Genomic DNA, 105,426 nt, shown 5'->3' with positions numbered 1-105,426 from the left:
CATAAAAGCTGAATTGATTTTTAGTGATCAGGCCTATGGATCCTTCCAAAGACGTGAAGATAGCTTTGCATAAGATCAGTTACTAGGCCCCCATCAACCTTTGATTACAATACTAGTTTTGTCCATCAACATTTGATGGCATCATTGCTCTGGGCCTTGTCCCAGATTTTTGAAGACTAAAGACATCACTTGTGGATTTATGAGGTTGTCACCCTTTGCCTCTTACAACTCTAAGCGCTGTGAACCTTGCCAATCTTAGTGGATGCTCAATTGACCAAGTGACACCATCGACACCATCAATGGTGTCAACACTGTGGATTCTGTCAGCTGCAGTTCATATAAGCGCTGTGGGTCTTGTTGACCTTTAATGCCCTCACCATCAATTTCTGATGGTATCAACACTGTGGACTTTGCTGACATCAACACTGACGTGTCAGTGGTAGATGTCATTATTGGAGAAAGATGTTTGTTATTGTACTGGTTGTGATAAAATACTGCAGGGTATTACATGGACTGATAAAGTCAGTTACAGTACATAGGTCCTGTATGGTGATGGGCAAAATCAGTCATGTTGATGTTGGAAGAGACCATGTCAACATTTCATGATAGTACTGCCAATCTTGATAACTAAGAATGCTATCAAGATTCCTGTGCCTGTGACATCTTGATGATTTCAGCACAATGGATTCAGCCAATAGCTACAGATTTCAAAGTAGCCAGACTTGGCAACGGTGTTGACTTTTGATGATTTCATCACTGTACACCTCACTCCTTATTGTTGACATTGCTGACTGTTTCTCAGCTCATCCACTTTGCATGAAGCCATTTCCATGAGGCTTCATCTTTTGGGGCTGGTTAACAACTGGGATCTGGTTGTTGGAGGCAACCTGCCCTTAGTGGTGTACAGATGAAGGTTATTACGATCTTCTGATGATCTGACCATCACTTTGCTCATACAGTGGTAAAGTGAATAGATGAGACCCCCTTCCACCTCTTTCTCTTTCTTTCAGATATGCTGCAAGAAGGGAATGGTGGCGATCTTATCCTGTTGCCTCCAGTAACAAGTCTGGTCAGTGCTAAAGGTGGAGGAACTGGGGTATTATATAATACACAGCCCTTTGCCACTCTCATTCTATCCTTGTGTTATAACGTGTCCATAACTGATGATAAAGATGTAGGGCACAATCAAGTCCACCCATTCTGCTGTACATATCTTATTATATATTGCTTGCATTCCATCGATTTTTCTAGTGCTTTTTATTTACCTTCCCATTACAGGGGATATCCATCAATATTGAATTTGTGAGTGCGTTTTTTAAAAAAAAACTCTGATATTTCAAATGCAATCATTACAAATAAACTTCATCCTAACCCTATCTGCTTTCTCTCCAACTGTGCATCCTCTGTGATGCTCAGGATGCTTTAAAAAAATCCTTTCCACATTACATTTTCTGAATGGTCTGCTCTTTTTCTAAGCAAACAAAGACGTAAAAAGTATGGCAAACATCCAGTGGGTCACGGTATTTCTTTAAAAGTAAAAACGTGGAAGATAAAAATGATTTTAAAAAAATAAAATCCCTCCCCCAACCTTAAATTAGCCCTTTGGAATATATATATATATATATATTATTTTGTGGATAACTTTGATAAAAGAATGCTTGCTTGGTTGAAATTTTGCTTTCAGCCACTACTACTTTCATTAGTTTAAACATTCATATTCAGGCTTTTCTTAAACAGATCTTGGGCAGACATTGAGATCTGACTTATAAATAATAGTTGAATTATCGTTGTACTTCTCATATGTATTTCTAATGCAGGAGAATGATACACAAGGATTTGAAGGTTGATTACTGTCCAGTGTTGGGAATTACTCTTTGCCATATTGAAAATACGGGCTACTTCAGATGTAACACTGAACCAAATTTCAACAATATGAGCTTACGTGGCTCTATAATTATCAACCTCTTTTCGGTCCCATTCATTCCCTTCAGGACAGCTGGTATAATAATCCCAGATTTGTTTGCTTCTGTTAACCACTGTTTGTCATATTTTCAAAGCAGACTGACAAACTGTGGTCCCTATTGAGTTCATTGCAAACAACCCAACTTCAGATCGTATTTTCACTCACTAGAGTTTAATGCTTAGGTGGCATACTAAATTCAGGCTTAATTGTTAACTATGATAGTGGCATAGATCACACCTAAATCAAGATTAGCCAAATTAGATGATTATGTACAAAGCAGAGAAAGTAAGTCATTTGCTTTGCCAAAGGAAAAAAAAGATAGAAAGAATGGAACAGACGAGGGAACATTAGTTGTCTTTTCCTTATGCTACATGCTACATGTTGGTGTAATGTTATGGTGTATGCAACCATCATTTAAATCTTCTCATTTCCCCACTTTTGTGAAAGGAATGAGTGTGCAGTACAAACATGGCTTCTTTAAAATCTTTGAAAATATTTTTAAGTGTATAAGTCTGGTATAAGGGAGAATGATTTTTTGATGTAATTTCCTCCCCCCTCCCAAACCATTATAGCTAGTCCTTGACTTACAACTATTAGTTTAGTGACCTTTTTGAAATGACAATGGCACTGAAAAAAATGACTTATGACCAGTTTTCACACGTCTGACCTTTTCAGCATCCCCACGGTCATGTGACCAATGGTCATGGGGCACTTGGCAACTGGCTTGTATTTACAACTGCTGCACTATCCCAGGATCATGCGATCACAATTTGTAATCTCCCCAACAGGCTTCCGACAAGCAAAGTCAATGGGGGAAGCCAGATTTCCTTAACAACCTCATGATTCATTTAAAATGATTCGCTCAACAACTATGACAAAAATGGAGCAAAACTCACTTAACAACTGCCTTGCTTAGCAACTGAAATTTTGGACTCGGTTGAGGTCGTAAGTCAAGGACTGCCTGTATTTTTCTTAGTCTTGATTAAGACTGCAAAACCAAGAGGGGGAGAGGAAACCAACTTTGATATATTGAATGTATATTTACTCATGTACTCTCCTAAACCATTGACGTTGTAGTTTTGGTGGAAAAACAATTTTGCTGAAAAAACCCCTGTCCGAAATTAATAAGTCCAAAACCTTGTCAGGATTTGAAGCAAAGGCTATCCAGAAGGCCTAGAAAACGTCGTTATTTCATTGTCCATTCATTTCTTAAATGTAAATTGATTCTGTTTGTCTTCTTCCAAGGCTTTATTTTTATCACTTTATGATCTGCACTAACATGTCTTCAATTTCTGATAATATTTTAATGCTGTCTCTTGTAACTTGTAAGAGGTTAGGGAACCATGTCTGTTTTGGAATAATCTACATTGGTGATCCCTATTTTTCCACCCATCACCTCCTTCCCTGAAGGATTTTGTACATACAGCAGGATCAGCCTATAATATGGGGTGCTTTAATTTACCTTCCTCAGAGGAACCAGATTATGAGCTTGCTATCGTCTAAAGCAGACGTGGGGAACGATGGCTGTTTCATGACTTGTGGACTTCAACTCTCAGAATTCCTGGCCCAGGAATTCTGGGAGTTGAAATCCACAAGTCATAAAAGGGCCACCGTTCCCCACCTCTGGTCTAAAGCCATCTAGGCTCATTCCTGCCTCATTCGTTCCTTCCCCATCCTGCGTTCCTCCTTTCCTCTTCCCAAACTCAAATCAAGGGCTAATGACCTCCATTTTCACCCCTTCCTTTTGGGGAGTGCTGGCGGGTTATTACATTTTCCATTTCTGTACTTCTTAATGCAAAACCTTTAGGGAGCAATAGAGGACCTAATTTGCTAAAAGAAATAGAGAAGTTTTCAAACTTGACTTTGGGGACTCCAGAATAATGCTTTAGAATTAGACAGATATGCAGAATTCCTTTCATCCTTGGGCCAATGACTTTGCAATATTAAGAGTGGAGCAGAATTAAAACAATCTTAAGTATTTAGCAAAGTGCTACGTTATCATTGGCCAAGGTTCTTCTTTACTCAGGAAAGTTTGAGACTGGAGAGATACTCATTAACATCAATTAAAACTTCCTTGTTTAACTTCAGTCTGTTTGATTGCTTCCTGATAAATGCTGTGAAGGGATCAGGAATGAATAGTCCATTAATTTCCTCTTAAATAGCTTATCTTAATAAGCTCATTACTATTTCCTTTCTGTAATTGTCCAGTGCGTGTTTGAAGGGACAAAAATGCCTTTAATTATGATTCCCTGTCATCATTTTTTTATTGAACTGCCCATTTCTTTCTTTAAAGAAAAACACAGCCAGATAATGAGAGGAAACTAGTATTTAAAACCTCACATAAATGTCTGATGAATCCTAGTTTCAAAACCATTGACTCAGCTATCCAGATCTGTCTCCATTCTTGTTTAAATCTGATAATCTATCATGTAAACTGAACTGGTGTGGTTGTCATTTGATGTGTCAGAAACCCATCCCTCTGGAATGATTCATGGGTTAGCATGTTGTGAACGCAGCTTAAACTGCTGTTTAGGATGAAGCTTGGATCTGCCAAAATAAAATAAAAAATAATTAAAATGTTAAATTAGGATTAGAGTGGATGTCCAGTCAGTCACTAAGTAAACTTGAGCTAGTCAATGTTGCTTAGCTTAACCTACCTCTTTAGTTTTTGTGAAATTAAAATGAAGATGAGGAAAGATTATTCAAGCTTCCTTGGTTTGGGATAGTTTAATTTGGGCAGGGGCTGAAAGTTGTGATTTGTGTCTTAGTGAACAAGTATAAGTCCACCCAGACTTGGTTTATCATTCATTGCAATCTGGTAGTCTCAGACCTTCTCCTGCTTGAAAGCAACCCTGATTTTTGATTGACACAAAGAAATACTTCTGCTTTATTTTCAGAAAAATGCATATTTGCATTGTGATCTCTTGCCCTTGTTTTTATGTTGTAGACTGATCTCTGCCACTCTACCACCTCCTCAGAATATGGAATGCATGCCTAGGATAGTGTGAGATAAATGAAGGACATGGGACACTTTTTGTCTGTGATGGGTTGTTGTATGGAAATGTTCAGTATTTACTGAAGAGGACTCCAAAAAGGATTTGAAGCTCTCTGATCTTACAAGTCCAAGAATATTGCTGGCTCAGTCACAGTCTAACTGAAGCTGTACCATAATTCTTTTCTAGAACAGCTATAGAACAGAAATATTTTAGTAGCCCTTTCTTGCATTGATGGAAACTAAAATAACCCCATCTCCTGGCTTCTTTCTCTTCTCCTACACAGCTTCAGACACCTTGATACTGTTCTCAGTGTGTTGGGTAGATAAAAAGGAACATTATCTTCAGCTTAGCTTCAGGATGAGACAGAGCACTAGAAATTAGCATGATAAAATTTTCATGAAGAATGGCTTTAGTAGTGAGGTGTCAATCAATGATATCTGGAGAGTTTAAACCATGGAAATTCCCTTTTGCCTGTGGATAAGAGCAGGAGAGAACATTAGACAGTTTTAATTTAAGAAGCCATAATAAGAATAAGATAACAACTTGAAATGAACATATGTATAAGTGAATTGGATTTCAGCATCCCAAAAGTTCTTAAATCAAACTTTTTTCCCAGTGCTTTGTTTCCACAGTTTACAAAAAATGTCTTTCTAAATTTTTCATGCATCACTAAAGCATTTGAATGACTGGTTCAAATCATATTTTAATGGCGGCTTTCTGATACTCCCCAAGGTGCTTTTTGAAAAGGCAACTGGACTTTGTTTTCCCTTGAAGACATTTCACTTTTCATTCAAAAAGCTTTTTTCATTTCTGAAGTAGCTTCTTGGATGAGGACAACCATGAACTGGATTACTGAGAATTTCCATTGACACTCCTTTCTGATAGCATCTCTATTTAAATCCACCCTCTGAATTCTACAGTAGCTCTCTTTGGATACCAATATTCTGTTAAGAGGCCCTTTGCAGAATTGCACTTCCTAAAAAATAACATGGAAGAGACAAATAAGGCGAGGGGGGAGAGTGAAATCTTGTGAGAAAAAATGTGGGATTTAGTTAGAATATGTCTGTTGGATAGAAGATATCAGGAAAAAAATGAATATGTGAAGGATATTGACTGGTTTTGTTATGGGAATGTTTGGGGGGAATTTCTTTTTTCTCTTTAAGGAACATGTGAGGGAAATTTGTAAAAGAAGACATGTTATATTTTCTGTTATTGAGAAGAAACAAATGACTAAATATTATTTCTTTTCATGTTGGTTTTATGAAGCAAGGATTGTTTTGTCCCCCTTGTCTCTCACTCCTTCCATGACTTCTAGTATTATTTCATGATTTTGGGTGAAAGTCAAAAACATTCTAAAGAACACCCACTGTAGTTGGGATTACACACTGAGAAATCTGTTATCCTTTTGAGACTGCTCCATTAAAGGCATTTTTTTCCTTCAGAGTCCCCCTTACATTTCTTTTAAAGCTGAATTACTGAATTGGTTCCTCTTTTTGCAAATGGGTTGGAAATTTTATATTTGTTAATTTTTGCTTCTATATACCAAGAATTTTGATCCTCCTTCTAGAAATGAGTCCCTTGTTATAAAATTGGGATGGCATTTTAATTTCATCCTTCTGCAGATGGGTATTTCCTCCCACTAAAATGGATTTGGGCAACTGAGAATCAGTCTGGGGTAGTAGCTAAGATGCTGGGATGCAAACTAGGAGGCAGTGAGTTCTAGTCCTCTTTTAGGTAGAAAGGTTTGCTGGATGACTTGGTCTTTCTCAGCCTACCTCACCTCATAAAGTTCTGATTTTAGAGAATACAGAGATGTAAGCATTAGATATATATGCCTTACTTTGAGTTCAGCAAAGAATAAAGGCAGGATAAAAATAAACTTTTTTGAAAGTTACGTACAATGGATAAACAGCTCCTCCTGGGTGGCTTTTCTTCTCTTTGGCTTGGGATCAAACTACATTCTTCCAACGATTTCCAGAGGCAGTTTGAGGAAAGTAAAAAAAATCCCAAAATGTTGGCATGCATATTCATCAATAGCTGTCATTTTGATCACATTTATTATTTTTATTAGCCTTGGGATCTTTTATAGATGGAAAAGAAGAACCGTGTAACATATATGCATTGAGCAGCACCTGACAATCCACTTGGGCATCATTTAACAAAGGACTAAAATTAGCCATATACATGATCATACCAGTAAAGCAGATAGAAGCTCAGATGAAGTGTAGACATAACCATATACAGTAGTTGACTGGGAGGTGTTGGTGAATCCAGTAAGCTTGTGATTCCATATATTGATGTCACTATTTTTTAGCACTCTCTTCAACACCCAAATTCTAAAATCAGAAATGGGGTTATTTATTCCCCACTTTACCTTCTGTTGTGTTTCTAATAATACTGCAGAGGTTATCTTACAGAAGATAAATAGTGATTGTAGAGAAATGAGCTCACAATGACTTTTTACAACAACAATAAAAAGGCATTGTCGCAGATCTATTGACTCCAAAACCTTTGGCAGATGAGAAGAACACTTCTAGATGGATCATTCCTAGTGCTACTAGGCAAAAAGTGTTAGGCAGTTCTTCCATCTACTACTACTATTAGATGAAGGAGGGTGTGAGCTGGTGTGTGTATGCATAAGTGTATATGCATAAAGAAGATTGGAAGAAGCAGTGGGAAAAGATGGGGAAATGTTTCTATAAATAGAGCAGAGCAAAATGCATGTTCAAAGCCTAGAAGTATCTCATTCCTGCAAAGCTATTAAGCATGAATATATAACATTAGAACAGGAAATATCTTCAGAACAATATGGTGTCTTAAAGGCTAGCTGGTTGGCTAGGAGGCTGCCCATGTGCTTAGAGCAGATATTCTTCAATCTGTTTTTACAATATTTATTTCAAGTTCTTAACATTTGACTATTTCCCTTTGTATTTTCTGTTTTGGCTAATTATGTATTTTCCTGAATATCTCCTTCTCCCTTCCTATGAACAACTTTATTTTGCAGCATTTTCACTGGAAAATATTTTTCAGTGATACTGTATCCGTTAGGCACCATCCTGCTTGCTCCCAGAGAAGCTTTGGTTGACAACCGCCGCTACCTGTGGGGACAGAAACAAAATGATGTGCGATCCAGCCTCCTTCTGTCAAATGTTTCATGAGTTTTTCTTCAGATTTTAAAAGGAAAATATCCCCAAAACACTAAAATCCCAACCTTCTTTGGCTAATTTCCACTGAAAATAGACTGTTGGCTTAAGACAGCTGCTTACTTCTTTTCTTCCTGCCATTGGTTCAGGGATGCATTAAAAAAATCCAGATGGTGACCTCAGCCATGTCACTGAAGCCCCATCCATGGTACATCTATCACAGTATATATAAAAACAGGGAAAAGTTTTGATCACGGCATTTTGATCTTGTTTGTTTCTTCTGATGGACATCCCTGCATTGGTTTATTCAAAAGGCCCCTGGTTGCTTTCTTCTCCATTCTGGGGGGAAAAAAGAGTTTCCTTAACTGGAATGTAATGAAGCATCTATAGAAAGACAGTTTGGGAAAAGAAAAACAAGGAGGACAACATGATTGCTTAGATTCCTATCTGGCTGAGATCTAGCCATCTCCCTATACTATCCCCAGCTGAAAATGTGTGGCACACAACATTCCGGGCCATGATTTATAGTACAATTCTATACACATTGTACGCAGAAATAATTCTCACAAGGTTTGGTGAGGCTTACACTTGGAGCTGTGCAAATAGAAATCCACAACCGTAATTGGAGAATACTCAATGCTTTTAAAAACAAATCTATATGTACATGAATACAAACATTGAATGGAATCAGATTTTGGAGTTGCAAGCTATACTCATTAATATCTGGGCTTGTTTTCCCCAGTGGCCCAAAAGTTGATGTTGTTTAAGGACTAGATCCATTTGTTATCAAGTTCCTCTTGAATTGGTGTGATTTTGTTTTCAATAAACTAATGTTTCCAGCTACTACTTGTGTTTTTTTTCCTCCCCCTTGGGTTGGTCAACACTACTAAAATTCATGTCTTCTTCGATTAGTAATTAAAGATTACTTAGACAATGGATTGCTATTCATAATCCTCAGCTTGTCTTGCATTAAGAACTGTATTTCTATATTGCTGTAACCCACACTGAGTTTTGTTACAAAGGAGAGATTTTTGAAACAGCATTAAAAATTAGGAAATTGATGATCAAAACATTCATATATGTTTAAGAGTGATTCTGTGTGTGTATCTTTGTTTTTAGACCTAAAGCATAGTCTTGATAATGAAAAAGAGTAGCTGATAATTTGCTTTATACATAGGCCATGTATAGATGCATGGTAATGGAATCATGGATTGATATGCATTATCATTTATAGGCAACTGGGTAATTTTATATCTTAATGACCTTGTGTTACAGAGGAACCTTTGAGATTATTGTATATTTTCATTAGGAATAAGAACTATTTTTTTCCTGAAAAGCATAAATAGTTTCAATAATAATAATAAGTAGATAAGTACAGGTCTTTGACTTACAGTCATTCATTTAGCAAACAATATAACAATGAAGTTACAATGGCATTAAAAAAATACTTACAATTAAGTTGCCTTCTGGGGAAAAAAAACATCTTTAGGACTACTAGTCCCAAAGTACCACTGGAAGTCTCTAAGCCCAATAAATTCCAAGCAACCCACCTCCTTCTCTTGCAGTGGATCTTGCAAAATTTCACAAGTGTAGCAAATCCAATCAAGTTATCCTCGTTCATCAAAAGGCTACTTGTTCACCTAATTGGCTCGGATTGCTCCCATTACTCAGCTGTGCTTACCGTGTTTCAGTGAGAAAACAGTTTCCCGTCATAACAAGTGTAACTTGAGGCTGTCAATAAAACTATCGATTAGTTTTTAAATAAACTGGTTGGCACATCCCCATAATCTTTGTATCAGTGCCCGAGAATACAAAACTGTTACAACCCTGGTACAAATGCCTTCAATGGAAGTAGAGGGAGGAGATGCAGGATCGAGCCACATCACCCCCAGTTTAAAGCAGCCCCTTCCACACCCAGAATGGATAGAACGGACAGCTATCAACTAGTCCTTGCACTTATGACCATCACAGCATCCCCACAGTCACATGATCAATATTTGGGCATTTAGCAACTAGCATGCATTTACAATACTTGCAGTATCCTAAGGTTATGGGATCACCATTTGTGATTTTCCCATCTGGCTTCTGACAGACAATGGGATTAACAACTACATGATTTATTTAACAACTGCAGTGATTCAATTAACAAGCATGGCAAAAAAGGTTGTAAAATTAAACATGACACATTTAACAGCCACCTTTAGCAATGGAAATTCTGGTCCCAATTGTGGATGTAAGTCGAGGACTACCTGAAGACTTATCAGTAGGCAAACAGAATGATAAATACAAGTATCTCTTTAAATATCCCAGAATTCTTCTCCAAGATCATGTGGTTAGCCCACAGACCATCTGCAAATTATACAGATCAGTTTTTGAAAGTTCTTCCAACTGACAAAGCAATTTCCCAAGACCTTTCTAGAAACAATTCAGCTTCATCAGGGACCTGAGAAGGCTTTCTTAACTATTCCAGCATCCTGTGGAAATCCAGAATGAGAGACAAAATTACCCAGGCAGTTATCTCTCTACATGTAACTTCTTCATCTTCTGGTACTACACAGCTTACACTGGGCACTAAAATTAAATGTTTTGCAGAACTTGGCATTGGCAATTGGTAAAAACGTGATTCCCTAATCTTCTTGCAATGTTACTCCACGTCTTCCTAATTTATGAGGTAAATACTTCAGAGTTCAGATTATAACAGTTATGTTTCTTCCTGATAGAGACTTTAAAATTCACAAGACAGCCAAAATTGAAAATCGACAATTTTTTTATCCACCTCTCGGCTTCCATTAACCTCAAAAGTGTTGGATGTCTGCCAGTTACAGAATTTTCTAACTACATCACATATTGTAATGTAAAAATTTAGGCATAAAAAATGAAAATATCGATGCTGCATTTAGGCTGTATTTATTGGCACAGGTTCAAAGAAGATGGGTAAAGGTTTAGCTCTTTTTCATAAAGGTACTCCATGTTAATAGATATTGACAACCATATAATACACAAGGTAATCTTAGGTGATAGGGCACATTTTTCCCTCTACACCAGTCATCCTTTAAAGGAAAAAGAAAGTCACAGATGATAAAATAGCCCTCATCAAATAATGTCTATTCAACTCAGCCAAATGACCGGACCTTTATGAAATATTCATATTTTAGAGATGATCTCTTTTTTAATTCATATAGGGCAGGTTCTACTAATACCCATCTCCATTTCTCATTAACATGCATGATTATCTCTCCGAGCCAGCAATTTGCATCCATCATCTTATTAATTTTCTTCAGCAGTTTGGCTCAGTTGGGGTTGCACTTGAGATTCCCCTCCTCCCTGCCACCCTCTTCTTTAATTCATTAATATTCAAGCTTGCTTTTAGCAAGCTGTCAAATGTAAAACCCTAGGGGTCTGATTAAGTCCCTCGGGATTTCTTGAGCAGCCTCTGGCACCTTCTGATATTCCATCTGATGCAGTCATTTACAGAATCAAAAGCTGAGCAAAGGAATGGTTGGCAGAGAAAGACTGATGCTCTGGGCACCAACATCTGATCCTTCAATTGTGCTTAATGACTATTAAGTAGAACCTGCATATTGGGCAGAAAAACCTGCTGAAGACACCAGCCATGACTGAGCCTGTACCTATAACTGAGAACTTAATTTCTGTTCGGTTTTCCCGCACCCATCTCTCTCACTGTTTCCAACTGTGCACCAGAACGGTTCTCTGCACATTTGTAGCCCACACATTTGACAACACCCAGGTAAGTACCAAGGTTTTTCCAGGTGTAGGTAGTCCAGATTGATCTACCCCTCTCACTAACAACCTCTAGAGATGATCGATTTGTCAGAGAGAGAAACTGCCGAAAGAGAATTGGAAGGAGAAATGGTCCTGCATTAAGATTGAATTCCATTTTTAAAAAAATCCCTCCTTTGTAAGCATACAGTGATAATAATGGCTAAGTTGACAGACTGCAGCTAGTAAGTATATTTGTGACTAGGCACAATTGCTCCAATTAGCACTTTTGTAGGACAAACCAGCAATAATGAGTGGGAAGAATAGCCAAACTTTCCATTTCCCATAATGCCCAAGAAATGATAAACTAGTAGCATTGCGGAAAAATACCGTATTTTTGGGAGTGTAAGATGCACTGGAGTATAGGACGCACCAAGATTTTGAAGAGGTAATTTGTTTAAAAAAAGGTTTTTGCACTCTGCAGACCTCCCAAACCCTCTGCACGTGAAAAACGGGGCATGCAGAGAGTTTGAGAGGCCTGCAAAGTGCTCCTCGGGGCAGTGGGGGGCGGGGGAAATGATCAAAAAATGGCCCGTTTCTTTGTGAAAATGGGCCTGTTTTTTTGCCAAAAAATGGCAAGCATAGCCTTTAGGAGGCTTGTAGAGAGCTCCTGGGGGGGGGGGCAAAATGGCCCTTTTTCGCTTGTCTTTGCCCACCCCAGTCCCCAGGAGCACTTTGCAGGCCTCCTAAAGGCTATGCACGTACATTTTTGTGAAGGGGGAGGCGTTTCGGGAGGCCAAAGATGCTGTTTTCAGTGTATAAGAAACACCAAGATTTTCACCCTCTTGGGGGGGGGGGGGGAAAGGTGCACCATATTCTGAAAAATATGGTAGAAAGGTAAACTACATTTAGTCCTTGAGCTACGACCCATTTGAACCAAAAATGTATATTGCTAAGTGAGACAATTAAGTAACTTCTGTCCCATTGTACAACCTTTCTTGCCACAGTTGGTAAGTGAATCATTACAGTTGTTAAGTTAGTAACATGGTTGTTAAGTGAATCTGGTTTACCCATTGATTTGCTTGTCAGAAGGTTGCAAAGGTGATAGCATAATCCCGGAACATTATAATCCTCAAAAACATGAGTCAAGCATCTGAACTATGATCACATGACCATGGGAATGCTAGAGCAGTCCTGTGGGAAATAGTCATGTCACTTTTTTCAATGCAGTTGTAATTTCAAATGGTCACTAAATGTAAGTCAGGACTACCTGTATTCAGTTCTCTCTCTCCTTTTCTCTAAATTTGGGTAAGATAGAAGAGTAACTAAGTGAGTGGCCAACCATGATAATAGCTTGGTTGACCTATTTATGGCAAAGGTATCATTAGTAGATGACCAGTAGATGGTTTAAACTATTTCTAATGGTATTGCTTTACTCTTAAGATACTACACTTCAAACCTGGGAGTGTTTCTGAATTCATCTGTGACAACAGAGGAACAGTTAGCTTTCGTACTCACTATCTTTGACTGGTGCCCAGCTGTGGCTCTATTTGGAGAGCCTTGCAAATATTACTGTGGTGTGCTAAATGTGGCCCTGCTCTTGAAGCCAGTACACAAATTTTAACAACTTTTGCTGTGGTAAGAGTACTTAGAATTCATTTCCTGTTTATTTTCAGGGCCAGTCCAATAAGTTAACTTAGGAAATACTTCATGGCTTGGGACCATAGTATCTGCAGAAATATTTCTTCTCATAAACCTAAGATCATCTTTGAAAAAGATGCAATGATTAACAATACAGGTAGCCCTTGATTTACAGAAGTTCATTTAGTGACCATTCAAAGTTACAACAGCACTGAAAAGAGTGACTTATGAACAGTTTTCAAACTTATGACTGTTGCAGCATGGCAACTGTCTTGCCATGCTTGGCAACTGTCTGATATTTATGACGGTTACAGTGTCCCGAGGTCATGCAATCACCTTTTGTGACCTTCTGGCAAGCAAAGTCAATGGGGGAGCCAGATTCCTTTAGCAACCATGTCACTAGCTTAAATGTGGTGATCCATTTAACAACTGTGGTAAAAACAAAGGTCATAAAATTCAGCAAAATTCACTTAACTATCGGTATTTTGCTTAGCAACTAAAAGTTTGTGCTCAGTTGTGGTTATAAGTTGAGGATAACCTGTATAGTGCTAGACAATGGGCCTATCAGGGCAACATGCTACTGAAAAGGAGATGAAAGCCTCTTGGCCTACTAATGATGTTTACGACATGACTGGATGACATGATTTTGGGAAATCTAGTTGCTGTCTTGCCATACAGGTAGTCCTTGCTTAACAACCCTAAACAACCCAACTGTATTGCTAAGTGAAGAGGTAGCTAAGTGGAAAATCATGAGACTGTAACTGTGTTTTTCCATCTGGAAAGAAACATCATTACAGGTTATCCGTGACTTACAACAACAATTCACTACCACTAAGTGAAGCAGTCGTTGTGAAGCATCACATGACCATGCAGAAGTTTACAAATAGTTGTTAAGTGAATCATGTGACTGTTAAATGAATCTGGCTTCTCCCATTGACTTTTCTTGTTAGAAGCCAGCTGGGAAGATCACATCTGACAATCACATGACCCTAGAATGCTGCAATTGTTGTAAATACAAACTGGTTGCCAAGCAACCAAATTGCAATCATATGACTGAGGACAATTTGCAATGGTTTCAAGTGTGAGAACACAGATAACATTTACATGCTGTGTTATTGTGGAGAGGGACAGAGCCCAGCCCATCTGCTGGTTTGTTGGCTGCTACCAGAAGCATGTACCAATAATGACATATTTTTGGCCAACGACAAGAAGGTGGTTTCATTCTGGCAATTTAAAGTTTGATCTAGACATGGCAGAAAAAGAAGTGGGAGAACCGATTATAAGTCGCATGTTTAGTGCATCACAACTTTTAACACAACTGCGAACACAAAAGCAATCGTGGTAAATCAAGGACTACCTGTAGTCAGTTTCAAACTTTCACTTTTGTTTGTCTCCTAACCATTCACACCCTTTGCAATTCTTGAAAGCCTGGTTACTGTCTTATTCACATCAAAAGCAATGCAATCATTCTGGCAGCCTGGAACTGGGAGCTGCAGGCACCCTATGCAAACATTACAGTCGGGTGGGTTCCTGCCAGTTCTAACCTCTTCTATAGAAGAGGTTCTACAAATCTACAGTGCCGTTTAGAACCGGTTCCAGTTCCCTCCCCCTGCCCGTCCACACATCATCAAGATGAAGAACGAGAGGAGGAATTCTGGGAGTTGAAGTCCACAAGTCTTAAAGCTGTCGAGTTTGACCATCCCTGGGGTTTTTTTCTAAAGGGTTAGGGGTGCAAGGGTCTTGTAACTTGACGACTTTAAGACTTGCGTGCTTCGGACTTACGACCAGCATTTGTTTACATGCGGATGTATTTTCTATTGGTTACCGTGTGCCTGCCAGCCGGCGGGAGAACAGATGCTAGCTGATTGGATGCCCATCTGACAGCTACTGGATAAATAGCTGCCAGACGGGGTACTGAGATAATCTATTGTATGTTATCGTTGAGTTGCTTAGTTAATAAACAGTCAATTGTTCAGCCATCACGTCGTCTTATTTGACTCCGGTTCAAGATTTACCACTGGCGACGAGGGTGGGATCTCGCTATTAACAGCTCCACCATAGTATAGAGACTGCGATGGCTGTGATTAACCATTTCGATGGGTGCTGCCCTGAGAGGGAATCGTGAGACACGTTCCTCAAATGGTTCCAATGCTATTTACAAGCTAATGACTACACAAGCCTTCCTGCTGACAGGAAAAGGGGTGTCTTCCTCAGTTCGTGTGGAAGAGAAATGTTTGCAATGGCTCGTGCGCTGGCAGCCCCGATTCCTGTCCATGATATTGAATGGGACGTCCTATTGGCCAAGCTTAAGGGCCATTACGCCCCTGCATCATCCCGTTTTCCAGTAGAGTAGAGGGAGGGGTCACGCGAGGGTTTAACACAGCCTGATTGGTCCATTAGACTGAGAGAAAACTTCTTAACCTTCAGCTTCTCCTGTTGGTTCCCAGTTTCCTCTCAGTTTGGTCCAAAGCACTGTGCTTGGTTCCTAGTGAGACTATCTATCCTTTCAAACAATCTATGGAAAAATAATAATTTGATCAATTGGAAATTCTAAAAAGCTAAATTTGAGGCTGCGCCCAGCAGGACAGCCTGTTACTGTCCTCAGCAGGCAGGGGGAGCCCCGTGGGGCAGTTTTTTTTTCCTCCCTGTCTGCGGGCCGGACGCTCCGGACTGATTCCCGGGCTTTGGGCGTGCCGGGCGATCCCGCAGTGACAGGAGCCTCCCTCAGCTGCCCGCAACGAGAACGAAGATCGGCTGGAAAAGACCATTGCCAGGGCTGAGAAGAAGGCCCAGTCATCTAGGCCCAGATCCAGATCTCCCCTGGGGGTGGTTTCTTGCCCTTCCTCCTCGCTTCACAGGGGGTTTAGCCCTTCCTCCCCTTCAGTTTCCCCATCCAGGTCTGACCGGAGTGGGAGGCAAGGGGGATCACCTTCCACCCCTAATTCCCCTGAAGCAGGGGAGACAGAGATGGCAGACCCATTGGAAGGCCCTTCCGACAATTTTCACCGTGCCAGGGGGTCTGGAAAGGGTTTGGCCCCTCAGGGCCATGATCCAGGAATCTGGAACACCTCCCTGAAAGCCTAAAATGTTTAATCTCAGCAGCCATCTCCCGGGGCATTGCCCAAAGGGACAGGATTCCTCAGCATAGCAGGGCCCAACCTTGTAGTAGGTCTCGATCCAGGGCTTCTTCCCCTTCATTGATTAGCGAAGTCTCCTCAAGGGGGGAGGAGAACCGCAATGACATGGGGTTTTCAGAAGATGAGGAGGCAGCCCCAGACTCCCCCCCCCTCTTCCAATTTATTCCTTCCAGCCATGTTCAAGCCCTTACTCCGTAAGGCCAGAAAGACCACAAAGATTGGGACAGGGGATCCCACAGTTCCCCCCCCCCAGAGATCCTGACATGGCCATGTTCTCCAACATGGCCACCAATAAGGAGGAAATCCCAGCCCCTCCTCTATTTATGGAAGTGGTAACCAATCAATGGGCTCGGCCCTCAAATTTCTCTTCTCCCGGCAGCAACGATCGTCGCGCCTACAATTTGGAGAAGTCCTTTGTTCCAGCCCTCCAGCTTCCCATTATTGATACCCCGATAGCAGCCTTGGTCTCCTCTTCCCCAGTGGTCTCCGGGGACGCGGCAGACAAAATGAAGCCGGAGGACAAGAGGGCGGAACTGACACTGCGGAAGAATTTCAACGCTTCTGCATGGGTGGTAAGAGCAGCAGCCGCAGCTTCGTATTTTAACCAAACCATGGTGATGTGGCTCCGCCAGCTCCAAGATCGAATTCCGATCCAGGACGACCATCTCCACCAGGACATCACTAAGATTATGGCCGCCTGCCAGTACTCCGCTGACGCGACTCTGGAGGCTGTGAGGTTTGCTTCCAGTGCCTTGGCCACATCTGTCACTTCTCGTCGCCTCCTATGGCTTCAAAACTGGCAGATGGACAATAAGGCGAAGTGGAACCTGGCAGCGGCCCCATTTGCGGGTCCTAATCTGTTTGGGGCGGCCCTGGACCCCATACTGGTGGAAAATAAAGACAAAAAGAAAGTGATGCCTTCCACCTCCAAAAAGAACGAGTCCCGTAACCACCCGTATCGCAGGCCCTCCTTTAGGGCCCCTGACCGGGACCAAGAACAGCGTTTCCAGTCCTACAGACAGGACAGGCAATTCCATCAGCCCGCCTACCAGGACCGTTCCCGTTACCAACCACAATCCAAACGGCCCTTCCGCAGAGGGAAGTGACTCAAACCCGAGTCTCCCATTGGCGTCCGCCTAGCCTTGTATGCGGACCAGTGGGACAAAGTCACCACAGACGCCTGGGTCAGGGCCATAGTCCGGTACGGGCTGAGGTTGGAATTTCTCTCCAAACCCCCGAGGTTCTTCAAACTCTTCCCACCCCCCTCCAGGAATCTGGAACGCCGTCGTCTCATGGCCTCGCCGTGTCTCATCTTCTAGAAATTCGGGCGGTGGAGGTCGTTCCGGCTCCAGAATGGAGGGGGCTTCTATTGGAGGGCAATTCTGGATCTCAAACGCCTGAACCGCTACCTGGTATACAGGCGGTTCAAAATGTCATCCCTAAGGTCAATGTTGCAGGGCATCAGACAGGGGGATTATATGGCCTCGGTAGATCTGATGGAGGCCTACCTCCACATCCCCATCCTTCGGGCTCACCGACACTACCTCCGGTTTTCCCACGAAGGAAAACATTACCAATATCGAGCCCTTCCCTTCGGACTGGCCTCAGCACCCCGCACATTTACCAAAGTCTTGGCGGCACTGGCGGCTCACCTGCGCACTGTACCGGTGAGGCTCCAGTGCTATCTGGATGACGTCTTAGTTCAGGCAGAGTCCCTTCCCAGGGTGAGATCAGATCTGCGCCTGACCATCCGCTGGCTCCAGACCTTGGGATTCTCTGTAAACTTCCCCAAAAGCCACCCGTCCCCATCCAGGCAGATCCTCCACCTAGGGACAGTTATAAATTCAGTGATAGGGAAAGTGCAGCTGTCCCCAGATCGCCTGTCCAGTCTGCACCATATAGTCACCTCGGTCAGAAAAAGGTCAGTTTCCATCCTGACCTTGTCCCAACTATTAGGGAAGATGGTGTCCTGTATAGGGATAGTTCCCTGGGCCCGCCTACACTGTGCCCCCTTCAATGGGCTCTGATCCCCGCACAGAGGAAGAAGATGAGCAACTCCCTACAGCCAATCCGACTCCCGGCGGACATGAACTCGTCACTTCAGTGGTGGCTGTCCCCAGCCCTGCAGCAAGGGGGGTCATTTTGGGAGCCAGAAAGAGTGGCCATGACGACAGATGCAAGCCTCTTTGGCTGGGGGGCCATAATGGGCACCAACATGGCCCAAGGACGCTGGACTGCCTCAGATCTCAGCCACAACATAAACTGGCTGGAACTGAAGGCTGCGAGACTGGCCCTCAGGGGCGTCATGTCCTCCTGCTCACGGACAACGTGGCTACGAAAGCGCACGTGAATCGACAAGGGGGGACCCACTCCCGCGCCCTCTGGCGGGAGGCACAGACTCTAAGCTTGTGGGCGGAGAGACACTTGGCCTCAATAGTGGCGGAACATATCTCGGGGGTGTCCAATCACCAGGCAGACTGGCTGAGTCGGGCGACTCTAGACAATGGCGAGTGGCAGCTGACGCCAGAACTTTTTCAGAAGATTTGTTGGAGATTCGGCACGCCCCTGGTGGACTTGTTTGCCAGTCCCAACAATACCCAGCTGCCGAGGTTCTTTTCCTGGTTCCAGACTCCCACAGCGGAGGGCACGGATGCCCTCAGGAGCCGATGGCCTCCAGGCCTTCTTTACGCCTTTCCCCCCCCTTCCCCTCATCCCTGGGACCATCAGGAAGGTAGTGGCAGAGAGGGCTCTTGTCATCATGATAGCTCCATACTGGCCCCGGAGACCGTGGTTTGCGGACCTGGTCCAACTGTCGGTGGCCGACCCTTGGAGAATACCTCAGGGAGAGATCGCCTTACACCAGGGGGTCCTGAACCATCCGGAGCTGCAATGGCTCCATCTAACCGCCTGGTTCTTGAGCGGCGCGTACTGAGAGGAAAAAGCTCTCCTCAGGAGTCATAGCGACCATCAAGGCGTCCAGGCGGCCATCTACCACCAGGATCTACAACTCCACCTGGGCGGTGTTTGCCAAATGGTGCGTTCTCCTTGGTCTCAATCCATCTAGAGCAGTGTTTCTCAAAGTGGTCCGTACCGCCCCCTTGGGGGGCGTTAAAGAAGTGCAAGGGGGCGGTAGGAAGTTCCGCCTTACATGGGGGCGTTGAACGTACAGAAGGGGGCATTGAACAAATTCTATTTATTACTTGTTCTGCCGGACTCACACAGCAGTCATTGCGCGCGGCACGTGGGCAAACCTGCAACACCGATCGTTGCTGTTGGAAACATGGCTTTCATACGAGCGAATGTGCACTTCCTTAGTTAGTCTTGGGTCTAACATTGCGTCCCCAGTAGCGCAAGGAATAGAAAATTCAATAAAATCCCATAGAATGCTGATCAAATTTCTATGATATCCTATTCAAATTTCTATGGCTGTGCTACTGGGGGTCTAGTGTTTGCCACGCGCAGTGTGAGTCAGCCTCCTTTCACTGCGCCAGGAATGGAGGCTTCCCCAGTAGCACAAGGAATAGAAATTTCAATAGAATCTCATAGAAAGGTGATCAAATTTCTACGGTATTCTATTTAAATTTCTATGGCTGTGCTGTTGGGGTTGCTGGGTCTTCTTCCTTAGAGTTTAGGCGTCCTTGGCACATCTGACGAGCGAAAATGCCAGTTTCAGATACGTCCTTCCCTTCTGTCTGAACAGCCAATCACGTTACAGATCGTCATTTGTGTGTCAGACGTCGGAGATGCCCAGTAATTACTACCATAGAGTTATGAATAGAATTTCATCAAATTTCTGTGGTATTCTATTGATATTTCTATGAATATTTTTTTACTGGGATTTTTCAGAAATTTGAGTCATATACCCGGTGGAAAAAAGTCATAGAGTTATGAATAGATTTCCATAGAAATATTGTAAAATTCTATTGATAACTCTATGGCTTTTTCCACCGGGATGATGATGTTGTTAATCGACGGATTTTCAAATTAATTGTACTATCAGCCATCCTAAGATAAGGTGAGTGTTTGACCACCTCTATGGTCGTTCTAACCGTTAGAACTATTGTTATTGATATAGAATTTAAATAAATATTTCGTATAAGTCGATGTACAAGATTACAACATCCGTGCTTCAATATCTTGTTATAAATTAATAGAGTTCAGTCATAAAGCTGGCCTATTGTTTCTGGGGCTCGTAACATAAAAGCTAAGCTGCTTGCAAACTAGGATATAGCAAGCACTTGCAAACATTCCTGTAACATAAAACGTCTTTTCTTGCAACTGCTTGCATAGCCACACGCAAACGTAAAAAATGCAACCACTTGCTTTTGGCAATGTAACATAAACCTCCAATCCGCTTGCAAAGCCGTTCGCAAATTTGCATGCAGCTGGAGGCGCTTGCAAAGTCACCTTTCTATGATTCATCGATGAGAATGAAGAAAAAGCCATAGAGTTATCAATGGAATTTCCTAATACTTCTATGACATCATGTTCATAGATCTACCGGTGAAAAATTTATTTACATGTAATACATTTTGCAATTTAATACATTTTGTATATTATACAATTAAATAATCTTTAGGGGGTGGTGGCAAATCAAATTGTGTCTTAAGGGGGCGATGGTTAAAAAAAGTTTGAGAAACACTGATCTAGAGCCACGGTGCCGGATGTATTGGAGTTCCTGCAGAAGGGGTTGGAGGACGGTTTGTCCCACAATACCCTTCGGCGCCAGGTGGCAGCTTTGGCCACAATACTGGGAGGGGAGGGTTCCTATACGCTCTTTTGCTCCCCTCTGGTAAAGCGCTTCCTAAAAGGGGCGGCTAATATCGCACCACCTCCAGTACATAGGTTCCTGACCTGGGATCTCACCCTAGTCCTTAAGGCCCTAACGGGCTCCCCCTTCGAACCCCTTAGAACGGTTCATATGCGCCTTCTCACTCTTAAAGTGACGTTTCTAGTGGCCATCACGATGGCCAGGTGCATCTCGGAATTGGGGGCGCTCTCTTCCCGGGACGACCTCTGTCTTTTCCATCAGGACAGGGTGGTCCTTCGCCTCGATCCTTCATTTATCCCAAAGGTAAACACACCCTTCCATAGGGCCCAAGAGATAGTCCTGCTGAATTTTTGCCCAAATCCATCACGTGAGAAGGAACGCTTGTGGCATAGGTTGGACGTCCGTCGCGCCATCCGTATTTACCTGAGGTGGACAGAGAGTATCCGTAAGACTGAGGCACTCTTTGTCTCCTTCCAACCGGGATCTCTTGGGTCTAAGACAGTGGTAGTCAACCTGGTCCCTACCCCCCCACTAGTGGGCGTTCCAGCTTTCATGGTGGGTGGTAGGGGTTTGCTGTAACTCTGCTTTATAAATTTTATAAAGTAAAGTTACTTCCCTACTTTATAAATCACCATTACTGTGGAACTGGTGGGCAGTTAGAAAAGTTTACTACTAACAGAGATACAAAAGTGGGTGGTAGGTATAAAAAGGTTGACTACCCCTGGTCTAAGGTGTCCTCTTCCACTATTGGTAGGTGGATTAAACAGGCCATAGTCAAGGCCTCCGGTCAGATTCCCCCTTCGGGTATAACAGCTCACTCTACCTGTAGTGCTGCTACTACTGCGGCTTGGGCTACCAGAGCTCCCTTTGAGGATATCTGTCGGGCGGCCACCTGGGCCTCCTCGACCCCTTTCATTCGCCATTTCCGGCTGGATGTGTACGCCTCGGCTGAGGCGTCCTTCGGTCGGAGGGTCCTGCAGAGGGTGGCAACCGATCCTCCCCCTGGACCCCAGTCTACCCTTCCTGGGACTTAGCGTGGGTATGTCCCTCGCATGACCCCTCCCACTACTTTACTGGAAAAAGAACGTTGGTCTTACCTGAACGTTTCTTTTAAGGAGAGTAGAGGGAGGGGTCACGATTCCGCCCTAGTTATTTAGACAGGGTCTGGGGGGGAGGACCGGGTGGCCCTGGGGTACTTGCCCTTGTTTTCTTTTATGACTTACAGATGCAGACTTCGACATCAAGGAAACTGGGAACCAACAGGACAAGCTGAAGGTTAAGAAGTTTTCTCTCAGTCTAATGGACCAATCAGGCTGTGTTAAACCCTCCCGTGACCCCTCCCTCTACTCTCCTTAAAAGAAATGTTCAGGTAAGACCAACGTTCTTTTTGCTCGCCAGTATGAACATCATCAATGCATTCAGCGAGAAAACGAGTCAATTAACCAATACGTCGCCTCTTTGAGGGCATCGGCTATACATTGCGAGTTTGCGGATCTGGATGACGCATTATTAGAACAATTGATTTGTGGTGTGCGTGACAAGTGACTCCAGCACAGACTTTTATCCAGATCCAAACTCATGCTTAAAATTGCTGTGGATGAAGCCCGCGCTGCGGAGATGGCAGACCGGTCCACCTTAGTTATTCAAAAATATCAACTGAATGATGCCATGACCCCAAAACTTTCCTCAGTCCACCAACAATATGAAGGGGAAACCCTAGAACCTGAGGAAGACGAAGAGGTTAGCCATCTCAGGAATTTACAAAGGGAAATTCCCCAAAGACTTTGTGGAAAGTTTGCCTAACATGCAGTGGAAATCATTTAAGGTCCACTTGCAAATTCAAAACTGCTGTGTGCCGGCACTGCAGAAAGAATGGGCATTTAGCAAATGTGTGCCGGGCTCTGCTGCCCGCTAACCAGCCCGAGGAAGACAGATTCAACAACCGCCGCCCTCTCCAGCCCTGAAAAGAACTACAAGCCTCGTAACAAGTGTTTTTCCATGAGCGACCAAGACAGCAAAATCCAGGAATGGGCTGTCAGCTCCACATCTGTCAAGCAGCCAGGCGAGAAAAAAGCAGCCTCACCTCGATGGGACCATAGAGGGTCGACCCTGCAAAATGGAACTAGACACAGGCTCTGCCAAGTCGATTATTTCCTGGGCCACCCTTCAAAAGCTGATTCCGTCCATCACCAGAAGCCAGCTATCTGCCTGCCGCTGCTGCCTTAAAGACTATCAGGGAAATGTCATTCCGGTTTTGGGGGGTGGTCATTTTAATGTGCAGTTTGGCCAGTTCCAGGGTCAACTTCCTCTGATAGTTGTTGTTAAACCACTAGCTTCACTCTTGGGGCTGGATTGGTTTAAGGCATTGGGGTTATCCATCTCAGGGATCAATTCTGTTAGCCCGGATAATGAGTTCTTAGCTCTCACCCAGGAGTTCTCTAATGTTTTCAAGAATTCACTAGGTAAATACAAGGGGAACCCAATATCTCTCAATATTGACCCACAAATAGCACCAATCTGGCTAAAGGTTGGCTTTTAGGGAGAAGGTAGATGCTGAGTTAGGTAAGTTAGTGGCCCAGGAGATTTTAGAGCCCGTGGACCATGCCCCATGGGAAACACCTATTGTAGTTCCGATCAAATCTGATGGCTCCATCAGGATCTGCGGGGATTATAAATCGACTTTGAACAAAGTCTTGCAAGCCCACCCTTACCCAGTACCAGTGGTGCAACATATCTTGCATTCATTGGGACAGGAAAGGTGTTTGCTAAGCTTGACCTTACCAGCAGTTGCCAGTAGACGAAGCCACTGCGGCTGCACAAACCATAGTAACCCACCGCGGCGCGTTTAAATGCCGCCGACTCCAATTTGGAGTCAGCGTGGCTCCAGGGCTCTTCCAAAGCCTCATGGAGCAGTTGCTCTATGGGCTTCCTGGCATAGTCCCATATTTTGACGACGTCCTGATCGCTGCTGGCAGCGCATCAGGACTAGTCAAAATCCTGTGCCAGGTGTTCTTGTGGTTCCAGGAGGCTGGCCTCAAACCTAAGCCAACAAAGTGTAAATTGGGAGTTCCAGCAGTGGAATTCCTTGGGTACTTAATCAACGGTCAGGGTATTCACCCCACACCATCAAAGGTTGAGGCCATAACGGCCGCCCCCGTTCCGACCAGTAAGGCAGAGCTAGAGGCCTTTTTAGGATTACTTAACTTTTATTCTGTATTTCTTCCGCATAAGGAGTCGGTGGTGGAGCCGCTCCACTGGTTATTGGACAACTCCACCCCATGGGTCTGGACAAGCCGTGAAGCAAATCCTTTCGTGGCTGTAAAAAGGTTCCTCATATCCTCTGCTGTACTGGTACATTTCAGCGATAGGCTTCCTCTAGTCCTGACATGCGATGCTTCTCCTTTTGGAGTGGGCGCTGTGTTAAGTCATGCCTATCCAAATGGGTTAGAGGCCCCTATCGCTTACTACTCTTGCACTTTATCGAAGGCTGAACATAAGTACAGCCAAATCAATAAAGAGGCTTTGGCAGCCGTTGCAGGAGTAAAAAAAAAATCACCATTACCTTTATGGCTGTTCATTCCAGTTAGTGATTGATCACAAGCCTTTGCTAGGTATACTGGCTGGTGATCGGCCTACGCCACAAATTCTGTCATCGTTGGCTGTCGCGGTGGGCAGAATTTTTGGTGGCGTATTCTTATACCTTGGTGCACCGCCAGGGTAAGGAAATGGGGCATGCAGATGCCCTGAGCCATTGCCCATTACCTACACTTGTGGCTGACCCAGCTCCCTCATCACAGGTCCTCCTTGTGGATGACCTGGAATTGCCCCTGTCCGCAGTGGATATTGCCCAGTGCTCAAAGATGGATAGGGTCCTTCTCTGAGTACTGGACTGGGTTCGCCAGGGATGGTCACCTGGAAACATAGTCCCTGAATTTCTTCCATTCTACCGGTGGCGCCTGGAGCTGTCCGAATTGCAAGGCTGTCTATTGTGGGGCGCCAGGGTCATGGTTCCCTTGGACCTCTGACATCAGATCCTCATCCGTCTCCATGAGGGCCATCCAGGCATAGTGCAGATGAAGTCATTAGGCCGCAGCTATGTCTGGTGGCCCAACATGGATGGTGATATCAAGGACTGGGTTCAGCGTTGCCATCGTTGTCAACAGCTGCCAGCTGCTCCGGTACAGGAGTGGGAATCTCCCCAGGCCCCGTGGTCCCAAATCCATGTTGTTTTCGCGGGACCCTTTTTAGCACAAACCTTATTAGTAGTAGTGGATGCGCTATCTAAATGGGTCAAATTGTTCCCCGTGCACTCCACCACTTCCAAAGCCACTATCCGGGTACTTACTGGGTGTTCACAACCCATGGCTTGCCAGACACATTAGTGTCCAACAATGGTCCACAATTTGTTTCCTCCTCGTTTCAAACTTATCTTGCCACTCTGGGTATCCGGCATGTTATGGTGACTCCATACCACCCTGCAGGGAACAGGCTGGCTGAAAGGGCTGTCCAATCCGCTAAAGATGCATTAAGCTGGTTGACCCAGCGCAGCTGGGCAACTAAGATTGCCACCTACCTGCTCGCTCAACATACGACCCCATGCCAGGTCACGGGTAAAAGCCCCACTGAAATATTAATGGGACGGCGGTTTTGGACCACTCTGGACTGCCTTCACACTTCCTATGCTATTAACTGACCTCTTAATGAACCTAACTCGCCTAGGAGTTTTTCTGTGGGGGAAGGAGTGTACGCACAAAATTTCATGGGGGACCCTAAATGGCTACTGGGGTGGGTGACCCATGTAACCAGGCCCTGTTCCTACAGGGTTCAGCTCGTGGATGGACGGTTGTGGCGGCGACATGTGAATCACCTGTGCCACCGGGTTTCTGAGGAGCTACAGAGTTTTCCGGCAATTCCTACCATTCCTGATCTACCAGACGCCGTCTGCCAGCAAGACACCCCACCACCTGTATAGCCGGGTACTGTGCCACCCGATGCAATCTTGATGGATGACTTACATGGAGGTACACGCTACACTCTGGGGGTGGGGGTTTCTGCTGTTGTAGAACCTCCTGCGTCATCACCAACGCAGTCGACAGAAGACACTCCTTCTTCTTTTCCAACCTCTCCAGAACTGAGGCGTTCTGGGTGGGTGTGCCGTCACCCCACCTATTTACAAGACTACGCTTGCGCAATCCAGGGGGAAGGAGTGTTATGTCCTCGGACATACGACCAATGTTTGTTTAGGACTGTGGAAGTATTTTCTATTGGTTATCATGCGCCTGCCAGCCGGCGGAGAAAAGCTGCTAGCTGATTGGATGCCCGTCTGACAGCTACGGTATAAATAGCTGTCAGACGGGGTCCTGAGGTAATCTCTTGTATGTTATCATTGAGTTGCTTAGTTAATAAACAGTTAATTCAGCCATCACGTCGTCTTATTTGACTCCGGTTCAAGATTTACCAGGTTAGGGTTGCAAGGGTCTTGTAACTTGACAGCTTTAAGACTTGCATGCTTCAAATGCCAGTTTTTGAGCCAACATTTTGGTTGCTAAGCAAGAGCGTTGTTAAGTGAATTTCACCACATTTTACAAGTTGGCCATGCCCACCCAGTCCCATGGCTGGTAAGCCACTCCCACCCGGTCACATGGCTGGCAAGTCACTCCCACAAAGCAGGCCACACCTACAGAAGAGGTTCTAAAAAAATTTGAAACCCACCACTGATTACAGTACTCAGTTGAAATATCTTCCTCTGTGGACATGGAGGGAGGAGCAAAGCAAGTGATTTGTGTAAGCAATATCTCCTTTAGAAGACAGTATTTGTAGCTCAAGGTTAAATTGTGGTGTCCTTGGTGGACTCTGAGCTTGGTGGTTTTCTTGCAGATGTTTCCTTACCAAACTAGGTAACATCATCAGTGTTATTTCGGAGTCAGGTTTGCTTTCAATTTATAATATATTCTGGTGGCTTGCCCTTTTAGCGTTAGTAGAAGTGGTCCTGGCTGTTCTTCAGTTGGCTGTTTACTGTTAGCTTTTTGGGCAGTTCCTTGATTGAGGGTATTGTTTGCTTCCTTATTGTTAGTCTAATGTTAATCTTGGTGGTAGTGTCTGCTCATCTGGGTGTTGATTGTTAGTGAGGAGGTGTTTAGATCTTTTTGGTTCCCCCTTTGGCTTGTTGATTGTCTCTTTTGGTATGCAGATGTTGTTTATGCCAATCTGCCTGTTAATTGCTGATTTGGGAGAGAGTCAAACTTTCAGGAATTCTCTGGCATTTTGAACTTATCTTGATTTGGGTATGGTCACAGATTCTCAGTTGAAACTATGGTTAAATTGTCTATGTGTTGTGAAATTAAGGAATTTTCATCATCTAACTGCTAATGGGTGTGTAGGAAGTTATCACCAAGCCCTCTCCCAGAAAAATGAAATATCCTAGGAAATATTGAAAAGGCAGAATATTATATTTCCCTGGATGTGAAAAGGAAGAAACATGTTATAAATTGAGAATAGCTCCCTGTAGCTTCCTGCCTCCACCCACTTTGTCAATGGGCCATTAAGAAGGCCAAGCCAGTCCCTTTACATAATAAAGAGTTCTCCCCATCAGTTCCAGGGGGATGGGATGAAGGCATGATAATATTGGCCCTTTATCCAACTCCCCACATGGCATCTAAACTCAACCAAACCTGGATTCAAAACTCAGCCTAGAGGGTTGCCCTTGCATGGGCCCATGTGAGTCTGACAACCAATCAGAATACATTTCTTACACAAGAACAGGAAACAGATAGGTGGGGCCGAACAGATTATAAAAAGCCCTGCAAGCCCTTCTTCACTCTCTTCTCTTCTGTTCCCTTTCCTTCTCTTCTCTTCTCCACCAACATTGAAGCATGTGATCACCTTTTCTGTTCACTCAAGCCATGCGGTCCTGTCCACCATTAAAACCATCTTTCCAAGCAGCCTCCATGTCTCCAGTGTCTTTTTCCCCACTTGGAGCCGAACCCAGAAGGACATTTCTTCCAACAGGTGTTCATGGATGTGCACACTTTTTCTTTGCCTGACTCTTTCACTGCCAGCGCAATCATGTTGCTTTTGATGTGCAGAAGAGCAAACAGTTTACTTTCTTACAATCCCTTTCTCTCCCTTTCTGTCTGCTCTGCGAGTAGAGGAGAAAAAAAACCAGATTAGCACAGAACAACATGCACTGACCATAATAGTAATTGTGTGGCTGGGGGATACTGCAAAGGTCAAAAATTGACCATGAAGTTATTTTGTCAGCACCACTATAATTTTGAACAGTCGCTGAATGAGGGGTCGGTAAACAAGTACTAACTGTACAAGAAAAGAAAATCTAAAACTGCAAGAAATATATCGGGAAAATGGAATGTATGAACAGGAAAATCTCAAAACAAAGAAAAATTAAAAGAAACAATTGTAGGCATTTTAGACATCAAGAAATTGAGATGGACTAGGATGGAACACTTTCAGACAAAGATCACAACTATTTATTAGCACATGATAAACAATGAACAGCCTTGCTGTAGGTAGGAAAGGTATAACAAGAACAGTACTTGATTGGCTACAATGCAATCTGTGATAGAATAATGTTGTGACCCAGCAGGATCCTTTGCAGCTGCTGAGCAACTCAGATAGCGACGAACCCTGGGAGTCAGCAATGGAGGAGGTGGAGGTCCCTGGGCAGGGTTCAGAAGAAGAGCAGGGACCAGAGAGGCTGGTTGGCCACCAGGAGGCGCCTGAGGCATGGAGCAGTGGGGAGGATCAATACAATACAATACAATACAATAGTAGAGTTGGAAGGGACCTTGGAGGTCTTCTAGTCCAACCCCCTGCCTAGGCAGGAAACCCTATACCATTTCAGACAAATAGCTATCCAACATCTTCTTAAAGACTTCCAGTGTTGGGGCATTCACAAGTTATGGAGGCAAGCTGTTCCACTGATTAATTGTTCTCACTGTCAGGAAATTTCTCCTCAGTTCTAAGCTGCTTCTCTCCTTGATTAGTTTCCACCCATTGCTTCTTGTTCTACCCTCAGGTGCTTTGGAGAATAGTTTGACTCCCTCTTCTTTGTGGCAACCTCTGAGATATTGGAACAATGCTATCAGAGGGAGTTGGTCTCTGACGCCCGGCAGAGGGGGGCGGAGAAACGAAGGCAACAACTGCTCAGGAAACAAACTCATAAAAGATAATGAAGCTCAGGTGGTTGGGGCGTGGCCCCTCCCAAGAGCTTATATAAACAGAGATGTTGGGAGGATAATTCTTGCAGGACACAACCGTTGAAAGCAATCTGCAGTACGTCTGGTTTGAACTATTTTGGATTCCTGTTTGTAACGTTGGAGAAGCTGTTATCTGTATCCGTCGGAGTCTGTGTTGCTACCAAGATTCTTATCTGTTAGTTTCGTGTTTGGGTTTTCAGCCACCAAGATTTATAGTCCTGCTAATAAAGTGTTGTGGCATTCCAGAGAAGCTTGTGTCGGCATCCGTTACTGGACGGAGGGGGGGAGGGTCAGAACAGTTTGTGTCTTGCCCCAAACAAACAAAGCTTCATTAAGCCACGATGGAGCAATTACGTGCTGAGAATGCCCAGTTGGCACAGCAGTTGGCTCTGCTGGCTGGACAGATGGCTCAGCTGCAGGTGCCTGCTATTCCCCCTCCCCAGCCTCAGAGGAAGTGTCCAGTCGGACAAGTTTGATGGCACCCAGGCCATGTTTGAAGCATTCTTGGGACAATGTCAGCTGTTTATCAGCCTGAGAGAGGAGGACTTTCCCACCAACTGGACGAAGGTGGGATTTATTATCAGCTTGTTCTCAGGCACCGCAGCTCGTTGGGCGACACCCCTGTTATCTCAGGCAAGCCCTTTGCTGGATGATTTTAGGGGTTTTTGTCAGCACCTCAGGCTTATGTATGAGAACCCCATTAAGGAGGAAACAGCTACCAGACTGCTCAAGACACTGCAGCAGGGCCGGGGTTCTTTGCAGGAGTATGTCAGCGAATTCTGGCTGCTGAGTCAAGATTCGGCCTGGAATGAGACAGCCCTCATGGACATGTTTCAAGATGGCCTGTCAGATGACCTGCAGGACGAGCTGGTGCGGGTGGACAGGCCACCGACGTTCAATGCGTTGATCCACTTGTGCCTCCGGATAGACGCCCGGCTGCAGAGGCGTAGGCCTCGCCGCATGACCCAGGAGACCAGTGGGGTGCTGATTCTGCAGGAGAAACTAGCCCCATGAGGAGCCCATGGAGTTGGGTGCCACCAAATCCCGCTTGCCACAATCTGAGATGCACAGACAGCGCACAGGGGGTTTGTGGTTTTATTGTGAGGATCCTGGACACCTGGCCACAGTTTGCCCCCAAAAGGGTAGGGGGTTGCAAGATCTGCGGCCTCCCCTCAGCGACAAAACAACGTGTCGGGAAACGGGCGGATCCTGATCTGAGGGAGACTTTAGGTCGGGTGCACGCTGAAACCGAGATTGATTATTATTTATTATTATTTATTATTTTATTAAATTTGTTAGCCGCTCCCTCTCCACAAAGGGACTCGGGGCGGCGTACAATAAATAAAACGCATATTATAAAAATTACACATTGTACACATTGTACAGAGGAGGTATAAAACATAATACAATATTATAATAACATATAAATATTAAAATAAGTTAAATTAAAACCCCAATAGAGATTATAAGTTTAAAAAATTGCCAGGGGGAATAAAATGGAACTATGGTTGAGCCAGGCCTGCTAGTTGAAAAAGGTGGGTCTTGAGTTTTGAACGGAAGGAGCGGAGGTCGGTGGTAATACTAATATCCGGGGGGAGGTCATTCCAGAGGGCTGGGCCCATCACAGAGAAGGCCCTACTCCTGGGCGCCGCCCTTTGGCACTGCTTAGTGGAAGGCACCCGGAGAAGTCCCTCTCTGTGAGAGCGAATTGGTCGTAGGGATGTATGGGGCAGGATGCGATCCCGCATGTAGCTAGGTCCTGTGCCATGGAGCGCTTGAAGATGGTAATCAATACCTTGAAACGCACCCGATAGACCACAGGAAGCCAGTGCAGCTCGCGCAGGAGAGGTGTTATATGGGAGTATCTCGTACTCCCCATAATCACCCGCGCAGCCGCGTTCTGGACCAGCTGCAGTCTTCGAGTGCATCTCAAGGGAAGCCCCATGTAGAGAGGGCTCTCCCCGGCACATGATCTTGGCAGCATGCATCCTTCTGGCTGGTAGTCCACAGGGAATTCCAGCCCATGCCTTGGTCGATTCCGAGGCTACCACGAACTTTATGGACGCGGCGTTTGCTACCAAGTATGCTATCCCTCTGTGTCCGGTGGACCCACCGATACAGGTCAAGACCATTGACGGGCGGGTGCTTCTGTCTGGGCCTATCACGGCCGCCATGCAGCCCTTCCGCCTGGTCCTCGGGGAGCACGAAGAGGCCATCCAGTTTTACGTTGCTTCGGGCCTGCATTTCCCTGTGGTCCTCGGCTTGGCTTGGCTGCGGGCACACGACCCTCAGATTTATTGGTCCCAGAACCTGATCACATTCCCGTCCCTGCAATGTGTTGACCACACCCGTCACGTCTGTGCAGGCCAGGTGCTCAGCTTGCCCCGGGTGTCCATGCCGCTGGACTTAGCGGAGTTCGTGGACGTCTTCAGTGAGCAGGAGGCAGACCAAATGCTGCCGCACCGGCCTTATGACTGCCCCATTGACTTGGTACCAGACGCCAAGCTCCCTGAGGGTCGTCTGTACTCCATGTCTGAGCCGGAGATGGCCGCATTGCGGGACTTTCTGAACAAGAACCTCGCCCGGGGTTTTATCTGGCCCTCGTCGTCGCCACTGTCTGCCCTGAAGACAGGGGATCTGAGACTCTGTTGCGATTACAGGCGCCTAAATGCCATCATGCTGCCCCTGATTCCTGAGTTGTTGGACCAGCTCCAGGAGGCGACAGTGTTCATGAAACTGGGCACTTATAACCTGATCTGAGTCTGGGCAGAGGGTGAATGGAAGACGGCCTTCGGCATCCGGTACGGACATTTCAAGTACACGGTCATGCCGTTAGGTTTGACCAATGCCCTGGTGGTCTTCCAGCACTTCATGAATGACATCTTCTGGGACCTCTTGGATTAGTTTGTCGTCATTTGCCTGAACGACATCTTGATCTACTCGACGTCTTGGAGGGATCATCAGTAACATCTATGCCTGGTCCTGCAACAACTCCGGGAGCATCGTCTGTTCGCAAAGCTGGAGAAGTGTCAGTTCTGGCAGACTACCATCGAGTTCCTGGGGCACCGTATCTCCCCTGAAGGAATTGCGATGGAGCCGGGCAAGGTGGAGGCGTTGCGTAGTTGGCAACCTCAGCGTGTGAAGGATGTCCAGTGACTCCTCAGGTTTGACAATTATTACCGGACCTTCATCCCCAGCTTTGCTTTCCTGACTGCGCCCCTCACTCAGCTTCTGCAGAAGAAGGTACTGTTCTGCTGGGGGCCCACGGAGCAACACACGTTCGAGGCCCCCAGCCTTCACAAAGGAGCCAATTCTGAAACACCCTGATCCCCATCGTCCATTTGTGGTAGAGGCAGACGCGTCTGATGTTGTGGTGGGCTTGGTGTTACTGCAGCTCACGCCCCTAGTGGTACCCTTTTCCCTTGTGCTTATTACTCACGGAACTCAATCCTTCCAAGCGCAATTATACCATCTGGGAGAAGGAGTTGCTGGTCATTAAGGTGGTGTTTGAGGCCTGGAGGCATCACCTGGAGGGGGCCAGGCATCAAGTCAAGGTCCGGACGGATCATCGGAATCTAGAGTTCCTGACAATGGTGCACAAGTTGAACCAGATTCGGTGGTCCCTGTTCTTTGCCCGATTCAACTTCAGGGTGACCTACATCCCAAGTGCGCAAAACCAAAGGGCGGATGCCTTGTCCCAGAAACCGGAGTACTCTGACACTGCAGACCCGCTCCCACCCCGGACAGTTTTGCCCGTCGAATCCTTTGCTGCAGTTCACGAGCCCATGGACTTACGATCACAGATACGGGAGGCACAGCGGGGTGACGAGTGGGTGGAGCAACGGAGGGCAGAGGTAGGGCTGGCTTCTCCATGGACCTTCGACGAGAACCTCTTGAGGTACCAGGACCAGCTCTATGTGCCCGTGGGGCTCCTCCGGGAACTTATTCTCTCTCAGTGTCATGACAATCTGGCGGCGGGACATTTTGGCCTTTTCAAGACCTTGAACCTGGTCTCCCGTACTTTCTGTTGGCCCCGCTTATGACATGACGTGCAGATGTACGTCACCTCTTGCGTACAGTGTCGACAGGCCAAGTCAGCGACGGAGCTTCTCCAGGGCTGCTTCAGCCATTTCCGACCCTGGACAGACCCTGGGTGCCGTATCCATGGACTTCTTGACAGAATGCCTCCGTCTTCAGGGTTTACCATGGTCCTAGTGGTGGAGGACATGCTCACCAAGATGGCGCATTTCATCCCCTGTCGGAGATTGTTGACAGTCCACGCCACCACCCGCATGTTCATCCAGCACATCTTCCGGCTGCACGGCCTAGCCGACCGGGTCGCGTCGGACCATGGGACACAATTCATGGCCCAGTTTTGGAAAGGGCTGATGGAGTCTCTCGATGTCCAGGTTTGTTTGTCCTCGGCGCACCATCCTGAAACCTATGGGGGGATGGAGAAGGTGATTGGGATCCTGGAACAGTACCTGTGCTGCTTCGTGAATCAGCAGCAGAACAACTGGGCGGAGTTCCTGGCCGTGGCGGAGTTTGCGTTTAACAACTCACAGCATATCTCCACACGGATGACGCCCTTCATGGCTAACGTCGGGTATCACCCTCACTTCTTCCCTCTGACCCCAGTCGACTGCCCAATTCCCGCAGCAGATGACTTCCTCTCGGAGCTCCAGGCAGTCGACCAAGTAGTGCGCCGCTATCTGAATCAAGCAAAGGAGGACTACAAAAGGGTGGCAGATAAATCTCAGAGTGCGGTGCCGGAGGTGGCTGTGGGAGATTGCGTGTGGCTGTCCACGTGGCATCTTCCCTCCGACCGGCCGGCTAAGAAGTTGGACCACTGGTATCTTGGGCCGTTCCCTGTGGAGGCCATCATCAACCCGGTGGCCTACCGACTGACCCTGCCACGCTCGATGCAAGTGCACCCGGTGTTCCATTGCTCGCTCCTGATCCCTGAGTGGTCGGCTTGTCCTCTCCACCAACCGTCTCCGCCCCAGCCGTCACTGCGTGCGGTAGAGATGCAACTACCGCATGAAGTAGCCCGGATCCGAGACTCAAAATGGCTGAAGGGACAGTTCCATTACTTGGTGGACTGGAAGGACGAGGGGTTGGATGGGGGGACTTGGATTGATGCAATGGACGTACATGCCCCTGCTTTGGTGCGGGCCTATCATGCCCAATATCCCTTGAGGCCACACCCTGAGCATCAGACTTGGGGGAAGGGCCCTGCAGTGAGGGATAGTAGAAAAAAAACCAGATTAGCACAGAACAACATGCACTGACCATAATAGTAATTGTGTGACTGGGGGATACTGCAAAGGTCAAAAATTGGCCATGAAGTTATTTTGTCAGCACCACTATAATTTTGAACTGTCGCTGAATGAGGGGTCGGTAAACAAGTAGTAACTGTGCAAGAAAAGAAAATCTAAAAATGCAAGAAATGTATCAGGAAAATGGAATGTATGAACAGGAAAATCTCAAAACAAAGAAAAATTAAAAGAAACAATTGTAGGCATTTTAGACATCAAGAAATTGAGATGGACTAGGATGGAACACTTTCAGACAAAGATCACAACTATTTATTAGCACATGATAAACAATGAGCAGCCTTGCTGTAGGTAGAAAAGGTATAACAAGAACAGTACTTGATTGGCTACAATGCAATCTGTGATAGAATAATGTTGTGACCCAGCAGGATCCTTTGCAACTGTTGAGCGACTCAGATAGCGACGAACCCTGGGAGTCAGCAATGGAGGAGGTGGAGGACCCTGGGCAGGGTTCAGAAGCAGAGCAGGGACCAGAGAGGCTGGTTGGCCACCAGGAGGCGCCTGAGGCATGGAGCAGTGAGGAGGATCAGAGGGAGTTGGTCTCTGATGCCCGGCAGAGGAGGGCGGAGAAACGAAGGCAACAACTGCTCAGGAAACAAACTCATAAAAGATAATGAAGCTCAGGTGGTTGGGGCGTGGCCCCTCCCAAGAGCTTATATAAACAGAGATGTTGGGAGGATAATTCTTGCAGGACACAACCGTTGAAAGCAATCTGCAGTATGTCTGGTCTGAACTATTTTGGATTCCTGTTTGTAACGCTGGAGAAGCTGTTATCTGTATCCGTTGGAGTCTGTGTTGCTACCAAGATTCTTATCTGTTAGTTTCGTGTTTGGGCTTTCAGCCACCAAGATTTATAGTCCTGCCAATAAAGTGTTGTGGCATTCCAAAGAAGCTTGTGTCGGCATCCGTTACTGGACAGTGGGGTGGGGGGGTCGGAAAAGAATAATATAAATTCGCTTTATGGTGTTGGTAGAAATATCCATCTGGTTCAGTTCCAAGGCGGAGAAAAGCACTGGAGACAAAATGGAAGGTGGAGGCTGATTGGAAAGAGGGTCCATTTACTGATGAAGCAGAACCACCAAACACGGGTAGCTGACCACATAGAGTTGAGAGAAGGTGGCTTTTATACCTTCTCTTGGTTTTTGCACTTGAATTTTTTGTTCCTATGCAAGAACATTTATTCAATTGGCTGTTGAATTTGGTGGATGATACAATGTCCTTAGCAGATTGCAATGCAATTGGCTCTGTGTATTCTGCTAGATAATCCTATTATGTCCTGGAGGGTCATGTCTTAATCCCATCACCCTCGAGCTGAAGGTCTTTTGTCTTGTGGACATCCTAATCTACAAAAAACCCAATGGCTTCCTAGGACACACCGTCTACCGGAAAAACACAGACACCAACCGCTACTTAAATGCACAATCCCATCATCACCCTGCACAGATCAACTCTAGCCAAGACCCTCATCTCCAAAACCAAACACCTAGCCGACAAAGACCACCTGAAAACTGAATTACACACTCTCACAAACATATTAATCTCCAATGGATTAAAAAAAAAATTACCAACCTAATCCAAAGGGAGACATCCCCCAAGAACCGAGACACAGAACAGGACAGTGTCATCCCCTCCTCCCTTACATCAAAGGCACCACAGATAAAATCAGCAAAATTCTCCACAAGCACAATATCAAGACAGCCTTCAGCACTGACCAAAAAATAGCCAACATTTTAAGAAACCCCAAAGACAAGATCCAGCTAGAAAACCAAGGAGTCTATGAAATACCATGCAAAATCTGCTCTGCTCCATACATTGGACAAACTAATAGGAGAATAAATGCACGCATCGCACAACACAAGAACACAGACAGAAAAAAAGAAAAAAACTTCCTCCCTTTTCCAGCACCTTAAAGCAACAGGACATGAAATGGATTTTGAAGGAACCAAATTAATCTCTAAAATAGAACACACCAACAAGAGAATAATTATGGAAGCCATCGAAATAGAGAAACATCCCCACAACATGAATAAACGTGACCATACCTCCCGCCTACCAGACATCTGGAAACCAGCCCTAGTCAACAAATGAACCCCACTCACCACCCAGTGATTACAACACAAAAGAAAAACGGACACACAGCCAGCACCTCAGCCACACAGGATGATACAAAACAGCCCACCAATCTACAAACATCAACTCCATCTACCAATCAGGATGTAACTACACAGCCAATCAACCCACTTACAGCAACAAAGCCAGCACTCCACACACACCCTACCAAGATTTATAGAAAGATGACAGCTCGGGCCACGCCTTACTCCCACAAGCACGAAGCCGAAAACACCAGCCTAAAGATGGCAGGTGGGACCTCGTTGAAACGTTGCCAAGACAATCTCAATCTTACATAGGAAAAGACCCGAATACAACAAGACCAGCATACACACCCACATACATACACACACACACACACACACACACACACACACGGGCGCATGCCTTATTCATATGGGCCACCTTGAATTTTGCAACCAGGACTTGGTAGACCTTATGAACATTTTTTTTTAAGTTATCCTTTTTGGGCAAAAAGTAATATGTACATTTTACACGATGACACCAGCTAATGTTAATATTTGCTCTTCCCCTTACATTGCAATCTACTAATCCATTTACCCTATTGAATTCAATATGAAATCCACTCTCCTAAGACATCATCAGACAGATTTGTCATATTTCTGTGTCCAAAACCTATCCAGAAAGTTGCAATTTCTTTAATTCAATTTATTAAGAATGATCAATTACGGATTCTGTACTAATTGGAAGAATAAATAGTATAGCATTTTCCCTATTGCACTGTAAAATCAATGTGATGTTTGTTTATGGAGGCATGCATTCTATGCAAATTTTATGAATATTTCTTGAAAGTGATGAAATTCAGAGCATGTTCCCAATAACGGGGTTTGAATCATAATTACTTGTGGGATGTCATTGCTGTTTCTGTTTCCAATTAATTCATAGTGTTGTCCTTTAGTGGCATCTTGTTCTTTGTCCTTCATGCCAGGTTTTCAAGAGTTCCTTGAAACCTAAATCCATTTCACTCTAAAGTAATGTTTCTGAGTTTTAGAGATTTGAAGTTGTGTGGACGTCAACTCCCAGAATTCTCCAGCCAGCATGGTAGTTGAAGTCCACACAATTTAAAATCACTATAGCTCAGAAACACTGCTGTAAGCGTACAGGTAGTCCTTGACTTACAATTATTCATTTAATGACCTTTCAAAGTAACAACGGCACTGAAAAAAATGATTTATGATCATTTTTCACACTTATGATCGTTGCAGCACCCTCGTGGTCGGTCATCTGATCAAAATGGGGAGGCATGGCAACTGGCTCATATTTATGACAGTTGTAGTGCTCCAGGATCATGTGATCACCTTTTGCGACCTCCCAACAAGCAAAATAATAGGGAAGCAAGATTCACATAACAACTACGTTACTGACTTAACGACTGCATTGATTCCCTTAACAACTGTGGTAAGAAAAGTTGTAAAATGAGGCAAAACCCAAGTGACACATAGATGTTGCTTACCAATGAAAATTTTGGGCTCAATTGTGGTTGTAAAAGACTATCTGTAATTCACCACATGGTGTGCTGCACCATGCGCTTGTGACGTCCCGGCTGGACTACTGTAATGCTCTCTACATGGGGCTCCCCTTGAGATGCGCCCGAAGGCTGCAGTTGGTTCAGAATGCGGCCGCACGGGCAATTGCGGGAGTCTCTAGGTACTCCCACGTAACACCTCTCCTGCGCGGGCTGCACTGGCTACCTGTGGCTTTTCGGGTGCGTTTCAAGGTGTTGATTATCATTTTTAAAGCGCTCAATGGCACAGGACCTAGGTACTTGCGGGATCGTATCCTGCCCCATACATCCCTTCGGCCGATCCGCTCTCACAGAGAGGGCCTCCTCCGGGTGCCGTTCACTAGGCAGTGCCAGCGGGTGACGCCCAGGAGTAGGGCCTTCTCTGTGATGGGCCCGACCCTCTGGAATGACCTCCCCCGTGACATCAGAACAACTACCAATCTCTGCTCCTTCCGTAAGAAGCTTAAAACCCACCTGTTTAGTTTAGCTGGCCTGGCCTAATCCCAGTTTAGTCCCTCAATTCTGCACTTTTAAATTTTTAGGGGTTGGTCTTAAGTTGATTTTTAATTTTTACCATCCTGTACAGCTCTAAGGTTTAATTTGATTTTAAGTGTATTTATTCTTTGTATATGGTTTTTAATGTGGTGCCTGTACACCGCCCCGAGTCCCTTCGGGGAGAGGGGGTGGTCTATAAATCAAATAAAATTGAAAATTGAAATTCTCTGTTCACTTCAAAAATATAGGATAAATATGCCAGACAAAAGAAATTGAATAAGGATCTGATAATCCAAAATGTAAATTTAATTATATATTCTTTCAATGCAAGAGTTGGACAAAGCATCTTCAAACACGTTGCAATGGATATCTGGCTTCAAGTCTTGTTTTGCATAATTTGTCTTCCTGCGATATATTAAAGAAGCTGGGGGACGAACTGCTCAAGGCAGCGGAGCAAAGGAACGACTTTAGAACTTTATTCGTTTTGCCCAATCTGCTGCCCCTCAGGTATTTTGAAATTCAACCTGTTCCATTTCTAAATGCCCTGAGGATTCTGGGAATTGTAGTCCCAGCGCACAGGAAGGTTGAAGCAACCTTATTCAGAAGGGGAGATGTGTGTAAACCCCGAATGGTTATGCCTGAGCAGTGTTTTGTTTTGCTTTTCCTGTCAAAACCTCATAGCATTCCCCGTCCTGTGCATTATTATCAGTACTGTATCAACATATTTATTTTTCGTTCTCAGTTTTAATTAGATGCGTCTTCTGCCTGGTGGGTGGGATTATTTTTTTCCTTTGACCAATTAGGACCCTGCCCGCTTTGTTTGAATAAGAGGATTAAAAAGGCTTTCCCCGTTGGCCACTTTGTCGTCGTCCATTGGCTGCGCGGCCACCTGAATTGCGATTTCTTACGCGATCGCCTTTCGGCCACGCTTGCATGCTATTGGCAAAGCTTCCCATCAATCGAACAATTTGAAACCCGCCCCTCCTCTAGTTCCTTCTCACGACCGTTAGTAGATAACCACCTTTCCTTTAAACGCCACTTTGCCCAAGCGTTCATATTCAAATTCCTCCAATCAAGTTCCATAGCTCCGCCTCCCCACTACGCCTCTCCCCATTGGCTGCCGACTGTCGCGGACATTGGTTGTCAACGGTTCTCAGCGAGGAGAGGACCCAAGAAGGGAGGGGGATGGCCCGGACTCCCTCCGTTCTAACCGGCCTGATTGGGTAGCCGGGGTTCTAAAGGGGTGTGGCTGATCTTGACCGAGGGTTATAAAATCGTTTGTTGGTCAGAGGCCACCCTCATTAAAAGAGGGTGGCAGAGTTGAGTTGGGAGGGGGGGGGTGTCTCACAGAGGGGAAGCAGGAGGAAGAAGGAAGAGGGGGGGGGGAGTGACGGGGAAAAAATCCTAAAAATATACACTTGCAAACTTCCTAAACAAGAAGATCCAGCATCCACTCAGTGGGGGCTGTCTGAACCCCCAAGTCAATTAAGGATAGGTTCCTTGATCAGCAGGGATCTAAGTATCGATTAAGGCGCGTATGTGAGCCCTCCAGAGATCAGGGTAAATCGTGCTACTTTGCAACCTCTCTGCAGACCCAACACAATGGTGAGTGGCTTTCCTTGCCCACTTGTTCGAAGTTTGAAGCTTGGTCTCTGGGACTCCCCAGAACCTGGGTAGGTTTACATGGGTAACGTAGGGTGTGGGTAAACCGATGGTGAACTCTTTCCCAAAAGCAGAATCTGGAGAGCTTACATGTTGTACTGTGTGTAAGTTCAAAAACCCAGTAGCATGTGGAGTGAGTGTCTTTTTGTGCCTGAGTGTACTGCTACTAACTAGGGACCAAAATCTTTGTGCAAGATTTTATGATCTTTAGGCTTCGGATGAGCATTAGATTTCTACACTGAAAATGTGGGAACAGTTACCAAAGTTTTATTTTGGGACAGAGTGGCATCTTTCAGTATTGGATGCAGAGCATTTCTCAGATCTACTTTAAGTTGGTCGATAATTGAGTAAAAGGTTGTGGAGTGGGACATGATAGTATTGCAGGAAAATGGATCCAAATATTGCTTTTGAGGTATGGCTTGGCCTTTAGTCTTTCTGAATGTTCAATTAAAATTTTAGATCTCTGCAGCTTAAATAGTTTGAAGAAGATTAAAGTTTGGTTTAGATACCATGGGCTGTCCATGAAGTATGCCACATTTCAAACCAATGTTTGAAATTATTATGCTTCTTTATTTCTTTGTTCTAACTTTATTGTCCCTTCCAAGCTCTTCCCCTGAAACAAGCGTGGCATATCTTACTGTTTGTTCTTATGAAAACACATTTTCTGGAGACCAGAGGATAATTTAAAAAAAACATAAATACTTATACAGAAAAGTAGATTTCTAACCATTGAAAGGAAAATAGATTTCTAAACACTAACTACATAAATAAGCTTGATTTTTCTGGAATTCGATGGTGTTAGGACAACTTCTACCATCTTTATTGATACAGAATACCATCTGGATAAGTGTTAAAATGGTGTGCATTTTTCTTTCTTTTTGGCAGGCATCTAGGTAACTGCATGTTTTCTTCCTGCCAGATATGAGAAGTTGCCCCTTTTCTCAAAGGAATATTCCATATTTGAGGGGTCCTTGGTGCTCTCTGAGCTTGTTAGTGATAGTGATGCTAGCAGTAATGCTGATGATGTTATCTAGTTTGGGTAAGGAAATGTCTGCAAGAAAATAGCAAGCTCAGAGAGCATCAAAGACCCCTCATGCAACCCTGAGCTACAAATATTCTTTATTCCATATATGTCAACTTTTTCACTCATTAGCACTGTAAATGTGGGTTACAGTAATCAAAGCTGTGAATCTTAATGGTTTCATTAACAATACTGTTTTAAGATCAGTGTTAGTCTTTTAAAAGTCTTTTGCTCTGATATCATCCATTTAGCCCTTTAGCTCTCTTCAATGCACAGTTGTGTTTGTGTGCACTATTCCACATACCCTTTCAAATATTTTCCCTTGGTATTGGAATCTGCAGTCTCTGAGCTTTTGCATGCTTTCAAGTGTATTTAAATTTGGCCTTTTCTCAAGGGGTCAGACTTGGCAAGTAATATATGGCAGTGGAGGGGGACTTCACTGAAGATTGAAGGTGCCTGTGGGTGCAGGATGGAACCAAGATTCTCTAATAACTTCATCCCCTGAGCATTTGGATTTCATTGAGTGCTTTTTTAAAGTGTGTACAAAAAAAGTGGGGAGGGGGGACAAAGCACTTTTCTTGTACAGGTAGTCCTACTTAGCATCCAGCAGTTGTTCGTTAAGCAAAGGACCTGAGTGAAACCAGGATGACAATTTTATTTCAGCTTTTCTTTTCTTTACAGATATGAGAAGTAAATGCAAGATTGGTCATTGAGTTACTTTTTCATCACTGTCACTAAACAAGGACAAATTCTAACTTAAAAGTTTTATTGGCCTATATAGGCAAACTGAGAATATTAGGATAGGAAAACCACAACGATCTTGCCTGGATGCTTTATGTCAGGGGTGTCAAACTGGTGGCCCATGGGCCGGATGGTCATGCGCAGGACACGCCCATCCCAGCTCCATGAAGGGAAAAAACACGCAAAACATCACGTGACGACTACGTGATGCCACAAGTTTGACACCCGTGTTTTATATTATTCTCCTTACTGGATTTGAGTGTACAGTATCTTTGTCTTGCTTTTGCTCCAAAGAGAGAGTATTCTCATAACATCGAGAGTTATTCTGCTTCTGTTTATATAGTCACTTTATAAGTCACTAACATAAGACAGGTGCAGTCATTTCTACCATCGTTGATGATAGATTGTTGTGCTGTAACTTTTTTTTAAATGGTCTCTGAAGAAAATCAGATTTTGTGGGCACAAAAGGAAAATAAGTAATAAAGAATACTGTTGCTCAGGCATCAATAGTAGCTCTGTAGATTATCCTTTTCAAGTGTCAAACTCTGTATTAAGGTACTGCTTTTCATTAGGTTAGTTCAAATCCCCAAGAATGTGTGTAGTAGCTGTACTTACACTTTGGCAAAGGGTTATTTTAATGTGCAACCCATGGTTATTGTAACAATGTTTCTTATTATTCCATCATCAAACAGAATAGCTTTTGTGGCTATGATAATAAATTAATGTGGAATTAAAAATATAGAAAGGGAAGCCCATGACAGAGATTAACCATGGCTGGTCTTGAAATGGAAGCAGTAAGCTTTCAGGGAAAGCAGAAAAGTCATGGTACAAAAGGCCCTGCTCCTTTCTGTATTTTATTATCATTTTTAAAAACCTAGTTTTTAGAACTAAACCACTTCTCGAAGAGGTTAGTCATCAAACATGTAGTTCGTCTTGATTTGTCAGAAAGGTTAAAAATGCCAATTTCTGAAATATTTATTTGAGATTCTAGAACTGATAGTGAAATATAGTTGGATGTACCTATAGTGCAAGTGAGAGACCTGAGGGTTTCTATAGTCTGATGTCACAAAGTACAGGAAGTTTCCCTTAGTAACTCTTGTGTACTGTATGCTGCCCATTCAGTGTTTGAAGCCAGGGAAATTCTTTGGAATTCTTTCTGATTTTCTTGTGATTACATATAGTTGACAGATGTCCAAAATTTAGTAAAGGTAGTCCTCAACTTATGACCACAATTGAGCCCAAGGTTTCTGTTAAGTGAGACATTTGTTGAGTGACTTTTGCCCCATTTTATGACCTTTCTTGCCTCACTAGTTAAGTGAATCATTGCAGTAGACAAGTTAGTAACCCAGGAGTTAAATTAATCTGATTTTGACTTTGCTTGTCAGAAGGTCGTAGAAGATGATGAACATGCTATTGGGACACAGCAATGGTCATAAGTATGAAACAGTTGCCAAGCATCTGAATTTTCATCACATGATCATGGGGATACTGGAAAGGTTGTAACTTTGAAAAACAGTCATAACTCACTTTTTTCAGTGCAGTTGTAACTTTGAACGGTTACTAAATAAACTACTATAAGTCGAGGACTACCTGAAAGCGGTGAAGCTTCTGTAGATGTTACAAAATTCTGGCCCTTCTTCAATGCAAGGGATAGGTGGGTGCAAGCTGATTGTCTTTCCCCTCATCACTGCAATCCAATTTTTGAATGATTGGCAGAAGGACACCTGGATGCCTTAAGTTCTACAATTTCAGATAGTGCTTGTGGAACCTTACAATAACAGCCTTTCAAGTTTTATTTTAAAATTTGTTTTTTAAAAGTTTTAGAAGTTTTGGAAGTTAGATGTTGGACATTTAAAAAAAACAAAAACAAAAAACAACTATGCAAAATCCCAGGATGAATTCTAGTGCCTGAAAAAGGTGGCTTATTATGAATGCTCTGTATTTGTTTAAAGGGAGAATCTCTTCTCTCAGAGATGTGTAAAATATTTGACATTTGAAACAATCATGTGGCATTCAAAATGAGCTTAAAAATACTTTCAAAGTAATAGTCTGCCTGTTTCAAATATTGACTTAAGTAAAGTAGTGTGTTTCAAATTGTAAATTACTGTATGTGCCATCCCCTCCCATCCTTTCATGCGTGTGCGCACACACAATCCTTTAGCCTCATGGACATCCCAAGAGCAAATAATAAATTTTTTATGATCATTGATTAGTAAGAACCTGTGGGATAGATTAAGTTCAGAATAAGTGATTGGCACAAGAAAGAATTTGAAGCTGCTCTGCCCTGATTCTAACCCATCATTTTAATGCAAGAATAGGGTGCAATTCTGCAATCTGGCAAGCAGCCACTTGAAGACATGGAACAGGCAAGTGTAGCAGTAATGGGCTATCTTACTGCAGACCTGTACAACACATGGCCTCATCACCACGTGCAACTTTCTGCTAACTACCTATAACAAGACTTCCTGAATGCACCTCCATTCTAAATATTGGCATCTTGCTGATTATGTCATTGTCAGGAAAAAAAACAGGCAGAGTCACCAAGACCATGTGTGGTGCCAAACGTTGGACAGACTCATTGTCTCCAAAATGAAGCTCCATGTCCAACCCAAATGGTGATTACTAGGAACCAAGACCATGAAAAGGATTAATGGGCCAAGATGAAGAACCCCAGGACAGCTTCAGCACTGGCTGAAGGCTTAAAGCTAAGCTTGCTGACCGACATCTTGCTGGCACTGTTGAGGTTCAATGAGAATGATGAAGTGGTACAGGCTTTACTTCCTGAAAAGCATCGCCTTCATCTCGTCTATCAGAATGACTTATCATTCAGCTGCCAAGAAAAACACCTTTACCAGCGTTTGTAGAATAGTCCAGAATAAACTGCCTAAAGTACAAGATGCCTGGCGGAGCACCAAGGCAGACAAAGTATAGGGACATGCTGAAGAAAACCACTTGAAACGGTTCTGTGAAGGCCTTAACACTATCCCAGAAGTGTCATTCTCTGGAGTTTGCCTCCTCAGTATAATATAAAATTCATTACAGGTAGTAATGAATAGTAGTAACGTACTACCACAACTGTTGTAGTAACGTACTACCATTTATGTTGCTAAGTGAAACATTTAAGTGAATTTTGCCCCATTTTACGACCTTTCGTGGCACAGTTGTTAAGTGAATCACTGCAGCTGTTAAAGTAGTAACACTGAAGACAACCCTGGAACACTGCAACTGCCATAAATAGAGTCATTTTCCAAGTGTGCAAATTTTGATCATGGGGTGCTGCAGCAGTTGTAAATGTGAAAAGCAATCATAAATCACTTTTTCAGTGCCATTGTAAGTTTGAATGGTCACTAAACGAACTATTGTAAGTTGAGGTCTACCTGTGCAGAGAAGGCTCTGATCTTCCAGAGATGAGTTGTCCACTTCAGAACCATCCGCAACTGAGTGTCTACTAACAGTGAGGTGATAGGCAGGATTCCCCAGGTTGCCATCAACAAGCTCCATGGATGACCTACAGTAGTAGCTGGAGTCACGGAAGGAACCTTGGTGTTCTGCAGAGGTTGTATTGCTACGTACCAACATCAGGAGCAGAATCATGGATTCATTTTATGGCCTCATGAAAGCCCTTCATACCATCAGCTGCCAAGGCTGTGAAGATATCACCGCAAATTTGGCTCAGCAGCCCCACCGTATTTAGTAGAAAATAGATGGTTCTCAATTTGTGACCAGTTGCTTAGCAACCATTTGAAATTCTAAGTGACCGATCTGGGATGTTACTGGATTCAAAGTTCTGACAGTTGTTTTTCCCCCTCAAAATAACCACACTTCAAGCATTCTGGCAATCAAGCTGCGTTTATAGATGTTTGCAACATCCTACAATAACATGACTCAATTTGTGACAATTTTGCCAAAACCTGGCATTTACTTCCAGTTTTTGGCAAAATCAGCTCATAGCGAACTATGGGTTTCTTTTAATGACTGCCACAAGAAGTCGTAAAATCATAGAATACAAACTGCATTTCAAGCCGTTTCTGTGTCTGGCTGTTTTCATTAACCCTTCGGAACCTGATAGTTTGTCAGAGCTCACATCATGGCTGAAGGTACAGTGCTTGGGTTGGAGGCTTGTGGCTTGGAGGAGTCTCCCATGGCAACTGTTACAACTCTGCTGGAGGTTGTGTCAGGGCCAGCAGGAGAGGCACCATTGGATGCAAGGTCTAAGGACCACTTGGCGGCATGGAAGCCTAAAGAAGAACCTCTGGAGGCCGATGTGGGCCAGGCCCATGCAGGGGATTGGTGTCTGGACTTGCCAGAGACTCAGGACCACAGAGGCTTACCACCACATGCTCCCCAGCTCACCTCTTTTGGAACCCATTTTGCCCAATGGCGTGAAAGGCGCAGCTCAGATGACGATTGGAATAACACCACTGCGGTGGACAGCCCAACTCTACAGGTGCTGCAGGAAAGGTTTGGGCCAGTGGGCTTCCAAGTTAATGGACGTGGGAGTGGTTGGAGAGGGTCCCTGGAACATGGATCCCAACAGGCAGGGGGAGTCGTTGGACTGCCCAGCATAACCAATCCAGAACGGTATGGTGCCCAAGGGGCTGCAAGAGTAGGAGGTCAGCCGCCTTGGCTAGGTTTACCCCAAGCTGCCCTGGACATCTGTGGGAGATGAGTGGCGCAAGAGATCTCTGCACCTCACCCTCTCTTTACCCAGAGGGGGTCTCCAGCTGGTGATGGGCCCAGAATGATGGGATGCTAGGATCCACCAGCAATACTGGCTACATTTGACGGTAGCCCAGGATGAGTGGCCCTCTTCTTAGGCCAGGTGTTAAATGACATGGATCGTTACGGCTATATGTATACATCTCAGTGGGACATGGTGATGGCAGTGATGGATGAAGAGGCTGCTGACTGTGTGGCTGATCTATATTGGGATCATGCTGCAGTCCAAAGGGCATAACCCGGGGGGCAAGAACTTCTTAACCGATGCCCTCTCCCGCAAACCACAGTATCATAATAAAAGGGAGGGTTTAGTGCAGGCTATCATCACAGCCTAGGGTGCTAGCCACTCAACAGGCCGCACCGGCACCAAACTTGTATGCCCAGGGGGAGGACCTCTCCAGGGTGATAAAAGCAGCACTCCCAATGGACCAGTGGTTTCAAGAAAATCAAACTTTATTAATACAGCGAGAGGGCTTTGCCTGGAAGGGGTTGAAGTTATACATACCAAGTGTAGTACGGGTGGCCATGCTGCGTCGCTGCCACAACGTTCACTTGGCTGGACATTTTGGGTTCCTCAAGACTCTACATTTAGTAAATCGCCAGTTCTGGTGGCCCCACATGAGGAGGGACATGAGGAATATGTAAGGAGTTGTGTTGTTTGCACTACCATGAAGGCCTGGCCTGGCCAGCCTCCTGGACTTTTACAGCAGGTGGCAGCTCCAATTCGGCCATGGGAACAGATAACCATGGACTTCATCAAAGATTTACTGGACAGCCAAGGGAACAAGGTCATTTGGACGATAATAGACCTGTTCTCCAAGCAGGCTCATTTTGTAGCATGTACCGGCCTTCCATCTGCTAGGAAGCTGGCCAAACTGTTCATTACCCATGTATATAGACTCCATGGCATCCCCAAAAGAATAATTTCAGACAGGGGAGTGCAATTCACTGCCCAGTTCTGGCGCAGATTTGTGGCAATGGTGGGGTCTACAGAAGGACTTAGTACATCCTTCCACCCTGTGACCAATGGTGCTGCGGAGAGAGCAAACACGATGGTGGAGCGCTACTTAAGATGTTACGTCCAGTACTAACAGACCGATTGGGCTGAACTCCTTCCCTTTGCAGAGGTTGCATATAACAATGCAGTGCACAAAAGTACGGAGTTTACCCCATTTCATGTGGCTACAGGGCAGGGGTTCGTTCCAATTCTGGAGTGTCCTCAGGTGCGCTCAGATGACACGACCTCGCAGGAGTGGATATCCCAGATGCAAAAGGTTTGGAAAGTGGTGAGGAATGCGTTATGTCACTCTTTTGCCATATATAAAAAGAGTGCCGATAAAAGACGGAAGGTGCAAGGACCTTTCCATGTAGGCCAGAGGGTATACCTCTCCACTAAATATCTCAAGTTGCCGTTGCCATGTAAGAAACTGGGATCCAAATTTATTGGGCCTTTCCCAATAGTGCGAGTTATTAACCCGATCATAATGCAGCTAAGACTCCCCCCTCTACTGGGGAAAACACATCCAGTTTTCCACTGCAGCCTGCTCCGATCAGTTCAGGCATCTGATATCAGAGGAGACCTACTACGGCCGCCAGCCCCGGTTACTGTAGATGGGGAACAGCACTATGTAGTGCAAGATATACTAGATATCAGGTGATGGTTATAATACCTTGTTTTATGGAAAGGTTATCCACTGTCGGAGGCATCGTGGGTTCATAGCAAGGACTGCAGGGCACCCCACCTGATAGCGAGATTCCACCACAGACATCCCACAAAACCGTGGGGAAGGGGTCCTTCGACTCCTAACTGACTGTAATTTGTAGCTCCCCAAATGCTATCTCCGTGGTAGGGGGGCGCATGTCAGCTCCGGCCAGCCCAGAGGCCTGGAGCTGCCATTCAGGGGAGAAACCTGGGCCAACTGCCAAGACTCAACAGACTTCACTCCTACACAAACAGCTGAGTAAATCTACAAAGCTAGTGATAACTGACTGACAACAATCCACGATTAATTGCTGGGTGGTGCTTGTTTTGGGTTACGAGGGGATGGGTGTGCGCACGCGTGAGGTGCAGGTTATCCTAATTACTAAGTAACTATAAAAGGTGGTGGGGAGCACTGGGTGGCAGCTCTGACAATTTATCATTGCCTTAGTGCTTTGTTGGTCAGTTCATGCCGAAGGAAGAATACAAGCTGCATTTCAAAATGTTTCTGTGTAAGGCTGTTTTTGTTAACCCTTCAGAACCTGACAGTGTGAGGCATTGCCCTATCAGCTCCAGCACACATGTGTGCACTGGCCAGCTGACTTCGGCCGTTTTTCGCTCTCTGGAGGCTTCCCTAAAAAAACATCCAGCGTGCAAACCGGAGGTTCGGGAATGGACTTAAAGTCTCCTGAAGGCTCTGAAGGGCGAAAAACGGTCCTACAGACAAACCGAAAGTCTCAGCTTGCCCTTCGGGCCGTTTTTTGCCTTCTGGATGGCGAAAAACGGCCCTATGGACAAACCGGAAGTCATTGTTCCCAAACTTCTGGGTTGCCCGTACAACCTCCTGAAGCCTCTGGAGCTTCTGGGTTGTCCGTACAAACCTCCTGAAGCCTCTGGAGGGCCTCCAAGAGGTGAGGGAGGCTGTTTTCACCCTCCCCAGGCTCCTAGACAACCTCTGGAGCCTGGGGAAGGAGAAAAATGGGTCCGTTGCGGGCCAAAAGTAAGGATGGTGAGGGCCAGGGTCATGCACGTGCAGGGGGGGTCCCATGCATAGCATTATGGGTGTGGACATGCCCGCGCACGACCCCCCCCCCATGCTCCCCCTGCTTTTGGCACGCGATCCAAAAAAGGTTAGCCATCACTGGTATAAGGGATGCACCTGCCTGCTCCTCATACACAGAACCCAAAATCATAAAAGGCAAAAATTATAGGCAGTAGCACAGTTTAGTTATCTTGGTAGCAACCTCTCCTCAGTAGTGACCATTTGATACAGAGATTAACCATAAAATAGCAAAGGCAAGTTCTGGTTTCAATAGACTGAACTCTGCTGTGTGGGAGCATTGAGGAATTAGTCCAGGAACAGAATTGAGGGTCTACAGAGTCATTACCCTTCTATGAAAACGCAGACTGGTTATTGAACATATGCAAGGTAACCATTTCCACATATCCTGGCTTCACAGAATATTAGGCATCAGATAATTAAAGTTCCAGAGGTTTTCTCTAGAGCAAAGGTCCCTACCGCCCAATCTGTGGACTGGCAGCGGTCCGCAGCATGCCAGAAACTGGGACACTCAAACAAATGAAGCCCCCCCACCCCCCCGGTGGGATGCAGGCAGCACATGAAACCATGCCCCCCTCTGATCTGCAAAACCTCTCTACGGAACTGGTCCCTAGTGCCCATATGTTGCACTAGAGTCCAGCCTTGGCAATTTTTGAGACTTCAGCTCCTAGTATTCCTTAGCCAGCGCAGTTGCTGTGTTGCTGTGGTTGGACACCCTGCTCTAGAGCAAATCTACCCTCAGTCTACATATATCAGCTGATGAGGCAATGGGCAGATCACATGATGCTTATGCTAAATTAGGGCATACCCAAGCAACTCCTTTTTGAGGAACTCTCTTGCTTACCTTCAGGGCAGGAGGAAAGTTACAAAGATACAATAAAGGCCTCCCCAAAGTTGCCTGACATAGACTCAACCACCCAGGAACACAAAATCATTCTATCTGGAATGGCTTCATCCATAATGGCTGTCAAGTTTACGAAGTGAAGTGTGCTGTGGAAGTACAACATAACATCAGTTGCACAGGTCTAGAACCACCAGTGCAGTACAGTGTCTACACCTGTTTGCCCAACATGTGCCAGGACATTATGAACTAATGAACATGACCTGTCATCTTTGGACACACATTTAATGTGATTAATGATGTTGAAGTCTTTATTGATGACAATGCACAAACGACAATTGAACACTGACCGTGAACTGGCTTTCCTTTACTAACCTATTTTTGAGGAGAATAATGTTACAATGATTATTGCTATTAATATTCCTACTGCTTTATTATTTAAAAGTAATCCTCAACTTACAACAGTTTGTTTAGTGACTGTTTGAAGTTACAAAGGCACTGAAAACAATTTATGACCATTATTCATACTTATAATTGAAGCATCCCCATGGTCATGGGATCAGTTCAGATGCTTGGCAACTGGCTCACATTTATGATGGATGCAGTGTCCCAAGATAATGTAATCACCTTTTGTGACCTTCTGACAAGCAGTCAACGGGGAAGCCAGATTTACTTATCAACCATGTTACTCACTTAATAACTGCAGTGATTCATTTAACAGCAAAAAAGGTCGTAACATGAACCAAATTCATTTAACAACGATTTCACTTAGCAATAGAAATTTTGGGTTCAGTTGTGGTTCTATTTGTGTCTTGCTTTGAAGTTTGGGTGGACTTTTTTTCAGATTTCGTGGATTACAAACCAGGGTTGTAAAATTGATGGGAAATACTGATTCTGGGCCTCTCTACAAGCATATGACTAGCTTCTCTTTATGTAATTAGATGCTTATTTGCTGTTTAGAATGAGGTATAGCGTTCGTTTGTATCAATGTTTTTTTAAACTTTTCATTTTCTTTTCATTAATGAAAAGAAAACATCTAAAATATCCTTGCTCTCCAGTTCATGCATAGCTCTCTTGTTAATTATACTGAAACAAGGGCTTCCAATTACAAGAGGCTACTAATTCTCACTTGCTGAAATGAGCAGATGAGCTTTATAATTAAAAGTTTGTTTAAGGTTGCATGTGGGTATTTACATGTCTTACAAGATGAGTAGTACAATTTAATAGGCAAAATGGGCTCCCTGGGATTTGGAGGTGGCAATAGTTTAAAAGTAAGATGTTCATAAGTAAATTTTGCCTTCCATACATAGGTGGCCCTCGATTTAAAACCGGAATAAAGCCTGGAATTACGGTTGTAAGTCCTACTGGTTGTTAAAGGGTTTCCCCATGAGTGTGCCTGATTTTACAACCATTTTTGAGACAGTTGTTAAACAAATGCAGTGTAAAGTGAATGCTGCTATTGTTAAGCAAATCCATTGTCCGCAAAGGAGTGCTTTTTTGCTGGAAAGCAGAAGTAAATACTGATTCCTAGCAAAAAAAAAAGTTGTAAAAAGTGATCATATTTTGGGTCCCTCAAATCGTTGGTTGCCGAGCTCCCAAAATGTGGTCATGTGACTGCAGGAGGGGCAGCCATCAGAACATTGATTCTGGGTCATAAGTAGCCCTGGAGAGGTACATAGTAACTTCAAATGGTCACTAAGTGACCACTTGTAAATCAAGAATCACCTGTATCGAGCATATTGATGCTGGGTGTTGATAGGGGAAAGTGCATATTGGAAATGGATGTCCCATATTTCATGAGTTATTTGGAACTACTGATGGAAAACACAAGTGAACTGGAGAAATGGCCATGCATGATGATGCTTGGGTGGCTGCCTCAAAGTTTCAAGAGTGAAGCTTTCTGATTCTTATTCCAAAATTATTCTAACATACCTAAAGAGATGCAACTTTGGGATAAGATGAGAAGGGGGTCTTCTGACTGGGAGGGGATTATGCTGAAATGGAGCTATTGTATTTTCCCTTTGTCCTTCTCTCTGTCTCTCTCTCCTCCCCCCCCCCATTTTTCTGTACCTCTTTCTCTCTGCTTCCATTTTCTTGCATTTGCAGTAGACAACTGGAGTTGAGAGTTTATTCTTGATAGACATTTGAACAGTCAATTTCTGTAAGATTGCAGGCTGCCTCTTCCTATTTTAGATAGACAAGGAACCCGGGAGCAGGTAATCCCAGTATCCATTCTAATAAACAAGTAGAATAGAGATGTTATTTCTATTGAAACAGGTTCCGCCTTCTCCCACGCAGAGGTGGAGGCTCTTGAATCTGTTGGTCTCACTTCATGTTTTTTCCTTTTTATTCCTGAATCAGCCGTAACTCCTTCAAAAGCAATAAAGGACAAATCCAAATCCTAAAGAATTATCCTTAGACAATGTATATGAATGAAAACAAAATGAAATTTACTTGGAAAGACATTTTAAAAGTATGCTTTGATCACTTAGCCTTATACATTTGAGTGATTAAAATGTAGATTTCAAAATATCTGTACAAGCGTTGCTGAAGAAGACTTTGCTGGCCAAAACCTATTAAGTCCAGAGTGAAGATGATACAGTGTCATGGAAAGTCTTTTGGCTATATTTTGGTCAGTGCTGTTTGGAACATTTTGACCCTTGCTGCATCAACTAAGATATTCTTTTAGACGAGAGCCACATTCTTTCTTTTCTCCCATCTGTCTCACTTCTTCAGAATTCCAATGTTGAAAACCTGCCTCCACATGTGATCCGGCTGGTCTACAAGGAAGTCTCCATTTTAACATCAGATCCACCCGAAGGCATCAAGGTGTTCCCCAATGAGGAGGATATTACAGACGTGCAGGTCACCATTGAAGGACCCGGTAAGAGGGGTTACTTAAAGAGGGTTCATCTTTGGGGATTTTTTTTAAGGGTGGCATCTCAAAATTGAACAGTAGTGATTATGCTAGTCCAGTCAAAGATTCATACTGGAGAAGGCCGCCCATGTTGAATTATTGGTCAATAGGAAGGAAAAGGCTGGGTGTTGGAAATGTGAGTCTTACTCAAGAAGATATTCCTCATACAGATTATATTCCTTCTGTTTATGACTGTAATGGAGCCTGGCCATCGTGGTTGTAACTCATGTTGGTTGTAAAGAATCAGTCACAAAGCAAACATGATTTTACTTACTTTTTTCTGTTTCATACGTTTATTTTTTATCTTTTACAAAGATATCAGTGTGTGAACAGTGTGGTACCTGAGGATCATACATTTCATACTAGAAAATTAGATTAATCACATTTGTTTCATTTAACAAGCTCATTAATTCTAATAGTAATTCACATCTTTATATTAAATTATAACCTTTCATTGTTGGGCCACCCAATATTTCAATATGTTATTTTTATACCAGTCACCCTATCTTAATTATTATTCCTTTTAAAAGGGATCTTGTGATCCCAGGAGATGGTCTGGTTGCCGAGTGCCCAAAGGGTAGTCATGTGACTAGCGGGAGCAGTCTTCAAATCCGGGTCATAAGTTCATCGGAACTGCTTGTAATTCGAGGACTATCTGTGGTGATAAGAGACCTCTTTTTCTTTTCTTCCCTTTGTAGAAGGTACTCCTTACTCTGGGGGCCTCTTCCGCATGAAGCTGATTCTTGGCAAAGACTTCCCTGCCAGTCCACCAAAAGGCTACTTCCTGACCAAAATCTTCCACCCCAATGTGGGTGCCAATGGGGAGATCTGTGTCAACGTCCTCAAGAAAGACTGGAAAGCAGAACTGGGCATCCGACATGTCCTGCTGGTAGGTAATGTTTTTAAACTGGGTAGATCACAGGATGTTAGGTGTCCATTTTAGGTCTTGAGATATGATAGAATCTAGAAATAACATAATCATATAAAAATGCAGAAGGATTTGAAGCATGAAATTCATCTGAAGAGATCCACAGACATCCCTAACCTGAAGTGTTCTGTAAGGAGGATTGGACTAAAATTCCTCCAAACTTATGTGCCAGAGGACTGAGTGACAGTGATTGAAAAGATTTAATTGCAGCTATTGCTGCTCAAGGGGACCACATTAAGGTTCAGAAAGGTTCAAAACATTTGCCACATACCAATATGTTCCTTTTGTTCATTTTCATGAATAAACAAATGAACAAGTACTGATTTAGATATTTGTTTAGTTGTCTTTATTTATCTAGATTTGGGGCTTTTGTGGAGTACAGGAGCATATTTTAGGATATTTTATGTAGAAATAATGACAATTCAAAGAAGTTGGCAAACATTTTAGTGTGCATATGTATCACTTTCTTCAAAATAGCTCATGGAAAGATTTGGAATGAGCTGTTGAGGATTCCCCCCCCCCCAAAAAAAAAAAACACTATACAGCTAATCCTTGAGTTGCAGTAGTTCATTTAGTGACCCCTCAAAGTTACTATAGCATTGAAAAAAAAGTTTTTCAGATTTCCAACTGTTGCAACATCTCCATGGTCATGTGATCAAAATTCAGATGATTGGCAACTGACTCATGTTTATGACGGTTGCAGTGTCTGGAATCATGTGATCCCTTTTGCAACCTTCTGACAAGCAAAGTTCATGGGGAAGCCAGATTCACTTAACAACCATGTTACTAACTTAACACACTGCAGTGATTCACTTAACAACTGTGACAAAAATAATGTAAAATGGGTCAAAATTCACTTAACAACTATCTTGCCTAGTAACATAAATTTTGGGCTCAATTGTGGCCGTAAGTCAAGGACTACATACACACACACACACACACACACACACACACACACACACACAGAGTATATCACAGAAGTGAGTACACCCCCTCACATTTTGTAAATATTTAAATATATCTTACCATGTGACAACACTGAAGAAATGACACTTGGCTACAATGTAAAGTAGGGAGTAGACAGCTTGTATAACAGTGTAAATGCACCGTCCCTTCAAAATAACACAACACACAGCCATTCGTGTCTAAACTGCTGGCAACAAAAGTGAGTACACCCTTAAGTGATAATGTCTAAATAGGGCCCAAAGTGTTAATATTTTCCAGCACTGCCTTAACCCTCCTGGGCATAGAGTTCACCAGAGCTTCAAAGGTTGCCACTCCTCCATTACGATGTCACAGAGCTGGTGGATGTTAGAGACCTTGCACACCTCCACCAGGATATGCCCCACAGATGCTCAATAGGGTTTAGGCCTGGAGACATGCTTGGCCATCTCCTTTACCCTCAGCTTCTTTAGTAAGGCAGTGGTGGTTTTGGAGGTGTGTTTGGGGTCGTTATCATGTTGGAATACTGCCCTACAGCCCAGTCTCCAAAGGGAGGGGATCATGCTCCGCTTCAGTATGTCACAGTACATGTTGGCATTCATGGGTCTCTCAATGAACTGTAGCTCCCCAGTGCCGGCAGAACTCATGCAGCCCCAGGCCATGACATTCCCACCATCATGCTTGACTGTAGGCAAGACACACTTGTCTTTGTACTCCTCAGCAGGTTGCCGCCATCTAAACCAAATAAGTTTATCTTGGTCTCATCGGACCACAGGACGTGGTTCCAGAACTACATGTCCTTAGTCTGCTTCAATGCAGCAAACCTTTTGCAGGCTTTCTTGTGCATCATCTTTAGAAGAGCACGTGACAGGCTGACCCCACCATCCCTTCAACCTCTGTAGCAATGCCGGCAGCACTCATACATCTGTTCCCCAAAGCCAGCCTCTGGATATGACGCTGAGCACGGGCACTCAACTTCTTTGGCCGACCATGGCAAGGCCTGTTCTGAGAGGAATCTGTCCTGTTAAAATGCTTATGGTCTTGGCCACCGTGCTGCAGGTCAGTTTCAGGGTCCTGGCAATCATCTTATAGCCTAGGTCAGTGGTGGGCAACCTTTTTTTTCAACTGAGCCAAATCTCGCCAAAACCACGATTGAAATTTATTTGGAGAGCCGCATTTTTAAAACCGAAAATACATAGGATGGTACACTGTTTTTAGTTTCAATAAGTTTTTATTGAGAATATTCTGCATGCAAGTATCCACATAGGTCGGGAGGATACAAATAACACAACTAATAAAACAAAAACTTTAGAACGATATTATGATATTATTTATCGATAACGTTAAATTCTGTAAAATTTGCCTTACAATATAGAGAAAATTACATCCTGACAATGACTGACAAAGTCACAACCACTAATGTGAACATTGACCTTGCATTTCCTTGGATAGTTTGAGTAAGTCAGGTTTGTATGTTGTTGTTTTTCATTTCATCTCTCTCTCCCACTTTCTTTCTTTTTTTCTTTTTCTTTCTCTCTCTCTCTCTGGCTCTTTGACTCTCTCTCCCTCCCTCCCTCTCTGTCTCCCTCTGTCATTTTCTCTGGGTGTCTGTCTCTCTCTCTCTCTGTATCTCTCTCTCTCTCTCCTCCTTCCCCCATCTCTGTCACTCTGTGTGTGTGTATGTGTGTGTCTGTCTGTCTCACTCACTCTGTGTGTGTGTGTGTGTGTCTCTGTCTCTCCCTCTGTCTCTCTCCCCTCCCTTCCTCTCTCTCTGTCACTCTGTGTATGTGGGTGTGTCTGTCTCTCACTCATTCACTTAATCACTCACTCTGTGTGTGTGTCTCTCTCTGTCTGTCTATCTTTCTCTCCCTCCCTCCCCCTCTCTGTCTCTCTCTGTGTTTGTGTGTGTGTGTGTCTGTCAGACTCTCTCTGATTCCCTCACTCACTCCCTCTCTCTGTTCCTCTCTCTGTCTGTCTGTCTCATTCACACACACACACACACACTGTGGTCACCTTGTTGAGTGTGTTTCAAATGTGATTGGAACACTCAACAAGGTGACCATAGTATGTGTGTGTGTGTGAATGAGACAGACAGACAGAGAGAGGAACAGAGAGAGGGAGTGAGGGAGGGAATCAGAGAGAGACTGACAGAGACGAATCAGAGACGTACTTTTAACTACCTGGCAGCGGCGTTTTGCCTTGGGGGGCTCCTCAGAACTTCCCAAGACTTCGGAGGGAAGTTTACAGCCCTCCCTTGGAACGCTTCGGAGGGAAGCTTCTGCAAAAGCCCGGGCGATTGACAACAAGTCTCCCAGGCTGTAATTTTCCGAGCTGTGCGCACACGCCTGTTTTCCACGGCGTGGAGCAGCGGCGAGATTCTGGGCGGCGAGCGATGATTCCAGGGGCCATCCGGGAAGATGAGGAACGCGAGGGGGGACCCTGCCCCCCCACTGATGGCCCCCAGAATCATCGCTCGCCGCCCAGAATCTCGCCGCTGCTCCACGCCGTGGAAAACAGGCGCGCGCGTACAGCTCGGCAAATTACAGCCTGGGAGACTTGTCACTCGCAGAAGCTTCCCTCCGAAGCCCGAGAGGAGGGAGGGGTGTGGGCGCCCGGCACACAGAAGAGACGCATTAAAATGTGTAAAGAGCCGCATTTGGCTCGCGAGCCGCGGCTTGCCGACCACTGGCCTAGGTCGTCATTATGTAGAGCAACGATTTGTTTTTTTTCAGATCCTCAGAGAGTCCATTGCCATGAGGTGCCATATTGAATTCCAGTGACCAGTATGAGAGAGTGAGAGCAATAACACCAAATTTAACACACCTGCTCCCCCTTCACACCTGAGACCTTGTAACACTAACGAGTCACATGACACCAGGAAGGAAAAACGGCTACTTGGGCCGCATTTGGACATTATCACTTCGGGGTGTACTCACTTTTGTTGCCAGCAGTTTAGACACGAATGGCTGTGTGTTGTGTTATTTTGAAGGGACAGCCCATTTACACTGTTATACAAGCTGTCTACTCCCTACTTTACACTGTAGCTAAGTGTCATTTCTTCAGTGTTGTCACATGAAAAGATAATACTTAAATATTTACAAAATGTGAGGGGCTATACTCACTTCTATGATATACTGCATATATTTTCACAAAATGTATAGCAAAACACCCTCTTTATTTAGGGAATTTTGGGAGGCAGAAATGATATTCTGTTTTGCCCACTTAGTTTCCAGATGAAAAAAGCAGAGAATGGCTGTTCAGTGTTTACACACAGCTATGTGGAAGAAATAAAAAAAGGAGGTCAGGGTTGCATGTGGAAAGAAGCGTTTGAAATAATTTAGGAAGCATTTTAGTTAAGAGACTTTGTATTATTGGATTAATTTATAAGATGTGTTCTGGTTAATGTCTATGCTGGTCTGGTGCATCTTTGCCTTTAACAATGAAGGGAGAGTGTAAGTGGTCTTAAGCATTTCAAAATGGTGCTTCCGAGCTTTGGTAATTTGTAGATATGTTTGCATTTAATTAAACACTTAAAAGCCAAACATAATCAACTATAAATTTTTAAGTCATTTGTAAACTGCCAAGCGTTCCGGGAGATTCAATGGTATACAAATGTAATAAATAAAGGAAAATCAATAGTCATTGGTGAACTCCATTAAGAACAGCCGACGCAGCTCGCAAAGCTTAATTCCTCAATTTTTCCTGCTGCCAATGTGCAGCAAGAGGGGGGATTTTAAAAGCTGTGTTTTGTCCTTGTCCAACTTTTATCCTGCTTCTTTCAGCACACATTTCCAAGTCCTGAGTGTTTGATTCTGAAATCCCGGAGTTGAAACCAAAATATGGCCTGGGATTGTGGAATGTTGCCACTGTCTGCAAAAAGGGAATGTATGACCACCAAAAGTTTGAATTCAAATTTCAGGGTTTGAAACTGTAGTGTTGTAGAAGTCATGATGCTCCCCACACTTGATAAGGCAAGGGGGGGGGGGGAGCTTGTTTGAAACCAGTCAGAACTGAAGAAGCTTCTTGGTTGAGAAGCGAAACATATTCAAGGGGAAAAAAACAAAGTCCATTTACCTGCCTGCAACCCGTGGAAGAGGCTTCACTTGTTTGCGCAGGCCAGTTTCTGGCATGCTGCTGGAGCCTGATGCCACTCCACAGACTGGGGGTTGGGGACCCCTGATCTATCATGTTACCTAAGTGTCCTTTCCTCACAAACAGAGATCGATTCTGGAAGCGTAATGCACTTGTGAATGTGAACTTGTGTTGTTCCTAGCTCTGTTTTTATTCTGCAGAAAACTGGGAGCTAACATGTTTTTATCTTTTTTAACTCTTGATTTTTGCTATTCGTACGGGGAAAAATGTTTTACAGAAGGAATGGAAACATTTTAAAAGTAAAATTGTGTACCCTTTTTTAAAAAATAATTGAGCAATCGGATTGCCTTGCTGTATATGGCTGTGTGTCCAATTATGCCACTGAGGCAAACCTTGTTCCAAGAGAGCAAAATAGAGTAACAAATAGTGTGCCATAGAAATTTTTTAAAAAACCATGCAGCTAAATGTATTTTACACCAGTACATCTCCACGCCATTTTATCTTTGAAAACCATCCTTGCTCCCACTACATCCATACAGTGCTTCATACGTTGCCTTTTGTGCTTTAAACCTGCCATCTTTGTCTTTTTAGAGCTCTTATCAACTCCTTCCAGCTATGACTTCCTTAATCTTTCCTGTCCTCTCTAACTGAAACTTTCCTCATATACCTTGGTACCTTGACACTCAGCTGCTTTGAAACTCGTCAGATTTGGTACTGAACATATTTTGTCATAAAAATTTTGTCCCAGTACTCATAATTTGTTTAGTACTCAAGGCACAAGCTAGAGCTTGTCAGTGTTGGCTACCTTGTGACTCAATACTACATCATTCCTTATAGGAAAAACTTGTTTGGAACTCACCGTTCTTGATACTCATTGTGCCTTCTAGAACCAATTAATGATGAGTATAGGTAGTCCTCGATTTCTGACCATGATTGAGCTCAAAGTTTCTGTTGCTAAGGGGGACATTTATTAAGGGGGTTTTGCCCCATTTTATGACCTTTCTTGTCACAGTTGTTATAGGTGGGTCCCTGCAGGTGTTAAGTTAGTAGTACGGTTGTTAACATGAATCTAGTTTCCATTGACTTTGCTTGCGAGAAGGTCACAAAAAGTGATCACATGACATTGCAACATGCGAGTCCATTTCCAGTCTCTGAATTTTTATCACGTGACCATGGCGCCGCCACGACAGTTGTAAATGTGAAAAATGGGGTGTCGCCTTTTTCAGTGCCACTGGAACTTTGAACGGTCACTAAATGAGCCGTTGTAAGTTGACGACTACTTGAACCAAAGTACCATTGTGGTTGTTTGTGATTTCATCTTCACTCCCTCTGTATCACTAAACAAGTTCAGTATACTTTATTCTTATAGATCACTACTCCCTTTTATACTCAGTCCTCATCCATTCTTGATGCATTGTCTCAATCAACCACACACACACACACACAAACACCCATTGTACCCACCTTTTATGTTTTTGCACTTCCATACAATAAAAAAGAGCAAAAACACTCTTGAGACTCTCATTTTCACTTCTTTCACCAAAACCTTCCTTTCTGGTGACTGGCCAGATACTACCCACTATTTTACTACCAGCATTCACAAGCCTTTTTTCCTCCAACCGTTTCCCCATCTTCAGTAAACACTGTACCAAACTAGGCAGAGATACCTACTTGCTCATGGCTCTTTTTTTCTTTAAAAAAAAAACCCCATTTTAGAATAACCTGCGGTCATTTGCCTCATTTTTCTTGTCAAACATAACTGCCTTGGTTTTTGATGCATTGATTTTCGGATCAGACTCCTTGGGGTGCCATGCAGCTTCCTAGCCTTTGCTGCTGCAGATCAATTGTTCTTAGCCACCCAGGCGGCCTTGTCTGCCTACACAAGCGCACGTACATCCACGCCCACAACCGGTACGCCTCGAAACCTTCCCTAAGCGTTCCGTGTGTATTCATTTAGGAAGTACATTGGGAACTGTAGCTTTATTGCAGTCACAACTACTATGGTTTGCCGAAAGAGAAAATCTCGTTTGCACGTCCCCTCCCCTTTACGGGTAGCACTCAGCTTACAACAGTTTATTTAGTGACCGTTCACAGTGGCACTGAAAAAAGTGGCATGACCGTTTTTCACACTTAACGACCATTGTAGATGCCCCATGGTCACATGATCAAAATTTCAACGCTTGGCAACTGACTCACATTTATGATGGTTGCAGGGTCATGGGATCACTTTTTGCAACCTTCTGACAAGCAAGGTCAATGGGGAAGCCAGATTCACTTAACAGCTACAGTGGTTCACTTAACAACTGTGGCAAGAAAGGCCACAGTAAAATGGGGCAAAATGTACTTAACAACCGTCTCGCTTAGCGAGAGAAATGTTGGGCTCAACTGTGGTCATACGTTGAGTACTCCCTGTATAAAGCTGCATTGTGCTCCCCCAACATCTAGAGTTTTGTATTGTTTGGCCAGTGACCAAAGCCTATGTCTCTTCCCCATTCCTTCAGGAGTGTGGAGGAAACCTCTCTGGTGGGGAGTCAGAAGGAAATAAGCTCATCCAGTCAGGCTGGTCCTTGGAGGGAAGGGGAGACCTGCCAGTATCTTTATCTTCCTGAATGTCTGGGTCTTGCCTGAGGATTCCTCCCTCTTCCCAAAGGGGCTTTTTCAAAAGGCAACTGGACTTTGTTTTCCCTTGAAAATGTTTCATTTCTCATCCAAGAAGTTTCTTCAGTTCTGACTGACTTCTTTTTTTGTGGCAGCCATTAATCAAATCTGGTCATTATGTGAATGCCACAGTCAGTCAGAACTGAAGAAGCTTCTTGGATGAGAAGCGAAACGTTTTAAAAAAAAACCAAAAAACAAAGTCCAGTTGCCTTTTGTAAAAAACACCTTTGCGGCAACCATGACCAGGATGACTGAGAATTTTTCCTCCCTCTTGTAACTCTGATTTCCTTATTTTGCTCCTGCTCCAGACCATCAAGTGTTTGCTGATTCATCCCAACCCAGAATCCGCCCTGAATGAGGAAGCAGGGCGCCTCCTGCTGGAGAACTATGAGGAGTATGCTTCCCGAGCTCGGCTCCTAACTGAGATTCATGCCCAACCCTCCTCTGGCTTGCATACCAAGAACCCTGCTGAGCCTTGCTCGTCTTCGGCAGGTGTCTCCGGGGAGGGTCCCATGGCCAAGAAACACGCAGGGGACAGAGACAAGAAACTGGCTTCCAAGAAGAAAACTGACAAGAAGCGAGCTCTTCGGCGGCTTTAGGGGATTTAGCGGGGGGAGGGGGGTTGAGGGTCCGAAACAGGCGGGTTATGGGCATTGGGGATTCCATAGTGCATTTTCAATCTCTCCTCTTTTTCCTCTGCCACCTTCATTTTGAGACTGCAATCCAACTTTGTCTTGCCCTGGTCGGATTTTTCTTCTTTTCAGTCTTTTAAGTTATTTAAATTATAAAAGCAGAAAAATCTATTAAATGCCTTTGTTTTCTAAGGAAGGCTCTTAATGTATGGTTGTGCCATCATATGAAGCGGGGTGGGGACCATGTCGAGGGTACCTGGTTCCTCTCCTTAAAATGAAGGCCACCTTGTGAAGCCCAAAAGGGCAGAACTCAGTTGAGGTGGGAAGAGGTACCTTTTGCCCTTTGGAAGAAGATTGAAAAAGCTGCTGTTTTCATTTTAAGGGAAGAAAACATCAAAGGAAGGAAATTGGTATAGTTTATAAAACTATACAAGGGAAGGATATGATGACTTTTTAGATTTCACTTTATAAAATCGCTTTATACAAGATAAGGAAAATGTTCCTTCACCTAATACCTGAATCAGAAGTTTGTTGCTGTGATTTTCAGACATGGACTTGAGGGCAAGTATATTTATAGAGGGGAGAATTATGTGTCTTAGCGACACTGGTCAAAATGGGACTCTTATGTTTAGGGGTTGTGTAGATATTCTAGAATGTTCAGGTAAGGGGAAGCTGGAATGGCTGTTCCGGGAACATCTGCTTGGCTAGATGGCAGCCTCCTGGAACTGAGCAATCTCTGTTTGTTGAAGGGTAAGTTCATGCATTTAAAACATGGGTATCTTAAGCAAAGAAAATGGTCCTCTGGGTCATTTTAGTGCAGGTGATTTTATGATAGCCCTCAGAGAGGTTTCCTGAGAAATTGCTGCCAGAATTTCACACTTAAACATTAACTTGCAATGATTAAGCTAATTTGAGAACTTGCTGGCCACAGAGGTGCAGTTTCTGTGCCAGAGGTTCAGGACAAGATGGGCAGATAGGCCTATAAAACAATTGATGTTCCTATTTGTCCCATGCAATCAGCACTGAACAACATCAGGTAATGTATTCTGCTTAGGAATCTAATATTTATTGCACTTAGTTTATTTGTACAGTATTTCTGTGTCCATTCAAGACTCAACAATTCAGACCATTCGTCATTGCCTACAAGTGCCATCACAGAGCAACACAAAATCTGCTTGCCCTTGTCTTTATCATTTTATTAACTAGTTTTTATTGATGCTTAAAAACTTTTATATAAATATTTTATGGAATTTTCCCAAAGCAGCAAGTCCATCAAAGATTTTTTAACCTATTACTTTTCTGAAATAAATATCCCATATAAATGGAAACAAATCAATAACATTAGAATTTCAGTACCATTTATTCAAAATAAAACAGTGTACAGGTTTAGGGTGTTGATTCTTTTGTAATGGAATAGTTTTTGAAAGAAAGAAGACCACAAGATGGATAATGTTGGGGTTCATTAGATCTAAGGAAAGACTTACCAGAGGATTGGTGCCATCCCTAAAAATTCCTCTCTTCGTTTCCACATCTATCTACAGCGAAGTCACTTCAACAGTGAGGAGGGTAGCATAAAAATTCAATAAATACTATCATATATTGAGAGTAGGAAAAGTAGGGCTTTTGATTAATCTTCAGTGTCAGATTGATAGTTGGTGTTTCTCACTGAGAATTCATACAGTCCACGTAGGGATTTGACTTCAATTATTTCAAGAACGTAGAGGTGATTCCCAATCTCCATTGGGACCTTTTCAAGTGAACAATTGCCCTGTAACTACAGAGAAATTTGGTCATTAGGCTTAAGTGTTGTATCAAGAAAGGAGTACCTTGCCAATTCAAGATGGGTTCCTTTCCAGAGGAACACAATGTTCCCTTGATGAGGTTCATTTGCATGGGAACTGGAGAAGCATATCAAGAAATTAAAATAAATTACCTCACCACAGTTTATTCTGCTGTATAATGACAAAAGTTATTTTTGCCACCTAGTTTGCAATGCTTCTCCAAAGGACATTGCAGTGCAGGGGCCAGAAATAGGCCACTAAAATGATCTCAAAGTAGCAGGGTTGATCAAAACAATGTTGGGTTTTGGGGGGAAATGTTTTTCTCAGTCAAATGCAGATCACTCAATGAAAACTGAACCACCTAAGACGTAAGAGGAAATGCTTTTCATGCAAAGAATGATGATGGACACTGGGTTAAATAATGTATGAGATTTGGCCCTGAAATTTAGATTTGGGGGATGGAAACCAGAAGTGGTGTAGAAAAGGTGATGATGCAAAGTTGGAGGAGTTGTATGGTGAGTCTTCGCTTTTTAAAAAAATGGCCTTCGTGTTCTGTTCTGCATAGCTCCCATTTCAAAACAGGTGGAAAACTCAACCGTGGTTCAACAACCACAGAAGCTCAGAGTTCTCAAAAGTTCAAGCAGTGTGTTGTGTCCTCCACATAGATAGGCCTAAAAGGTAGGGAGAAATGCCAGTGGTTCTGCAATTGCTAGATCCAAAAATGTGGATATCTACCTTTTTCTGGAGAAATGCCTGCATTGAGACCATGATTGTTGAACTCAGAGGCCAGCAGAGGGCACTGCTGCATTTTGTGTGTTCGTGTGCGTACCTGTTTAGTGCAATATGTATTTTGAAGCAACTAGAGGACTAGGCTTTCTACCCTGCAGCAAAGCAAAGGAAAAAATTACATTTCTTAAGAATCTGCTTACTGCTATTTTGGAATACTTGATATTGTTTCTCCCACAAATCCTGAATGGTACAGAAAGTATTTAGAAACACCAAGAGATCTTTAGCCAAATGAGTCCATTTCTGTTGCATCGCCTGGGGGCAACGTTTTAAGCAGCCCAGCCTCCCTTGATGGTGGGTGTGCAAGGGGAGCACAGCAGGCGAGGCTTAGACCTGGGTCAGAATCCAGCAGTATCAGTTGGCCTGCATCCATCTCCTACTAGTGTAGGTGGAAAACATTAGAAAATAATACAGACTTCCCTTATCCTTCATGAATCTCACCTACACATGAATCTGCATGTACATATATGGTATGTCCTATTATGCAAGTTCACAGCAATCGTTGCCCTACTTGACAGCCAGGGAAGGAGGGGATGTTGAGGGACCATAAAAATTACTATTGAATATAAATTAGGGGTTGGAATTCTTTACCTTGGAGAGTTGCATTTCTGTCAACCCCCAATTAGATGGCTCAGACCAGGGAATCAAATCCACAGGAAGGCTAAAACTGCTTTGATTGTCTATAATAATCTTCCCAATCTGATTGTACTATGCCTTCTGCTTCTCAGTGAATTAGGGATACTTTCATTCACTAAGTGAATTAGGTAATGGTTCTTGCATATTTCCAATAAGTTCATCTTCCTTGTTCTCTGTCATTCCCTCAGAAGTCATTTTTGGGAGCTGAAGCCATGGGGAAGAAACCTTTGATTCTTTCCCTCAGTATTTGCCAGATAACTTCACTTGTTTGCTGAAGGACAAGGGCAAAAATGAAAATAAATAAGGCGGGGGGGTGTCTGAAACTACTTGCTGACAGCTTTTTAGATGAACTTTAGGTCAAAGACCATGATTTGCTTGCTCCCATTCAAATGTTCTCCCCTTCAATCTTAGCTCCATGCTTTTAGGCCCTTTTCTCGGGACTACTAAAACTAAGTTCCTAAATCTTGAGTTCAGGTTCTGAAATTTTCTTTTTGCATCTCTCCCATTAACAAAATATCTCTTTTAATCCCCCCACGCCCCCTCTTCCTTTAATGAACCTGGAATTTCAGGCTTGCTGAAATTGTTAGTATTTCTCTCCCCATTCCTTTAAAAAATATTTTTAAATTTGTCTCCTGTTTTCTGAGGCCCTCAAGGCCATGTATTAGTGATATTCAAACCCAAACTTCCTGCATGGCCCTACAAATGTCTTACTTACTATTATCTAAGGGGGGGGGGGACACAACAACTATGGCCCCTTAACAACCTGTGTATTTTAGCTCCCAGAATTCCTGTGCGTGGCAGTCTCAGGAATTCTGGGAATTGAAGTCTATGGGTCATAAATGAGGCATAATTGCCCACCCCTGATCTACTAATCCTGCAAAGTAGGTTCGGCTTATCCAAGTTCCCCAAATGAGTTTTGCAACTGGGTGGCAGTTGAAGATACCCCTCTCAGGTCCCAATTCAAAAATGTTAACTTCTGTTTTCCTTAAGTTTCACTCAATTTCAATGGAAGGTGTTGTGAGCCTGGAAGATGCCCCTAGAATTCATTCACCTATCTTTGAGACCACAGAGTGTGGAATAAATTGAAACGAGTTCTGGATAGATTTGAATCTTGTTTGTTACATTTGGGGAATGAAACGCCCATTGTTTAGGGGAATTGCTTGTGTTACATTTTTAGTCTCCACCAGGGGCGCTTATGGTCAAAGTAAGGAATGAAGAAGTTTTATTAATTCTTTGTAGTTTTTAAGAAATGTCATTGGTAATCTTTGGCCATATGCAAGATGAAGAGGCTGGTAGGAGTGCTGGTCAGGTGGAATTTCAGAGTGGAAAGAATTGGCTGTGCTTTTTCTCTAAACCTTGTCTTATCTGACTATAACAAGCTCCTTACAACCGTATTTACTATGCACAGGTAGATTAGTGCGGATCAACTCTTAACTTGTTTATGTTTAAAACCCATTGGAGGAAGATGGGACAAGCCTGCTAACATAATCCCTGCCTTACCTACAAAATCTTCCTTGTGTAAGGACAACATAAAGCTTTGGAAAGGCCCAAATTAGGTTAGCAAATGGCATAAGCTCAGTGCCTTTAATAGCTTCAAGGGCAAAGGGAGAAGGAAAATAAAATGGCTGGCTCTCCATGTTGAAAGTTTTACTTCATTCTAGATCCTTTAGCTGGACAAATCTAAAAAAAAGTCTGCCTAGATCGGGAATTTGTAACTGCAAGGACACAGCCATGAGCTAAGCTGATTTGTTTATTTGTGTCAGAATCGTCACAATTAAAATAGGGCATACTATGTGACATAAAATTTAAAATTAAACTGGTGAAAATAAGGCAAAACTATCCTTAACTTCTTTAGATCTGGAAAAGCTCTGCTGAATTTTGGTGGCTTCTGATCTTGCTGTGGTAGATCAAACTCAGACTGTGTGAGTGATCCAGTGGTGCCTGGAATAGTAATATTTTGTTGAGGGGTCAAAGATATTTGAGGGTGACCGAAAGGCATTTAAAGCAAGGAGAGGCAGAGCATTGAGATCTTGTAGGTCCTGGCAGATGACGAATGGAAGCTATAATCCATTTGTGGTTGTTTGGGCTCATCGGGTAGCCCAGTTTAAAGTGGAGACGCTCCCAAGCTGGGTGAAACCCCCTTCCCCAATCAAAATGTATGTTTATGTTCTGAAGAAACATATCAACATGCCTGCAGTTGGTACTGAAAAAGGTTGCATTAAAGTCTCCCTATGTTGGCCCACCCAACCTCTGTTTGCCATCAACACAGCCTGCTGAGCTGCCCTCCACAAGACCTGATAGATCCTGGATAGATCTTAATCCCTTGATGCTGTTCTTGGACAGTGTTGGAAGTGGGTGGGCTATATAGGTAATCCTTGACTTATGACCACAATTGTGCCCAGAATTTATGTTGCTAAGTGAGTTTTGCCCCATTTTACGACTTTTCTTGCCACATTTGTTAAGTGAATCATTGCAATTGTTAGATTAGTCACACAGCTGTTAAGTGAATCTGGCTTCCCCATTGTCTGCTTGTCAGAAGGTCGCAAAAGGGGATCACAGGACCCGGGACACTGCAGCTGCAATAATTGTGAGTCAGTTGTCAAGCATCCAAATGTAAATCACGAGAGCATGGGGATGCTGCAACAGTCATAAGAGTGAAAAAAAAAACATGTCACTTTTTTCACCGCTGTTGTAACTTTGTATGGTCCAGTGGTGAAATTCAAAACTTTTTACTATGGTTCTGTGGGCATGGCAGGGGAAGGATACTGCAAAATCTTCATTCCCACCCCACTCCAGGGGGAAGGATATTGCAAAATCCCCATTCCCACCCTACTAGGGCCAGCAATAGGTGGTATTTGTTGGTTCTCCAAACTACTCAAAATTTCCGCTACTGGTTCTCCAGAACCTGTCAGAATCTGATGAATTTCACCCCTGGTATGGTCCCTAAATGAACTGCAATATGTTGAGGACTAAATGTGGTGTCTTAATACCAGGACAGCTAAGCAGAGTTGTCTCGGTCATGAGCTAGGAATGATGGGGAGACAATGTCCTTGGGGCACAGCAGGAAAAAAAAGGCAGTACTGGATTACGTTTGTGCCACAGTGAGATTAAAATGGAGAAAGGCTGTAAATTGGGGGTGTCCAACCATGGCAACATTAAGACTTGTGGACTTCAACTCCTAGAATTCCCCAGCCGGTCATGGGCATGACATGGTGGCTGGGGAATTCTGGGAACTGAAGTGAACACGCTTAAAGTTGCCAAGGTTGGATACCATTGTTCCAAGCCATTTTTTCCTCAACTGGCTGTTTTCCATATGTTTGGTACTAGGAGTCCTTTGTCTTCAGCCAGCCCTTTCACAGAGGATGGGATGCGGTCCAAGATATCCAGAGGACAGTCAGTTGTCCTCGATTGTCCTAAGAAACCATCATACAAATTTTATTGAGCTTATGGCATGATTCTATAATAAAATAATTTGCATTGTTCTCTAGAAGTGAGCTTGGTGCAGAACTATTAAATATTCTGTGATATGCAGCCCACTGTTGAGACACCTTGCAGCTACCAAATATCCACTGTCAGTTGATTTGTGAATATTCTCCTTGGTGGATATTCCTTTCAACTCTGCAGCCTTTATTGAAAAACACACATCGATTTTTGAATGTGTCCTATTTTATTACATTAAAGATCTACACCCACCACTGAAAAGTAACCCATTCCTTAAATAAACAAGAAATAATGCCAATGTGAGAAATGAAGGGAAGAAACAAATGCATAAATATCTCCAGGATGATGGGGGTATCCAGGCTACCTGTTCTGCTAAATAAAGCTGGAGGGAAGATTGTCAATGCACGCTTTAAATGCACCGTTGGGAAGGCAGAGGAAAAGAAAATTAATCTTTAACAGAGAAGGTTGCTTATGCTGATAAATCTTTCCACATGTGCAGAAATATCGATCAAAAGAAATACATCAGGAATTAGTAGCAGGTGGTACCATTGGTCTGAATGCTACTTACTTTTGAGGAAACATATTTTGCAACTTAGCTGTCAGCATCTTTAAGTTGGGACCAGTAGCATTTAAGGGTGGATCAATATAATCTGGTTTTACAGGTAGTTCTTGACTTAATCACCACAACTGGGGCCAGAATTTCCATTGCTAGGTAAAATGATTGTTAAGGTAGTCACGCTCGATTTTGTGACCTTTTTTTGGTGACAGTTATGAATCACTGCAATTAATCACACAGTCATTAAGTGAATCTGACTTTGCAGCTGAGAAGATCTCAAGTAGTGACCACGGGGCATCAGGACACTGCAGCTGTCCTAAGTACATGCTGGTTGCCACGTGTGCCTGGATTTTGATCGCATGATCATGGGGATGCTGTGATGATTGTAAGTGCAAGGACCTGTCATAAATCACTTTTTTTCAGTGCCATTGAAACTTTGAATGCTTGCTAAATGAATTGTTCTGAATTGAAGTCTACCTGTATATGACTTCCACTGACATTCTTTCCCTATAAAAGTTCTTAGGAATAATTAATTGAAGAGACACCAAGAACTCTCCAATATGGTGTGCCTTTATGCTTCTATATTTGCTGTTTGAAATATGGCAGCTAAGGACTTTATTGGTAAGTGTGGGCTGTGAAGTCACAAGAAATGGAGATCGGAGCACCAGTATGTTAAGACCTGGGCTCTTTAGCTCATAAATGCTATTTATGTATTACAGAAGGGAACTGGTTCCAATTGCTGTATTTGAGTTTTAAAATAGGTTAGCAGATAGTGGACTAATAGAAGAGAATATTTGTAACTCACAGTTGAACATTTGCAAATCCCACTCCCTTCTATTGATGATGTTACCTGGTTTGGTAATGAAATGTCTGCGAGAAGTCCACCAAGAGCAGCAAGGACCCCACAGATATTGGATTTTTCAGGTGATTTCTGGAATGAAGAGATCTCAGGCCCTCAGTTTATCATATTTCTATTTTCTTTTTCTTTCTTTCTACAAATAATACAACTCAGGGTCACAGTTTCCAAAACTGCTTTCCATCCTTCTTTGAAGAATTCTAGAAACCCGTAAGATTAAATATGGGTTGACTGCTACTGCTAACAGAAGAAGTTATGCTACTAGGAGGGAAAAAAAGGACTACTGCTTTGGAATTGTATTTTGTCTTTCATATGATACATAAATAGAGACATTTACTGAATTTCCCCCTGCCTGTTCATCACATGCTGCTTTTTCACATCCCTGCCTTTTTGCTTCCTGCCCACGTTGGAAGCCCTTATTTATTTTCCTTGGGGGTATACTGGATGAGGCTCATTATTGCATCATTCTTCATCACTCCCTCAATGAATTCCTTTTCAGCAATTTTGTCTGCAAAAACAAAACCAATGGATACAATTAAATGATTATTTAGGTAGCATGAAATATAAGGAATGGAGCAGAGCAAAGGCCTAGTGGTGAAGACACTCACCTCCCACTTGGAAGATTTTGAATTCAGACCTAGGTAGTGGCAGATGTTTCTTCTCATAAAGAGAAAATATCAGCTGCGAACTCCATACAGGCATCAGGAAGGGCATCTGGCTAGTTAATGCTCAGCTCTACCCAGTCATCCTGAACTCACCCCGAATTAAAGGGACTAAAAGTCATGAGCCATGGTGACACAGTGGTTACAATGCATTACTGCAGACTACTACTGCTGACTGCCAGCTGATTGCAATTTGGCAGTTCAAATCTCACCAGGCTCAAGGTTAACTCTGCCTTGATCATTCTGAGGTCTGTAAAATGAGTCAGATTGTTGGGGGCAATATGCTGACTCTGTAAACGGCTTAGAGAGGGTTTAAAGCAGTATATGTCTATGTGCTATTGCTATAACCCCCCCTCTCCCCAAAATATAAGGAAGGAATCAATGAGGATTCATTGATAACAAGTAGAGGTTAAGATATTCATAATACAAATTATTTAAATGCTTTTAAGCCAAGACAGTTGCCAATTTTTAAAAAAAAATAGATCCTGGATTTTAAATCAGTGCAGAGCAAGAGATAGCTGAGTGTGGAACAGAAAAGTGGAATATTTTGACAATATCACTTGGAATGGATGTTTCACACATTCCTGCATTTGCGAACATTTGTGATTATGAAACTACAATAGAGCTACCATATCTGGGCTGCAAAATTTCAGGTAGACACTAGATGGTAGCAAAGCATCTCTTGGCTGCCATCTGTGCCTCTGTCCTGCTTCTGTATCTTACTGGTCCTTCAGATTCCTGTAGCCCAGATACTGCTATCATAGCTCTGATAATGTTGGTTGTCTTGGAGAAAAGCTGTGCAATCTTGGGAAAAGGTATAAAAATAGTTAAGCTTTCAGGATGGTGAACTCTCCCCCACCCCTCTTCCATTCCATGTTATGCAAATATTAAATGCAATTCAGGAAGTAGGCCTAATTTTTAAAAAATTAAGAAGTAGGCCTAATTTTAAAAAATAGTTGGAGCTAATTTGATCAATATTTTTGGGAAGAATCAGTAACGGTGAATTCAGTTCAGACTAATCTGACTAAAATTGTACTCATTGGGTTCAAACATTACATCTAATTATAATGTGATTTCCTTGAGTTGGAGTAGTGAATTGCATGAAACCAGGTGGCTGCTGGGGGTTCGCAGGGGTTCGGGAGAACCTCTAGCTAAGATTCTGTGCAATTCAGAGAACCCCCCAAATCTCACTCCTGGCTGGCCCAGCCCACCCCTCCACTCCCAGGAGTCCCCACGCGGCAGGTAAGTGCAGGGAGCACACGGAGGCTCAGGGAGGGCGAAAAGGGACCTATCAGAAGTTCGGGAAGTCCAGAAATGGGCCTCCATAGGGCCTCCGGAGCCTAAGACTATTTTCACTCTCCTGGAGCCTTGCCGAAAGCCTCTGGGACCTGGGTGGTGCAGGAGGCTGATTAGGCCACGCTCATCCAGCAACCAGCAGGGAACCTCTTGCTAAAATTTTAAAGCCACCTAATTTTGTTGACTATATTAAATTTATATGCTTAACTGTGGCTTAACTGTGGTTAAGAAACCAAGTGGTTAAATATAATATGAGAGCTAATTCTTGACTATCCATAGTTTCCAGATAGGCCAGAATGGGCTTTTATTGCACAACCCTGGAAATTTATGAGGAGGTGAGACAGTAGTGGGTTCCAGATCCCGTTGCAACCGGTATGGTGCAACAGGGCCGGGCGTCCACCACATGCACGTGCGCAGCATGCGCATATGCGTACGTACTGCCCGCAATGCTCTGTGATGCTCCAGCTGCTTGGCGGAGCGTCATGGAGGCACCATACGCTCCGTGCGCGTAAGCCCCGATCGGCTCAAATACAGGTAAGGAGGGTGGGTGGACGGGCGGGCCCTCCGGAGCACCATATCGGAACAGTACCTGGTGCTCCCAGCAGGCACCAATACGCCCGTACCAGGGCGTACCGGTCGTATCTCACCACTGAGGTGAGAGGTCTCCCATAGATAAAAGGTGAGAGGCCCTTAAAGGAGAAAAACATCACTTTATATACAGTTCAAACATACTGGGGTTGTAATGTGTTCTTCAATTGGCCAAAATAATCTGAGTCATCAAGCATCTACAGAGCATGCTTAGTAACTTTATATGTAATTATTCATATTATCCCATAATATTCTTACTTGACAATGCCTAACTGCATATTCAGGAGGTGTGTTTGCCACATTATAATGAGTTATCAGGTTATTTGGGTTTAACCTTTTGCACAGACATTGCTTCTAGCTGGCCTGAGCCGGTTCTGATCAGAATCCACATTCCACATGGGAAATTTGCTTGATACTAGCATCATTAATCAAAGGCACTTCTTGTTACTGAAATCAGTTACTCAAAGAGGCCACCTTATCTTGCTACCATCAAAAGTGTTGGATTATGAGAAGACGACACAGGTTCTAATCTACCCTTCAACCTCTGAGAGGCTTTGGGCTTCTCAGGTTGAAAAGAGAAAATAAGTCGAAGTTCATCCTCCAAAGTAAGCTATTGTAGAACAGGTATGCATTGTTTTATATGTAGATCGTTATATGTAAAGTTCTATAATTAGTAGCAATCAGTAGTTGGGGTAGGCGATGAAAGGCAAATTTACCAGCATCTCCCTTGCCAAAATATGCCCACAGCTTGTCAGCCCGTTTCTGGGGAGTGTTTTCATCGTCAGGCAGGGCTTTCTGTTCTTCTGGAGGAATCATCTTAAATATTGCCTGGCAGGATAAACGAAGACAAAAGTTATAGTCATTCTTTCTATAGAGCTAAGCTGCTTGATATTCTAAATCTTTGCATAGGATATGCAAAGATTTATGCAGCGGCAGCCAAAATAGCCAATGCAATCCTAAATTGCATTAACAGAGGGATACAATCAAGATCAAGTGAGGTACTAATACCACTCTGTAAAGCCCTAGTAAGACCAATGGTGGGTTTCAATTTATTTTACTATCGGTTCGCTCGTGCAATGCTTCTGCACATGCGCAGAAGTGTCTGGGCGGGTGGGCGGAGCTTCCAGCCGCTGCCCACTACTGGTTCGCTCGATCCAGGGTGAACTGGCAGAAACCCACCTCTGCTTGAAACTCTAGAAAAAGTGCAGAGGAGAGCTGATTAGGGGACTGTAGACTAAAACATATGATGAACGGTTGCAGAAACTGGGCATGGCTAGTCTAGTGAAGAGAAGGCCCAGGGGAGACATGATAGCAGTCTTCCAATATTTCAGGGGCTGCCACAGAGAGGAGGGGGTCAAGCTATTTTCCAAGGCACCTGTAGGCCAGACAAGGAATAATGGATGGAAACTGATCAAGAAGAGATTCAACCTAGAAATAAGGAGGAACTTTCTGACAGTGAGAACAATCAACCAATGGAACAGAAGTTGCCTTCAGAAGTTGTGGGAGCTTCATCACTTGAGACTTTCAAGAAGAGATTGGACTGTCATTTGTCAGAAATGGTGTAGGGTCTCTTGCTTGAGCTGGGGGTTGGACTAGATGACGTATAAAGTCCCTTCCAACTCTGTTAATCTGTTAATACCTGGAGCAACTGATTCTCAGCAATTGCTGGCCTACCTATCAGAGTTGTAGAAGAGCCAGGAGCCCTGCCTTTGGCATCTAATCCCTGCTCCTGGTCCTCCATTGGCCCATATTCTCTAAACAAGTATCCCCATGGATAAGATTTCTGAATGTAATCAGAACCATAAGCTTGCAAATACCTGTCTTATTTAGAAATTGTAATGCTTGGGGAAATAATCTAAAAGGACAAGTAAATATGAGAACAAAGTAAGATAAAAGGCAATGTGACTATAAGAAAATGATGGTTTACAAGCATAGACAAAGTACAAGGGAAATATATTTTTTTTAATTATATTTATTCCCCATGTTCTTGTTTGCAACCCAAGACATAGCAAAGTCAGGGAAGGAGATGCTGGCTTTGTACCCCTGTGTCATCAGTTTTTCACACAGGAGTAAGAATTTCTCAGCTCTTGGAGTGAGATTTGAGACCGAGTAGGGATTCAAACTGGGAATTTTTTCATGCATAATTACTGCACCACATTGCTTAAAAACTGATGCCTTTGAGTCAGGTGTAGCCTCTAGTGGGTTCATTGACATGACCTGTGGTTTCCACAGCACCATTATGCAAGTGGTTTGCCATTGTCTTATTCCGGTACGTTGAGTTCCCAGAGTAGCTTTGTGAGCTTTTAAGTTGGTCAGCCATTCAAAGAAACATCTAGCGGACTCAAAGATGTACTACTTTTCAGTTGAGTTGGTTAATCTGTCATTATGGAAATATTGACTTAGAGTTGTCATTAGTTCAAGATAGTATGGCCAACTTCTGGAGATCTTTAGGTCTCTCGCCTCTTGTTTAGCACTATTATATCAAGTAGACTTGTGCATTTAACAATGAAACCAGCTCCATATGAGTGGAGTGATAGGAACTCTAGTGTATCATAACTGGGTTGCAAAAATCCAGATGTCACTAGATGGCAAATAGTTCAGATATCATATGCTTGAAGTAGAAGAGCATCAATGAATCAGTGGAGACTTATCTGTGTATTTTTACTTATGGCAGACCTCTTCAACCTGGTATCTTTTATATGCATGGGACTGCAACTCTCTTAATTCCCAGCCAGCAAAATTGCCAGTTCTATAATTACATTATGGGTATAGGTCTTGCTAATTATTTCTGTGCTGAAGAGCATGAGTTATGGATTCTGTGTTCCAAAATGGTGATCGGGTACATTTGGAAGAAAAGTGTGATATGGTTTAGCCTGTTCAGCAACCCCTTTTCATTTTCCAAACTGAATCTTGATGTTGAAGGATGCTGATCAGTTAGGGCTAGTTCATTAAAACTTTTCTCTTGCAACCGGTTACCAATATATGGTTTTTATATGGTGCAGTCATGACAGGCAGTTGCAGTCCTTCAAGTGTTGGATTATATATCCCATCATCATTTATCATTGTTCAGCCTGGTAGAAGGTAGAATATCTGGAGGCTCACCCATCTGTGATGCTCTCATTTTTCTTTTGCTCATCCATAAGACAATGTCAGTCAAAAGATGGAGCATATCTGTTTAGGATCTTAGGCTTGTTGCTTCTTAATTATATCCCACTGGAAGGGCTGGGGGCTGTTAAGTGTGGGGATCCCTCTAATGACTGGTATCATAAAAACCTAAATGTTAATGGTTCATCTTGTGAATTTTATTGTGAGCCTTTTGTAGCTAATCATCCTCCAAGAATGTATTTGTATTTATTAGTTTGTCAAACATCTACAAGATAGCAGGTGTAAATATACATATGGATATAAACAAAAGAAATGAATGCAAATAGATGGGGACAGTAGGACAGGGTCGTTAGGCACGCTGGTGCGCTTATGCACGCCCCCTTTACGGACCTCTTAGGAATGGGGCGTAAGGCCCAAGGTTGACAGTTGAAGTTTGAAACTGTGAGGGTTAGAGGACGTAACAACAGAGTCAGGTAGGGCATTCCAGGCGTTGACCACTCTGTTGCATTTTCTGCAATTGAGTTTGGAGCGGTTTAGTTTGAGTTTGTATCGATTGTTTGCCCGTGTATTATTGTGGTTGAAGCTGAAGAAGTTGTTGACAGGTAAGTTGTTGTAACAGACAATTTTGTGTACTGTGCTTAGATCATACTGCACGCTGTTCCAGATTGTCCAAACCCAAAATTTCAAGTCTGGTGGTATATGGAATTCTATTGTGAGTAGAGGATTGGAGTACTCTTCTTGTGAAGTCCTCTGGACCTGGTCAATCGTATTAATGTCTGATGTACAGTGTGGATTCCAGGAAGATGAGCTCTACTCAAGAATTGGTCTGGCAAAGGTTTTGTATGTCCTAGTTAGCAGTACAATGTTACCGAAGAAGAATCTTTGCAAAATTAGGTTAACAACTCTTAATGCCTTTTTGTCAATGCTGTTACAGTGAGCTCTGGGGCTTAGATCGTTTGAGAGCCAAACATTGGGAGCAGAATTCCTGAAATGTCTATCTCACCAGGCAACTTCGGAGGAATTCTCTGGATTTACTAAGAACACATCTGGGGAACATTAAAAGGCCAATTGTCATATAAGCAAAAACAAGAGCTAAATAATATCCGATTACGACTTGGCTGCCCGTCTGAGGTCACCCGAGTTCTTATCCAATCTTATTTCAGTTTATCCCAGATTGAACTTGTAAACCTTTCTCTGATGGAGACTAAAGATTCCCTCCATGCAATCTCTCTGCAAAATAGTACATCTTTTTAGAATTCCAATCTGCCTTTGCCAGCACAAAATCTGCTGGGCTGCTTACGTATTTGCTCTGGTGTTTTGTAAAGACTATTGAACCTAATCCCTTGTCTTTAATGAAGCAGTCTTACCATACAAAAGATAAATAGAATTTCTCCTCCACGTTTGCACACAAGCACCCCCCACAGTTCTTCCTTTCTCACTCTCCCTAATTTGTTCTGATAGAGTTGCTAAATTTAAAACTTTGTATTTGTCCTCCTTTCTATGCTTTGAATTACAGCTTGACACATACAAATTAAGCAGATCAAGTTGTTTTCTTCACACATTTCTATGCCGTTAAGCCTTTTATTTCTGCTTATTAAATGCCTGCTGGTAAAGATGCAGGAGCAGAAACAATTAAGTCAAAACTCAGCTCACCAATTGTAGAGAGTAAGGAAAATGACCTTGAGGGAGTTGGTAGAATTATGCCAGCTCTATTGACAAGGGGCAAAACAGCTTTTAAATCCACAATAAACAGATAATATTCTGAAGGGGTTCAGACGGACACCTCCCTTATTCACTAGACTATAAGTAAAGGAGGGGGTAAAACTTAATCAGAGTTATAAAAGATTCTTTTATTGTAGCCGCTCACAATAAAAGTCATATTAGTCTTCTTGTAGAGTTTATTTCATGATCTGGTCCACCTGTAAGGGCTAACATCAATCTTCCTCCCAACAACAACCCTGTGAGGTGGGTTGGGCTGAGAAGAAAGCAGTTAGCCCAAAGACACCTATCTGGTTTCTTTAACTAAGGGAGAGTAAGAATTGCTAGTTTCTAGTTAGGCACCTTAAATATGGCACCATACAAGTTTAATGCAGTGTTTCCCAACCTTGCGAACTTTAAAACATGTGGACTTCAGTTCCCAAGATTCCCTAGCCTGCCTCTTTTTTTTAAATTTCTTCATTGCTTTGAAGTGTTCTAAATAGGCACACAGAACCTGTATGTAGTCCGCCATTAACCTCTAAAACTTATAAATTGATTTGGGATTTGAAACAAGCTACAGGCTCTGTGTAGAATTTATTCCTTTTAAAACCAAGGACACTTCTAGTTAAGAGTGGTTAATTGCTTTGGTTTTATTTTCATTCTTCAAAACCAAATTCCTAGTGCTTGTCACTTTTTAGAAGACTGAAGATGTGATAACAATTTTCACTGGCAGGTGACACCAATCATTTCCTAATGAGTTCCAAAATTTGTAAATCCTGGCTATGAAAAAGAGACTTATTGTATTTTTCGGAGTATAAGACACACTCCCTGCCCCCTAAAAAAGGGTAAAAATTTAGGTGCGTCTTATACTCAGAATGTAGCTCCCCCAAACTGCCGGCCCCCACCCTTCGGCCTCCGCATGTCGCATTTTAGACCTGTTCCAGGCTGCAGGGATTGCCACAGACCATCGCCTCCTCCGTGGCTTGCGTTTTTGGCCTCTGCGCCTCGCGTTTTCAGCCTCAGAGTGCTCCATTTTAGACCTGTTCAAGGCTGTGGGGATTGCCAGAGCACATCACCGCGATTGCTGCCTCCGTGCATTGTATTTTCAGCCTCTGTGCGTCGCGTTTAGGCCTCTGCATGCCCCGTTTTTGGCCTCTGTGTGTCGCGTTTTCGGGCTGCGATCGGTGGTGCTGTGCGTTGGTGATTCCCCCCCCCCCAGCCTTGAATGGGTCTCAAACATAGCATTTGGAGGCTGAAAACGTGAGGTGCAGAGGCCAAACCCGGAACAGCAGCTGCCTTGTCTTACCGCTTCCGCGCGTCGTCTCCTTTACTCACTAGAGCTCCCCGCAACCATCAGCTGTGCTTTTCAAGCTGCATATCAGCCCCAATGAGTCTGATACACAGCCTTGTTGGGGCTGACACATGCATGCTCACAACCAGCAAACTAATGTGCTGAAGGTGACCAGGCTAAGGATGCTAGCCAGATGAATACCTGGTAGGCAGTGTTTTTTTTCTTATTTTCCTCCTCAAAAACTATGGTACATCTTATACTCCGAAAAATACGGTAATTGATTAAAAACTAGTTTTGTTGTGGTTACATAATGTGAACATTGGCTTTAGAAAAGTGGGAATTTTTGAAGTGCATTATACATATGCACACCCCTGAATATTGATACACTAACGTAGAGCTTGAGCCTGATGTAATAAATCACATCAAAATGAAATAAAATGCTTGGATTCAAGCAAGCAAGTGATAAATGTATAGAGTTTTAGAGTGACTTCTGCACAGCCAAAATTTTCATCTATAAAATGGAGCAATACAGGCTTAACTTGAAAGCAGTACAGGTAACAAGGACTGTCCATTGTAGCCCTAAGTCTTGTTGGCTATAAAATAGATCACCCACATCACTGACCCGATTTTAATGGCCTTTCTTGTGTGGCATTTGTTAAACGTTAAGTGAATGCCACGCCCATTAAGAAAGACAATGGTTCGCTGTGGACAGGTTTTACCCCAAAATGGAAGTAAATGCCCTTTTTTGGCTAAATATTCATAAAACGTGGTCACATGATGGAGGGATGCTTCAAACAGCTGTAAGTTTTAATTATAATTTTACTATTGTAAGCCACCTAGAGTAGTCCCACGGTGAAAAAGAGGCAAATAAATTTAATTAATTAATGCAAGCTATGCCGCACACCCAAAGTGTGGTCATGTGTCTGTGGAGGGGGATCCGGCTGCCAGAACTACAGAACTAGGTCATAAAATACTCCCAGGGAGTTTCATCGTAACTTTGAATTGTCACTAAGTGACCAGTCATAAATTGAGAACTACCTATATATCTTAAAAGAATACTTTGTTCTCAGTTGTGATTGTCTTTTGCTAAACTGAGTTTAAGCAGGTTAATAAATATATACACAACAGTGAAGTTATTTGGTTCCTTTCTTACTGTTTAACCTCCTTTTTCTCCCTGTTTTCACATAAATGTTCCTTGAAAATTTTCAGACATTCTGAAGGTTCCTAAGCAGAAAATATTGGACAGAGGCACTTCCAAATTTGAGAACTTGTGATCTTTAATTGCTCTCTCAAACTTTTGATTCTGAATTTCCATAAGGCAATAAATGCAATTGTGAGTAAGAGTTGCGTTTTCACTGAAGAATTTTTGCAAGAAGTTACTGATTCAATGTAAAAGGGTGGCTAAGACACTAAGATGCTCTGTGGCTAAGACAGTTTGGCGGTTCGAATCACTAGCACCACCTAATGGAGTGAGCTCCTGTTAATTGTCCCAGACAACCTAGCAGTTTAAAAGCATGTAAAAAATGCAAGTAGAAAAATAGGGACCACCTTTGTTGGGAAGGCAACAACGTTCCGTGCGCCTTCGGCTTTTAGTCATGCCGGCCACATGACCATAGAGATGTCTTCAGACAGTTCTGGATCTTCGGCTTTGAAACAAAAATGAGTCGGGAAGGACTAGCACATATGTGCGAGGGGAGCCTTTACCTTTACTGATTCAACATACAGTAATTGTTTGGATTGAAAAAAAAGGGTGGAAAGGAAAGCCAATTTCAAAACCACCATCCCCCAGACAGTCTGCTCTGCCCCATTAAGCAGAAGTGGGGAAGGATGGCCCTTTTATGACTTGTGGACTTCAACTCCCAGAATACCTGAGCCTGTCACACCTGCATTAGAGCATTTATGGGTCATCTTTTGCAGATCCTGCTACCGATATGCTTAATCTCAGCAATTAATTTGGCTTTTTTCCACTGCTGCATAAATTGTTTCTTAATATACTTCTCAAAGTTATTTATTTTTTCAGGTTTTCTAACACAATTGTTTTAGCATTTGTTTTTATTGATTATACTTTAATGTGTTTTTTTTAAAAAAAAGAATAAACATTAAACTTTTAAAAAAAGTTTTGGTTCTACCTTGTAATCCATCTAAGAATTGTTCAAAACACTGAACACTGTCAGCTGCCCCCCGTGGACATTTCATCTTGTTCCATCTCTCCGTGATGTCATCCCGTTTGGTTGATGCCACACTCTCCTCTATGTTATACTGCAACAGAACTTTACTCCCTTCGGGAACTCCCCCTTTCCCAGGGATGGCCTTCTTGCCTATCAAGACGCTTCCTTAATGACGGATCTCGGGATCCCGAGAGGTGGCATGTGAAGAAGAGACTTCTTAGGGGTTTCTTACAGGGGGTTTTTAATCAAATTTTAAGGGGGGGGGTTTGATTCGGATGGCTCAGGCAGACTTGGGGGGGGTAGTCTGCCAGGACACAGGCCAGAGCTAACTAATGGGCGCAGGTCGGGAGTGCTGGAAAGGATTGGGATTCCGGGCGAGACATTAAGCCATTCCATTGGGGGGTTCACCATCTCTACTGTTTGTGGGAGAGGCAGATATGGTGGAGGCCGAGGGCCAAATTATGTTCAGGGGACGCTGGTTCACTGTTTAAGAGGGTCACGCGTTCCGACTCTCATTGCCCTTTTCACACCCCCGGGTGCTTGGGGTCACAGGACCCTGGTCTCCAGCTGGTGTCGCTTAACATCATGTCCGTGATACATAAGGCTCCCCTCATTTACGACCACATACAAGAGGGTAGAGCGGACCTGGCGTGCATTACGGAGACCTGGTTGGGCCATGAGGGGGGTGTTCCTCTTAGTGAATTATGCCCACCAGGCTTCCGGGCGTTTCACCAGCCGAGAGCCCAGGGCAGGGGCCAGGGGTGGCGGTAGTTATTAGGGAAAGTCTTGGACCTCAGGAGGTCACTGTGCCTTAGATAGGCGGGTGTGAGTCCCTTTTTGTGAAATGGGGCCTTGGAGTTCAGGTGGGCCTTTTTGTTACATACCTGTCTCCCTGCTACGTTTCATCGGCCTTGCTGGAGCTGCTGGATGTGTTAGCTGGATTGGCGGTTGATTTCCCCAGGCTTATGATCCTGGGGGATTTCAATCTGCCTTCCATTGGCGAGACATCCGAGTCAGCTCAGGAGTTCATGGCTTCCTTGATGGCTATGGACCTAATTCAGTTAATTCAAGACCTCACCCATAACAGGGGACACACGCTCGACCTGATTTTTGTCTCTGGGCAGTGGATGAATGATCTAGATTTAGGGGATATTTCTATCCAACCCTTGTCATGGTCTGATCATTTCCTCATCAGGCTTGACTTCCATACTGCTACCTCTTGCCACAGGGAGGCGGAACTGAAAAGATGGTTCTGCCCCAGGCGCCTGATGGACCCTGAAAGGTTCCTGATGGAGCTTGGGACTTTTCCTGAATCCCTTGCTCACAGCTCGACTGAAGCCCTAGTGGAAGCCTGGGATAGGGTGGCCACTGGGGCCTTGGATCGCATTGTGCCTTTGTGGCTTCTGACTCGGTGTCGATCCCGGGTAGCTCTCTGGTTTACCGAGGAGCTCCGGGAGATGAAACGCCGGAAAAGACGCCTAGAGAGTGGTTGGAGGGCCAGCCGGTCCGAATCTGATCGAATACTAGTAAGAAATCATATTAAATCCTACTTAGTGGTGATAAAAGCGGCAAAACAGCAACATTTTTCCGCTCTTATCGCGTCTACAGATAACTGCCCAGCCGCCCTGTTTAGGGTGACCCGCTCCTTACTTAACCAAGGAACTGGGAAAGACCCCTTGCAGGGTAGGGCTGAAGAATTTGTTCAGTATCTGCAGGATAAAAATCGCTCAGATCCGGACAGGCTTGGACTCTGACTGGGTAGATTCGGGCGAGTCGACGGGAATGAATCTTGTGGAGACTATCTGGGATGAGTTTGACCCTGTGACCTCCGAGGGCATGGACAGGATTATGGGGAGACTCGGTGCTGCCAGTTGTGTGCTGGACCCGTGTCCCTCTTGGTTAGTTTCGGCTTCCCGGTAGATGACACGAGGCTGGCTCCAGGCGATTACCAACGCTTCATTGAGAGAGGGGTTCTTTCCCACCTCCTTGAAGGAGGTGGTAGTGAGGCCCCTCCTTAAGAAGCCTTCCCTGGACCCAGCTTCTTTAACAAATATTATCTGGTCTCCAACCTTCGCTTTGTAGCGAAGGTTGTCGAGAGTGTGGTAGCACATCAGCTTCCCCAGTACCTGGATGAAGCTGCCTACCTGGATCCGTTTCAGTTGGATTTCAGGCCCGGGTACAGCACGGAGACGGCATTGGTCACCTTGGTTGATGATCTTTGGCGGGCCCGGGACAGGGGCTACTCCTCTGTCCTGGTCCTATTAGACTTCTTGGCGGCTTTCGATACCATCGACCATGGTATCCTACTGCGACAACTCGGGAGGTTGGGAGTGGGAGCACCATTTTATGGTGGTTCTCCTACTTGTCGGATCAGTCACAGTTCGTGTTGACTGGAGGACAGGGATCAACCCCAAGGCGCGTCACTTGTGGGGTGCCCCAGGGGTCGGTTCTCTCACCCCTCCTGTTCAACATATATATGAAACCGTTGGGCGAGATCATCCGTGGTTTTGGGGTACGGTATCATCAATATGCTGATGATACCCAACTTTTCATCTCTACCCCAAACCACCCAAACGATGCCCTCGACGTGATGTCCCGATGCCTGGAGGCTGTGCGGATCTGGATGGGAAGGAACAGGCTCAAGCTCAATCACTCCAAGACTGAGTGGCTGTGGTTTCCGTCATCCCGATTTGTGCATCTTGTTCCATCTTTGACGATAGGGGGAGAAATTTTAGCCCCCTCAGAGAGGGCCCACAATCTGGGAGTCCTCCTGGATACGCGGCTTAGTTTAGAAGAACACCTGACGGCCGTGACCAGGGGGGCCTTTTACCAGGTTTGCTTGGTACGTCAGTTGCACCCCTTCCTGGATCGGGATGCTCTGTGTATAGTCACTCATGCCCTCGTCCTTTCTCGCCTGGACTACTGCAACGCTCTCTACATGTGGCTGCCCTTGAAGAGCACCCGGAGGCTTTAGCTGGTCCAGAATGCGGCCGCACGGGTTATCATGGGGGTACCTAGGTGCTCCCAGGTTACACCCCTTTTAGGCGGCCTGCACTGGTTGCCAGTTGTTTTCCGGGTGCGATTCAAGGTACTAATTAGGACCTTTAAAGCACTCCATGGCTTAGGCCCAGGGTACCTGCGGGACCACCTACTGCCACCAGTAGTCTCCCACTGTCCAGTGCGATCCCACAGAGTTGGCCTCTTCAGGGTGCCGTTGGCCAGACAGTGTCGGCTAGCGACCCCCAGGGGGAGAGCCTTCTCTGTGGGAGTGCCTTCCCTCTGGAATGAGCAGCCCCCGGAGATTCGCATAATCCCAGACCTCCAGTCCTTCTGAAGCGCCCTAAAATGTTGGCTTTTCCAGCAAGCCAGACTGGTCTGAACAGAATAAAATAAATGATTGATTTAATTGTTAATTTTAATCTAATTTTTAAATTTTTATTGTTAATATTGGGTTTATTTTTGGATACTTTATTTAATTTCCTTTTTAACTTTTGTAATATGTTTTTTTTTAATGTTGTATGCTGCCCTGAGTCCTTTGGGAGAAGGGCGGGATATAAATCCAATAAACAAACAAACAAACAAAACAAACCTAGCTTAAGCCATGCAGGTGTATATAGACAGGTGAGCAAATGAACTGAAATATATATTCTGGGTGGAGGAACAAAACAGACAGTTTAATTTGTTATTAGTTTAGAATCACTGGCTAAACTGAGGGGAAACAAGGCAACCACTTTCAAAGCAACATGTCTTGGAGAACATTTTCCCTTCATTTATAGACATCTACAGAAAGCAAAACGTTTGCTGTAAAATAAATGGATATAAGGATTTGTGAATGAATCCAAAATTGTTGTCGCAGAATTCTTGCTGTGTCTAAGATGCACCGTGGTGTTGATGGAAAGAAGAACGGGTGTGCCCATAAATATAATTTGTTACAAAAACTACGGTAACAGTCTGAGGACCAGCATTAGGCAATCAGGAGATTGTGAATTCTAATCCTGCCTTTGAGGCACGAAGCCAGCTGGCCTGGGTCACCTTGGGCCAGTCCTAGGAAGAAGGCAAGTTGCAAACCGTTTCCAAAGATTTTGGCCAAGAAAACTGTGTGGGGCTAATCTGGGCAAAGATCAAAATGGACTGGAAGGAAACATGCAAAATACAAGGAATATATTTTTTAAAGGATCTGTTATTGACTTGGAGAATCTTGTTTCAGGATCACTTCTGTATCAGGCTGCAGCTATGCTTTCACAAGGAGATGAAACGAAGGGTTAAAGTAATATCAGCACTGAGTTTGTTGGAATTTGCTCTGTGCCCTAAATGCCTTTGATTGGGAATTGAAATTTCAAATGAGAAAGCCCATTAGAATACTAGTTAAGGCCTTGTATTGATGGGGAAAAGTATTTTGTAGCTGAAATAGTCTATTGATACAAGGCCTTAGCTTTGTGTTAAACTGTAGGTTCCCTGTTGCTCTCCAAGCTTGGTTGTTTTCTTGCAGACGTTTCATTACCCTACTAGGTAATAGCATCAGTGTCTTGTACGTCAGTTTAGCACTGGAGAACACAGGTATACACACACTCTGAAATAATACCTACAAAACCTTTTCCTTGAAGTAGTAAATTCTCACCACTTGGAAGAAGCTGTACTTACATATTAATTCTACTTAGTAGGTTCTCCCCCCCCCCCCCCTTTTAAGTGAAAATCATTCTAGAATGTGTTATTTTAATTAAGTTTAGACTTGGCTTCAGGAATGTGACAGAGTTATATAAATTTTCCCCAATTTATATTTTTTTAAACTGTATCTCAGAAGTACATTGGATCAAAAATATGATCCTGATAATTAACATAAATCTTTGCTCTATTTAGGATTTGATACAATAACTTTGATCACTGAATGTTCCCTTGTAGTTAGTCTCTCTGTCCCAATTGTGTAATGGAAATATTTGTAATTTATTTCATCAATTTGTTGAAAGGATTACCAAAGCCAGGAAATATAGTTCCTCTTCTTTTAAGAATAAATAAACAATATAGCATATTTAAAATAGGACAAATATAGGCCTAGTCCTGATTTAGCATCTGCCTCATTTAGTGACCATTCACAATTGCAATGCTGCTGAAAAAATAACTTTGCGACAAGTCTTCACATGTAGGATTTTTACAGGTCATTAAAGCAAAGGATAACTGAAATAAGATCATAAGCACCATTGTTTCACTTAGTGACCATTTTGCTAAATAACTGAATTGCTGGTCCTAATTGTTGTTGCTAAACGAGGACTAACTGTATAGTATTTTTTTCATATATTGATCTATTTTTTAATTCACTCTGTTCTCTGTGTTTCTCCTATCTATTAAAAATAATAGTAAAAATAATTAAGTCTTTGCCTGGATCTGAAAAACCAACATGGTCTACGTATTTTTATCTTCTCAAAACTAGTAGAATTTACTCCTGGGTGGAATAACAAAATTGAAAAGACTTCACAAATACTGTAGGGAGAGAATCCGAGCCTTAGGTTCGCCTAGTCTAATATTAATCTTTGATTGCTTTGTCCTTCTGTGGTTTGTGAAGCACAACTGGGAGGGGAACCTAGAAGGTGGAAAAGTAGAATAAAAACGACTTTCTTTTTCTTTAAGAAAGGAGTGGGGTAGAAGATGGTTGACACCCAAGAGAGAAAATTATGAGGGGATTTACAACTATTTCTATTGTAAGAATTGTGCTCATCCTATTAAATAAGGACAATCAGTTTCGCCTCTCCGCGTTTGGGAAGGGCTAATCCATTTGGGTGCAGGAGACAAGTATTAGCCTACATAATCCATTAATTTACCATCTTCTAGAAGTGGATTGATGGGACGCAGTGGCTTCGGACAGCGCTGGCTCTTCGGCTTTGAAATGGAGATGAGCACCACCGCCTAGAGTCGGGAACGACTAGCACGTATGTGTGAGAGGAACCTTTACCTTCAGAAGTGGATTGAGAAAGTCACACAGCCATTAGCCATTATTCCCTCTCGATGATAACAACTGTCTTTATATGACTCAGCCTCTCGTAAGAATGGCAGGCAGCTTGTATGGCTTCAGCTGGTCCAGGCAGAATGAGACCTGAGACACACTTATGTTGAACAGGACCACATACTTATTCAGGAATTGAATTTTACAAGTTTCCATCTACAAAAGGAGGCTTATTTTAAAGGATGTAATTCAAGGGAAAACGATGCAAGTTTCAAAGGGCACAGACAGTAATAGGAAGGAAATAACCTTTTCCCACAAGCTTTCCTCACCAAAACCATTAAGTATGAACATCCACAGTTAGTTTTCATTGTATTACAGGTAGTCCTTGAGTTACAACCACACTTGAGCCCAAAATCTATGTTGCTAAGTGAGGAGTTTGTTAAGTGAATTTTGCCCCGCTTTACAACTTTTCTTGCCACAGTTGCTGAGTGAATCACTGCCGTTGTTACATTTAGTAATACAGTTGTTAAGGGAATCTGCCTTCCCTATAGATTTTGTTTTTCAGAAGGGTTGCAAAAAGAGATCCCATGACCTCAGGACGTTGCAACCGTCATGCCAAGCATCTGAATGTAAATCAAATGACCCTGGGGATGCCGCAACGATCCTAAGTGTCAGAAAAGGTCGTAAGTCCCTTTTCTGCAGTGCTGTAACTTTGAATGGTCACTAAGTGAACTGTTGTAAGTCAAGGACTTCCTGTATTGTGCAAGAAGACATTTCCATTGCAGATTGGTCCATGTCCAATCTGGGTTTCGAATCCGAATTCCTCCCAACTCCCTGTCCCTTCCACAGGCAACCCCCCACCCCACTTCCCCGAATGTTCTCTGCACTCACGGCAATGATCTCGAGAACTTCGTTCTTGCTGATCTCACCGCTGCGGTCTACATCGAAAAGCGAGAAAGCCCATTCCAGCTTAAGGTCAGTCTTGCCTGAGGAGGTCAGATGCAGTGCGATGATGTACTCCCGGAAGTCTAGAGTCCCATCATCATTGGTGTCAAAGCTTCGGAAGACATGCCGAGCATAGACCTTGGGGTCAGAGTTGGGGAAGAAAGTGGAGTAGATTTTTTCAAAGTCAGCTTTACCGATGCGCCCATCGGGGCATTGTTTTTTGAAGGCATCATACCATTTGACCAGCTCGTCCTCCGAGAACTTTGTGCTCGATTTCAGATCATCAAGGATCTCCTTGGAGATCATCCCGCTCTTCTTATTTCCCATCGTTTGGTTCGATGCTCACCTTCCTAACAAAGCGTCACCAATGCTGCTAGAGCTAGCCTGTTTTTTCTTGCTTCCAGTGAGCTAGTAGAAGGGCAGGTGACCAGAATACCTTCTTATATAGACTGCTTGGGATGGACCTTTGACGCTGCTCCTTGCCTCCCCTAATGGTCATGAATGCATCAACCCGGATATCACACATATAAAGGGAGATACTATTTTGGTTGTGCTGATCACAGTTTCTCCAAGCTCTTTAGCACAAAGGAAATCAGCTTTAGACATCACTGGCGTATCTGCCCTCCACCCCCTCAATCCTTCTAGCCTCCTTTTCTTTAACAACCCAGGTTTATTCAGATGGTGTCAGACTCAAGATACACGCGGGTGCTGGGAATTTTTAAAAAAATCTATGAATGGGGAAAGATGGACAGACAGATGGAAAGGCAATCTTTGTCACTTATGTGTTGGTCACTAAAAAGCTATTGAAATATGTTTCAAGTAGCACATGCATTAGGATTTAATTCTAAAAAGGAAGGAAGGAAGAGGAATTGCACGTCAAGTTAAATTTTCTCTTTTCATCCTGTTTGATCCATATGGAAAATATATCAGTAATCAAGAAATATCTCCCTTTCTATATTTTCAAATTAATAGTTTTTCATCCAGATAATTAGATATTTTTTTCAGCAAAGTAATATTATATACTTAACAGTAACTGCACAAAGGCAGAGGTATATTTCAGTAGACATGATCACAGTTACTGTATTCAGATAGTCCTTGACTTAAAAAGTTCATTTAGTGAACCATTTGAAGTTACAATGGCATTGCAAACAATGACCTATGACCGTTTTTCACACTTATGACCATTGCAGCATCCCCATGGTCATGTTATCAAAATTCAGACATTTGGCAACTGACTCATATTTATGACGGTTGCAGTATCCCGGGGACATGTAATCACTTTTTGCGACCTTCTGACAAACAAAGTCAATTGGGAAATTGGAATCACTTAACAACTGTGTTACTACCTTAACAAGTACAGAGATTCACTTAAAAACAGTGGCAAGAAAAATCGTAAGATGGGTTATGAAATTCACTTAACAACTGTCTCACTTAGCAACAGGAATTTTGGCTTCAATTGTAGTCATAAGTCAGTAGCCATGTATCTAGCTACTCAAGGAATAAAAAAAAAGCCTTGTTAGGTTTTTTATGAATGTATACCACGTATATGTGATTACATACATGAACAAGGAACTTATGATCACATTTGGGAGCATAATTTCCATTGCCAAACAAGGTGGTGGTTATTCCTTGACTAGCCTTGGAACAATCATGGAAAAAGTGTTATAAAATCAAGCATGGTCGTAAGTCGAGAACTATCTGCACATTAGTCTGTCTTCATGGGGAAGAAGGGAGGTGTAGATGGAATAAAATCCGTTTAGCATAGAATCTCATTAGAATTCAGGTGATAAATCTGAGAGGCTTAAAGCTTCTCGTGCTGGATCTAGAATGTTCTTCTCATTGCTTAAACTCCTTCTAATATGACTCTTCTGAAAAACTGCCAGCAACAGCTCTTCCCCTATCACTCCTCTTATAACAGCATATCAAACAGAATAGCAGAGTTGAAAGGGACCTTGGAGGTCTTCTAGTCCATCCCCTGCCCCCATGTCATTCTGGATAAATGGTTGTCGAATCTTTTCTTTAAAACCTCCAGTGTTGGGGCATTCATAAATTCTGGAGGCAAGCTGTTCCACTGATTAATTGTTCTAACTGTCAGGAAATTTCTCCTTAGTTCTAGGTTGCTTCTCTCCTTGGTTAGTTTCCATCCATTGCTTCTTGTCCTGCCTTCAGGTCCTTTGGAGAATAGTTTGACCCCCTGTTCTTTGTGGCAGCCCCTTAGACATTGGAACACTGCTATCATGTCACTCTTAGTCCTTCTTTCCATTAAGTTAGATGTACCCAATTCCTGCAATTGTTTTCCATATGTTTTAGCCTCCAGTTCCCTTGTGTAGTGGAATCATGTTTCTGTGGCACTTCAGATTGGCCAAGAGACATCAAGAGATTCACTCCCAAACTTCCCACCTCAATTTCTCAGTTAAGACAAAAAGTTTGAGGTAGTATGGCATAGTGAATAGGAAGAGGCCCCTGGAGACCTGGGTTCAAGTTACTCTTAGCCACTCAGGCTCATTTAAAAGGCTTTGGGCCATTTAAACACTCTCTTAGCAAAGCTGCCCCACCGGAATGTTGTGAGAAATCTGCCCAAAAAATGTGCTACATGCATGCTACCTTCAAACCTCAAAGCAGGATAGACGTTTTACACATAAATAAAACTCGACATACTCAAGAGGTTAATTGCTTTGGTCTGCAGCTAATTTGGCTGTCCCTTGCTACCTTTGACCATATGTTCAATCCTCTTTGCCCTTCCAGATCTGTCAGTAAAGCAGTATTAATGTCAAATGAAATCCATCAAGATTCAGTTGAGTGCCAATGGGTTTATAGGTGTGCTTGTGTGCATATACAGTATATGCAGTAGAGACAAATTTCCTTTGTATTGCAGAAGAGGAGGAAAAGATGGGAAGAAAAAGTTTCCATAGTCCCTGACTCCCTCCCTTCCTCCTTCCCTCCTTCCTTCCTCCCTTCTTTCCTTCCTTCCTCCTCCCTCCCTCCCTCTCTTTCTCTCTTTCTTTTCTTTCTTTCCTTTTCCTTCTTTCCTCCCTACCTCTTTATCTTTTTATATTTCTCTCTCTCTCCCTTCCTTCCTTTTCCTTCTTTCCATCCTTCTTCCTTCCTTCCTTCCTTTCTTTCTATCACACTCTAGTGGCAGTGGATTCACCAAGCTCGATGGCCAATGTTTCACTCAGCACGGTAGTTTAGCAAATTTTCAACAAACTAAATTGCTTATGTGTACAGAAAGAAAATACGGCTACTTTTCAACTTACAACCATTCATTTCGTGTCTGTTCAAAGTTACAGTGGCACCAAATAAATTATAGCTAGTCCTCATCTTATGACTACAGCTGATCCCAAAATTTATATTGACAAAGCAGCAGTTAAGTGAGCTTCATCCCATTTTAGGACCTACCTTGCCACAGTTGTTAAGAGAACCACTACAGTTATTAAGTTTATAACGTGGTTGTTAAATGAATCTGGCTTCCCCATTGACTTTGCTTGTCAGAGAATTGCAAAAGGTGATCACATGACCCCAGCACGCTGCAATCATTGCAAAAACATGCCAAGTGCCCAAATTTGGATCATGTGGCCATGGAGATGCTGCAATGATTTTAAGTGTGAAAAACAATCATAAGACATATTTTTTCAGTGACATTGTAACATCAAACACTCACTAAATGAATGGTTGTAAGTCAAGGACTACCTATATAAGAGGTCCTCGCACTTAGGAGATCCCCACAGTCATATGATCAAAATTCAGATTCTTGGCAACTGGCAGTGATTGCAGCATCCTGTGGTCATGTGATTACCATTTGCAACCTTCCCAGCTGGCTTACGACAAGCAACGTCAAAGGTGACGTTGATTCAGGTAACAGCCATGATTGACATCAGCTTCAGTCATTTGTTGAACAATCATGGGTATAACAGATCATAAAATTGGGCTTGACTCCCTCAACAACCACCTTGCTTAGCAACAGAAACTCTGGTTTGAATTGTGATTGTAATTTCCGGACTACCTGTAGGCAAGTGACCTTGTAAATCTCTCTCTTGCATTATAGTAGGTGAACAGGAATTCTTCTACAATGCAGGAGAAATATATGTGGATCTATTTGAGACTCCTTGATGTTGTGCTGGCTGATCAAAGCAGAAACTGGCTATCCGATCTAAAGATTCAGCCTTTAGACCAACTTGTGGAAACTATTTCTATACTTAGCTGTGTGCTAAGTAATTTCTTCAATTGATGGCAATTTTGAAGCAATGGATGGAAAGTAATCAACCTAGAACTAAGAAGAAATTTCCTGACAATTAGAACAATTGATCAGTGGAATGATTTGCCTCCAAATTTGTGGGTGCCCCAACACTGGAGATTTTTAAGAAAACTAGAAGCGAAAGCATTTTAAAGCATTGTACAAAGTGATCATGTGACCGTGGAATACAGCAAACATCGATAAATGTGAGCCAGTTGCTGACTTCCCAATAGGCACTCTTGATGTTGGAATTTCAAAACCAGATCGTAAGTAGAAAACAGGGAGTTCTAGTGTAATTTCAAACAGTCACTAAACTATTGGGCATAAGTCAAGGACTACCTGTATGGAACAGGAGGCGTACAGTGATAATCTAGTTCAGTTCCAAACCGTTTTAACCAGGAGTGTCCAACTTTGGCAACTTTTAAGACTTGTGGATTTCAACTCCCAGAATTCCCCAGCCATCCCTTTCTAAACCATCCTTGTGTAGTGGCTGTTGGGACTCTTTTACTAATCCTCCAGAGTGGAAGAGTTCACTGTTTCCAAATCTCAAACATGTGGCTTTGCTGTACAGCAAAAAGGTCCTCCCCCCCTAGTATTTAAATTAAATCTAGGCAGCTGTAATTTTTAATCCATTATTTCTGTCTCCCTAACGCCTGCCTCACCTTGCTCAGGCCTGGCCCAACAGAAATGAAAAATAGTACATTTTTTAAAAGTTTAAAATGAAATTCAAAACATATTGCTAACTCTTATTCTTTTTCTGTTTAACATTTCCAACATTTCATTCACTCCATCTTTTCCACTGAGAGCTTTAAATCTGGATGCAGCTTCTCTATTCTAAAGTCATTTGGTATTCAGACTGTGCTCTGAAGAATTCGTGGAAGCTTATCAGGGGCTCTTTCAGAAGAATGTCAATTTACATTTATATATTACAGGTTATTGAATGGGGTCCGCCAATTTATTTACAGCATTCTCTGGCTGGCTGGGTGTGTACCTACCGGGGACAATGTGCTCCATTCCTCACTCTGTATATTGTATCCAAGTTTCTCAGATGACCACTAAAGTTACAGGAACTCCTTAATTGCCACCTTATCAGTCCATCATCCGTATTCCAGGATAATTGACACAGAAATCAGGGTGGGGGAACCGGGAACCAAATTTAAGATCTGCAGCAGCAACTGCAGCAACAGCCAGGCTGGCAGGAGAGACCAACAGAGTTTTGTCTGGCACTGGGTTGAGTGGAATCCAAAGAAGATAGAAAGCAGGACTGTGGCCAGGTGCTAAGGATCTGGAACAAATGGGAGGAAAGTAATTTCTCTACAAGGAATACTGACTCACAACTAAGGTGAGTAAGAAATAGATGGACAAGAATATACTTAGTAGTTACCCTAGGATTTGCACATCACAGCAAAGGTCACCCTCCAAATTGGGCTGCTTGTTTGTGTGTGTGTGTGTGTGTGTTTGTGTAATGGCTCATAGATTAAAGATGTTGGACTGTTGACAGTCCAGATTCGAGACCTGAGCTCTGCGCAATGGGATGAGCTCCCGTTACTTGCCCCAGCTCCTGCCCACCTAACACTTTGAAGCATCCGAATGCGAGTAGATAAATGGGTACCTCTTTGGTGGGAAGGTAACAGCATTCCTTTGGTGTATAGCCATGCTGGCCACTTGATCACAGTAATTGTCTTCAGACAATGCTTGCTCCCTCGGTCAATAAACCAAGATGAGCACCATGCCCTTGAGTTTAACATGACTGACAGAGAAATGTTTACCTTAATATATCCAAGGGGAAGGGCTATCAAGGGGTAAAATTAAGTTAATGGTACCCATTCTGCCCGTTAGCTCTTTCTGACAACTTCACAAAAGGTGGGAGGGTGGGAGGACGTGTTTGATCTTATCCAAGTTGAAGATTTTGTGGCATGCTGGTGTGATCGCACTTTTGGTACTTCTCTGTGAGTGAAAGGGATGGGGGGGAAATGTGTTTTACCTTTCGGTGCAAAAAAACATACCCAGTTTTGGATTTTCAAAGCCAAATACAGCCTTTGTTTGAAATGTCCAGGTCTCCAAATTTTGCACTGTAATTTGCCAACTGTGAAAAAAAATGTGGATTCAAGAAATGTCTGTACAAAATGCATAATATCAGGAAAATAATGTACACGGTTGCATAAATTAGTGAAAGAAATGCCCAAAATATGTACATTTGGCAAAATTGCAAGTGAAATATGGTAGTTCAGATGTCAGATCATTTGAGGATATTTCAAATTGAACGTCCCACTGAACTGTGAAGCTTTGGGCCACTTAATCTCTTTCAGAGCAGCCTGTTTCATAGGATGGTTATTAGGATGATATAAATAGAGTCAGTTGGGGGTAGTAGTTAAGGCAACAGAAACCGGGACTGTGAGTTCAAGTCCTGCCTGAGGCAGAAAGCTAACTAGTCACTCTCTTTCAGCCCTAGGAAAGAGGCAATGGCAAACCATTTCTGAAAATCTTGCTAAGAAAACTGCAGGGACTTGTTCAGGTAATTGCCAGGAGTAAAAAACTGACATGAAGGTACAACCAGTCAATAATAAAATCAAAGACACATAAATAATGAAGGCATCTCTTAAACCAGCTTGATCTAGTTGTAACACCATGAAATACTGAGACTCACAGAACCTCTAATACTATGTAGATGATCCCACTAGATCCTCTTGGATTTTGTTGTTTCTGTGATAGTATAATGAGAGTTAATGTGATCAATTGTTGAAGTGGGCTCATCATTCTGATGCCAGCATTGTTCTATAAACTTTTTATTTTTGATGATGGCACTGCAAATGAGAGTATTTTTTTTCTGGAGAAGTCAGCTGACTTTTCCTTTTTCCTTTGGGATTCAGTGGACACTCTATGCTGCTTAATTTTACCCGTACATAATTATTTGCCAGTAAATCTCATAGAAGGAGTAAATCTTATTTTTAACCCTTCAGGAAACAATTTTTAAAGGTTTTCTGCAATAGTGGTTTGCAGTTCTGCTTTTATTATTTATATTTGTTAGCTATTTATGCAGAATGTATGTAGGCATTGCAGCCAAGTGTTTCAAGCATAGCAATTGCATGTTAAAATCACAAATATAAGCTTCTTTTTTTTCAAAGTCACTCTGAGAATACTTTTTTTAAAAATTAAACTGAATTCTGCTGCAAAGAATCAAATATGCAGCTGTCTGTCAGCACATCAACTTGACTCAAAAATATTCCTTTACTGACTCAGCCTGTAATATAGCTATCAAGGATCTCCTTTGGTTTCCTTTATTTTTTTCAAATGGCCACCCTACACAATTAGGTTGCTAATTATCTAGAAGTAAAAATAAACAGGCAATCTTGAACATTCACCTCAGACAACAGTGGAAAGTGCAGAATTAAGCAAAATCCTCTGAGAAGGATTTGCAAAATCTAAATTTAACATCTGCTAATGGCTGTCACCATGGTTGTTCCGAATCCAGAACTTTAATTTTTTTTTACTATTCCTCTTTATTCCCTGCATCCTTTTTGTTGGGGCAGTTATGAATTCATTCTTTTGTCTTATAAAAGCATTGTTTTCCATTTGCAACCATGAAGCTCTGTTCACAGGCCCTGGTGAGGTCTTTTTTTGTTTTGTTTAATCCCTGGCCTGCTGTCAACTTTCTTCCATAACCTCATCTAATATATCTTCCTGCCTTTTCTTTTAAAACAAAACCTCCATACTTTCCCTTGGGAATTGAATGGATCCCACACCAGGTTGCAATCTCAGTTGAAAAGATTATTGAATAATGTCATCTTGAGCGCCTCTCTGGCAGAAAAAAGCAATTTTGTGTCCTGTCTCCTCCTCCCCTCTCCCAAATCTCCTCTGATGATAATTTATCTCTTGTCCATTGCTGAATAAACTTATTATATGTATCCACTCAGCTTGTCCAAATATTTTGATGGTTAGCTAGACAGACCAAAGGCAGACGTATATCCTGCGTGTGCGGAAACATTTTCAATACACAGTCTCCAGCTTGAAAAAACAAATGCGACCCACACAAACAAAATCTGGAAATGCAATAAGCGGGTGTGTTGAAAATGCTTCCAGGCTCCTTTACAATGCCACACTTGATTCTTTTCATGCTTAAGGGGGATTTTTTTTTAATTGCCTGAGCTAGCCATGTCTCACATGTTACTCTCTCGAAACATTGAACTACTGTGGATGGGGATGCCTGAAGTTATAGTTTAGGTATCAGTTTGAGGAAAGCTTTTGGGAGTTACTATCTTTAAACCTGTTCCTTGAAAGATTAAAATTACACAATATATGTCAGATCCTTTCATGGATTGCATTGTAGAAACTGGCCTCCAATAAATACTCTGTTTCCCTGAAAATAAGACCTCCACGGATAATAAGCCCAATTGGGCTTTTGAGCGCATGCGCTAAAATAAGCCCTCCCCTGAAAATATTGCAACACAGCAGCAGCCATGAGGTGACCACACTCACCGCCTCCTGCACCTCAGAAATAATAAGACCTCCCTGAAAATAAGGCCAAGCGCTTATTTCGGGGAGTCAAAAGAAAATAAGACCCTGTCTTATTTTCAGGAAAACACAGTAGCCTTACAAATTTCCTATTTCCTTTTTTTTTTTCTGACCTAAAACGAATAGCTTAAAATCCACCAGGCATATTACACTCTACCTAGATCAGTGTTTAATCATGGCAACTTGAAGATGTCTGGACTTCTACTCCCAGAATTCCCTAGCTGGGAAATTCTGGAAGTTGAAGTCTACACATTTTTAAGTTGTCAGGGTTGAAAAATGCTGATTTAGAAGGTCTTTGAGCTTTATGGTTTATGGAGTCATCCAAGCTCCAATATAATGCCAGTCTGCATTAGTGCTATATCACTCTAACGATGGCTGAAGCGGTGCTATAAATCGCTAGTGTGGAACACTTTTGGCAGTAAAAATAAAAAGACAGTCGTAAAAGGCCTATGACTGATCTGTCTTTCAGCATTTGGGAATCATAAGGAATCCAAAGGCTCTCAAGAGTGTATATAGGAGGGGTGTTGGTGTCCAAAAAAGAAGAGCCATGGCAAAGAAGAGCCATGGGTGCCATTTTGACTTTTTTAAAGTCCCCACCTCCCAACAGAGGCCTCTGAATGCCATCAGGGAAAATGTTAAAAGGGGCAAAGCTCAGGTTTTCTCTTCTTTCTTTTACAGCTTCAAGATCCTCCAATGAGAGCTGTCCACTAACAGCAGAATTGTTTCAAAAGAGTGCCTCTGAGCATATAAACTGGGCTTGCAGTCCTTTCTTACCTATACCTATTTTTGGTGGCCCTGAATTTTATTGCTCCTGCCTGAAACTTTTGTCCTTAGCAATGTTTTGTGAGTTTGAGCGGCTATATGATGAATATAAATAGAAACAGGGATGGATGGATGAATAAATAATAAAGAAACCAATTTACTGTTTAGGACCCTAAGAATTTGATTCCGCTTTTGTAACTGAAAGCAGCTAAGAGGTCAATCAATCAATCAATCAGAATAGGCTTCAAAAGACTCTGGAGGTCTTCTAGTCCAGCCCCCTGTTCAAGCAGGAGACCTAATAGCATTTCACATAGGTGGCTGTTCAGTCTTTTCTTAAAAACCTCCAGTGATCAAGCACCTACAACTTCTGAAGGCAAGCTGTCCCACTGGTTAATTATCCTCACTGTTAGGAAGTTTCTCCTTAATTCAAAGATAAAACACAAGAAGCAATTCTGAATCCAATCAAGCCATGATTGTATCTTATTCATAATCTGGTCATTTTCAGTACCTGCCATGATATCAGGGGGCAACTCTTCCCCTGATAACATGGGAGGTACTGAAAAGGCGAAGGGCAAACACAAATATTTCTTCCACCTTCAATCTAATACCAAACCTATTTTACAATCTCTGCCAACCTTGCCAACTTTTAAGAGTCATTTTCTTCCTTCAACCCTCCTTAGAGGTAGTCCTCAACTTATAACCATTCATTTAGTGATCGTTCAAACTCAAAGTTACAGTGGTACTGAAAAAAGTGACTTATGACATGTCCTTACAATCATTGCAGCATCCCCATTATCATGTGACTCAAATTCGGGTGCTTGTCAACCAGTATGTATTTACAATGGTTGCAGCATCCCAGGGTTATGTGATTGCCATTTTCTTCCCAGCTGGCTTCTGACAAGCAAAGTCAATGTGGGAAGCTTAACAACTGTGTAATTGATTTAACTGTCATGGCAAGAAAGGTAAAAAAAGTGGGTGTGATTCACTTAACAATCGCCTTACTTGACAACAGAAATTCTAGTTCCAACAGCCGCTATTCAAGGACCATCTTTATTTCCATTTCCTGGTTAAAAAAAAAAATCTGGCCTCCTTTCTCAAATTGAACCTTTATTATGGTGGTTGTTCTGACCGAGGCTTCCCAAGAGCCTGAAGCAAACTCCTTGTCCCAACAAAAAACCCTTTTATTAATTCACTGTGAATTCCTCTCATTCACATCCAGCACAGTCTTTTGAGGGAGAATTTACAGTCACAGACCTTCTCTGCTTGGAGAACTGCCAGGCCAATATCTGCAAAACTTGGCAAGGAGTCTCGAAGAGTCACGAACCAAGAGTTTTAATTGTCTCCTGCAAACTCCACTCTCCTTTCGCTCCTCTTTTATTTCTGGGGGGGGGGGTTTCCATCGTCCACCTGTGGCCTTACTCCCAAGTTGACCCCTGTTCTTCAGCTGTTCCCTTCGTCTGGCCAGTCTGCACATGCGCACACTAGGAACAGGCTCCAGCTGTTCCTCTGCCTCACTGATGTCTGACTCTGAAGACAGCTGATAACTGGCATCTGGCTCTGGCCCCTTCTCTGCCTCTGACACAGAGCCCTCATCAAAGCCTTCCCAGACTCCAGGACTGGCCCATGTTCCTCCCCAACTTCCTCACTGTCCGAATCTGCTGCCAGCTCCACTGGCTGTTGGTGGGCCACAACAGTGACCAGCCTACGTCCTCTCTTCTGTTTTCCTCCACAGGTTTGTAACCATCATGGCTCTGCCTTCCACTTTGCCTTACGACCGTGTAACGGTGAACATGGAACGGGAAGAGGTTTCTCTGGAGCGCACCAAATCCCAGCTGGATCCCCGCCTCATAAGCACTACCACCGGCAGCGTAGAAGATTCCTGCCACAGCTGCCTGCTTCCTTTTGAGGTGCTGGCCAGCATCATTGGCCTAGTGACTATGAGTGTCGCTTGCGCAGGTAGTTTCTCTGACACCATCCTGACTGTCATAGGCGGAGTTCTGTTGGCTGTTGGGCTTCTCGGAGTGACCATAGGTTGCATCTGGCAGCAGTACAGGAGGAGGAAGCACTGTGGCAGCTGGACCGTCCTAACCGGTGAAACGGAAGCAAAAAAACCCGTTATCTGAACCAAATCCAGACCCAGACCCAGGAGTTAACCTAGGACAAAATCTCATTTGGCCTCAATGGGCAAAGCTCATTTCGAACTATTTGATTAATTTCAGAATTGGTCCTACCTTTCTCATTTTCTTTCAGATTAAACAAATAGAAAAATAAAATCAGGGGGAGAAAAGAAGAAGGAATCAAAAGACATACAAGAAGAAAAAAACCAGGATGATAGATATATTCAAATGAATATATTCAAAATAAAGATTAAATGATTCTAGTATCACGTGCCCAAAGACTGAATAGATAAGAGGCCTTCCACTCTTTATAAAAACAACTTTTTAACACAAAATAAAATACTGGTAGTCCTTCTTTAGTGACTGCCTTATTTAGTGACTGTTTGCAGTTATGATGGTGATGAGAAAGTAATTTTGCCATCCTCTCATTTACAGACCTCTTTTGCAGGTCTATAAAGTAAAGAAAAGTAGAAGATGATAAGCATAGTCAAAATTTCACTTTGCAACTGCTTTGCTAAACACCCAATTGTGCTTGCTAAATGAGAACTAACTCTACATATATACTTAGTTTTTCTTTTGCCATTGTGTCAAAAAAGAATTACATATTCATGCATATTTGTCAGGGTCCTTTTGGGGTAGTTTCTGTTTCAAGTCACTGCAAATATGCATTTATGCATCTTATGCTCACACATGTTTGTATCCATTCTCAATAACCAGTCCCTTCCTCTTTTTCCATTGCAATGATGAAGATCTCCTTTCCCAAAAAAGGGAAGATGATTGGATAAACTTCACATTCCTGGATAAAAACTTAAGGATTGTTTGTGATTATTAAAGATGTCCTTTTGTGGAAAAGTATCTCTATTTTTATTCCCAGATGATGCTGTGTTGTTGGTCAAAAACTCAAAAAAGATTTTCAGCAAATATTGGATAGATTACAGAATGAAACAAAGGGTGTGGCTTTAGCAATTAATGAATTCAAGACCAAGGTATTGTATTTGATAGGGAAAATGTTTAAATGCAAGTTAAACAGAAACGGTGAAAAACTAGAGCAATGTTTCTTAACTTTGACAAATTTAAACTCTGTGGACTTCAACTCCCAGAATTCCCCAGCCAAAAGAAGAGTGAATCGTTTGCAAGAAAGAGAAAAATGGAGAATGTGATGGTTGGTTGGAATTGATAAGATCCTCCCCAAAAAATGACAATTTTAAAAACCAAAGGCAAGCTATGAAGAAATGTACAGACACGATTTTCATAATAGTTATGGAAAAATATATCTAGTCCTCGACTTACAACTATTTGTTTAGTGACAATTTGAATTTACAACGGCACTAAAAAAAAGTACCTTATGACCATTTTCAGACGATCCTTGCAGCATCCCCATGGTCACCTGACCAAAATTTGGATGTTAGGCAACCGGCATATATTTATGACGGTCGAAGTGTCCTGGGGTCATGAAATCACCATTTGTGATCTTTTCACAAGCAAAATAACCATGATACTACCGTGTTTCCCCCAAAATAAGACAGGGTCTTATTTTTTTTTAGCCCCAAAATAATTGGCCTTATTTTCAGGGAGGTCTTATTATTTTTGAGGTGCAGGAGGGAACGAGCATGGTCACCTCATGGCTGCTGCATTGTTGCAATATTTTCAGGGAGGGCTTATTTTCCTGCACGCGCTCAAAAGCCCAATTGGGCTTATTATCTGGGGAGGTCTTATTTTCAGGGAAACGGTAAGAACTGCAGTGTTTCGCTTCACAACTGTGTCAAGAAAGGGTGTAAAATTCAATTAACAACTGTCTTCCTAACAGAAATGTTGACTTCAATTGTGGTCTAAATTCGAGGACTATCTGTAATGAAAGGGGTTGGCACAAACTACCTTCAAATGTCCTCCTCTCCTCTCCCTCCTATTAATTGCATTGCTTTATGTTGTCTTGAATAAGGCACAGTTTGTACAGGCTGAACCAAGCCAGTGCATTTGCTCCCAGCAGTCTCTTGTCAGTCCGAAGCATAATGGGATGAGCCCTGTGGCTGTTGCTTTGCAAAATAAGACTTCTTACCTTAGGGCTAGAAATTGGTCCGCACCTTCCAGTGAAGGCAAGATTCCAAGAGGAAAAGAAAATTCTCCCCTCCCAATCCTGGGCCACGCAGATAGCCTTGCACAAAACCCTTTGGGGCTGGCTCAATCTCTGCCATCTTGGTGCCCTTTTATAAACAGCCGGAGCTTATCGCTCCCTTCATAGAGTCTCTCCCAGGTCAGCGCATTGTTCCGAGAGCACGGCCCCATTTCCTGCTGATGAATGACACACTCCTCCAGGCCTGGCAGGGTCTCTGCCTAGAAGCTGCTCAGAGCAGAAGGAAAATCAGAAACACAAACATCCACCCACATTTTTCCTTACTGCCCCTTCCATCCTGGCAGGCCGGTCCAAGGTTCATTCGGTCACTGCATTGTACTCATTGTCCAGCTCTGTTCCCAGAAGCTGTGTGTGGCTTCTTTCAGCTTTTGCAGGTGCGCCAATGTTTATGGATGCTGAATAAAACCATCCATAGGAGGACCAGGAAGAAAGTTTTACTCAGAGGGTCTTTCTGTTGGGAAAACTCAAGTTTCGGCTGGTTAACTGGTGGTTTGCCTGAACTACAATAATTTCCTAGAATGACACAAAGGGTAATAACCTATTTTCCTAGCCTGGTGGGATTTTTTTTAAGCTAAACTGGCTTGCACACCAGGGGTGGTATTCAGCAGGTTCTGACCAGTTCTGGAGAACCAGTAGCGGAAATTTTGAGTAGCTGAGAACTGATAAATATAATTTTTCCCATTTCCTCACTTTCCCTATATAGATAGTCCTTCACTTTCAGTATGACCACAGTACAGCCTCAAATTTCTGTTGCTAAGCAAGGCTGTTAAGTAGGTTTTCGTTTTACAACCTTTTGCCACAGTTGTTAAATGAATCATGGAGTTGTTAAGTGAATCTGGCTCCTGCCCCATTGCTTGTCGGAAGCCAGTTGGGAAGGTTACAAATGGTGATCGCATGACTCCAGGATATTGCAACCATGAAAAATACATAATTAATTTGCCCAGTGCCCAAATTTTGATCAAGTGACCATGGGGCTGCTCATGGTTATAACTGTGAAACCTGGTCATAAGCCACTTTTTGCAATGCTGTTGTAACTTCTGACAGCCACTAAAGAAATAGTTTTAAGTGGAGGTCTACTTGTAGATGCTCACCCAAGCAAGAATCAGATCTAACAGCCCGTATTTTAGTTTTACTGACATTGTCTAAGATTGTCAGATACCAGCACCTGAGCTGGATAAAAAAAAATCCTTCAGTGAAGTACATCTTATAATAATTACATATTACCTCATTGCACAACTCATATGAACGCTAATAAACCCCACTATTATGCATTCATTTTACTGGTGTGACTTTAAAAAAAGACCACTTTGCAGTTTCTATAATCTTCTTCTCCCAAACAGCAGCTGCATCTATTGGCATTTACAGCTTAATAAATTATTAAGGCAGAGAAAACCTTTCTCAAAATATGAAAGAACAAACCCTCAAGGGGGAAAAAGGGAGTTTGATGTGCAGCAGGGCTTGAAAAATGGTGAATGAATTTTTATTACTAAGTCAGGTTCCCATTTTTATATCATTAGCTTACCCATATCTTAATATTTTCTATCACATTATCCTCCAAATCTAATCAAGACTCTTTGATTAGATTAATAATTGCCATTTTCACCTCCTCTCCTGGGGTGAGGACAGAAATTTTGTGGTTTTGTAAATGGAAAATGGTGAATTCCCCCTTCCCTTTCAAGTTATCAATATGCTCCTCTCATCCCCAGCTGAAACGTCAGTGAATAAGCTTCCTATGATATGAGAAACACAAATAATTGTGAGCTGGGGAAAACAGTAGAATCAGGATATTGTAAAATAAAAACTGGGATTCTGCCATCTTAAAAAAAAAAAAAACCACCAAGGGCTTAAGTGAATTTTCTGCTACAGAAAGCTCTCTTTTTTACTTAATGTTATTCTTTGCAACACTGCAAAGCTCCTTTTCAAAATAGGGCAAGCAGAATATCATTTAATCATCTCCACCTGTGGATTTGGCTCACTTCCTTCTTAAACACAGCAGTCTAAATAAGGCACAGCAAAGGGGCCTGATTTGCAGAATTATTATTCACTGCATACACCTTCAGCTGCTGTTGGTGACGTGAGGTAAATCTGCTCCACCAGGTTACCTCAATCAGTACCGGCCACCATTCCAGGAGGACCGGCAACCATTTTGTCCTCTATTTGCCCTAGCCCACCACTTGGGAAATTTCTGGCCATTTTCTTTCCTGTGATGCATCCAAAGTAGTAATTTCTGACTTGTGGTTAATACAAGTGGGGCTCTTTCCATCACCTCTTGTGCTTCATTCTATCATAAGCAAATTCCTTGACATTGTGTTGCACATGGTACTACTGTCCTCCACTGAGCCTTTCCCTCCCTCTTTTGTTTTACTGATAAAATAGCAGGAAAAAACCTAAATGTTCTGCGTTTTTTTAAAAAAGTGAAATGGTATAAAAGTGGAGTTCTCTCTATTTAAGAATCTTACTGATGATTGAACTTTTATTTCGTCCAGAAATTAATTGGAGTTTCTCCTTCCAGCCCAGGTACCTGGATGAACAGTAAAACTGCTGTTTTGCACACACCAGGTAGGCAGGTGGCAAGTATAATGAGGGATCAATGGAGGGAAACCTGGTGCAAGTAGTCCTCATGATCACAATTGAGCCCAAAATTTCTTGCTGTTAAATAAGACATTTCTTAAGTGAGTTTTGCCCCATTTTACGACCTTTCTTGCAATAGTTATTAAGTGAATCACTGCAGTTAAGTGAATCTGGGTTTCCATTAACTTTCCTTGCCAGAAGGTCCCAAAAGGTGATCACATGACTTTGGGACACAGCAATTCTCATAAGTATGAGACAGTTGACAAGCATCTGAATTTTGATCATGTGACCATAAGGATGATGCAAATGTTGTAACTGTGAAAAAGGATCATGTCATTTTTTTCAGTGCCATTGTAACTAAACAAACTGTTGTAAGTCGAGGACTACCTGT

At 43.2% G+C, this 105,426-nt stretch overlaps 2 protein-coding genes and 1 long non-coding RNA gene across 3 annotated transcripts; 2 read left to right on the top strand and 1 right to left on the bottom strand.

Moving 5' to 3' along the window:
* Positions 1 to 40,437: 40,437 nt before the first annotated feature.
* UBE2S (ubiquitin conjugating enzyme E2 S) lies at positions 40,438 to 64,303 on the top strand. Its single transcript, XM_081933661.1, has 4 exons — positions 40,438 to 40,657; positions 53,532 to 53,679; positions 54,411 to 54,601; positions 62,641 to 64,303. The coding sequence occupies exons 1-4, from the start codon at positions 40,655 to 40,657 to the stop codon at positions 62,929 to 62,931; spliced, it is 633 nt and encodes a 210-aa protein (XP_081789787.1). The 5' UTR covers positions 40,438 to 40,654; the 3' UTR covers positions 62,932 to 64,303.
* Positions 64,304 to 71,436: 7,133 nt separating this feature from the next.
* Positions 71,437 to 89,035, bottom strand: RCVRN (recoverin; the record flags this gene model as incomplete). Its single annotated transcript, XM_081970423.1, has 3 exons — positions 71,437 to 71,528; positions 74,283 to 74,394; positions 88,655 to 89,035. 3 exons carry the CDS (start codon positions 89,033 to 89,035, stop codon positions 71,437 to 71,439), a joined length of 585 nt encoding a protein of 194 aa, XP_081826549.1.
* Positions 89,036 to 93,990: 4,955 nt separating this feature from the next.
* LOC309382149 lies at positions 93,991 to 101,520 on the top strand. Its single transcript, XR_014173633.1, has 2 exons — positions 93,991 to 94,284; positions 99,949 to 101,520. It is a non-coding gene; the product is annotated as an uncharacterized lncRNA (long non-coding RNA).
* Positions 101,521 to 105,426: the final 3,906 nt, after the last annotated feature.

The sequence above is a fragment of the Natrix helvetica genome (genome assembly GCF_964273705.1).
Source record: "Natrix helvetica genome assembly, chromosome: Z".
Classification (NCBI taxonomy): Eukaryota; Metazoa; Chordata; class Lepidosauria; order Squamata; family Natricidae; genus Natrix; species Natrix helvetica.
The sequence above is the reverse complement of the archived record's forward strand: the minus strand, read 5'-3'. Positions and strand labels throughout refer to the sequence as shown.

Bases quoted from the DNA above. Each gene is read 5' to 3' on its own strand.
- UBE2S (XM_081933661.1), top strand. The intron at 53,680-54,410 runs GTAAGAGGGGTT...TTCCCTTTGTAG, and splicing joins GGTCACCATTGAAGGACCCG to AAGGTACTCCTTACTCTGGG. The intron at 54,602-62,640 runs GTAGGTAATGTT...CTCCTGCTCCAG, and splicing joins GCATCCGACATGTCCTGCTG to ACCATCAAGTGTTTGCTGAT.